Source organism: Pinus tabuliformis, chromosome 3_2 (assembly GCF_031772625.1).
Source record: "Pinus tabuliformis cultivar Carrire ecotype Pingquan chromosome 3_2, CPIR1, whole genome shotgun sequence".
Lineage (NCBI taxonomy): Eukaryota > Viridiplantae > Streptophyta > Pinopsida > Pinales > Pinaceae > Pinus > Pinus tabuliformis.
Window position 1 is genome coordinate 1,137,690,356 of NC_142302.1, and position 144,179 is coordinate 1,137,834,534.

General features: G+C 37.9%; 1 pseudogene; it reads right to left on the reverse strand.

The window, feature by feature from the left end:
* Nucleotides 1-4,571: 4,571 nt before the first annotated feature.
* Nucleotides 4,572-118,421, reverse strand: LOC149184720 (uncharacterized; annotated as a pseudogene).
* Nucleotides 118,422-144,179: the final 25,758 nt, after the last annotated feature.

Genomic DNA, 144,179 nt, shown 5'->3' on the forward strand with positions numbered 1-144,179 from the left:
AACCATTTCCTAACCAAAACAAATAAACAAACAATGCCTCTAATAAAACTTCACACCTCATAAATTACTCTGCCATGTGCTCAAAATAAAGGTGATATTATTTGCATCATCTTTAGGTCATATTTAATGGGATATTCTTATTTTTACCATGATTTCAATTTGGTGCTAAAAGAAATATATAAATCTAGGTTATTATCAGTGAAATTCAAGTATAATTCAAAAAAACAACGTCATTATAAGGTATGGAGATAGAAACATCTTCATAACTAGGATTCTCTATTTTAATTTGGTTTGAGTTGACTTGGTAATGAATATATAGTTTTCTCTAAAGAAGTGAAATAGAAAGATGGGAATTGAAATAACCTTGTGAATTTTTAATTAATTCATATTATATATCTCTAAGACAACCAGGTCATTCTTCTCTGTTATTTGATAGAGATTTATTGGCATAGAATAATAATGAATTAACTATCAAACACAATGATGCAATATATTAACCAAGGAAAGAAAAATGACATGGCTTTGGTATTTGTGTGCTCGAAGGAAATCCAACAATAGTTGTGTTCTTTCTTTATCATGAAATAGTATTGAAGACAAATGTTGGTTCAGAAATCGAACTTCGTTACCAATAGGAGATGGCCGTGTTGGGTAAGGAAAGGATGAATTGAAGGGCTGAAGATATAACTCCAATACAAAGTTATCCTTGTCACTACAAAATAAAAAGTTGTCATCATTTTCTTATCAAAGTAAAAAGAAAAGTGAGATTGTATTTGTGCACTTGTGATAGTATATGAAAAAGAGAGGACTAGTGGAAATCATAGTGTGTTGTCCCATTATTCAACCTAAAATAAAACTTATATATTCAGTTGTTGACTACGGTGGAAATCAATTGTAAAACCCACTCAACTTGATCTTTACATGACATAGTCGTAATGGACTAGTAGAATAGAAGCATGCTAACTCATAAACAAGAGATGATAAAAAAGAATAATGGAACATCCACATAATTGGCATGAATAAAATTTCCACAGTATTCATCCAAAAAATGAGAAGAACTTATGGCAAAAGAACATATCATTAGTGTTTTGTACCCTCCTTAACACATGTAGCCTAGGGAAGTAGAGGAGGCCAAATGTAGCAGGATTCCAATTGTGTGGGATATAAAAATAGAAATGTGGAAAAACATGCCTGCCAATTCATGAAATCTCACTCTAAATAATACAACAAATTGAGGATAGTAATGATGAAAAAAGATCATGTATTAAGATCAAGCCCTTATTGGTCATGAATTAGCAAGGCAACTGGTAATTTTTACTCGTAAAAAAATATATCATAATTAGTGTAATGACTGTGTGAATATTTTTGTGATTTTTTTTACATTTATATTATGGCATCCTTGCAAGAGAGAGTTATGAAAGTTCTCCAGGTTTGGTCAGGCTGGTTTCTCCTTTCATATGCTTATGTGAATGGACAAAGAGCTACCTTTCTTCAGTTTGGAAGTTCAGGTGTCCCTCCCTTTCATTCAATATGTGGAGATGCCCCATTGAGGGACCTTGATAGTCCTAAATCCAATCTTACATACATAAAATATGGATCTGGTCCAAAACAAGATGTTTCTATGGTGATTGGAGAGGGAGCAACAACTCGAGAATTGTTTAGTATTCCTCTTGTGGAGCTTGAAAGATAGTGTAGGAAAAATGGTTTATCTATTTGTGGTGGTAGGGAGGTAATGTTTTTCGATTGCTTAGCTTAGAAGAATAAGTGAAGAATAAGAACCAAGATCAAGATGAGGATTTCAGGTATGGGTATAACTTTGCAATCAGAGGGAAGCATGCAAGAGAAACTGATGCTTATATACAATTTGGAGGGGGAAGGTGGAGCACGGGTAAAGAAAGAAAATCCATACTTTATGATGATAAGTACTATATATCATTATCATCATCTAGGAAAAATGTTCAGGAAGAACCATCTTTACAGTCATGGGTTGTGGAACGTGAATCAATGGATACCTATTGCAGTGGAACTTTACCAAAAAATGTTGGTGTCGTGATGGTAGTGTCACATGATGTGCCCCCAAAAGTTCAAAATATTCTAGGCAATGTCAAGGAAAATTTCTTTCTCTACTCCTTAACTCATATTTCGCCCCATCCACATTTTGATAGACCAATTATCAAGATCATAGAATGATATTTTCTTTAATGAAGGAGTCTAAGGGCTAACAATTTAAGGATATGATCAATTTTTTTAAAAAATGGACAGTCTTGTCTGACTTGCAAGGACTTGGGTGTCAAACTTGCTGCCAAGCCAATGTTATTCACATGTCAAAATTTTGAGTATGACTTGGGGTTGAGTTTGAATGAGAGGATTTTTCTTAATATTGTTTAGTCAAGGAAAAGAACCAAATTTAGAGTCCATTTGAATTATGATTCATGAAGCATAGTAACAGAGTTGGTGAGCTTAATAGGGCTCATCCTTGTCGTGATGTGTTACATTCGAATGACATGAATGCATGAATTTCAAAAGGCTGAGATATGATATAAATCTTGGGGAATTTTGACAAAATAAATAACCCAAACCTCACACTTCAGATATGCTATAAATCTTGGGAAATTTTAACCAAATACATAACCCAAACCTTAAACCTAGTAGTGTGAAATCCATTGTTTGAAGTGTGGCTACTGAAAACAAATTTCTTAAATACTTTAAAAAATTAGCATACGAATAATTTATAAAAGCATGGAATTTAGTTGTCAATCAAATGTCAAATCGGATAAGAATTAAAGCGATAACCCGCAATGACAATCCAAAATTGACAAGACATATTGGACAAATGTTCAAAACTCATTGGGAACATCCTAATCCCACTGGTTGCTCATCTAAAGCAACCGAAGATGTTATCTTACCTGGGAAACATGGAATGATAATGATATAAATGAAAAAAAGATAAATAATTAAAATTGACTATTAGAACCAACGCAAACAATGAATGATAAACAAAATGAAAATGGGGCAAAATTTTGCATACCCACTCCATGAGACTGCCATCCGCTTCCATACTCGATGTTGCCCAAGTCTAAGTAAGTCATTCCATTGGTGTCCACATCCTCGTATCCACAGTAGAATTCATCCTCGTATCCACATACAACCTGCATTGGTCATACCCTTTCGTAAAGAAAAAAATAAAAGAAAATGAAGCCCAAAAGCCTTTTTACTGGTCAACGGTTTAAATATTTTGAAGCGTGTATTTAAAAAGAAGATTCTCATACCAATATCCTTGCTTTCTTTGAAACTCTATTCAAATACATCACTTCCTCCAAAAAATTTACATATCGTGGATCATCATAATTCAAGTCATCAATTAAACGAAGTTCTATCATCTCTAGAGTAGGGGTGCTCTGAAGAAAGCAACCTAATACACTGATTTCCCTATCATGAAATTCAGTTATGTCTACATAAACCTGTATATATGGAGATGAGAGAGTGGGGATCTGAGATGTCGAGGTATGGGATATTTTGAAAGTTCCTACATTGCATTTCAAAACTAGAATAAGCCAACTCTGCACTCATTTACGAGGTAAAAGACATAAATATTCATTATGAACATCATGGAAAAAAACCATGGAAGAATTTTATGGTCTTTTCACATCTTATAGCAGGTTAAATTTTTTAATTTAGGTAGTGTATATTTTCATTAAGGAATAGATATGAAACAAAGTTGTTACTTAGTTTTGTTTCATATCTATTGGATATACTGAATCTGCAAACAAGACATAATAATGAACCAAAACATAATAGTCAACCTAAGCTACATCAATATATGATTTGTATAATTTTTTTTTTATGCTATACCTGACAACTAAGTAGAAAATGCAAACATTCTTAAACATTGAAACATGTTGTTCGTTTCCCATGTAAAATAAAAGCAGAAATTATGTTTTTACCAAGATAATGTTGTCATCCATTAACAAACATTGGAGATTAGGAAGCCTCTCGAACAACAAATTGAGAAGACACATATTTATTTAAGCAAAGGCACAACACATATGACCAACTCCTTTAATGATTTAAAGCTCCCCATCATCTCAATCAATATGTCCACAAAGAAATTGTATGCATTATCGAGATATGAGTCCATTTCCAGTAAGGTCAAATTACTTCCACGTTGCATATTGAGTCTCAAGATAGAAATCTCTTGAAAACGTACCCCATTCACTCTCAAATATTTTATCATGTATGCCCCTGCATACACATACAAGACAACCTGGGTTTACAGTGGTTTATATTTTATCCACATACAACCTGCATTTACACTAGTTTCATTGTAAAGCATTGAAAGTAGTAGTAATATTCATACTTACATGGTTGTAGTTTGAAGCAATGTGATTGAAGAGGTTTTTTCTAGATCTAGCGGTTATTTAACACAAATTTAGTGATTCCTCTATTGAGGACCACAAATGTAGGGAGTGAACAGAAGGTCGAATACTGACGATAAAATATTCTTTATGGTTTGGCCAGTCAAGTGGACGTCCGATCAAATTAGATGAGCATACAACTAAGCTTCAAAAGGGGTCCTATGCAAGTGCTTTTAAATGATATCCCTTGGAAGCTTCAACATAGTACTCAGTATCATCATACAAAGGACCACCCAAAAATAGACCATCTAATCTTGTCGAAGTTTGAAGAACCAAGTCACCCTTTTTCAGAAGACCATTGCTACTGTCATTTTGAGAAATTATTTTAATGTCAACACCTGGGATTGCTGGCAGCACTAACCCTGAATGTACTTTCCTAGGCACCCCACAAAAGAAGGAATATCAGGTTGGCACCCATTAGTTTTAATAGCAACATGCTGACTTCTTGGATAAAACAAGACCTTTTCAAAACTATTTTTCTCACTAGCATTCCTTTTATCTCTCAGAACAAAGACCATTTCATCTTCAAGATTGGCCCAATGAGTGTACTTATATACAACAATGTTTCTTGGTCCATTAACACTTGAAATAAGTTTGACATTATTGATCATATCTATAAATGCACCGTCCTTTTTCCATATGTCTACAGTAATTCTTCAACTCATTTTATTTGGGATAAGAACTTGAATCAACATGTATTTCACCACTCGATAGATATTTTTCACCAGTCAAATATATAGGATTATGGTTCAATACATTGAATTCTAATGAAGCAATTCTAAAGAAAATGCACAAGTTCAAGAAATGAAGCATGTGCACACGAGAAACTTCTAAGCAGATTTTCTACCATCCTTTCTCAATCAACAAATTCATTAGTTCCTTGTTTGGCTGTACGATGTAAGAAGCCATAGGATGAGTAGACATAATACGCAACCAATAGCATTTTTGGATAAACATTATCTCTGAATGATAAGAAACACTAACATTGACATCAATAAGCTTTCTCTCCCAACACCAGTCATCATCCCAATCTAACAAATCATATGAAGGTCCATGTTTTACCTCAAGACGTAATGCACCAGGGAGTACTTTCTCAAATATGAAGTCACTACTCTCATTTGTTAAACTTAAAAAGTTAAGCTTCTCTAAACCTAGAGTTCAATAGCCAAATAAGTAAGTGATATAGAAACCAAGGAGTCACATCCTTCCTTGCATATCACTGATCCATGGATATCAACATGGGCCTTTATAAATCCAATGCCAAACATTGGTCTAGTTGTTGTCACATCAATATGTGATGGTGAAAATTGAAGACCAGAATCATGTTCTGCTATTGTGGTCAATGGGGATATTCGATATTAACATGGTTGAACCTCGAAGCAGAAGTTTCCCATATCATCAATCCTCTTTAGTTGAGGCTTAACATTGTATGGCCCATGTGTGAAGCCAATTTGATGTTTGCCATAATAGCCATTTGTCACTAATTTTAGGGAACCACAAATATTATAATGTGTTTCTTCTATCTTTGGGATTGAAGCCATGTTTGGCACAACCATGAAATTCTCCAAACTGCTAAACTCGAAGTGATCCTTCTCAGCCTTGATTGTGTAGTGTGTTGATGTTGCATGATCAAGTTTGTAATATCCCTGGACATCTGTTGTAGCTCTTTCTTGTCCATCAACTAATATATTAACACCTTCAAAACATACTCCTTCAGAAGTCACCACAAGTCCTCCAACTGAGAAACTTGTGACCTGAAATGGATGAGATATATTAACATGACTGTGCTCAACAAGAACATCTATAGATGGAAGTGAAACATCAAATATTGTATTCTAACCCTTGTAGAATGTCAACAACCTTTATTTTCCACATGGAATAAAATTAAAATCAAATTTCCCATATGCATCAGATATTGCATGACAAAGCACTTGATTTGGCAAAGGAGTGTTGGAAATAATACTGAGAGGGGGGGTGAATCAGTATTATCTAGCAATTTAATAAATCTTCCTTATTTGATCTTTGAATTATTTTTGCATGTCAGTACCATAAAATAATGAGCATGAACAAAGAAAAACAGATAGTCACACCAAAGAACACAAGATGTAAGGTGGAAACCCAATGTGGGTGAAAACCACCTGCTGCAATATGTCTCTATCTTCTTTCAAATTAGAAACTTCTTTTACAATGATTTTGTACTGGTGCAGTCCTTTACCAGTACACAGGCTGCAACCTGCAGAGAGCTACAACTCTCTCTCTCTCTCGTTTTCCAGTCTACTCCTGGAAGGGAGCTACAACCCCCTACTTCTTTTCATAAAGCATCAGATGATCAAAAAGTACATAACAGTTACAGTCCACTACAGATATCAGATTAGCAATAACAGAAGTAACCCAGAACACCTTATCAACAGAGAAATTCAATCAACAGAATATCTTAAGACAGAGACGCAGTTTTTCGTTCAGTGGCCTGCGACCAGACGCAGTTAACCTTCTGCTCCCCTGCGTCTACACGCAGATATCCTTCTGCTGCACTGCGTGCCCACGCACTGTTCCTTTAACTGCTCTGTGTTCTGTTGCTTCAGAAACGCATCCAGAAACACTATCGCGCCACGTCTTTCTGCTACAGGGACGCACCCAAAAACACTATCGCGCTGCGTCCTTCTGCTACAGGGACGCACCCAAAAACACTATCGCGCCGCGTCCTTTTGCTTTAGAGACGCACCTGAACCTTGATCGCTCTGCGTCCCCACGCAGATCTCCAGTCACTGAACTGCGTCCCAGACGCACCTGAACTTCGTCTGCCCTGCATCCCCACGCAGATCTCCAGATTCTGCACTGCGTCCCGGCGCGCTTTCCTTTCACTGTACCTGCGTCCCTTTGGGTATGAATGATTTCAAGACTTTAAGTGTAACCCAAACAGTCAGATCTACAGATCTTGATCTTGCGCCAAAGGGATCTCAGTCCTTCAGTAGATTTTCCTTTTAGATCTAGACCAGATCTCACCCAATAAGATATTCAACCAAAGACATACATAAACCAAATGATCTCCTTTGCTTTATATAGGCAAGCTCCTCCTCAAATCATGGAACAATACCACGAGCCGACATCACAATAACACAATACCGTCGGCTAGATACCAAGAGTAAAACACAAGAAACCCCCACGTGTGCTTTTCTCTGCCTTAAAATGTGTGCACTGGTTGGACGCACCTCCTGAATGGCTGGCCTGCGTCTCTGGACGCGGCTTCTGCATGGTGTACCTGCGGGTACGCACTTTCTGTAAGGTATACCTACGTCCTCCTTATTTCCTTCAATATTTGATAGCTGATCATCAACTTCTGCTGCTGACTTGAAGAACAGTGACCTGTCACCTGAATGGGTTGCCATCAAGGACAACACTTTAGTCATAATGCCAACAATCTCCCCCTTTGGACTTGATGGCAACCTCACAAACTTCAGCTTCATTCCCCCTTTGACATCAAGGGCAAAAGGGGTATGCTCCCCCTAAGAACATGCTCCCCCTGAATATGAACCAGATCTGCAACAAAGAACCATAATCCATCATGAAAGAGATAGAGACATATTGCAACGATTTCCAAGACCTCCTTCTGACCATCCTCCATAATGCCAACAATGCATTATATGCTCCCCTGAACCTGTACCATCAATCAGAAAAGATTCAACAACAAGATGATGCATCAACAACCCCCAGCTTTTGCCTGAGGTACTCAAAGGTGTCCCTGGGCAATGGTTTGGTGAGAATATCAGCAACTTGTTCCTTAGAAGGAACATACTCCAACTTGACCTTCTGTTCAAGCACTTGTTCCCGGAGAAAATGATACTTGATTGGTATGTGCTTGGTTTTTGAATGCATAACCGGATTCTTTGAGATGCTGATTGCACTTGTGTTATCACATAAGATGGGGATAGGTGGTGTACAAGTGATTTGAAAATCCTGCAAAGTCTGCATCATCCAAAGAAGTTGGGTGCAACAAGATGCAGCAGCAACATATTCCGCTTCAGCTGTAGACAAGGAAATCGAACTCTGTTTCTTGCTGAACCAAGATACCAGTATGGAACCCATAAAGAACGCACCGCCACTTGTGCTTTTCCTGTCATCCACGCTTCCGGCCCAATCTGCATCTGTATAAGCATGAAGAGTAAGATCTGTATCTCTAGGATACCATAAGCCATAATTTTGAGTCCCTTGAAGATATTTGAAAATTCTCTTCACTGCCTGAAGATGAGTCTCCTTCAGATTTGCCTGAAATCTTCCAACTATTCCAACTGCATGCATGATGTCCGGTCGGGTACCTGTCAAATATAGTAAACTTCCAATCATAGATCTGTAGGTTGGTTGATGTACTGCTGCAGATCCATCATTTGCACTAAGACTACATCCTGTGATCATGGGTGTACATACTGGTTTTGCATCTTCCATGCCGTATTTCTTCAAAATCTGTTTGAGATACTTGGTTTGAGATAAAAAGATTCCTCCTTCTTTTTGTTGGATTTTCAAACCAAGGAAATATGTCAGTTCTCCTAGCAAGGACATTTCAAATTCTTTCTGCATGACCGAGGCAAAGCTTTGACTCATAGCTTCTTCATTGCTGCCAAAAATAATGTCATCTACATACACAACAAGTATTAGCAATTTGTCATTTTCAACTTTTATATACAGATTGCTATCTGCTGAACCTTTTGAAAAACCTTGTTGATGAAGATATTTGTCCAACGGTAGTACCAAGCCCTTGGAGCTTGTTTGAGACCATAGAGAGCCTTTTTCAATCTGCATACAAGATTTGGATCATTTCCAAGAATGAACCCATCTGGCTGTTCAATGTACACTTCTTCTTCCAAGTCTCCATTCAGAAAGGCTGATTTCACGTCCATTTGAAATACTTTGAAGTTTTGAAAACTTGAGAGAGCAAGGAACATTCGGATGGCCTCAAGTCTTGCAACAGGAGCAAAAGTTTCTTCAAAGTCTATTCCTTCTTGTTGCGCATACCCTTTACAAACAAGTTTGGCTTTGTTTCTAATTACTTCTCCAATTTCATTCAATTTATTTTTGAAGACCCATTTTGTTCCGATAACATTCTTATCCTTTGGTCTAGGAATCAACTCCCAAGTGTTGTTCTTTTCGATTTGCTCAAGTTCTTCATCCATTGCTTTCATCCAACATTCATCTTTGCATGCTTCTTTCACATTTTGTGGTTCAGTAGAGGAGAGTAATGCCAAATAGCTTGAGGCTTCTGCAACTGTTCTTCTTGTTTGTACACCTGCTTCTTTCTGCCCCACAATCTGAGATTCTGGATGATTCTTCTGAACATATCTGGATGGAGTCTTTTCTTCTATTCTTGTTTGCTCCTCTGGCTCTTCTTGAGGTTCTTCTTCTTCATCATTCTGTCTTTGAGGGTAGCCTTCATCTTCTTCGATGTCTTCATGATGGACTTGCCTAGGAATGTATCCCTTCTCATCAACCACTACATCAATGCTGTCAACAATTCTGCCAAGTCTTTATTGTAGCACTTGTATGCTTTGCTATATGGAGAGTAACCAAGAAGAATGCCTTCATCTGCTCTAGGTTCAAGTTTGCCAAGCTGCTCATCAGTATTCTTGATATAGCATTTGCTCCCAAAGATTTTGAAGTGCTTTACCGAAGGAGTCCTGCCACTCCAAAGCTCATGAGGAGTTTGAGTGCTGTTCACCCGGACATTTGTTTTGTTGAGAATAACAACCGCAGCATGTGCAGCTTCACCCCAAAAGTTGCGGGAGTTCCTGATTCATCAAGCATAGCACGAGCCATTTGTTGGATTGTTCTGTTCATTCTTTCAACAACTCCATTTTGCTGAGGAGTTCTAGCTGTAGAGAATTCTCTCCTTATCCCATGTTCATCACAGAAATCGAAAAATTCATTTGAAGTAAATTCCCCACCTCTGTCGGATCTGAGACACTTAATTTTGTGACCTGATTCATTTTCAACCAAGGCTTTGAAGGATTTGAATTTTTCGAATGCTTCATCTTTGTGCTTCATAAGTCCCAACCAGACAAACCTGGAGAAATCGTCAATAAATAATATCAAGTATTCCTCTCCTCTAGGTGTTCTTTTCCTGAATGGACCACATGTATCTGTATGTACTAGCTCAAGAGGCATGCTAGCTGATCCTTCTTTCTCTGGAAAGTTAGTTCTGGTTTGTTTTCCAAACTGACATGATCTGCATATGGTGTTGTCAGGAATTTTGATATCTGGAAGATCGCGAACTGCCTGATATTTGCATGATTTCCTTATTTGTGAGAAGCTTAGATGTCCCAACCTTCGATGCCATAACCAGTGCTCTTCATCCTTGCTCAGATAGCATTGTTGTTGTCCTTCTTCAAATATGTACAGATTATTTGGAGTTCTTTTGCCTTTGAGTACTGTTTTACCTGTATCAAGATCACGAACAAGACATCCATTTGATCTGAAAATAACCTCGGTTCTTTGATCACACATCTGACTGACACTTAGAAGATTATGCTTCAATCCATCAACATACAAAACATTTCCAGCTTTGATCTTTTCTTTTAACTGAGCAATGCCTTTTCCTTTTATAGTTGCAGGAGTATCATTTCCAAAAGAGACTTTCTTTCCCTTTTCTAGAGCAGAATAAGATTCAAGTTTTTCTTTATCACCTGTCATATGCTTCAAACATCCACTGTCAATGTACCATAGATTTTCCTGTCCCTCTGCATAAAATTCTATTCCACATCTTTCTGTTTGTGGTTCCTTTATTCTCCATGTTTTGGTGCTTGAGGCTTGCTCCTTTTTCTGCTGAAACCTGCTCCTGCATTCAGATTCTTCATGACCAAAGTTATTGCAAATAGAACATTCGACTTCATTTTCAAGAACCGAAAAGTTGTTATAGGTCCTTTTTGTAATCCCTGTCATACTTCTTTGTTTTTGAGCTTCCCTAGTCATGATTGTTTTATATGCAACACATTGAGCTGCTTTGTGACCAAAGTTATGACAAGAAAAGCATTGTCCATTGAAGAAACTTCTGCGGTTATCGAATCTACCAGCCAACTGATTGTAATTTCTATTTTCATCTATTCTTGGACCAAATTGAGAAGATTTTACCTGTGGCTGGTTCACCCTTAAGATGGATTGCCCTTGATAGTTTCTGTTTGTAATTCGTCCCTGCTTTACCTGATGATCTTCATTGTTCTTTCGCTCATTTCTTCTTGCTACATCAAGATAACTCTTTGAGGTGGATGCTTGAGAGGTTTCTCCATTATAGCCCAGACCTGTCTTGTTTAGAGGAGACCACTGCACATTGATAATCTTATCCAAAGTTTCAGATCCTTTGACAAACTTAAGATTAATAGCTTTTGTTTTCTCAATCTCTTTTCTAAGACCAACAATTTCTCCTTCTAGTTTTTCAAGATGTTTTTCCTTTTCATCAATCTGAAATTGTAGAGTATCAATGATCACATTCTTTTCTTCTATACATCTCTTGAGTCTAGTGATTTCATCATAAAGGTTATCCACATCTATAGCATCCATATAATCATCATCTTCAAATGCCATTAATAACTTATATTCATTACCTCGTTCATCTTCATCACTGTTTGATAGACCATCACTATCTTCATGGGTGTAGTAGCTTTTCTTATTTGCACTTTGTTTCTTGTTCCATCTAGCAGGTTCCTTTCCTTTATCCTTATAAGGACATTTTGCAGCATAATGACCTACTCTTCCACAAGCAAAGCATTTGAAAGGTAGCTTACCTCTGAACCTTCCAGAACCCCTTTGAAGATTTCTGACAAAATTTGATTCTTCTTCCTCTTCTTCTGGAACATGGCTTGCTTCATAGTAATCTTCTTTGCCTGATGCCTTGAAAGCAGCTTCCCTTCTGTCTGATGGACCTCCCTTTCTCATTTCATAAGCAGTTAGAATTCCATGTAGTTGAGACATAGTGAGAATCCAGAGATTTTCCTTTTCTTCTATTGCAGATACTTTAGATTCAAACTTGGGGGATAATGATCTTAGAATATTTTCAACTACTATAGCCTCTTTTATTTCTTCACCCAAATTTTTCATACAATTAACAATCTCATCTACCCGAAGAAAATAATTAGCCACACTTTCATCATTATACATCTTGAGAGTCTCATACTGAATCTTGAGAGTTTGAAGTTTAGCTCGCTTTACCTGTTCATCTCCTTCATAGCTCGTGACCATTTTGTCCCATATCTCTTTTGCTGATTTGAAGTGCATTACCTTCATGAATTCCGTTTGGGATATACTTCCTAATAGAGTACTGACTGCTTTTGCATTTGTTTCATACTTCTTTTTCTCAGCTGGATCTGTAGGAGTAGCTGAAGGAAAAGCATAGCCTGTTTCTACAATGTCCCAAACTTCTGTACCAAGAGATTGAAGATATGCAGTAACTCTTAGCTTCCAATAATTGAAGTTTGTCCCATCAAAAACCGGTGGCCTGATTGGTGCTTCTCTCTCGTAGTTTCTCATGATGAACGATCTACCTTCAAGCGATCAAGCTTCTCTGAAGGACCTGCTCTGATACCAATTGTTGGAAATACTACTGAGAGGGGGGGTGAATCAGTATTATCTAGCAATTTAATAAATCTTCCTTATTTGATCTTTGAATTATTTTTGCATGTCAGTACCATAAAATAATGAGCATGAACAAAGAAAAACAGATAGTCACACCAAAGAACACAAGATGTAAGGTGGAAACCCAATGTGGGTGAAAACCACCTGCTGCAATATGTCTCTATCTTCTTTCAAATTAGAAACTTCTTTTACAATGATTTTGTACTGGTGCAGTCCTTTACCAGTACGCAGGCTGCAACCTGCAGAGAGCTACAACTCTCTCTCTCTCTCGTTTTCCAGTCTACTCCTGGAAGGGAGCTACAAACCCCTACTTCTTTTCATAAAGCATCAGATGATCAACAAGTACATAACAGTTACAGTCCACTACAGATATCAGATTAGCAATAACAGAAGTAACCCAGAACACCTTATCAACAGAGAAATTCAATCAACAGAACATCTTAAGACAGAGACGCAGTTTTTCGTTCAGTGGCCTGCGACCAGACGCAGTTAACCTTCTGCTCCCCTGCGTCTACACGCAGATATCCTTCTGCTGCGCTGCGTGCCCACGCACTGTTCCTTTAACTGCTCTGCGTTCTGTTGCTTCAGGGACGCATCCAAAAACACTATCGCGCCGCGTCTTTCTGCTACAGGGACGCACCAAAAGCACTATCGCGCCGCGTCCTTCTGCTACAGGGACGCACCCAAAAACACTATCGTACCGCGTCCTTTTGCTTTAGAGACGCACCTGAACCTTGATCGCTCTGCGTCCCCACGCAGATCTCCAGTCACTGAACTGCGTCCCAGACGCACCTGAACTTCGTCTGCCCTGCATCCCCACGCAGATCTCCAGATTCTGCACTGCGTCCCGGCGCGCTTTCCTTTCACTGTACTTGCGTCCCTTCGGGTATGAATGATTTCAAGACTTTAAGTGTAACCCAAACAGTCAGATCTACAGATCTTGATCTTGCGCCAAAGGGATCTCAGTCCTTCAGTAAATTCGCCTTTTAGATCTAGACCAGATCTCACCCAATAAGATATTCAACCAAAGACATACATAAACCAAATGATCTCCTTTGCTTTATATAGGCAAGCTCCTCCTCAAATCATGGAACAATACCATGAGCCGACATCACAATAACACAATACCGTCGGCTAGATACCAAGAGTAAAACACAAGAAACCCCCACGTGTGCTTTTCTCTGCCTTAAAATGTGTGCACTGGGTGGACGCACCTCCTGAATGGCTGGCCTGCGTCTCTGGACGCGGCTTCTGCATGGTGTACCTGCGGGTACGCACTTTCTGTAAGGTATACCTGCGTCCTCCTTATTTCCTTCAATATTTGATAGCTGATCATCAACTTCTGCTGCTGACTTGAAGAACAATGACCTGTCACCTGAATGGGTTGCCATCAAGGACAACACTTTAGTCATAATGCCAACAAGGAGCTTCTTTGAGGGAACTTCACCTCATGGACATCATCTAAATAAAGGTATACATGAACACCTAAAATATGGTTACCCTGAGAAACAAATAAGCTATCCATATCATAACTTGAAACATAAAAGATGTCATCTATTACTATATTTCCAAAGCCCAACTCCATCTCTCGAGAGCCTCTTTAGACAATTGTTAAGAGAACATGAGAATCACGTATTTGAAAGAGAATATTATAGAAAATATACTCTATAAACCTCAATCGTTGTACCTCATGCGTAGCGCCATCGTATCTAGGATCGACATTAGGTATGACCTTGTATATTCTTCCTCTACTTAATAATTGGCTCACAGAGCCCGCTCTTTCCACTTCTTCATGTTTGATTTCATGGAGGGCTACTGTTTCCTCTGGGCACTCATCCTTAAGGAATCTCCAAACTTATTCTGCGTATCAAACAAAGGCAAAGAGAGAAAAATATCATGGCCTTTCCTTTTTGAAAAAAAATGTAGTGGGATTTGATATGACCTAATATTTGTATATTGCTCGAGGATTGATGAAGTTTATGTATTAGTGATGGGAAACAACCAACCTATATTTCCTTGGAGTAATATTTGTAAATGTGTAACTACCTCCCTGCGACGTAAACACATCATTAACGAGATCATTTTTTGTGGAAATGAGTTCAACGTTCACATTGGCATGACCTCCATTTATATCTGGACAACTTTCTGCTCCAACAACCCCCATCACTCTCCCAAAAATAGTGAATTCAGTGAAGTGAAAATTGATGTCTTCATGGCCATTGTAACCATTGTGATCCACTGATACATATTCACCCATTTAAGATATATTCACCAAGTTAGGGAATATGAATATTTCCGATGTAATTTTTCTACTCGATAATCTTAACATCAAATCCCAAACTGTCTCGTTCATCCTCACATCAAATCCGAAATCGTCTCATTCATCTTTAGAGAGCTATTGAAACAATTTTTTAGGATTGTATCGAATTTGCCCAAATATATTAAAAAATTATTAATGTATGCTGCTTGATTACCAATCAAAATGTTTAAAACAATATAGCACCAATAAATTTGTATTTCATCTGCATTGCACATAATTCACCTTCCTTCATAGAATGCATATGGCATATAGATGGATCGCAGGTGATTCAATTGTTGTAACATATATTTTGTAAATGATCTTGATAACCCCACTATCACAATCACTTTGCAATGATTCATTTTATGTACTTTTATTTATTTATTTATGATTATGGTAAATGGATAATTATTTAGATTAAATAACGAATCTACTCCTTGAACAAAGATTATATGCAGGAATTATATGCAAAGTAAAAGTAAAATTTAAATGAGTAAATTTTTAACTTTTCAAATTCCACTTATATTCATCAAAATTTCGAATAAGAAACACAGAGTATTTTTACAACTTACGTTTCGCGAACTAACCATTGTGTCCAGAGCCTGCCCATAATTCTCCATAGTATTAACACAGGTCAATTGCTTCAACAATTTTAATGGGTTTCCTTTGCGATCAATGTAGGGATTACATTTAAAATGTTCAAATATTATTTTTTAAAATTCTTGAATGAGATTTACCACCGAAGAAGCAACCTGATAAACCTTTAAGCCATGCTTTCCTGTGTGTTTAGCCATGACTGTTAAAGTTGCATTTGTAACCATGTCTTCTGATATTTACAATTTGAATTCAACCAAAAAAAATAACACATTTATGAGAAAAATGATAATGGTTTTTTGGGTCGAAGTTTTGAAGATATATATGGAAGATTTGATCTCCCAAGAGAAATAAATAATGTAGAGAAGCTCTAAAAAAATCAAATAAATATGATTTAAATAATTAAAAAATGTCAAATCTAAGTTTGGAACCATCCACTATCATCTTCCAGATATAGATGAAAAACGTAATCTAATAAAAAAAAATTAATATGGAAATACTCCAGAAAATCTAAAATTAATTAGGAAATGCTTTTTCACACTTTGTTAAGAGTTACTCACCAGATCTAAAATTAATTACGAAATGCTTTTTCACACTTTGTTAAGAGTTACTCACCAGATCTAGCACAGTATATGGATTGGCCAAGAAGCAAGATAGTTGACCTTTGACCTTTGCCATAGTGCGTAACGATTGGATCAATCATTCTGCAAGTTGAATATTTGATTTAGCTCAACAACAATGTGAGAGTAATCGAGCATCGGATCTGAAGGTTTCCTCAACTTTGTCAAAGACCAACTTTCGAAGAAACCTCGACATCCATTGATCCATCGGTAGCGGTTCAAACTGCCAGACATGTAACCAACATCTGAAGCACCCACCATGTTTCCATTACAAGGAACTTCGAATCTAAAAACCTATTAGTTTTTTTTCCAGTTTTCAGCAGCGCACTGCATCTCTCTTTCTCTAGTTCCCAACTAGTTGTTGCTAGTTCAATGCCCATAGAATGTTACTGCATCTCTCTTTCTCTAGTTCCCAACTAGTTGTGCTAGTTCAATGCCCATAGAATCTAAAATCACTCTGATGGTTGACATGTCGGTTTTCAGGGGCACCAAACACATGGATCTACTGAAAATCCAGCTGCACAATCTGGATCAGTTTTATTTTCCTAGAGATTTGGATAGGTGTGCCAGATGTAAAACAATGCCTTTACATTTCCATGGATCAGTTTGATCTTCTTAGAGATTTGGATAGGTGTGATAAATGTAAAAGAATGCCTTTACATTTCCAATTATCAAAGCAAGATGATCTATAACCCCTACGGTTTAGAGAAAAATCACCCAAAACCCCAAAAATCACCCAAAACCCCAAACCCTAAATTTACGGCACTTTAAATTATTAAATTATTTGTAATTCAAAGTTTAAATAAAATAATTACAAATTTCTTTACTCTTTTTGAAAATAGATAGCAACTTTTCATTCAAATAATATTATTTTAACTTTCAATTAATTGAAATTTATTTTATTTTAGTTAATATAAAATTGTTTTTGGTTATTTATGTATTTTTCAAATTTATTTGTAATTTCATATTAAAAATAAAATAATTATTCTGCCCATGGGTAAATCTTGCGTATAAAATTAAACTTGTAAACTTAAATGTAAATGTAAACATGTAAACTTAAATGTAAATGTAAATGTAATATTTAACATTTAACATTGTTAATCTATTTAAAAATCAATCTGATTATTATTATATATAAACACAACATAAATTTAAAATATAAAGAGGTAGATCTCGCGTAAAAACGTAAACATGTAAACTTAAATGTAAGTGTAAATGTAATATTTAACATTTAACATTGTTAATCTAATGTCGACCGTATTTAAAAATCAATCTAATTATTATTATGTATAAACACAACATAAATTTAAAATCTAAAGAGGTCCATATTTAAAAATCAATCTAATTATTATTATGTATGAACACAACATAAATTTAAAATCTAAAAAGGTTTACGAATAGTAAAAAAAAGAGCTATTGTAAATAAATAAAAATATAAATAAACGAGAAGTATGGTAAATAAATAAGACCTTTTTTTTTATTAACTCCAAATGTATGGTACTTTTTTTTTTTTTTTTAAATAAACTAAAGGTATGGTAAATAAATAAAACCTCTTTTTATCTTTACTCCATTAACCTCTTTATATTTATGAAAACTCAAAAAATAGGTTTTATTTAGGTGGGACACATAATTATTAATTATTAATACCATGGGCCAGTTACCATATTTATAAAAGAGGTATGATAAATAAATAAATATAAAAGAGGTATAAATATGTATGGTAAATAAATAACAACATATCAAATAAGATTAGAAATCAACATCTAATACCATTGTAAATAAAAGAAATATGATAAATAAATAAAAATATAAATAAACAAGAGGTATGGTAAATAAATAAAACTTATGTTGGCATTATGATACAAGTGTTGTCCTTGATGGCAACTCACTCAGAAGCAGGTACAAGTGATGGCAACTCAATCAGAGGACAGATCTTAGTACAGCAGGACAAGAAAGAGATATACGCAGGTTCATTAAGGAAAATCAGCGTATACACGCAGGTTGGCTTCAGTAAAAGCGCGTACATGTGAAAACGTACCTTTGGTCCGTGGCGGTTAGTCCTTGGAAGTTGTGCCTATGGTTTTGGACCATGGTGTCTCGATGGTCGTGTCGATCCCTAGTTTTGAAGTTGATGGTATTGTGTTACTATGGTTTTGGACCATGGTATTGTGAAGGGCCTAAGGCTATATAAGGAGAAGATCATTAGGCAAAGAGGGTGTGAAGTAAGGTGTGTCTGACGAAGTGAGAAGATCTGGTATTGCTGGTTATCTATTCGGACGCTTGGCAAGGGTCGGATCTGACAGCGAAGGTATAAGTAATTATTTCTAGATCTGCACGCGGGTTGCCTTTGGAGAAAGCGCGTATACACGCGCTTTTAGTATAGCGAAGTAGCGTATGCATAATAAGATTTGATATTTCAGGTTGCTGTTGATTCTGGTGGTTGTTGCAGAGTTCTGGGCTCTGGTTTGTGTTCTGTGTTCTTGATGACAGGGTTTCAGTGATTCAGTATTGGGTGATCTAGAGAATTATGATGCAAGTATAAGTTGATGATTGTATTGCAGCAGTGTTTGTTTTGTACTCATGGATCCAATCTGAAAATTGATGAAACATGGTCCCTGTAGGAAAGAAGGTTGTAGCCTTCTGTAGGGTCAGCACCTACGTACTAGTAAATGGATAGGCTAGTACAAGAGCTGAGGGGGTTGTAGCTCCCTTCTAGAAGTAGTTGGAAAACGAGAGAGGGTTGTAGCCCTCTGCAGGTTGTAGCCTGCGTACTGGTAGAGGACTGCACCAGTACATTGTAAAAGAAGTTTCTTCTTAAAGAAGAAAGAGACGAATTGCAGCAGGTGGTTTTCACCCACATTGGGTTTCCACCTTATATCATGGTGTTCATGTGTGTGGATTTTGTGTGATGATCTGTTCAATTATACTGCACCTGTTTACTGTTAATATGGTTAATAATGTTCTGATGCATTTACTGAAGATAAGCTAACTGAATCATAAGATTTCTGGATATACGCTAGTTTCTTTAGACACAGTAGCGTGTACACGCGGGTTCACTTAACTGAAGTAGCGTATATGTTTCTGAGTATGAAATTTGTAAAGGTTTTACTGATCTGATAATACTGATTCACCCCCCCCCCCTCAGTATTATTTCCAACAATTGGAATCAGAGCAGGTTCTTCAGAGGAAGCTTGATCGCTTGAAGGAAAAGATCCATCAGAATGGCTAATCCAGAAAGAGAGGCACACATCAGGCCACCAGTCTTTGACGGAAACAATTTTACCCACTGGAAGATAAGAACGACTGCATATCTACAATCGCTTGGAGCAGAAGTTTGGGGAATCGTAGAAGGAGGATACAAATTCCCATCAGCAACTCCTACAAATCTAGCAGAGAAAAAGCAATATGAGCTCAATGCCAAAGCTGTTACTGTCCTATTGAGTAGTTTGACACAATCAGAATTTATGAAGATCATCCATTTCAAATCAGCTAAGGAAATATGGGACAAAATCATTACAATCTATGAAGGAGATGATCAGGTAAAAAGAGCAAAGCTTCAAACTCTCAGAATCCGGTATGAAACTCTTAAGATGCATAGTAATGAAAGCATAGCTAATTATTTCCTGTGTATGGATGAGATTGTAAATTGTATGAGGGATCTGGGTGAAGAATTTGAGGAAGTTGTCTTAGTTGAAAAGGTTTTGAGATCTCTGTCTGCTAAATTTGATTCTAAAGTATCTGCCATATAAGAAAAGGAGAATGTGCAGAAAATCACCATGTCACAGCTTCACGGGATCTTAACTGCTTTTGAAATGCGACAAGAGGTACCATCAAAAGCCGCATTCAAAGCGTCAGAGGAAGAAGATGAGGTAAATTTTGTCAAGAATCTTGAACGGGGAACTGGACGGTTCAAAGGTAAGCTACCTTTCAAATGTTTTCTATGTGGTAGAGTTGGTCACTATGCTGCTAGATGCCCTCATAACAAAGGAAAGATATCTGAAGAAGATGGTAGAAGCTATTATACCCATATTAAAAGTTCATTCAATGATAGTGAAGATATTAGAAGTCTCATGGCACATGAAAAGAAGAATGCTTCATCCAATAATAGTGAAGATATTAGAAGTCTCATGGCACATGAACAGAAGAATGCAGAAACTGAAGAAGTTACCAAATTAAATGTACAATTGGAGACAGAAACCAGGGTAAGGGAGTAATTGCAGGATATAGTAAAGGATCAGAGCATAACTATTCAGAGACTTGAATCAAAGATCCTCTCTCTAAAAGAAGATCTTGAAGATTAAGAACATGAAGTGATCAAAATAAAGCGACAAGTGGAAGAAGGAAGAAAAGCTGAAGAAGACCTAAGGAATCAGTATCTGGAAAAGGAAGAACAACATCAAGTTGAGGTAAATATCTTGAAAGGTAAATTAGAAGAAAAGGATAAGCTTTTATGATTTCAAGATAGTACTAAAGTCTTGGACGATATTCTTAATAGTCAAAGGTCTCCTGCTATCAAAACTGGTCTTGGTTTTCATGAATATGTTGAAGGTGAATCTAGTTCACAAGGTGAGGCAAGAAACTCTAATAAGAAATCTGAAATGCTGAACAAGGAACAACCAAGGAAAGAAATTCCTCAAGGAAGATCCTTTACTCCTAACTATGGAAGTGATAGACGATTATTTCCTCCACTGAATAATGTTGAATGTTATGTATGTCATAATCTTGGGCATGTTGCAGCCAGATGTAGAAGTAGAATGATTCAAGACCATTACAAAAGATCATCGCATCCCAGGTATTTTAGAGGATATTGCTTTGCCTGCAATGCATATGGACACAAAGCAATTGATTGCGATAGAAGGAACATGAAATATGTAAGATGTTATACATGCAACAAATATGGGCATAAAGCAAGGGAATGCAGAAGCAAATTTCAAAATTCAAAACGAGAGGACCATACATCATCACAGTTCCAGGAATTGAAGAAGACAGAGACAGAAAGGTGTGGCATAACTCAGTCAGCTGACATAACAGACACAGGGGAATCTGAAAGTGATGAATTTCAGTATTCCATCTTGCATACGCTGATATAATGAAGACAAGTCGCGTATATACGTGAGTTACAGGCTGCAAAGTCGCGTATATGTAGAAAGGGCAGCAGAACAGACCCAGGAAATGTTTCAGTCATGGTTGGCTCAAGCTCAGGGGGAGCATAAAGGGCAGCAGAACAGACTCAGGAAATGGTCATGGTTGGCTCACGCTCAGGGGGAGCATATACTTCAAATAATTCATTGTTGGCATTATGGTTAGAAGTTGCTGATGAAACTAAATGATACATCTTGTTGTTTGATCAAAGGAATGGTATTGCAGGCTTATGCGTATGGTACAGATCATATATGATAAATGATAGTTATTGCTGGTCTTAGAACCTGCATCTGCTCAGGGGGAGCATGGATGGATTGATACAACTTGGCATATACAAAGGGGAGCCAAATCAGAAACTTCAGCATGTACTCAGGGGGAGTATGGACAGCAGAAGGTATACCAAAGAAGAGAATATCTTGGTCCGCCCTTTGCCCTTGATGTCAAAGGGGGAGAGTGACTTGGTGTGGTGGTTGCCATCAAGTCCAAAGGGGGAGATTGTTGGCATTATGATACAAGTGTTGTCCTTGATGGCAACTCACTCAGAAGCAGGTACAAGTGATGGCAACTCAATCAGAGGACAGATCTTAGTACAGCAGGACAAGAAAGAGATATACGTAGGTTCATTAAGGAAAATCAGTGTATACACGCATGTTGGCTTCAGTAAAAGCGCGTACATGTGAAAACGTACCTTTGGTCCGTGGCGGTTAGTCCTTGGAAGTTGTGCCTATGGTTTTGGACCATGGTGTCTCGATGGTCGTGTCGATCCCTAGTTTTGAAGTTGATGGTATTGTGTTACTATGGTTTTGGACCGTGGTATTGTGAAGGGCCTAAGGCTATATAAGGAGAAGATCATTAGGCAAAGAGGGTGTGAAGAAAGGTGTGTCTGACGAAGTGAGAAGATCTGGTATTGCTGGTTATCTGTTCGGGACGCTTGGCAAGGGTCGGATCTGACAGCGAAGGTATAAGTAATTATTTCTAGATCTGCACGCGGGTTGCCTTTGGAGAAAGCGCGTATACACGCGATTTTAGTATAGCGAAGTAGCGTATGCATAATAAGATTTGATATTTCAGGTTGTTGTTGATTCTAGTGGTTGTTGCAGAGTTCTGGGCTCTGGTTTGTGTTCTGTGTTCTTGATGACAAGGTTTCAGTGATTCAGTATTGGGTGATCTATAGAATTATGATGCAAGTATAAGTTGATGATTGTATTGCAGTAGTGTTTGTTTTGTACTCATGGATCCAGTCTGAAAATTGATGAAACGTGGTCCCTGTAGGAAAGAAGGTTGTAGCCTTCTGTAGGGTCAGCACCTACGTACTAGTAAATGGATCGGATAGTACAAGAGCTGAGGGGGTTGTAGCTCCCTTCTAGAAGTAGTTGGAAAACGAGAGAGGGTTGTAGCCCTCTGCAGGTTGTAGCCTGCGTACTGGTAGAGGACTGCACCAGTACATTGTAAAAGAAGTTTCTTATTAAAGAAGAAAGAGACGAATTGCAGCAGGTGGTTTTCACCCACATTGGGTTTCCACCTTATATCATGGTGTTCATGTGTGTGGCTTTTGTGTGATGATCTGTTCTGTTATACTGCACCTGTTTACTGTTAATATGGTTAATAATGTTCTGATGCATTTACTGAAGATAAGCTAACTGAATCATAAGATTTCTGGATATACGCTAGTTGCTTTAGACATAGTAGCGTGTACACGCGGGTTCACTTAACTGAAGTAGCGTATATGTTTCTGAGTATGAAATTTGTAAAGGTTTCACTGATCTGATAATACTGATTCACCCCCCCCTTCTCAGTATTATTTCCAACAACCTATTTTTATATTTGCTCCATAAATCTCTTTACACTTACTAACACTCAAAAAATAGGTTTTATTTAGGTGAAGCCTATGGGCAAAATACCATGGGCCAAATTATTATTAATACCATGCAAAAAATTCTATTAAACATAATATTACTATTAAAAGATTATTATTATTATTATTATTATTAAATCTAATATTCATATTAATATATCATAATATTGATATTATTAAATATAATAACTTTGTTTTAATCCAATATTAGATTTTTAATATTATAATATATATTTATATATCATGATATATATTAACTCTATTTATATGGGAGGTAAGAACAAAGACATAAAGTTATAGAGGTGGAGAGATAAAGGGAGTGACAAGGGATAGATGGAGATAAACTGAAGGAGAGGGGAGAGGTGGAGTGACAAGGGAGAGATGGAGATAAACTGAAGGAGAGGGGAGAGGAGGAATAAAAAGAGAGAGGTAGAGAAGGGTAAAAGAGGGAGAGGGAGACACAAAGATGGAGGGGGAAGAGAGAGGAGAGTGGGAGGGAGATAGTGAGAGGATTGGAGGGAAGAGAGAGAGAGAGAGAGAGATGGGAGAAGAGAGATAAACGTAGGAGAGGAAGGGTGAGAGAGGAAGGATGAGAGAGAGGATGAGAGAGGGAGGGATAAAGATATGGAGTTGGAGGGGGATACAGGGAGGGAAGAAGAAAGACATAGAGAGTGAGAAGTGGAGAGAGAGAGAGGGACTGACAAGGGAGAGTTGGAGAGAAAGAGTGTATGTCTAGGGGTGAGATAAAGAGATAAATAAGGAGAGATAGAGAGAAGGAGAGAGGGAGGGATATAGTAACATATGTAGAGAGAGAGAGAGAGAGAGAGAGAGAGAGAGAGAGAGAGAGAGATGGGGAAGAGATAGGATTGGAGGGAAAAGAGAGAGAGAGAGAGAGAGGGTAGAGAGAGATAGAGAGAGTGAGAGAGAGGAAGAATGAGAGATAATACTTGAGAGAGAGAAGGAGAGTGATGGGGTAAGAGAGAGGATTAGAGAGAGAGAGAGAGAGAGAGAGAGAGAGAGAGAGAGAGAGAGAGAGTGATGGGGGAAGAGAGAGGGAGGTAGGAGAGAAAGGGAGAAAGAGGAAGTACGAGAGAGAATATTTGAGAGAGAGGAGAGAGGGATGGATAGGGAGATGGAGTTGGAGGGGGAGAGAGGGAGGGAAGAAGAAATACATAGAGAGTGAGAAGTGGAGAGAGAGAGGGAGTAACAATGGAGAGATGGAGAGAGAGTGTGTATGTTTGGGGTTGAGATAAAGACAAAGAAGGAGAGATGGAGAGAATGGGGGAGAGAAGGAGAGAGGGAGGGATATAGTAATAGAGTTGGAGGCTAAAGAGTAAGAGAGAGAGAGAGAGAGGAAGGAAGAGAGAGAGGATGTGAGAGAGTGGAGTGAGGGAGGGAAAGAGAGATGGAGTTGGAGGGGGAGAGAGAGGTAAGAAGAAAGAAATATAGAGATAAAGGTGGAGAGAGAGAGAGAGAGGGAGTGATAAAGAGGTTGGAGAGAGAGGGAGAGAGGAAAGAAGTAGGGAAGAGAGATAGAAGTGGGGGAGAGGGAGAGAGAGAGAGAGAGAGAGAGAGAGAGAGAGAGAGAGAGAGAGGTACATATATTGAATAAATAGAGTGTATGTTTTGGTGGTGATATAGAGAGGCAAATGGAGATAGAGATATAGATGGAAAGTGAAGAGAGGAAAGAAGAGAGAGATGGAGAGAGGGAGGGAGGTACAAAGAGATTGATAGATATGAAGTGAAATAACATGTGTGTTTTGGGGGCTGAGATAGAATGGAAAATAAGGATAGATGGAGGGAGATATAGATATATATGGGGGGGGGGAGAGGGAAGAATATTTCTTGCACTAGATACATTGATTTCAGTGTAGACGTTGATTTCTAATCCAATTTGATTTCTTGCAGTAGATGCATTGATTTTAGTGTAGATGTTGATTTCTAATGATATTTGATTGCTTTCACTAGATGCATTAATTTCAATGTAGATGATTTCTAATCCTATTTGATTGCTTGCACTAAATGCATTGTTTTCAATGTAGATGGTGATTTTTATTCCTATTCGATTGCTTGCACTAGATGCATTGATTTCAATGTAGACGTTGATTTCTAATCCAATTTGATTTCTTGCAGTAGATGCATTGATTTTAGTGTAGATGTTGATTTCTAATGATATTTGATTGCTTTCACTAGATGCATTAATTTCAATGTAGATGATTTCTAATCCTATTTGATTGCTTGCACTAAATGCATTGTTTTCAATGTAGATGGTGATTTTTATTCCTATTCGATTGCTTGCACTAAATGCATTGTTTTCAATGTAGATGGTGATTTTTATTCCTATTCGATTGCTTGCACTAGATGCATTGATTTCAATGTAGATGTTGATTTATAATAATGTTTGATTGCTTGCACCAGATGTATTGATTTCAATGTAGACGGTGATTTCTAATCTTATTTGATTGCTTGCACTAAATGCATTGATTTCAATGTAGATGGTGGTTTATAATCCTATTTGATTGCTTGCACTAGATGCATTGATTTCAGTGTAGATGTTTCTTTATAATCCTATTTGCTTACTTACACTAGGTGCATTAATTTCAGTGTAGATGTTGGTTTATAATCCAATTTTCTTAAGTGCACCAGATGAAGTGATTTGAGTGTAAATGTTGATTTCTAATCTTATTTGATTTCTTTCATTAGATGCAGTGATTTTAGTGTAAATGTTGTTTTATAATCTTGTTTAATTGCTTGCATTAGATTCATTAATTTCAGTGTAAATATTGATTTAGGTTTTGATGTAATTGGATGTATGACGGTACATTAATTTTAAAGTGATTGGACTAACATTGTGCATTGATTTCAGTGCAAGCACAAAAAATTGTTGACAATGTACATTGATTTTTGTGTTATATTAATTCAACCTATTAATATTGGAGAGAAGGAGAGACAAGGAATGATGTTTACTACAATAGATTGAGCTAAAGATTTAAATGGTTTATGGTTTAACCTATCCTTTTCATACAATCGATATGAAAATATGACAATCAATATTAAAAGATGACAAAAGTAAAAAAGGGTGACAATAAGAATAATAGAAGAAAATAGTTTTAGATTAACCACAATGAAGACTATTTGTAATTGACTATATTATTATTATTATTATTCACATTTTCTATCATTGAACACTATTACATTGTCCCTTTACATTCAAAATTTATATTTCATCATTTTTCATCATTAAAACCATTATCATCACAACAAACTGGGGAAACTAAACAAATTTAAAATTAAAATATACAGATTAATCTGAGACATATTAGCATATTTAAAATGATTATATTAATATTAGATGAATTTACGTATTATTGATAAAATTAACAATATGTTTGTTAGATTTTCTTTGGCTGCACATGACTGAAACCAACCTAGATCCATCTTAACTCCACATCTACCAAGCACTGAGAGGGATCAAATATCTCGAGGTACAAACCTTTCCTCAAGTTTTTCACTTAAAAAAGAGGTTTTCACATCAAGAGATGTGATCCCTCTCATCGCTTGATAGATCCAGAGTTAAGATGGAACTAGGCTAGCTTTATTTTAAAATTGAGGAAATTACAAATATTTTTGAAAGTAATTTTTAATTAAAATAATAATTCTTTACTTTCAATTACATAAATTGATGTAAAACTAGCTTGGATCTATCTTAATTTTAGATCTTAATTTTGGTTTTATCAAGCGCAGAGGGGATCAAATCTCTTTTCACTTTGAAAAAAGGTTTGTATATGAAGAGATTTTATGCCTCTCACACTTGGTAAATTAGGAGTAATATGATTGAATTATTAATTATAATTATAATTATTAATTTTATATTTCACTTTACTTATTTTTATTTTTATAATTTACCCCAACTTTATTTTGCTTAACATTTTTCACATTAAATTGTATTTTACGGAGTTTCCTCGAATTAGATGTTAAAATCAATTTTTAAATAAAATAAATTGGCTATATTTTTTAATATTAAAAGTTATTTTTAATTTGCCCCATGGTGTAGATTAGTTGATGATAGAATGGGTTGTTAAGACATTTCTTATGATGTTATTGGTTTAAACTTCGATTAGCTTAGTGTGCCACGTGTGAGGCAATGTGGGTACACTTGGAACCGATTGTGGTAGTGGATAGAATCGATCCTTAAGTAGAAACATGCTATAGTTTTCTATACTCTCATATACAAAAAATAACAATAGTAATAATATTATTATTTTTAAAATTTTATTGAATTAATTATTTATGAAAATTAGATTTTATTAAAAACACATGACTTTATTGGAAGTATTTTAGGTGATGGAAATAAAGGAAACTAATTTTCTTGTAAGCATTTTCTAAATTGTATCTCCACTCAAACAATCTCATAGAAAAAAAAAGTCTTGACCCCACCCATCAAGCAAGCCACCCAATGTCACCTTGGTGGCCTTCTCTCACTTTTTAGACTACAAGAAGGATATCCTTATCTAGGGGGGAATCCTTAAATATCAAGCTAAGCTAGGTCATTGAGTAATGAAAGGAATTTACTTAACGAAGACTAGTGATTTGACACTACTCACTCTCAAAGTAAAAGGTCAGGGATAAGTTTGCGAATAGTCAAACAAACCATGAATTATTGAGAAATTTTGAATGATTTTAATTACACAACTATGCTTATTCATGCAACCAAATTATACTTGAAAAATGAAAGATAAAGCTTGCTCAATTAACCATATAGCATGAGTTGCTAGTGAAGCATATATACAATGGCACAATAAAAATAGAAAATGAATCATAAATTATATATACAAGTAAGGGATTAGATAATTCATTCATCGTATTCATGAGCATTGGAGTTTGAGAGTTCGTTATCATCATTAAGATACCATTCCACAATTAAGAGATCATACACCAACAATATTAACTATGTTTGGGACAACAAAGAGTTATGTGTTTGCGATGACAAATAAAGGAAATATTAAAACTTCTTGTTGTTTCTAAGGACAATGAAGACAACAAAGTTGAATGTGGACTAATTACACATTTGTAACATTCAAATGTGATCCATTTATCATCATGAAAGTTGCATGAAGGAAATTTGGTAGTGGTACTAAGTGAACATTCTTTGATCAAAGTTCATACCCTCTCCTTAGCACTACCACTTTGCAAGACGAAGAAGAAATATGAAATATATGTGCAACCAACTAAATAAGTTGGAAAGGTTGTTGCAACATATATAGGTGGTCATGTCGTGTTGCAAAAGGAGGTGTTGGCCCACTCCCCTTTTCGATAATTTGTCAACCTTTGAATTTGATTCCCTGTGAATGTGATCAAATGATATGACCCTAAATATTCTAATAAGCTCCATAATTTTAATCATCCTTTGATCCAATAAAGAACTGTACAAGGAAGTATAACCTTTAACCCAATCTAAAACAACCTTTGAATCCCCTATGACTTGTAATTTTAGAATGTTGAAGTGATGCAATTAAAATGACTAATTCATATTATTGTAGTTTTTTTTAGGTAGTCATATTTTTTTTCCTAGACTAAATTAGTCATTTTTAGTAGTATTACTTATTAGCTAGTCATATATTTTAAGTGGTGACTAAAATAGTAATTTATGTTAGTAGTTTTAGTTGGGTCTCTTAATATTGCTAATTTTTGGTAGTATTTCACTTGGAAAAGCTGTGGTGACCAACTTTTTTAGTCACCTAGTCACTAATTTCACCATTTTATACTAGTGGTATTTTGCTTCATTTTTTGATGACTTACTAGAATGATGTGGGTATATTTCATAAAATATACATATGAAGCATTTGAATGTTTTAAGAATCTTAAAGCTCTTGTTGAAAATGAAAAAAAATCCAAAATTAAATGTCTTAGAATGGATAAAGGAGGAGAATTCACATCAAAAGAATTTGAAGAATTCTGTGAAGAACATGGAATTGAAAGAGAGCTCTCCACTGCTAGAACACCTAAGAAAAATGGGGTAATTGAAAGGAGAAACGAACTGTTCAATAAATGGCAAGAACCATGTTACTAGCCACTGACTTGCAGCAAATTTTTTGGAAGGAAGCAGTTGGGATAACAGTTTATACCTTGAATCGAACTCAACTAAGACCAAATAATGAGAAGAATCCTTATGAATTATGGAAAGGAAGACCTGCTTCAGTAAAATACTTCAGGATTTTTGGAAGAAAATGCTTCATAAAGATCAATGATGGCTTACTAGGAAAATTTGATTCTCGAGTTGACGAAGGAATATTTCTTAGGTATTCTACTAGAAGCAAATCTTACAAGTGCTACAATAATCGATTATGGAAAATAGTGGAAAGTATTGATGTGAAGATTGATGATGGGCTTCCAGAAAAGAAAATTGAAGATTATGAAGTTGACCCCTTTATTGAAGAAAGTGAAGAAGAACCTGAAAAGGAAGAAAAAGATCAAGAAAAACAAAAATAAAAGGAACCATCTCAAACTCCTTCAAAAGTGAAATTCCTCCAAAAACATCATCTAGAAGAGTATATTATTGGCAATGTAGATGAAGGAATACAAAACCGAAGAAGGATGACAAGTACATGAAAGAGAAATGATGTTGATCTCTTATCGATGATAGAATCAGAAACTTTTACTCAAGCAAGGATCCTCATTGGGTGGAAGCCATGGAAGAAGAAATGTCTCAAATCGAGAAAAATGAGACATGGGAGCTGGTACCTTTCCCAAAGGATAAAAATATAATTGGAACTAAGTGGGTGTTAAAAAAAATGAAAGAATATGGACAAATCATCATAAATAAGGCAAGACTTGCCTGTAAAGGTTATTCACAAATTGAAGGAGTCGATTTTGAAGAAACCTTTGCATCGGTAGCTACTATGGAATCGATAAGGATGTTCTTGGTATTTTCATGCTCAAAAGGATTCAAAGTCTATCAAATGGACGTAAAATCAGCATTTTTGAATGGGGAACTCAAGGAAGAAGTCTACATGGAGCAACCAAAAGGTTTTGATCTAGTAGAAGGAAAAGACTTTGTATGTAAGTTGAAAGAGCAATTACACAGTTTGAAATAAGCTCCCAGAGCATCGTATGCAAGATTGGATCACTATCTACAACAAACAAACTTCAAAAAGGGGGTGGCACGAAGTAATCTCTACATGAAGTTGGATGAGGATAAATTACTAATCACCCTTGTATATGTTGATGATCTGATTTTTGCTAGCAATAATGATGAAATGAGCCATGAGTTTGCTCCCAACATGTCAAAAGAATTCAAAATGCCAATGATTGGTGAGCTATCCTAGTTCCTTGGACTACAAGTATCGCAAACCACAACAGGTATGTTTATCTCTCAAACAAAATATCTCAAAGACATGCTTAAAAGATATGGAATGGAAGAATGTGCACCTATGAGCACACTGATGACCACAAACTACAAATTAGGAAAAGATGATGAATCCCCCCCATAGATGCAACTCTTTATAGGTCAATAATTGGATCTCTCTTATACTTAATTGCTACAAGGCCCGACATTATGCAAGTAGTGGGAATGGTGGGAAGATTTTAATTAGCTCCTAAGCAATCCCACATGTTGGCTGTGAAAAGAATTCTCAGATACTTGAAAGGAACTCTTGATTTTGGTCTTTGGTATCCCTAAAACACAAATACTACAATGATAACTTATACCGATGCTGATTGGGCTGGAAGCATGGATGATCGTAAAAGCACCAGTGGAAATGCATTTTTTATGGGAGATTTCTTGGTAGCCTGGCTCAGCTGAAGCCGAATATATAGCCGCAACTAACTATTATACACAAATACTATGGATGAAGGAAGCTTTGAAGGATGTCAACATAGAAACTAAACAACTAATCACCATCTATTGTGACAACAGAAGTTCTATCAGTCTCAATAAAATTCCAGTGATGCATTCAAAGACCAAACATATACCAATCAAGTATCATTTTCTCCGTGAACAGGTGGCTGAACAAAACATCAAGTTGGAATATATCAATACTAAGGAATAGATTGTAGATATTTTCACCAAACCTCTTCCTTGAGAAGCATTTGAACATCTCCATCAAAAGATGGGGGTTATTTCTTTACCATCACACTAAACTGATTCTTAAGATGTCACATGATAGGGGGAGTAGTTTGACAGGGGGAGAAATTCAATAGGGGATGTCCTTATGCACTCTTTTTCCATTGATGTCAAAGGGGGAGAGAAGAAGAATATTGTCATCAATGACGAAGGGGGATATTTTTGAACTAGATTGTCATTGATGTCAATATAGAAATATTCTAGTTACTAAGTAATGATGTGAAGCCAAGCAGAGAGGATCTGTGAAGCAACAGGAGCACGAAGCCAAAGAGGATAAGCAATCGTGAAGCCAAAGAGTAAGAGAAAGAGTTCATTGGAAGCCATAAAAAAAAGAGTTATCGGAGCAGTGTATCAGAAGACATAGGAGTGAAGAAAAACCACACGAACGACGAGCCAAGACAAAGAAAATCTATTGGAGGAAGAAGTAAACCGTGGAAACCTCTTAAGAATTTCACAACACATAAAACAAAGTATAGGAGTTAATATATTGGCACAGATAATATTGACGGGCTCTATTACATGCCACTGCACAAAACCCCCGATTGCAATTTGAACTGTGGACTCGAATTTCCAATACAAAAATCTCTAATATAATACTGTGTTCGCCACTATCGGAAGTTACGTATCGCAAGTCATAAATGTCACTACCCAAAACCTGCGATTGCGATACCATTGCGAACCCGCCGCACCATTGTAATACAACTCAATAGAATATCGCATACGTCGCATAATTGCAAACCATAAGGTTTATTATGTATCGCCGCCCCAAATTCGCCGATTGCGATATGTAATGCGGACCCAATGGTTCCATTACGATATGCCATGATACAATATTGCATCCACTGTATAAACTTTCATATCACAAGCTGTAAAGAGATGTCACAATAAAAAATGTGATTGCGATATAAGGTGCAGACCCGATTGTTCCATTATAAAACACCCTAATGTAAAACGTCGATTGCGATATAATATGCAGACCTGAAAGCTCCATCAAAATACAACTATATGTAGTATCGTGTCTAGGTATTGGAAGTTACACAAATCATAAAGGGTTGTCACCTTGGACTGTCGAATGTGATAAACGCCCAAACCTCCGATTGTGATAGAAGCTATGGATCCGACAGATCTATTGGAAAGTATTTAATGTTATATCATATCCACCTCATCGGATATATGAGTATCAACTATATCGATAACGTTAAAGGTTGCGATTGTGATTGATGACGTGGATGTGGGACCTCATGTGGGTATGGTCTCTCCTATGAAAATTTTCATAAATAAAGCAAGTTTATGAGTAATTGGATGAATATCCATAAGTAGCCTCTCCTTCCAAATGAACATGTCTTTTGGGTATTGGGAAACCCATATAAATACAAGTTATAATACCTCACCTTAAGTATCGATCGAGCATCGGGCACAGAGAAGAATTAAAATGTTCACAACTCATGAACTTGAAAAGACAGAGGAAGCCAAAGGTCGAGAAGCGGAAGGTCTAGCAGAAAACGAAGGCGCAACAGAAGCCGAAAGCCAAGCAAAGAAGGAAGTAGAAGACAATGTAGGAGGACAATATTTTGACCTGATTCATCTTAGAAGGTTCAGACCCAAAGTGAAGCCATAGCATAGACAACGACCTTCTACAAATACTATAAGGACAAGATTTTGTAAAGAATTCCTTGGAAGCAGTATAGTACAATCAAACATTTCTTGATAGCGTAAATTTATAGGGTCGGAGCCCTTGAGGTTTGTGCCTCATAATTGGAAGGATTGGTGTCATTGGAGTTGGTGCTCCTAAATTCAAGGTTGGTACCTTGGTAAGATAGGGTCGGAGCCTTAGAGGTTGCAGCCTCATCAAAGTCCAAGTTGGTGCTTGGAAAAATTCATCAGATATTGTATTCAATCTTTTTCTATATTTAATAAAATAATTTATTTGATTAAAATTGTATAGAATCTAAATTGGTAATAATAACAATTGAAAATAAATATTGATTCACTCCCTCTCAGTATTTCCAACAACGGGATATTAAGGAGGGTTGCATGATCGTAGTGCTAGTAGATGGAGATCCTAATGACTATCCATTCTGGGTTTCTAAGGTTATAAAGGTCATTACAGAAAATGAATATGTTGCAGGTGTTGAAGTACATTGGTATGCCACAAATACACACCCATTCAATGGTGTGTATAAGGCAGAGATGGTAGTTGATAAAAAGTTTGGCGGAAAGATAAAAATAAAGGGTACAAATATAAATCGTCGTTGCACAGACCTCTTAAAATTGGAGGATGTTGACATACTTGTTTATGAATTAAATTTAAAAAGAGCGGAACTCTTCGCTTAAGACGATAGAGATTCTGAAGAGGTTGTTACCAGAAGGAACATTGTTGAGATGGAAGTTTGTTGAACTAGTCATAGATCCAGAAAATTTTTGAAACCTGAAATGGTGGGCATGCATGTGGACTCAGATGGGGCACTAGTTGATGAAAGAGAATAATATGGAATATCTTCATCTGCATCCATTCATTCATCTGAAGATGTGAATTTTGATGGTGTGCAAGAAAATATTTGTGACTTTGAATAACTATCTAAAACAATTTATATCACTGATGTTTGCATCATATCTTGAAATAAATTTTTTGATTTCCATATAGTATTAAATGAAGCTATGAGTCATTTTTATGTTTGTTGGATTATATGTTTTAATTATGATGAATTTTATTGTTTAGAATATCTACAATGAAACAATAACTTAGAGATATAATTTATGTTTCATTCAATCTACAAGTAATGACATTTTGATTAATTTAGTCATGTAATTTATTCATAATGTCATGGTTTTTTAATTTTATGGTTGAAAATTTTCCAATTTTTTTGTATCTTTAATGTTATGGTTGAAAACAATTAGAATTTTAGTGATCTTTAGTGTCATGTTATTATATGTTTAACAACATGGATGAAAACTGATAGAATTTTAATGTGTTTCAGATCCCATTATTTTATCTTTATCGTCATTACTAAAAAATGTTGAAATTATACCTAGGAAAGAAAAATGTTATTCTACCAAAAACATTAGTGTTTTTTTCCTCAAAAACAACTGTTTTTTGCACACAAAAAATCGGTTTTACTGCCATTTTTTAAAAATGTTGAAAATTGACCCTAAAAAAAACATCGTTCTAGTATACACACTTTTCGTTTTTAGCACTATTTTTCATGTTTTTTGGGGGTTTTTTGGCTAGAGTTTGTGTTTTGAGTTTATAGTTCCCGTTTCAAAGTTTACATTGTTTAAACCACATTAGGCCACATACTATGAAAAACACCTTCTACTCCTCTTAATAAGAATAATATAATGAAAAATATGAATTAATGCAAGAGAAGGGTAGTTTTAAGGCTGGAGGATGAAATTTTATTCTTTAAAATGTACCTATTGATGGGACTCATCAATATCCATTGATGAGTTACCCAGAGCTATGACTGACTTCCCATATGATGGTTGCCCACATCAGGTTGATGAGGTTCTAGGAGACACAGAGGTATCCATTATTGATGAGGTGTCAAGAGACATATCCACCATTGATGAGGTGCTAGAAGACACAGAGGTATCCAAAGTTGTGACCCAATTTACAAATGATATCTACCCACAATAGTTTCAACAACTTCAGGCTGACCTTCTAGAATTGAAAAAAACGGCCATGATAGTCCCAGAGACCATTCTGTAGTAGAATGAGGAGCTGGAGGGAATGAGAGCAGTTTGTTTCGAGTCAGTGGCCAAGCTAACTTGTGTTGTGGTACAAGTAGAGGAGTAAACATTGGAGCATCAAAGAAACCCTCTTTAGGGATACGTAGATGGGGCTTGCAACACTGTTTAGCTACCTCTATACATTGGAGAGAGAGGCCCATTTACCTAGTCAGATCTCATGTATTGACCAGGAGAGTGAGATGAGGTGACATGAGTAAAGTAGGGTGCAACATTCACATGTTGAGGTTGTTATGCATATGGGTAAATGTGCATTTGATCCTTCCCTGGGGCTTGGATGGTGAGATATTCAAAGTTGGTACCCGTGGAGTGGGCTAGACCTATGTAAATGATTGTAATCCAAAGTGAATATCAGCAGGAGCTTTCAAGAATTAGGGATGTTGGAGGCCCAAGTTGGCCTTGGGATCCAAGTGGGGTTTCCTATCATATGCTAGAGATGTAGGATGCCTATAAAATTGGTGGTATAGTTGACCCAAAAATTGAGTGCATACATTCTCTAAGGGAGTTCTAGTCGGCACTGGTGGCCAATCAGTTTGTGAGCAGACTCCATGGGTTGTTTGAGGATGTTGGTTGTGCATGGTGTCGCAAGATGATTAGAATACTCCGGAAGGAGCTTGTTAGAGGAGGTGGAATGGGTAGGCCATCATACAGGGCATTTTATGGAGATGATGTTCTCCCGTTGACGTATTGGGGACAAGAGCTATCGAGGATTGAAACAATAGTGCTATCCCCTCTAGCAAGTGTGGAGTTAGGTTGCTGAAGTCTACCAGGGAAGATGAGGAGATATGACAAACATCATAGTGGGTTCACTCGTAGAGTGGCATATACTTTGGCACATGCGAGATACCATATGATACAAGGTGGTATGACAATAGGTAATGGTACTCAAGAGTGCACAAAGATATGTCGTAGAGTCCAATTTTATGCAGAAGGATGCAACCTGATGCATATAGACCTAATTGTAGGCCCTAACATACAATGGTGTATAGGGGCATGAAAATATGAGAAGTGGCATGTAAAGGAGCACAGGGGTGTATGGTGATGTGTCGTGGTGCATGGGTTTGCAACATGGAGTATGATGAGTGACTCACACCACATTGGGTTTGAGGGTGGAGTAATAGATGCTTTGGTACATGTGGTACACTAGAGGATACGGGGTGACACAGTATAAAGTGGTGGTAATCGATGGTGTACAGTGGTATGCCACAAGGCACAACGTACACAAGAGTGTATAGGGACACATTGGTGTGTGCAGTGGCATATGGTACTGCACAATGAGATCCTGGGGCATTGCCTCCAAGAAGGACTCTTGACAAGGACATCAGGAATACCATCGGGTTCAACTTACCCAAAGTCAATGAGGGGATGGATGAGCATATGGGGAAATCATGTTCAGTGGAGACAAATCTTCTATTGAGTTATCAGTAGATTCTAGGTAGAGAGAGGGACATTTGTAAGATTATTCTTGAGTATCCCTATGGGCTCTTGATCTACCATTGGGGACCAACACACCTTTCACTCTCTAGCATTTCTTACGGTCGTAGAGAGTTTGGTTGCTACCCCTTGATGCTCTCACTACAGGTGGAAAAACATGATAGGCTAACTTGTGACATTTGGATGGGACACAATGTATCTAGAGAGAGTATTCTCAATGACGACATTTGTTCAGGTCATGAGTTGATGGATACAGGCTTAGGGTTTGTGTTGTTTACCATAGAGGTAACGTATGTTCCTCCCCTGAGATCACACTTAAGGATATGATTTCTAGGGAGCCGAATGATGCACTTTTGGTAGGAAAAACCGAGGTGATGGTAGACTTTGTTTACAGGAGGGTGTCTAGACTCTAGGCTGTGTCCAGGTGCATCATCAAGAGTTGGGATAATAGAATTTGTTGTGTGGTCTGGGAGGAGTAGAATAGTTTGACATATAAAGGATTGATTATTGATGATTGGTGGCCATCTCATTACATACACGAGTCAGAGACAAGGCACATATGGGTTCTAGAAGATAATGGGGCTTCATAGTGGAAACTAGTGAGGAGTGGGAGTTGTGAACTTCCAGTGTGGCTATGGGATTAAGGGATCAAGTTAACTCATGGATCGCTCCACTTCATGGTGAGTATGGCCATGATATCAGATGATTTAGTTCATTCTCCGGTTGGCACATGGGGGATCGTTGTGGTCTTCATCATATGGCCAGACATGTTGCTTCTCATGATCAAGGCTAGCCATGGAGTGGTAGACTTTGGCATTACTGAGTTGCCCTTGAAGGTCGCACATAGCTTCAATCACGATCAATATTGTGATTGAGAATTATAAGAGGGTATGAGCATGTTCAACAGTTAGTCATGATCGAGGTGTTGCAATGTCAGCATGATAGTCTCATGCTACGATGGGCATGGAATCTTGGCATCACGAGATTTTCCAATTCAGCTACCCTTAGGGATGAGCTGGTTCTTATAGGGGAATATCATTCATATCTTCCATTGGGTTTTAGTGGTTTGTTGTTAGCGTGGGGGAATTCACCAGCATGGTGGTATGATCAGTAGGAGGATCTTAGGGGAAGCTCATGCGGGTGAATATTCATCTCCATAGGGGTTGGATTGTATCTTCAAAAGCATATTCCTCAAGTACATGAGATTGGTTACTCAATAGGGAAACATCACAAGGGTTGATCACGATTTTATATTATCATGATTTTATACTCATGGATAGTATGGGGAGGGATTTTGGTGCTTATGCCTAGTTAGATGGCGGGTGGAGCAAGGGGCGCTTCACATTGACTAGGATGGCTTGGGATCTTGGTATCGAGGGATTCCTTTATGATAGGATAGTGCATGGGATAGGGATGACTCAGTGGCACATTTGGGACCTTGGTATTGTTTGCAATGAAATTTTGGGACAATAGAAAGGGGGAGTGCTTGTTCGGGCATTACTTGAGGACAAGCAATATTTAGCGAGGAGGACTGTAATATTCCCAATTTTTGTGAGTGTAAAATTGCTAAAGGGTTTTTCCCAATTTTGATCAAAAGGGGGAAAATATTATTTTTATTAGAAAATTTCAGCAAAATAATATTTTATTTGAGAATGCCAACAAATATTATTCTATTAATATTTATTAAAATGGTGGCAAAAAGCTATTAAGTGGAAAATGGGCCCCAACAATAAAATAATATTAAAAAGGAGTCTAGGAGCATGGGGAGAAATTATATAAGGAGGAGAGACTCATTTGTTGGGCATCTTTTAACTATTACACTTCACATTTCGTCTTCTTTTGGATTTGTTTAGAACAAGGGCCAGAGTATTGTTTAATATAGAAATTCTAGGCAAAATTCCACCCTAATTTCAGAGAACTTCGAGTGTCTAGTGAGAAAGTTGGGGAGTCCATTTTTCGAGCTTCCATAGAGCTTATTACTTTTGTTTACCCAATTTTGTGTATTTTATGGGCATGGAAGCAGTTCAAAGTGTCCATTTGAGAATAAACTACAGAGGGTTGGAGTACCAGAGAATTTGTTGGAGATTCTCTCATTTGAGCCAATGATTTTGCAGTGCGTTTGCAGGACTAAATAGTTGGAGCATTGTGGTACCGATTATATTATTTGGAGCAGTGTGCAGAGCTGGACAGATAGGGGAATTCACACTAATTGGGGTTTTCAAGTCAACTAGAATCTTCCTGAGATTTTTCTAGGTTTTGTAAGAAGAGTCTGTGGTTAAAATTTCATAATTGTCTGAGCAATATCTGGGTTGGAAATCAACATTACTTCAACAGTGTGTTTAATTAGTGTGAGTGGGTAATTCTCACCACTTGGGGGGTTTGATCTTGGCTTGGGGTAAAGGTAAACCATTTTTGGGTTTATGGGTTTGCTATGAGGAGCTCTGAGTTAAATTTTCAGATTTTTCTGGGTACTTTTAAGGGCAGAAACTTCGATTCTTCTTCTTTAGCAGCTGCAACAATATTTTATGGGTAGTGCATGCTACTTGTTTAGGTCATTTCCAACACTAGGTTCTTCACATTTTCACATGGGTTTTGGATTGCTTGTAGAAGCAAGCCTAGGTTCTATTGCTCTCATTTATATGTACGATATATTTCATATTTAATAAAATAGCTCAACACTTTCACATTATTTCTTTGATATTGTGTGAAAAAAAATTATTTGTTGTTGCTAGTTCATGTTTTGGTAATTATTGTTAATTTTCCAATTAAAAATATTACATTGATACACAATGGACCTCAACTCTTTATGTCAAATGCAATGGGACAAATCTTCATGTACATCAACTGTTTTCAACAACAATAATAATGCACACTACAAAACATTGCCAAACTTATTCAAAGCTAAAGCATATTAATCATCCCATCCATGAACAATTTTCATAGGAAAAATATCTTATAATAAAATAAAATAAAAAAATATTTAAAATATTAAAAATGATATTCTTATATTTTACCATTTTCAATATATATATGGAAAATTACCAAAATACTTTTCATATATAAATCCATGTTCAAATTTTAGGATTATTTAACAAAAATAATTGCACTTTCAAAGCTAAATAATTTTGAAATTATAAATAAATATAGTTTATAATTAAAGTAAAAACCCTAAATTCAAATGATTAATAAATAAATATAAAAGATGAAATCAGTAAATATAAAACATAAAATAAATCTGAAATTTTTAGACTTTGGGATTCTCGCAATAAATTTGGGCTATGCTTTTATATTAAAACGCATTTCCATACGTGACACCATAATGTTTGATGATTTTTTTTTTTGGTGTCTTGTATGTCCTGGAATTTTTATTTCCATGTCTACCTTGATTTTATATATTTTTTGATATTAAGAAATAATTGATTTTTTCTAAGAAATTTTGAGGTTTAAAATGGGTCTCAAAATAAAAATATACAACCAAAATCAAATTTAAAAGAACTAATAAGATTCAAGATAATGATGTCAACTATAGGGATGATTCCATTTTTTTGAGTAAAAAAGTTAAAAGATTAGAAGATTAAAAAAAAAAAACTATTCTTTCAAATCATATTTTCAACTTATCTCCCTACGATTTTACTCAAGTTTCGAGCAGAAGCACTTGTTGGATGCATAATTTAATTCATCATACAAGGAGTATCCATGTTACATATTTTCGATTGACCGTGCTACATTAAAAATGAAAAATACATTAAAAACATTATTATAATCACATGTTTTCATGTATTTCTCATTTTTCAGGTAGCAGGGTCCATTGAAAGTATGCAACATAGGTTCTCCTTGGATGAAGAATTAATTTTTTCATCCAACAAGTGCTCTTGCTCGAAATTTGAGTAAAATCGTAGGGATATAAGTTGAAAATACGAGTTGAAAAATAGTTTTTTCCTTTTTCCTCTAAAATTTGATCATGTACTCTAATATTATTTTATCACTATTATTTTATAATATTCTTTAGGATACCCATTTTAGACCTCAAAATTTCTCTAATGATATTTCCAGCATGAGCTACGACCGTTGGAGATGATCTTCAGACATGTATACATGGTCCAATCGTTGAAATAAACTGCCATGGTTTTAAATATGTGTTCTTGAAATGCTTTAACTACTATTTTAGAAAATACTGCTGGTGCATTTTTTAGCCCAAAAGCCATTACTCTATATGAAAAAGATCAAAATTTGTGACAAATGTGGTTTTTTCTTGATCTTGTTTTGCAATGGGTACTTGTTTGTACCATAATAAGGCATCTGTAAATGAGCAACACTCATGCCTTGCTACCTCATTTATAATTTCTTCGACAAATGGAGTTGGAAATGGGTCAATTATTGTTAATATATTTGAGCCACAAAAATTGATGCAAATTATTAATCTTGTTGAGTTGTGCTTTTTAGGCTACATGACCATGAGAATTTCCCGCTCCAACTTTTCTATCAGGTAGATGATGCTGACAACCAACATACCTTATATTTGGACAATCAACTTATATTTATGAGAACATTAATATGGTCTTTCCTTTATAGGCTTAGATCCTTGAATGGGATCGATTTTCATCTCCCTCATTTCTTTCAAGAGTCCCTTGAAGTATTTATAATCACGTGCAAATACATCTTGATATTCTTTTAGTAAGTTGATGAATTCCATAGCTTGCTAGTCTGGCCAATAGTCACTAAGTCAAGCTATTTTTGGTTGGTTGTTGTTTGATATATCAACTTCTTTAATTTTAATCTCTACATCCATTTAGTTAGGGGCCTTTGACTCATCGATCTTTTGGTCCTTGATTTTTATCTCTTGGTAGGAAGGTGGAAATATACAATTTATTAGGCTTCTCACTTTCCTCTTTAGACACTTTAAGTATTGTTTTGATTTTTTTGAAATTTTCTGGATGATCCTTTTTCCAACGAAAGCTTTGGCCTAGAATATAGGTATTTTCCATTTCCAAGTGATTATCTATTTTTTGTTGTGATGAGAAACATACTACATGATTAAATGTAGAATTCGATGAGGGGTTGACTTCTATTTTTCTTTGTTTTATTTGTTTAGTAGGAGTTTCTTTTTTCAAAAATTCTTTTGTTTGATGAGTTTCTTCAACCAATTTTTCCTCCTCTAGTTGAAATTTGAAGTCTCTAATAAAATTATTCTTTGAATTTGCTCCATTGTAGTAAGCCACCCTAAGCTTCCTCAATATTATACCATTTATTTAGAAAACCGTTGAGAGTACTGAGACACATATGGGGCTAGATATTCTTATCCCCATAGCTAACCCTTTTCCATTCTACTTCACATAATTGAATATTTTCTACAAGATTTTGACTTGGTTTGCTGTTGGGTTGTGTTATATTCTTTCCACGACTAGCCCACATAGTTAACCGGGGGGTTAGAGGGGGGACAGAGCCCCCCCTTCGTTGCGCCGATTGTGTATTGGGGGGGTCACAGGGGTTTGAGGGGTGCAGGTAACCCTGCCCTGATTTTTTTTTTTCTTTTTGGACCCTATATTAGGTTGGGCGGACCTACCTATGGTTTTGTGCATGATTTTTGCACATGGTTTTGGACGATATGGTTTTCGGTCCATGGTTTTGGACGCGATGGTTTTCGGTCCATGGTATTGGATGCTTCGGCATGTATAAATATATATTGTAGCATTGAAAGGAAAATAATGAAAAATCAAGCTAGTAGTCCCGGTTTTGGGATCCAGGGGAAAATCTCTGTGTATATGTGTTTTATGTGTTATTCTTTTGCATTTTTTATTTTTTGTGTTTTAGAATTTGTATGTAGGTAATTTTTGTACAAGGTTAAAACCTACATTTGCAAGTTAGAACATTTGCTTGTGTCAACAACTTCTGTCCTCCAAAGCGATCAAAAACTTATGTCATTGTTATTATCTGAGTTTAGCGTCGGGAAACACATTCATCCAACCATCTTGTCACCTATCTAGTAAAAGTTTGGACTATACTTTGCATTCTTCCTTTCTCTCCTATTTACTAGTCACTTGTTCGATGTGATTTAGAAGAAATTCTTGCTTTTTAAACCTTAGTGGTGTACACAATCCTTCCTTAAGTCAAATGATGTAAAAATGTAGGAGTTTCTTTTAAATTTCTTTCTTATATGACGGGGACTACTTTTATCATGAAACAAGGTCAAACAATTTTAGACTCGTAGTTCTCAATTTTCCATTTGTAAATCTTAGTGTCTTAATTTTGACCAATGTGTAGAATTCCTGCAAAAACTCTGATAGATCTAGAATTCTAGTTAAATTAAGCACAACTAATTTGTTGATATTCAGGAGAGGAGAGAAATAATTTGCTCCATAAAATCAATGTATTAAATTAATGAACAATAGTAATACATGAGCAACCAAACCTCTAATCCAAAAGGGAGGTGGTTATATAGAAATTGTTGAATCTAGAAAACTAGGAAAAAACTAGTAAAAAACTAGAAAAGGCTAAGAAAAGCTAAAGGGAGGCCTAAAATAGCAAAAATGACTCAAGACAACCTATGCCAACTATCAGCCATGAGGAAAGCATGAGGAGGGGCGCATTTTCCAAGAAAGGTAACTTTAAAACATGCTAAAATGGTTCGGGGGACCAAATCCCTTGATTTAAGGGGGAATCTTCATGTGGGGCGCCAATCCTCAAATAACTCAAGTAGATGAGGTGTGGTTAGGTGTGAACATGCAATTAGATGTCTAAATGGTTTAGGATAGTGGTTGGACCAATATTTCCATAATATTAAGCCTTTAAAGGCAAAAAACAAGGGAAAGTTGGTCCACCAAGGTAGTTTACCAAAAACCAAGTGTGAACATGATTTTTAGTGCATGTGGCTAAGTCAAGGATACTTAGGCTAAAAAATAAATGTAGATGTTAGGATTATATTCCAAAACCCCCCCTCAATCCTAACTCACTTATCTAAACTGAGTCCAGGTCAAGATGCCATGTTAGGTACTCAGGTACAATAAATAAAAGATCCTCATGAAATGAAGAAAGAGGGAAAATCTCGTGGGAAATCCCCCCCCCCCCCCCCCCCCAACCACGAAAAAGAAGAGGAAAAAAGGGCTAAGTGGCTAGAAGGGCCTACTCAGTTGTCTCCACCACTCCAATCATAGCTCTCAGTTCTGAAAACTTCTTTTCAGTGAAAGAATTGGTGAAGATGTCTGCAACCTGTTGCTCAGTGGGGCATGGATCAGCTCGCGGATGTAATGCATGTGAATCGCGATGTGCTTCTTCCTCTGCCTCTGAACTAGATCAATTGATATCTGAATGGACCCTTGATTGTCACAAAATATGACAGTCGGAAGTGGATAATGAATACCAAACTCAGAGATAATCCCTTGCAACCAAACAGCCTGTGTAGTTGCATTCACTGCACCTCTATACTCTGCCTCGACTATAGATAAAGAAATCATGGATTTCTTCTTGCTAGAACAACAAAAAGGCCCTGAAACAAAGCTGAAAACATAAGCATAGGTGGACTTGCGGTCTGTACCATCGCCAACCCAATCAGAATCTATGTACCCAATCAGTGAAAGTGGGCAATCTGCATTATAAAAAATACCAAAACTGGAAGTACCTTTCACATATCTAAGGATTCCGTTTGTAGCTTTCCACTGAAGCTCATTGGGTCCCTGCATATATCTAGAAAAAGATCCTACTACAAAAGATATATCAGGTTGGGTGTGAGTAAGATACAACAAACTCCCAACCAACTGTCGATACAGTGTACTGTCCACCAAAGGTGTAGTACCCGCATCCTCAAATCTAATCCCTGAAAGAAAGGGAGATGTTGTTGGCTTGCATTCTGTCATCTGAAAGTGGACAAGTAGATCTGATGCATACTTAGACTATGCCATCTTGATCCCTGAAGTAGACTAAGAAACTTCAAGACCAAGAAAGTAGTGCAACAGTCCCAAATTTGTCATGGAAAATCGATCGTGCAATGCTGATTTTGTCGAATCAATAGCTGAGGTAAGGTTCCATGTCATCAGTAAATCATCTACATAAATTACTATCAGCAAAAGGGAATCATCATGTTGCAGCAAATAAACATTCGGATCAGATTTTCATTGAATGAATCCAATGGAAAGCAGGAAAGAATCAATCTTTGCATACCAGTCTCTGGGAGCCTGTTTTAGGCCATACAAAGATTTCTTTAATCTGTAAACGAGGGAAGAGTTCTGAATGTGTCCTTGTGGTTGCAACATATATATATCATCCTTGAGATCTCCATGAAGAAATGCACTCTTCACATCCATGTGATGAACTTCCCATCTGCGAGAAGCATCAATGGCTAAAACTAGTCGAAAGGAGTCAATTTTGGCAACAGGTGCAAATGTCTCTGTGTAGTCTATGTCATGTACCTGTGAGTGTCCTTTTGCAACAAGTCAAGATTTGTACTTGCTGATCTCACCATCTGCAAAAATATTTTTTTGATAGATCCATCGGCATCGAACAAGCTTTCTTCCTTTCGGAAGTGGAACCAAGTCCCATGTGTTGTTTTCCATGAGAGCAAAGTATTCTTCATCCATGGCAGCCTCCCAAAGCGGGTTTCCAGCAGCCTCAGAGTGTGACTGTGGATCTGAACCAAGTGTCATATAGAAATGTATGGGAAGCAATGGTTCAGTGGCAGCCAGGGCTTGAGTAGCCCCAAAAAACTGTGATCTAGTCCTTCTCACATCCGCAGGATCACTGACTAGTTCACCCGCATCTTGCAGGGTTTTCTCTGCCCAAGTTGGTAGCTGAGTTGGGGCAGCCATGACCTGCTCCTCATCCTTTGAATCAGACCCAAGAGGATTCTCTTATGGCTTCTTTGAAGTGCTTGAAGAAGTTTTGGACTCCTCCTCATCAATGGCAACAAGCGGTTCCTCGACAGGGTCTGCTGAAAAATAATGCAGTGATTCTTTTTCAAACTTCACACTTCGAGCTACGAGGAATTTTTTAGTGTGAGAGTCCAGCAATCTATATCCTTTGACACTTTCAAGATATCCAAAAAATATACATTCAACACTTTGAGGCTCCAAAGCCTTCCTCTTATCTGTCGGAATGTGAGTCCATGTTCATGAACCAAAAATGCGAAAGTGCGACACTTTCGGTTTCTTACTGGTCCAACATTCAAATGGAGTGGTGCCTTTGAGTGATTTGTGAGGAATGCAGTTCTGAATGTATGCTGCACAATTAATAGCTTCAGCCCATATCTTAGAAGCTAATGATTTGGATTGTAGCATACAATTGGCCATCTCTTTTAACAACCGATTTTTCCTCTCCACGACACCATTATGTTGTGGTGTATATGGCACTGTGTGTTGTAGCTGTGTACCTACATCAATACAAATTTGCTGCACATCTTTGTTGACATACTCCCCCCCATTATCAGTATAGAGAATCTTAATCTTACACCTAGACTCATTCTCAGCAAGTGCTTTAAATTCCATAAGGCATTCAAATACTTCCGATTTAATTTCAGAAAAAATACCCAGGTAAAGCGAGAGAAATCATCTATGAAGGTGAGTACATTTCGAGCCTTATTGATTGAAGGCTATGGGAATGGGCCTGTGATGTCACTATGAATCAGCCCAAGAGGTGAAGAAGCTCTCTGTGCCTTCCCTTTGTCAAACTTTTGCTCCGGTTGCTTGCCAAGAATGCATCCTTGACATACACCACTTGTGAATTTAATAACGGGCAAACCTTCTACCATGTTTTCCTTGTTGAGTTGATGCAAGTAATTATAGTTTAGATGGCCAAATATTTCATGCCATAACCTGTTGATATCATTAGATTGTGATAGAAATAAAATGCTAATGGATTTAGGAACAAAGTGGGAGAACAAATACAAATGAGAACCGTGATCTGCAATTCCACGTGCAAGTTGTGAGCCCGTGGAAATGTTGGTAATCACTGCGGAGTTCGGAGTGAATTCCACCTTCCTTCCAGAGCCGGAATGAGTGATCTGATATATCGAGAGAAGATTTGCGGACAGTGAGGGAACATGAAGCACATTTGTGAAGCAGATCCCTGCAAGGTCTACAATTCCTTCTCCACACACCTTTGTGGGTGTGGCATCTCCCAAGTAAATTAGGGATCTAGTGCTTTCTTTGATGGAGGAAAATTCATCTTTTGATGCAGCCATATGGTTCGATGCACCTGAATCAAGGATCCAAGCTAATGGAGTGGATGTTACAACCATTAAAGCATTACCATCTCGTGCTTTCCCTCTCCCATCTCCCGTTCTGTTATCATCCTTCTTCTTTGCATTCTCGGGCACGGTGAGATTGTGTTGTTGCAATTGCTTAGCCATCTCATCGATTGTTTTCCTCATGCAATTTTCTTCGGGATGAAAACCTTTGGAATAGTAGCTGCAAAGTGTTCTTTCCTTCTTCTTCTTACCCTTAGGAAAAGAAGAGCTCTCTGAAGATTGTACAGGTCTCTCCTTCTTCGATTCATTAAATTTACCCTTCCCTTTTTGCTTGTCTCTTCCACTGCTCTTTGGAGCATCAATAGCCACAAGTGATTGGTTCTGTGAACGCTTGATGGCACCCATTTTGACTAACTTAGCTTACTCTTGAGTCAATGCTGCAATGAATTCATTCAATGGAGGCATTTCCCATTTTTCCTGAGTCAATTTAGATGCTTGAAAAGATGATACAAATATGGAATATTCAGGGCCTAATTTTGAGAGAATCGAAAGGATGAGTTGATCTTCCTCTTTCTTGAATCCACATGCATCAAGTTTAATGAGGAGGGATTTAAAATTGGTGAAGTATTCTTGCAGGTTACTGAAATGAGTTGGACTGAGGGATATGAGTTCATTCTCTAGTTGATGCACTCTCATTTGATCCTGCTTGCCGAATAGTCCTTCTAATGTGGTCGAGGCTGCATCAGGAGTAGTGGCTCTTTTGACATGAAAGAGGGGTTCTATGGAAATTGATAGGCATATCAGCCCACTTAATTCATCTAATTTATTGAAATACTTGATCTTCTCCACTGCAGAAGTCAGTTCAGTCTTCATTCCCATTGTTACCCTGTAAAGCCCTTTGCTTGAGAGGTGCAGAGTAATCTTTGTCTTCCATTCGAAGTAATTGAAAGGATTTAGAACGAGTTTTGTGGGCTGAGAGAGATGATCCATTGCTACTTGCTGTGCCTCTTGATGATCTATTCCTACAAATAAAACCGTGTACAATCCATTAAATTCGAACCAGCTCTGATACCATGTAGAATTCTTGCAGAAACTCTGATAGATCTAGAATTCTAGTTAAATTAAACACAAGTAATTTGCTGATATTCAAGAGAGGAGAGAAAGAATTTGCTCCATAAAATAAATGTGTTAAATTAATGAACAATAGTAATACATGAGCAACCAAATCTCTAATCCCAAAGGGATGTGGTTATATAGAAATTCCCGAATCTAGAAAATTAGGAAAAAACTAGTAAAAAACTAGAAAAGGCTAAGAAAAGCTAAAGGGAGGCCTAAAATAGCAACAATGACTCAAGAAAACCTATGCAAACTATCAGCCACGAGGAAAGCATGAGGAGGGGCACATTTCCCAAGGGAGGCTCTTTAAAGCATGCTAAAATGGTCTAGGGGACCAAATCCCTTGATTTAAGGTTGAATTTTCATGCCGGGCGCCAATCCTCAAATAACTCAAGTGGATGAGGTGTGGTTAGGTGTGAACATGCACTTAGATGTCTAAATGGTTTAAGAAAGTGGTTGGACCAATATTTCCATAATATTAAGCATTTAAAGGCAAAAAACAAGGGAAATTTGGTTCACCGAGCTAGTTTACCAAAAACCAAGTGTGAACATGATTTTTAGTGCATGTGGCTAAGTCAAGGATACTTAGGCTAAAAAATAAATGTAGATGTTAGGATTATATTTCAACATATCCTTGACTTAGCCACATGCACTAAAATTAATGTTCACACTTGGTTTTTGGTAAACTAGCTCAATGGACCAACTTTCCCTTGTTTTTTGCCTTAAAAGGCTTAATATTATGGAAATATTGGTCCAACCACTTTCCTAAACCATTTAGACATCTAAGTGCATGTTCACACCTAACCACACCTCATCCACTTGAGTTATTTGAGGATTGGCGCCCCACATGATGATTCCCCCTTAAATCAAGGGATTTGGTCCCCTGGACCATTTTAGCATGTTTTATAGTTGCCTTCCTTGGGAAATATGCCCCTCCTCATGCTTTCCTCATGGCTGATAGTTGGCATAGGTTGTATTGAGTCATTGTTTCTATTTTGGGCCTCCCTTTAGCTTTTCTTAGCCTTTTCTAGTTTTTTACTAGTTTTTTTCCTAGTTTTCTAGATTCAAGAATTTCTATATAACCACCTCCCTTTGGGAATATAGATTTGGTTGCTCATGTATTACTATTGTTCATTAATTTAATACATTGATTTTATGGAGCAAATTCTTTCTCTGCTCTCTTGAATATTAGCAAATTACGTGTGTTTAATTTAACTAGAATTCTAGATCTATCGGAGTTTCTGCAGGAATTCTACATGTTGGAATATAATCCTAGCATCTACATTTAGTTTTTAGCCTAAGTATCATTGACTTAGCCACATGCACTAAAAATCATGTTCACACCTTCTGGTAAACTAGCTCGATGGACCAACTGTCCCTTGTTTTTTGCCTTTAAAGGCTTAATATTATGGAAATATTGGTCCAACCACTTTCCTAAACCATTTAGACATCTAAGTTCATGTTCACACCTAACCACACCTCATCCACTTGAGTTATTTGAGGATTGGCGCCCCACATGAAGATTCCCCCTTAAATCAAGGGATTTGGTCCCCCAGACCATTTTAGCACGTTTTAAAGTTTTCTTCCTTGGGAAATGAGCCCCTCCTCATGCTTTCCTCGTGGCCGATAGTTGGCATAGGTTGTCTTGAGTCATTTTTGCTATTTTAGGCCTCCCTTTATCTTTTCTTAGCCTTTTCTAGTTTTTTACTAGTTTTTTTCCTAGTTTTCTAGATTCGTGAATTTCTATATAACCACCTCCCTTTGGGATTAGAGGTTTGGTTGCTCATGTATTACTATTGTTCATTAATTTAATACATTTATTTTATGGAGCAAATTCTTTCTCTCTTCTCTTGAATATCAGCAAATTACTTGTGTTTAATTTAACTAGAATTCTAGATCTAGCAGAGTTTCTGCAGGAATTCTACATGGTATGAGAGCTAGTTCGATTGTACACGGTTTTATTTGTAGGTATAGATCATCAGGAGGTGCAACAATCAGAAATGGATCATCTCCCTCAGCCCACAAAACTCATTCTAAATCCTTTCAATTACTTCGAATGGAAGACAGAGATCACTCTGCTCCTCCGAAGCAAAGGGCTTTACAGGGTAACAATGGGAATGGAGACTGGACCGACTTCTGCAGCGGAGAAGATCAAGTAGTTTAATAAATTAGATGAAGGAATTGGGCTGATATGTCTATCAATTTCCAGAGAACTCCTCTTTCATGTTAGCGGAGCCACTACTTTCAATGCGGTCTGGACCACATTATAAGGACTATTCGGCAAGCAGGATGAAATGAGACTGCATTAACTAGAGAATGAACTCATATCCCTTAATCCAACTCATCTCAACAACCTGCAAGAATACTGCACCAAGTTTAAATCCCTCCACATTGAACTTGATGCATGTGGAGTTAAGAAAGAGGAAGATCAACTCATCCTTTCGATTCTCTCGAAATTAGGCCCTGAATATCCCATATTTGTATCGTCTTTTCAAGCATCTAAATTGACATAGGAAAAATGGAAAATGCCTCCATTGAATGACATCATTGCAACATTAACTCAAGAAAAAGATAAGTTACTCCAAATGGGTGCCATCAAGCATTCAAATAACCAAGCACTTACGACTACTGATGCTCCAAAGAGCAGTGGAAGAGACAAGCAAAAAGGGAAGGGTAAATTTAATGAATTGAAGAAGGAGAGACCCGTACAATCTTCAAAGAGCTCTTCTTTTCATAAGGGTGAGAAGAAGAAGGAAAGAACAATTTTCAGCTACTGTTACAAAGGTTTTCATCCCAAATAAAATTGCATGAGGAAAACAATTGATGAGATGGCTAAGCAATTGCAGTAGCACAATCTCACCGTGCCCGAGAATGCAAAGAAGAAGGATGATAACAGAACGAGAGATGGGAGAGGGAGAGCACGAGATGGTCATGATTTAATGGCTATCACGTCCACTCCATCAGCTTGGATCATTGATTGAGGTACATCAAACCATATGGCTGCATCAAAAGATGAATTTTCTTCCATTGAAGAAAGCACTAGATCCCCAATTTACTTGGGAGATGCCACACTCGCAAAAGTGTGCGGAGAAGGAATTGTAGACCTTGAAGGGGGCTGCTTCACAAATGTGCTTCATGTTCCCTCGCTATCTATAAATCTTCTCTGGATATATCAGATCACTCGTTCCGGCTTTGGAAGGAAGGTGGAGTTCACTCTGGACTTCGCAGTGATTACCGACATTTCCATGGGCTCACAACTTGCACATGGAATTGCAGATCACGGTTCTCGTTTGTATTTCTTCTCCCACTTTGTTCTTAAATCTATTAGCACTATATTTCTGTCACAATATAATGATATCAGCTGGTTATGGCATGAAATATTTTGCCATATAAACTATAAGTACTTGCATCAGCTCAGCAAGGAAAACATGGTAGAAGGATTTCCCGTTATTTGTATTGATGTAGGTATACAGCTACAACACATAGTGCCATATACACCACAACAAAATGGTGTCGCGGAGAGGAAAAACCGATCATTAAAAGAGATGGCCAATTGTTTGCTACAGTCCAAATCATTAGCTCCTAAGCTATGGGTTGAAGCTATTAATTGGGTCTGATTCATAGGATGAAGATTAGGTCATGGATTTTCCAACTCCGCTGCCAATTTGGGCAAAGAAAACCCTACAAGATGCTGGTGAACTAGTCGGTGACCCTGCAGATGCGAGAAGGACTAGATCATAGTTTTTTGGGGCTCCTCAAGCCCTGGTTGCGACCGCACCATTGCTTCCCATAAATTTTTATATGAAACTTGGTTCAAATCCACAGTCACACTCTGAGGCTGCTGGAAACCCGCTTTGGGAGGCTACCATGGATGAAGAGTACTCTGCTCTCATGGAAAACAACACATGGGACTTGGTTCCACTTCCGAAAGGAAGAAAGCTTGTTCGATGCCGATGGATCTATCAAAAAAATATTGTTGCAGATGGTGAAATCAGAAAGTACAAAGCTCGACTTGTTTCAAAAGGATACTCACAGGTACATGGCATAGACTACACAGAGACATTTTCACCTGTTGTAAAGATGGACTCCATTCGACTTGTTTTAGCCATTGCTGCTTCTTGCAGATGGGAAGTTCATCACATGGATGTGAAGAGTGCATTTCTTCATTGATATCTCAAGGAGGAGATATATATGGAGCAGCCATAGGGATACATTCATAACTCTTCCCTCATTTGCAAATTAAAGAAATCTTTGTATGGCCTAAAACATGTTCCCAGAGCCTGGTATGCAAAGATGGATTCTTTCCTGCTTTCCATTGGATTAATTCGATGCAAATCTGATTCGAATGTTTATTTGTTGCAACATGATGATTCCATTTTTCCGATAGTACTCTATGTAGATTATTTACTGATGATAGGGAACCTTACCTCAGATATTGATTCAGCAAAATCAACATTGCACGATCGATTTTCCATGAAAGATTTGGGATTGTTGCACTACTTTCTTGGTCTTGAAGTTTCTCAGTCTACTTCAGGGATCAAGATGGCATAGTCTAAGTATGCATCATATCTACTTGTCCACTTTCATATGATAGAATGCAAGCCAACATCATCTCCCTTTCTTTTGGGGATCAGATTTGAGGATGTGGGTACTACACCTTTGGTGGACAGTACACTGTATCGACAGTTGGTTGGGAGTTTGTTGTATCTTACTCACACCTGACTTGATATATATTTTATAGTAGGAGTTTGTTCCAGATATATGTAGGAGCCCCATGAGCTTCACTGGCAATCTGCAAAGATAATCCTTAGATATGTGAGAGCTAATTCCAGTTTTGGTATCTTTTATGTTGCAGATTGCCCACTTTCACTAATTGGGTACACAGATTCTGATTGGGTTGGCGATGGTACAGACTGCAAGTCCACCTCTGGTTATGTTTTCAGCTTTGGTTCAGGGATTTTTTTTTTTGGTCTAGCAAGAATCAATCCACAAATGCTTTATCTAGAGCCGAGGCAGAGTATAGAGGCACAATGAAAGCAGCTACACAGGCTGTTTGGTTGCATGGGCTTCTCTCCAAGTTTGGTATTCAGTATCCACTTCCAACTGTCATATTTTGTGACAATCAGGGGTCCATTCAAATATTGATTGATCCAGTTCAGAGGTAGAGGACCAAGCACATTGAGATTCACATGCATCACATCCATGAGCTGATCCATGACCGAGTCATATCACTGTAGTATTGCCCCACTGAGCAACAAGTTGCAGACATCTTCACCAAGTTTTTCACTAAAAAGAAATTTTCAGAACTGAGAGCTATGCTTCGAGTGCTAGAGACATTTGAGTAGGCCCTTTTGGCCACTTATCCCTTTTTTCCTCCGGGGTGGGGTTCCCACGAGGCTTTCCCTCTTTCTTCATTTTATGAGGATCCTTTATTTATTGCACCTGAGTACCTAACATGGCATCTTGGCTGGGACTTAGTTTAGATAAGTGAGTTAGGATGAAGGGGGGGTGTTGGAATATAATCCTAACATATACATTTATTTTTTAGCCTAAGTATCCTTCACTTAGCCACATGCACTAAAAATGGAAAGGGGGGAAGACTAAAATAATTTCTCCAAATGCATTTGGCTCCACATTGCCTTTATCCCCTTGAAATATTTGACATAGTCTCCTTGTTTCAATATCATCATCTCAAGGTTATACCTAGGTTTTTCCTTCTCGAGAGTCAAGAGGAATTATAATTTTTTCTTGTTTCATTTTAATTTTATTATGTCTCTTTCTAAGGAAATTGTTGTTTTCAGTTTTTGATCCCACGGTTTTCTGACCAGAGTTGAATATGTTGGTATTCCATCGGATAATTTGATTATCTCAAATTTAAAAAAGGTTTAAATTTATATTATTGATGTTTTTACTTATCTTAGCATTCTCATAGGTTCTATGAATATCTAGTTTTCTAGTTTGAGATAGTAAGTCGTTCGATGCAAAGTTGGCCTTATTAATTTTATTCATGTTTCTCTAGGAAGGATGTTAACTTGTGATCCAAAGTCGACTATTGTAGAAAATTTCTACAAAGCCAACACGGATAAATCTAGCTCTGATACCATGTAGAAAATCTGTATGTAGGTTAACCCAATAATGCAATATAAATCAAAGCAGAATACTATAACCTACTTCTACTATCAATTTGCAGAAGCTTAAAGATCGAGATGAACAATATAACCAGAAGAAGAAGAATCAATTGCACAATACACATGAAAATACTTTGGGGAAAGCTTCAGCTAAAAACCCCACTATCTGTATTATCATACAAGGTGGAAATACATAGGAATTATACAAAGCCTTAGCTCTCATAACTAGCCAGCTCTCAGTACAATCCTCACAGATGCTCACATGCAATCCTGGCTTCTCTTAAGCCTTCCTCTCTACCCTCCAAGCTCCTATTTCATTGCGTTGTTCCTCTGGGATGATCCTCCTTCAACTAACTAGAACACTTTGATCTCACACACTGTCAGAACTGCACAATCCTCAAGGAATGATGCCTTGACTGCATGCATGAGTTTTCTTTATAAGAAAACACATGCAACTGATAGTACACTGTCCTTGACTTTAATCTCAACTGGGTCTTTCTCAGAATAGACATGCATGAGTTTCTGATGAGGGAATCTTCAATTAACTGGAGTACACTAGTTGAGTGCATGCATGCATCAACTGACTGTTAACTCTCTATTAGTTCCTCAAACAGTTTGAAACTAATTTAACTGGACTTAACTCAGTAAACTGAGTTAACTAATTACAACTCAAATATAAATCAATCTTATCTCCTTAATTTAAGGGATAACTCTTGCATGACTTCAGAAATACTTCTAACTTGAATTTCTCCAACTAATTAATTCAAAATGAATTAATCAATTATTTTCAAGTAGTTGTTAAGACTAAATTTGATTTTAATTTAATTCAAGGACAAATTAAATTGGAATATTCTTGTTGCCACATTTCAACACTCCCTCTGAACAAGAAAGGGATTATCTGACACCCCGATCCTGTCTCTATGGAACTCGAATTTACACTTTGAAAATGCCTTTGTCAAAATATCGGCATCTTGCTCCTCTATTGAAATATACTACAACAACATGATCCTGTTGGTATGTGTTATATTCTTTCCCCGACTAGCCCACGTAGTTAAGCGGGGGGTTAGAAGGGGAGCAGAGCCCCCCTTTCGTTGTGCCGATTGCATAGCGGGGGGAGTCATAGAGGGTTTGAGGGGTACAGGTAACCCCACTCTATGGGGTCCAGGGCAGCGCCCTGGCAAATTTTGGTTCTGGACCCTATGTTAGGTTGGGGGGACCTACCTATGGTTTTGTGCATGTTTTACGCACATGGCTTTGGATGCGATGGTTTTCGGTCCATGGTTTTGGATGTGATGGTTTTTCGGTCCATGGTATTGGATGCTTCGGCATGTATAAATATGTATTGTAACATTGAAAGAACATAATGAAAAAATCAAGCTGGTAGTCCCAGTTTTGGGATCCAGGGGAAAATCTCTGTGTATATGTGTTTTATGTGTTATGCTCTCGCATTGTTTATTTTCTGTGTTTTAGAATTCGTATGCAGGTAATTTCTGTACGGGGTGAAAACCTACATTTGGTATCAGAACTGTTTTGGCTTCAAGGGGATGCCTTTGTTGCTGAGGGGTTTCGCTCAAGCCTGTGGGAGACCTTGTTCAGTGGGAGATCTGCGGGATCGATTCTAGTGGTGAAAGAAGATGACGAGCAATGGAAAGATAGAGATCAAGGAATTTAATGGTCAGGGTTTCGAGTTGTGGAAACTCAAGATGGAGGATCTATTGGTGGATAAAGATCAGTGGATAGCGGTAGATCCGGGTACTAAACCAACAGGAGTGTCTGATGAAGAATGGAAGAATTTGGATCAGAAGGCAAAGAACACAATACGATTGTGTGTCTCAGATTCAATATTGCTGAATGTATTAAGGGAAGCTACGACGAACGCTTTGTGGGACAAGTTAGGGACTTTGTACCAATCTAAGTCTCTGGTGAATAAACCGTTCCTGCAGAAAAAGCTGTATAACATGAGGATGAAAGATGGAGACTCAGTGACAGAGCATCTGAACACATTTAATAATGTGGTAAGTCAGTTAGCATCTGTTGATATTAAAATTTCAGATGAAGATAAGTGCATCAGTTTGTTGTGTTCTCTACCAAATTCGTGGGATAATCTGGTTATTGCAATAGGTAGCAATGAAACTGCCTTGCAATTTGATGAAATAGTCTCATCCTTGCTGACGGAGGAGATGAGATGGAAAAATATGGAGAGCCAAAATGGTGATGCCTTATCTGTACGAGGATGGTCCTAGAATAGAAACAAAAACAAGTCATCGAGTGGGAGATGTAAATCTAGAGGGAGATCTAAATCTCTAGGAAAACCTGTAAAGGTGGTGTTTTGGAAATGCGGAAAGGAAGGGAACTACAAAAGGGACTGTAAATCTAAAGATCCTGACAAAGGAAACGTATCTGATGAGGCTCCTTCTGTAGAGGCGAAAACCACCTCAGATGAAGGTGGGGATGTGTACTTGGCTTCTTCAAGTACACATGTAGATCATGAGGCATGGTTGATTGACTCAGGTGCATCCTTTCACTTCAATCCCCATAGAGAGTGGTTCTGCGAGTATGAGAAATACGATGGTGGTGATGTCTTCTTAGGGGATGATAAGAAGGCTAGAATCATTGGTCGTGGAAAAGTAAAGTTGAAGTTGCAAGGTGGCAGGGTTAGAACACTTCCGGTTGTTCTACATATTCTTGCATTGGCCAGAAATTTGATTTCTGTAAGCAAGCTGGATGATGCAGGTGTAAAAACAGTGTTTGAGAATGATACCTGCAAGATGGTTCGGGTAGAACTGGTATTGATGCGGAGAGTTCGGATTGGAACTCGGTACAAGCTGCAAGGTAGCGCTATTGTTGATGGGTGCAACAGTTCTGTGGTTCCTGAAAGTGGAGAAGAAAATCTAGTGGTCTCTGGAGAGAAGACCATGTTGTGGCATCAAAGGCTTGGACATATTGGATAGAAGGGCCTTCGAATACTTCATGGTAAAGGTATGGTAGAAGGTATGAATAATAGTTCTCTGGATTTTGATTTCTGTGAAAATTGTGTATATGGGAAGCAGAATCGGGTGAGTTTCCCCTCTGGTGGTAAGAGGGCGAAACAGATATTAGAGCTTGTGCACAGTGATGTATTTGGACCTGTGAAGATTCCATCACTAGGTAAGTCTGTGTACTATGTATCATTTATAGATGACTTCTCAAGGAATACATGGATATATTTCCTTAAGAAGAATTTGAAGTCTTTGATAGGTTTAAAGAATTTAAGGCTCTCGTGGAAAACTAGACAGAGAAGAAGATAAAGGTGCTGAGGACAGATAATGGTGGAGAGTTTTGTAGTAAGGAATTTGAAAAATTCTGTAATAAGTGTGGTATAGCACGACAGAATACTACTCCATATACACCTCAGCAAAATGGAGTTGTGGAAAGAATGAACAAGACGTTGATGGAAAGGGCAAGAAGCATGCTCAATGGTGCAGGGTTAGGACAGGAATTCTGGGAAGAGGCGGTGGAGATAGCACGTTACCTGGTCAACAGATCACCTTCATCAATGTTGGAGGATAAGACTCCACAAGAGGTATGGAATTGTAAGAAACCGTCTAGGAATTTGAAAAGTTTTGTAAGAAGTGTGGTATAGCACGGCAGAATACTACTCCATATACACCTCAGCAAAATGGAGTTGTAGAAAGAATGAACAAGACGTTGATGGAAAGGGCAAGAAGCATGCTCAGTGGTGCCGGGTTAGGACAGGAATTCTGGGAAGAGGCGGTGGAGATAGCATGTTACCTGGTCAACAGATCACCTTCATCAATAATGGAGGATAAGACTCCACAAGAGGTATGGAATGGTAAGAAACCCTCTCTTTCACATCTGAGGGTATTTTAATGTGATGCATATGTACATGTTCCAAAGGAGAAACAAACCAAGTTGGATAGTAAATATGAAAAGTGCATCTTTATTATGTATAAGGATGGTTTAAAGGATTATAAGCTTTGAAACCCAGTAACAAGGAAGGTTGTGTACAACCAAGATGTGGTGTTTAGAGAGGTGAAATATGTTATTAAACATGAACTCCAACCAAAGGAACCTGGGAAGATAGAGTTTGAGCTAAAGGAGGAAGAATAAGACTCTATAGCAGAGGAGGAATCAGAAGATGAAGAGCCACAAACTCCAGGTGTGAGAAGATCAGTTCGAGAAAGAAGGAAGCCAGAAAGGTATAGTCCATCTACTTTCTGTTCAAATTTTTCTTTATCTATTACTGATGATGATCCCAGAACTGTGAAGGAAGCAGTAGATTCAGAGGATACTATGGAAAGAGGCCATGGTTGATGAAATGGCATCTTTGCACAAAATTGAGGCTTGGGATCTTGTGGAGTTGCCTGCTAGAAGGAAACCCATTGGCAGTAAATGGGTGTTCAAGAAGAAGAGAAATGCAGTAGGAAAGGTAGAGAAATACAAAGCTCGGTTGGTAGCAAAAGGTTATTCCCAGGTGCCAAGAATTGATTGTGGTGATATTTTTTTCTCCTATTGCCAAGGTAAATTCTATTAGATTACTTTTATCTGTTGCTGTTGCTTTTGATTTTGAGGTAGAACAAATGGATGTGAAGACAACATTTCTTCACGGGCATCTGGAAGAGGAGAACTACATGAAGCAACCTGAAGGCTTTGCGGTGAAGGGTAAGAAAGAACTGGTATGCAAGTTAAAGAAGTCTCTGTATGAGTTAAAACAGTCACCAAGGATGTGGTATAGGAAATTTGATTCATTTATACGGGGACTTGGCTTCACCAGAAGCAAAGTAGATCACTGTGTGTATTTTAAATTAATTGGTGACCTTGTTATTTATCTGGTCTTGTATGTGGATGATATGTTGCTGGTTGGAAATGACAAAGAAATTATCCGGGATTTGAAGACCCATTTGTCCTACAAATTCGACTTGAAAGATCTTGGTGATGCAAACTATATTTTGGGCATGGAAATTAAAAGAGATTGGACAAAGAGGAAGCTCTGGTTAAACCAGAGGAAGTATGTTGAGACAATATTGCAGAGGTTTAATATGAAGGATAGTAAACCGGTGAAGGTTCTTATTCCTGTAGGTGTAAATTTATCTACTGAACAGTGTCCCAAGACACAAGAATAGGAAGAGGACATGTCCTATGTTCCATATGCAAGTGCACTCGGTAGCTTGATGTATGTGATGGTCTATACTAGACCAGACATTGCACATGCAGTGCGAGTATTGAGCAGGTTTATGTCAAAACTGGGGAAGGAGAACTGGAAAATAGTGAAGGGGGTTTTCAGGTATTTGCGTTGCGCTAGTGATTATGGTTTGTGCTACCAAGAAAGACCAGGGTTGGACAGAGTGTTGGATAGGCTTTGTTAAAACAGACTAGGATGGAGATCTGGATCAGAGAATATCTACAAGTGGGTATGTGTTTAACCTATTTGGAGGTGCAGACAGTTGGATGAGTAAGAAACAATCTGTAGTGGCACTATCAACTACAGAGGCAGAATACATGACAGCCACTCATGCAAGCAAGGAAGCAGCTTGGTTGCAAAGATTGTGTTCAAATATGGGGTTAGTATAGGGAGCTATAAGGATAGAATGTGATAGCCAAAGTGCAATTTTCTTGGCAAAGAACCCTGCATATCATTCAAAGACAAAGTACATTGATGTTCAGTATCACTTTGTGAGGGATATGATAGAAGACAAAAAGGTGTTGTTGGTAAAGGTGGACACTTTGAAGTATACTGCAGATGCATTGAAAAAATATGTGAGCTCTGAGAAGTTCTCTTGGTGTAGAGAAACAATGGGTGTTGCAGGGCTGGATAAATGACTAAGCTTTCTTGTGGCCCCTTGTGGAAAGAAAACAACAAGTGGGAGAATGGTGGGATGTGTTATATTCTTTCCACGACTAGCCCATGTAGTTAACCGGGGAGTTAGAATGGGGGCAGAGCCCCCCATTCGTTGCGCCGATTACGTAGCAGGGGGTTTGAGGGGTGCAAGTAACCCCACTCTATGGGGTCCATGGCAGTGCCCCATAAAATTTTGGTTTTGGACCCTATGTTAGGTTGGGCGGACCTACCTATGGTTTTGTGCATGTTTTTCGCACATGATTTTGGACGCGATGGTTTTTCTTTCCATGGTATTGGATGATTTGGCATGTATAAATACGTATTGTAACATTGAAAGGAACATAATGAAAAAATCAAGCTGGTAGTCTTGGTTTTGGGATCTAGGGGAAAATCTTTGTGTATATGTGTTTTATGTGTTATGCTCTCACATTGTTTATTTTTTATGTTTTAGAATTTGTATGCAGGTAATTTCTGTATGGGGTTAAAATCTACAGATCCTCCCATCATCATCAACTTGCTTTACCTTGTAAAGCCAAGGGGAACTCACAACTGACTTTTTCTTTGGTCTCGGAAGCACATCCCAAACACTGTTACAAACTATGGAGTCATACTCCTCCACCATAGCATCAACCCAAATCAGCTACTGCACTGCTTCCTCAAAGGAAGATGGCTTGATCTCAACACATTCCCCAACAAGGGCCATGTATCTAGTGTACCTCTCAAGTGACCTCCTCTATTTGTGTTGAGAAGATGGTGCTCCCACTTTCTCTCTCGCATCCTCCAACAATTTTCGGCTTCTCTTGTGCCCATCCATCCATCTGTAGAAGACTCTGCTTGAGTGGATGTCTCCACTCCTGGAACCTCTGCATGCGGCTGCTTCACATAAGTCTGAGGCTCCTCCTACTTAGGAACCAAAAGTTCCTCCACAGCCTGTAGTTGGAGCTCCGTCTCAAGGGAAACTCGCATGGCCTTTTGCTCATCAAACTTAAGATCTCTGCGAGCCATTGTCCTCCGATTGGTAGGCAAGTAAACCTGATAGTTGTGAGGTGTATCAGTGTACCCCACAAGTATCCCCAACTCTGCTGTCGGCTCAAGCTTCTTCTGTGCATCCTTTGTCACGTGGAAATATACTGATGAGCCAAATATCTTGAAGTGACCCACATCTGGTCTCTTAACGGAGAAGCTTCCTCTGGTTTCTTCATCCCAAGTATGTTATGCGGGCTTCTATTATGCAAATAGACCGCTGTGTTGCATGCCTCATCCCACAAGTGAAGTGGTAGGCCTTGGTCATGCAACATTGCCCGTGATACCCCTAAAATAGTTTTTTTCTTCCTCTCGGCCACCTCGTTCTACTGTGGGTTATGAGGTGCCATCAACTCTCGTTTAATTCCTTCCACTGCACATAATTCCTTAAACTCTTGAGAGACATATTCTCCACCGTTGTCGCTTCTCAAGGTGTTGATCTTCTTCCTTGACTCTTTCTCGACCAAAGCTTTGAACTCACAAAACTTTGTGAAAGTTTTGTCCTTCTTTTGCGTGAAATAAATCCAGCATTTACGAGAATAGTCATCAATGAAAATAAAATATTACCTTTGCTTCACTGTGGATGCCATCGAGAATGGTCCACACACATCAATATGAACTCGCTCTATGATAGCCTTTTCTCAACTGTCTTGATCATGAAAGGAAGATTTGGTGTACTTTCCCAAGGTACAACCTTTGCATGTGTCAACTTGCTCAAGTTTACCTTTGGAAAGTCTTGTAGATATCTGCCGCATTAACTTCAAAGCCCCATGATGTAAATGGCCTAATTGCCCGTGGCACAACTTGCCAATGTCTTGGCTTTGCACCAATTCTGCTTTCATACTCAATGTTGCACAATCATCTACCTCTAGTTTATATAGATTCTTCACCCGAATCCCTATCCTCTTGTCTGACCCGTGGCTATGTGTCTTAGGAATTCCTTTCCTTTACTGAAGACAACATCATAGCCTTTTTCCTCCAACATTGCGACCGATACCAAGTTCTTCTTTAATCCAGGCACATACTTCACATCTATCAAGGTGATAGGAGCTCCATGCTCCCTCTGAAGAGTAACCGTGCCCACTCCTGAAACACTATACCTTCCATCGTCACCCATCTCTATGCGCATCTTGAGGCCTTTCTCCTCCAAGGCACTGAATAAATTTTTATCACTGGTCATGTGGAATGAGGCTCCACTGTCAAGATACCAGACACAACTCATGATTGATGACACCATGCATGTGATGAGGGTAAAGTCCATTTCGAACTGAGAGGCTAATGCCTCACCTTCCGATCCTTCTGAGGATCCCTTGTTGGACTTCTTCGATGGGCAATTAGTCGCATAATGTCCCATATCATGACAATTAAAGAATCTCAATTTAGACTTGTCACCCTTCTTCCCTCCATGAGAAGAATTCAATTTGGAATGGGAAGCCTTCCCCTTCCCTTTCCTTGCCTTACATGCTAAGACCATATTTTCTTCATCATCATTCTTGAATGAAGAACCATCTCGTGTGCTCCTCCTGATCTCCTCCTGCATCAGATTTGACCACATTTGTTCCCAATCCGACAGTTTCTCCCTTCCATTCATAGAGTCATGGTAGCTATTCCAACTCTTTAGAAGGCCAAGGAGAGCGAAGCTCACCATATCATCATCGACAGTAGTTATTCCCACACTGCCAAGCTCATCTCTGCAGGTGGTGAGCTTGTTCAGATATGTGGAAATAGTATCACCCTTCTCCATCTTGATTCTTCGAAGCTTATCCTTGAGCGCCAATTTCCTCTGGTCGCTACTGTTTTGGTAGAGGTCCTTCAATGTCTTCCACATTGAAAATGGAGTATCCTTCCCATGGAGACTCGAGACAATATGGTCTCAAACTCCCTCAAGGATGATCTGTCTCGCCTTCGCCACCCACTTCTTCCACTCAGCCTACTCTTGTGCATTAGTTGAAGCTGACTTTTGGATTTCTTGATCAATGGAATCCTTCAAGCCATTGTCTTCTAATACAACCTCAATTCTATATTCCCATGCTATGTAATTCGAGCTACCTTCCAAGGCATACTTGAGTCTCAAGCCATAGAATGCCATTGGCCAACCTTGAAGTATGATATGAATTCGATTTTCACCTGCAACCACAAACTTCAAAATTTGAATTCTCTTCTCAGTATATTATTCACAACTCCGATACCATGTAGAAAATTTCTACAAATCCAGCTCAGATAAATCTAGCTCTAATACCATGTTGAAAATATGTTTGTAGGTTAACCTGATAATGCAATATAAATCAAAGTAGAATACTATAACCTACTTCTACTATCAATTTGTGGAAGCTTAAAGATCGAGTTGAACAACATAACCAGAAGAAGAAGAATCAATTGCACAATACACATGAAAATATTTTTTGGAAAGCGTCAGCTAAAAACCCCACTATCTGTATTATCACACAGAGTGGAAATACATAGGAATTATACAAAGCCTTAGCTCTCACAACTAGCCAGCTCTCAGTACAATCCTCACAGATGCTCATAGGCAATCCTGGCTACTCTCAAGCCTTCCTCTCTGCCCTCCAAGCTCCTATTTCCTTGCGCCATTCCTCTGGGATGATCCTCCTTCAACCAAGTGGAACACTCTGATCTCACACACTGTCAGAACTGTGAAATCCTCAAGGAATGATGCCTTGACTACATGCATGAGTTTTCTTTATAAGAAAACACATGCAACTGATAGTACATTATCCTTGACTTTAATCTCAACTGCGTCTTTCTCAGAATATACATGCATGAGTTTCTGATGGGGGAATCTTCAGTTAACTGGAGTACACTAGTTGAGTGCATGCATGCATCAACTAACTATTAACTCTCTATTAGTTCCTCAAACAGTTTGGAACTAATTTAACTAGACTTAACTCAGTAAATTGAGTTAACTTATTACAACTCAAATATAACTCAATCTTATCTCCTTAATTTAAGGCTTGTCTCCTTAATTTAAGGGATAACTCTTGCATGACTTCAAAAAGACTTCTAACTTGAATTTCTCCAACTAATTAATTCAAAATGAATTAATCAATTATTTCCAAGTAGCTATTAAGACTAAATTCGATTTTAATTCACAATTTAATTCAAGGACAAATTAAATTAGAATATTCTTGTTGCCACATTTCAACAACTATGACTTGCTTTTATAATATATTCATCTATCTCAAAATATACTTGAGGACCTTAGTCATCAAGATGTTTACCTTGAGATATTTGGCACAAGTTCTTTAATTTATTTTCTCCTCATTATAGTCTTTCAATATGCAGAGGAGCTTGATCAAACGCCTAAATGATTTTTCTTCTTTTAATAATTCAAAAAATTATTCGAATATATTATCTTTCTTCAGATTTTGTTATTAGCCTCTTTTTAAAAAAATTCAACTCTGTTTTCCATTGTATCATTATGTTGTTCCATATTTGAATATTGGGCAGTTCCTTTTAGTGTTTATAATATTTTTTTTCTTAAATTATTTTCTTTACATGCTCTAGATTTGGTGATGACTTGGAGGTTTTTGGAGTTTATAACCTCTTGATTTGGGAAAAAATGGAGGAGGTTTACATCACTTTTATTCATTATTTTTTCTAAAATTTCAAGGCAATCTTCCAAAGAATGATCACCCAGTCTACACATATTGCAGAATTTTAGGTTAGATTTGTCTTTCACAGGGCAGCTAGGCACAACATGGCCCTCTTACCAACACATGAAGAAGTAACTTCTTCCCCAACCTCAACCTCAACCTTGAAATCGTTCAGTATATCCACCTCTTCTTCCTCCAAATCCTCCTTTACCATTTCCTCTTCCTCCTTGTGTTTCCGGGTCATTAAATTGATCAAACACCTGTGTATGATACATAGTATGATAATTAGGCTTGTTTTTTCCATTCAATTGACACTCTTGTGTGGAATGAGTGTTATATTCACATATGATACACCATTTAGGCTTTGCATTTCTTAGATTATACTATAACTCTCTAGTAGTATGACCCGACGCATCTTGACATTTGTCACAATATATATCTACCTAAACACATCATACTTCTTAATCAAAATAATCTACAAATTTTAAATTTTCGTTTGTGTGCCCTTCGGTTCTATAGTTGGTGCACCATAGGCTATTTTTTAGAAAATATAAGCTTAACAATGACTACTACAACTATTCAATATATATATATATATATATATATATATATAGATATATATATATATATATATATATATATATATATATATATATATATATATATATATTATTTATTTATTTTTATTTTTATTTATTTATTTTCTTTTTCTGATGTTTTGTTATTCAAGGAGGAGTTTGAGAGATATTCATCATTTGTTTCAATACATTGGGACTTTTTCAATGCTTCCTCACATGATGTGACTTCATGCGTTCTTAGTGGCCCTCAAATTTTTTTAATAGCCCAACAACATAACATTGAACCAGTAGAGCTTCATCAATGTTATATGGGATTTGACTTATCAATTCCATAAACCTTTTATCATATTCTCTTACTAATTCATATAGTCTTTCTTTGATTTCTTGTAACTTTTGTTCCACAAGATGTTTAACATCTTGGGATTTGAAGAACGAGAAGAAGTTGTTTTTGATGTCATTCTTACTTTTAACTTGGTTTTCTATTAAATCCATAAACCATGTCAGAGATTTTTTCTGAAGTCTTATTGTAAATTATGCCATCTATTTGTCCTCATATGTGATAGCTTTCTAGAATTTCTCACACATGAACCAATTCTTTTAGGATCTTCATATCCCTCATAGAGGGGGGTATCGTTTAATCCTGTATCTATTTGAGGTGGTGTATTATTTGATATTTTCTTTGGGGTTGGGTGTTGGCTTGATAAAATGGGTTGCTTTCCCAATAGTCAGGTTAGATGAAAAATTCCATCTAATATATCAACCTTGAAACTTGTTCATTGAATGATGTGAGGGGTATTCACTTTCTCTTCAACTTCAAATTTTACCATGTTGTTGTTATATTGGCATCCTTTATTAAGTTTTTGTTAGATTGGCATCCTTTATCTATGTATTCAATGAACTAGTGTAACGTCCCTTGTCAAAAATCCATGTAATAAAGTTAATAAAGGAAAAATAATAACCATGGTCATGGGACACATATTCCAAGTTGAATGTTGGGCAAAAACATAGCGATGGGATGACTTGTGATTAATTAATGGCCATGGAAATTGGAAAAGGCTTTGGAAATGCAAAGTGGCATTAAATGACAATTTATTTATGAAAATAATGGAGATTAGGAGAAAAGGGAGGTGAAAGGTCACATGTTTCATGTGAGGAGGAAAATGAAGGAAAATAATGGAAAATGAATAAAATAGAGGCCTAATTAATAAAAAGGCTTATTAGGATCAATTTGTAGCTTTTTCATAGTTCAATTTTGGAGCTCTAATTTTCTACTCTATCTCTCTCATACTCTTGGACACTTAGAGTTTTCTTCGAGAACTCTTGGAGGAGTGTAGCATACTTGGAATTTGGAGAAAGAAGGAAAATGAAGACCGGGAAAGTGAAATAGGACATAGAGATCAGCAACAGCGAGTTTTTCTTACAGGTACCAAGTTGCATGTATGATGTCCTTGTTATTTTTGGCATGCCTGGCACATGCATGTGGTTTATTGGTTATGATTTGTCATTGGCATGGAGGATTTCCTGGATTGATGATGGATTTTCCTAGCCTTTCCATTTCCTAGATAGCCATGGTGTTGTGGGTGTCTTTCCTTTTGTTTTCTAGTTGGTTCTCATGTTCCTTATGGATGTGGGTTGATTTACTAGTTCCTGGAAGCTTTGGTTGGACAAATTCTCTGGAAGCCCTATAACATCTTGGGTTGAGTTACTAGTCCTTGAAGCCTTGGTTGGAAAAACACTCTAGAATCCCTTGGTGGGTTGAGTTACTAGTTCCAGAAGCCCTGGTTGGACAAATGCTCTGGAAGCCTAGTAACAAGTATGGGTTGAGTTACTAGTCTTGGAAGACCTGGTTGGAACAAACGCTCTGGAGCCCTGGATAACTTGGGTAGATACCAATATGGTGATGGTTAGTGATGTCCAACCATGAGGTGGAATCACTAGTTGAGGGTTGAAGTGGCTTGGCCTCTGGAATCCCTGGTTTTGTTTGAATGGTTCCATAATATCTGACATTCATGTTTAGAATATGGCACAGGGGTGATTGGCTGAAAGAAATATTTGGTTAAGCCAATCTATAGTTGGGTGGTTTGTGGAAGTCCCAAACCTAGTTGGATTATGCATTCATTAATAAGAGTTCCTTCTCCTTGGTATTTCATGTGTAAATGTGCATGTTCATATATGATTCTTATGATTGTTATATCCTTAATATTTTTGTTGGTTATATGTTGGTTATGAATATGTTTTATGACCAAATTGATGTATGACTCTCATCATGTTTTTATTAGAAAAAGAATGAACAATGAATAAATGACCTAATAGATGATAATGCAACTATTGTGATAAGGCATCAATTCTTCCTTACGAATCTCAGATAAGTATGAGACCCCTATGCTCAGATCTATTGTTATGACCTATAAATTACATATTTGTGACATGTTTGACAAAATGCCTTTCATGGCTAGTAGGGGTAAGATCAAGTACTTGTACCAATGATTGCATTAGTAGCCTTATTTGATTGTTATTTATCATCTCAGAAAGTTTCATAAAGTTTTGCGCAGTGGCTTGAGTCCTCACCATGAAAAAGTGGCACAAAATCCAAGGTCGTTGGCTCAGAACTTGCCGAAAAATTCCATAGTCATTGGCATGACTTGTTGTGGAAGAGACTGGAAGGCCTCATCCACATGCATGGATTGTCATGGGAGCGAATGAGGGTCTAGATTAGTGAAATGTCAAGTTGTCTCATGGGTTGGTCACCTGGAAGGGTTGGTTGGCTTTTGAAGGTTTTGTAGCATCTGTGAAAGGTCATAATTGTTAGAAAATTATATATTACGGAGCAATGGAACACATAAAATATTGCAGAAATATAAACACAGAAAACGCACAAAACAAGAGAGACAAAGATATACGTGGTTCACCCAGTTTGGGCTACGTCCACCCCGAACAGCCAGTCCTTCCTTTCTATTATCCATCAAAATGAAGAGACACAACCTACAACAAATCCGCTGTAATATCCTCTGTTTTCTCTCACAGTCTCACCTCTCTGTTTCTCGCTCACCGAATACACATCTATCACACAACCTCAAATACAATACCCTCATATAAAGAGAGGGGTTGCCTTCTAGGGAAAAAAACCCTAAACTAAACATAAGTTCTACAGTCAGATCATCCGCCTAATGAATGACCCAGATTGACTAGAAATTACTATACTTTTACAAGGCAATTTTACAGCTGTTTTTAGCTTCGGGGGCGCTACCCCCGAAACCTCCCGCCAGGGGGGGGGCTCCCAAATGTCACAGTCGCCCCCCCTGGAGCGAATATTTTACGGGCGGCGTTGCTGCCCCCATTTTGAATTGGGGTCCTATGTGGCGATACCTTTGAATATAGAAGATAATCAGGCTCCACACCCAACAATCTCCCACTTGGAGACTGATTGTAGCAACTCCACCGCTGCTCCATTTGTTGGACAATGACTCCTCTTTGGACCTGGCTATTTCTCATCTTCATCTTCATCCTTGAAGACCAACTGAAACTGAGCATATTCTCAGTTTCTCCCTGGTTACAACTTTGTTAGCATATCTGCAGGATTCTGGCTAGTGTGTATCTTTTCCAGCTTCAACTCTCCATCTTCCAACACTGATCGTATGAAATGGTACTTGAGCTGTATGTGTTTAGTCCTAGAATGAAATGTTGAGTTCTTTGCAAGATGAATGGCACTTTGGCTATCACTGTATAATGTGCCCATATCATGCTCCTTACCCAATTCACCCATAAACCTTTGTTACCAAATCATTTATTTACTAGCCTTTGTAGCAGCAATATACTCTGCTTCTGTTGTTGAAAGTGCAACAACACTTTGGATTTTTGAAACCCAACTGACAGTTGTTCCTCCAACAGTAAATACATATCCTGTAGTGCTCCTCCTGTTATCTCTGTCACCTGCCATATTTGCATCAACATATCCTTGTAGGGAGATGTCTGAACCACCAAAGCATAATGCTTGATTTTTGGTACCTTTCAAATATCTGAGAATCCATTTCACTGCCATCCAATGTTGCTTTCCTGGATTGTTCATGTACCTGCTTACAACTCCCACTGCATGTGCAATATCAGGCCTTGTGCAGACCATTGCATACATTAAGCTTCCAACTGCTGATGCATATGGAACTTTAGACATATAATCCATGTCTTCTTGGGTCTTTGGGCACATTTCCTTGCTAAGTTTGAAATGGCTAGCAAAAGGTGTACTAACTGGTTTTGCATTGTGCATGTTAAATCTTTTCAACACCTTTTGTATGTACTCATTCTGAGACAACGTTAATTTACGATTTTTCCTGTCTCTAGTTATTCTCATACCAAGGATTTGTTTTGCAGCTCCCAAATCCTTCATTGCAAATGAATTTGCCAATTTTCTTTTGAGCACATTTATTTCCTGCATGTTAGATCCTGCAACAAGCATGTCATCTACATACAATAACAATATAATATAGCTGCCATCATTTTGCTTTTTCAAATAAACACAATGATCAGAGTGACATCTAGTATAACCTTGTTCAGACATGAACTTGTCAAATTTTAGATACCACTGCCTTGGAGCCTGTTTTAAGCCATACAAGCTCTTCTTCAACCTGCATACTAGTTTCTCCTTCCCTTTCACCTCATATCCTTGTGGCTGCTGCATATATATCTCTTCCTCCAAATCCCCATGGAGAAAGGCTGTCTTTACATCTAACTGCTCAAGATGCAAATCTTCAGCTGTTACAAGACTTAAAATGGTTCTAATTGAAGTCATTTTAACAACAGGAGAAAATATTTCATCAAAATCAATACCTTTCTTCTGTGCAAACCCCTTCACCACAAGTCTAGCTTTATACCTTTGTTTTCTTCCATCTTCTTCCTTTAGCCTGTAAACCCATTTATTCTTCAATGTAGTTTTTCCTACAGGCAACCTCACTAAATCCCAAGTCTGGTTATGCATTAAGGAGTCCATCTCTTCTTCCATGGCTACCTCCCACTTCTTCCTGCTTTCAACCTGCATTGCTTCTTCATAACATTCGGGTTCACCGGAATCAGTCAACAATAAATAATATAATGAAGGAGAGTATCGTTCAGGGGGTCTACTTAACCTGGTAGATCTTCTAACACCACTTTTAGGTGTTTTTGGTGCCTGTTGTTGTTGTGGTGGTTGTTGTTGTTGTGGTTGTTGATTATTATTATTCTTCATGCACCTTTCCTTTTTCAGTGATTTCATCAAGAAATGCGTATTCCTTGTTTTCCTTTTCCTGTTTCTTTTCCTGCAACTGATTCTTATACAAGACCTTTTCATTGAATATTACATCTCTGCTCCTAATGATTTTGTGATTTTCGTAATCATATAAGCGATAACCAAAATCATTAACACCATATCCAATAAAGGTACATTTCTTTGACTTTGCCTCAAGCTTTTTTCTATTTTCTTTATCAATATGGACAAAGGCCTCACAACCAAAAGGCTTTAAAATAAAGTAGTTTACCTTTTTACCCGTCCATGCTTCCTCTGGAACACCACCATCCAAGGAACTTGAAGACCCTCTGTTTATTAGATAAACAACAGTATCTACAGCATCTGCCCAAAACTGTAAAGGCAATCTTGCATGCAATCTCATGCACCTTGCACGCTCCATGAGTGTTCTTTTCATCCTTTCTGACACACCATTTTCTTGTGGTGTTCTTGGAATTGTCTTCTCTCTGTGAATTCCATGCTTTGAACAGTACCTATCAAAATCTTTGCTGCAATATTCACCTCCATTGTCTGATCTAAGACACTTCAATTTCTTTCCTGTCTCAATCTCAACCAAAGCTTTCCATTTCTTGAAAGTATCAAATACATCAGATTTATTCTTAATACAATAAATCAAAGTTTTTCTAGTTGCATCATCAATAAAAGTAACATAATAACGAGAGCCACCGAGAGATGATACCTGAGCAGGTCCCCATACATCTGTATGCACAAGCTCTAATTTTTCATTCTTCTTTTCTTTCCCAACTTTGAGAAATCTGACTCTCTTCTGTTTTCCATAAATGCAATTCTCACAGAAGTCCAAATCAACATTCTTCAAACCCGGCAACAAATTCCTTGAGTGAAGAATCTTCATCCCCTTTTCACTCATGTGTCCGAGCCTATGATGCCATAATCCTGCATCTGCTCCTTTGGAAGTTAAAGCATTAACAGAGTTAGAAATACCATTACATAAATACAATGTACCAACCTTTTCGCCTTTTGCTATTATCAGGGCTCCTTTGGTGACCTTCCAAGCTTTATCTATGAAAGTTGTCACACAACCTTCACCGCCTAACTGCCCTGTTGAAATCAAATTTTTCTTTAGATCTGGAACATGCCTTACCTCCTTTAATAGCCATTGGTTTCCATTCTGCTGTTTTACAAGAACCTTACCCATTCCAATGATTTTACAGGGTTTATCATCACCCAGATGAACTTGTCCAAAATCTCCTTGAACATAGTCATGAAAGTATTTCTTATCAGGTGTGGCATGGAATGAAGCCCCTGAATCTACCACCCAGGAATCAGTAATATTTTCAAAAGAAAGAATCAAAGCATCTTGTAACACCTCACCTGTCACATTTGCTTCATGATTGTTTTCTTGTTGTGCATCTCCTTCTTTTCCCTTCTGAGATCTACATTCTTTCTTTAGGTGTCCTTTCTACCCACATTTCCAGCACACTATCCCCGATCTGGACTTGGATCTGCCTTTCCTTGATTTACTGCGATATCCTAAGCTCTTTCCTCTTTCCATTTTTCTTCCTCTAGACTCTGCACTCAAAGCATTTCTCGATGTCTCACCGGAGCTTTTCCGTCGCATTTCCTCGCTAAGGATAGCACCGAAAACATCATCAAACTTTAAAGTACTAGATCCAGAAACGGAGTTACTAATGGCCATTACCAAACCATTCCAACTTTCTGGTAATGAGCACAAGAATAACAGAGCTCTAACTTCATCATCAAAGTTTACCCCTACAGAACTTAACTGACTTGTAACTGTATTAAAATCATTTAAATGGTTTGCAACAGATCCACCTTCCAACATATTCATATTAAATAATCGTTTCATAAGAAATACCTTGTTTGAGGCCGAGGGTTTTTCATATAGTTTCGACAATGTCTGCATCAAACCCTCTGTCGTGGTTTCCTTCGAAATGTTGAAGGCAACTGACGCAGCGAGGCACAACCGTATTATTCTAAGTGCCTTTCTATCGAGAAGGTTCCATTCTTTGTCTTTCATACCCGTCGGCATCTTTGTTTTTCCACCCAATGGTAGGTATAGATCTTTCTGATACAGATAATCTTCCATCTGCATCTTCCACAGCGAGAAATTTTGGCCGTTAAATTTCTCGACCCTAAACTTACCATCTTCCGCCATTGCTCCCACTCGAACCAGGAACCCTTCTTTCCTGCGAGTTTATCAGCCAAATAGACCTTCGGCTCTGATACCAGTTGTTAGAAAACTATATATTACGGAGCAATGGAACACATAAAATATTGCAGAAATATAAACACAGAAAATGCACAAAACAAGAGAGACACAGATATACGTGGTTCACCCAGTTTGGGCTACGTCAACCCCGAACAGCCAGTCCTTCCTTTCTATTATCCAGCAAAATGAAGAGACACAACCTACAACAAATCCGCTGTAATATCCTCTGTTTTCTCTCACAGTCTCACCTCTCTATTTCTCGCTCACCGAATACACATCTATCACACAGCCTCAAATACAATATCCTCATACAAAGAGAGGGGTTTCCTTCTAGGGCAAAAAACCCTAAACTAAACATAAGTTCTACCGTCAGATCATCCGCCTAATGAACGGCCCAGATTGACTAGAAATTACTATACTTTTGCAAGGCAATTTTACAGCTGTTTTTAGCTTCGGGGGTGCCCCCCCCCCCTGGACCCCCCTGCAGCGAATATTTTATGGGCGGAGTTTCTGCCCCCATTTCGAACTGGGGTCCTATGTGGCGATACCTTTGAATATAGAAGATAATCAAGCTCCACACCCAACAATAATGATTTTGTTTTGTGGGTTCCACTTCCTTAACTGTACTTGGGGAATCAAATAACATCATAGTATCCCATCATCACATGTTTACCCCGGCGGACAAGTTAACTTGGGTAAATGTGGGAGGAGGGTGTTATAGAGTGGTATCAGAGCATGGTTCACCCGTTGGACTGCATGGGTAGTGTGCGTTGGACATGCATACACATGGGTTGCATATGTGTTCTTCATGTTTGTGGTCTATGTGCTTTTTATGTATGCATGGTGTTGGTCATGGTTTCATTTGTGTTTCCATGTAAAATTTTATGGTGTTGTTTTTGGGTGTGGTTGTCATAAATGCATGTCGGTTGTGCATTGGTCATTCATGTCAGTGTTTATGTGTTGTTATCAATACATTGACATGGTTATAATTGTCATGCATGAGGTCATGGTATGTGGTTGGTATGGACATGCATTGATGATTGGATAATGATTGAAATGATTTTAAATTTTGATATCATTATGTTTATATATGTATTGTGCTAATCTAGTTGGTCTTGTAGATGATATATCCTCCCCTGAACTAAAATGAGGTACGTTGGTTTGTTTATGATTTTCTTTAGTTGACATGATATACCTTGCAAGAAGAGAAGATCAAAGGTGACTAGCAAGATGGTAGACTACAGCTTATGACATTCTCCCCATAGATCATATGAGTAGCATGGTGAGGGACATTCTCCTGACATAGTAGACACTTTGAGAAGTTTGAAGGAATAAATAAGGAGTTTTGAAGAAGACAATGACCGAATAATTCAATCACAAGAGAGAATTGTTAGGGTAGAGGAGAAACAAGCAGAAGTCAATGCATTAATTCTTCAGATCTTGTCAGAGTTGCATAGACAATGACCACTTAGAATCAATCATGGATAAGAGGATAGGACTAATGGGGCATATGGTAGCAAGTCACATGGTGGGAACATGTTGGATAGAGATGGAATATTCTTGGATACACTTGATAGACATGGAAAAGGGCATGGGCTTTACTCTAGTTCTGGTTAATATAGGAATCATGGTCATCTTCGTTATCATCCTTATAGGAGGAGTGATAGGGGATATTTGTTGGATGAGTTCAAGAAAGAAAAACCACCTACATTTTATGGAGAAATGAAGTCATGGGATGTTGAAGCATGGTTGCTTGGGATGAATAAGTTCTTTAGGTTGCATGATTACTCAACGAACATGAAGGCCAAGGTAGATACATTTTGGCTAAAGGTAAAGTAGATATCTAGTGGGAAGATGTAAATAATGTCAGAGGTATTCATGAAGAGGAGTTGGCCTAGAGTGAGTTCAAGAGACTATTCAGGAAGAAGTTTCTATTGGAGAGATACTATGACGATAGGGAAAAATAATTTTATGAGATGAAGATGGGATCTATGACCGATGAGGAGTACACTTGTATATTCTTAGATTTATTGAGGTATATGCCTTGCCTCAAGGAGAATAAGGCCAAGATCATATGATTCATCAATTAGTTTTCGGTAGCATTCAAGGACAAGATTGAGTTTGAGGAGCCTACATCATTAGAGAAGCCCATTCGAAACCTAAAGAATTGTTTTGAGAAATCAAAGCACAGATATGAGACTAAGAAAAAATGGAAAGGTAATGAAAAGAATAAAGGAAAATGGGAAAAGAAGAGAACAAGACCTCAAGATACAAGTAACAAAGAGAATGTGACACCACGTCATAAGTTCAATGCATTTGATATAGGACAAGGATTTTGGTATGAGGAGAAAAATGAGGGTGCGAGTTGGAAGCCTTTGCAGTGTTGGACTTGTGGATGAAAGCATCACAGGAGATATTTTCCACAACGTCAAGGTGGTATACTGCAGATCTACAATGCTCGGGAGGCACAGATAGTGGGAGATGTTGGACAAAGTATTTCTCATATTTATGCAGCACTGGATAACAGGTAGGTAGATCACCAGGCATCTATTATCAAGATGGACGGTAAGAATTTTGATCAAGTTGTTTCTATTTTGATTGACCCTGGATCTACTTATAGTTATGTTAATCCTGACCTGGTGGATAAGTGTGGTTTGAATAAAGAAGTTCATGTAGAGTCTTGGTTGGTGTAGTCAGTCATAGGTACAAAGAAGAGAGTTCATTACTGGGTAAGATCTAGTGCATTTGAGTTGAATGGTATGCCTACATCGACACATTTGTATTTATTGTCATTAGGATCATATAGAATGTTGTTGGGCATGGACTGGTTGTATCTTCATAGGACCAAGGTATACTATTATGACAAGGCTATTGAGTGTCTGGATGACAATGGGGAAAAAAGAGTCTTACAGAGTAAGAAGAAGGAAAAATTAGTTAGAATGGTGACATCTATGTAGGTGAAGCAGAGTCACAGGAAAGGGTGTGTTTTATTCATGGTGCATATATCCAGTGACAAAGGTAAGGAAGTTGAGGATGCAGACATCTTGAGTAGGTACCTAGTTTTACAACAGTTTCAGGATGTGTTTATGGTAAATATTTTATATTTGTCGCCTCATAGTGAAGTGGAATTTTCAACTGAGTTAGTACCAGGGGCAACAACAACATCAAAGGCACCTAATAGGATGAACACACCAGAGTTGGTGGAATTGAAGTTGTAGTTGTAGGAGATGCTTGACAAGGGACACATTAGGCCAAGTGTATCACGTTGGGGTGCACCAATGTTGTTTGTGAAGAAGAAGGATGGTACTCTTAGGTTATGCATTGATTATAGGTAGTTAAACAAAGTGAAAATCAAGAACATGTATCTATTGTTGAGGATTGATGACTTATTTGACCAGTTGAAGGGAGCAAAAATGTTCTCAAATATTGACTTGAGATCCAGATATCATCAGGTATGCATTAAAGAAGAGGACATCTACAAGACTTCTTTCTGGACCAGGTATGGGAATTATGAGTTTATTGTAGTTCCATTTGGTTTGACATACTCTCCAACTACTTTTATTTGCTTGATGAATAGTATATTGTTTCCTTATCTGGCCAATTTTGTTATTGTATTCATTGATGATATATTGGTATATTCTAATAATGAGGAAGAACATGCCAAAAATTTAGCAGCAGTATTGAGATTGCTGAGAGAGAATCATTGTATGCTAAGCTCAATAAATGTAGTTTCTTTTAGACAAAGGTACACTACTTGGGGAGTTTGGTTTCCAAGGAAGGCATAGTAGTGGATCCAAAAAAGAGAAAGTTTATCATGGAGTGGGTGGCTCCTAGGAATGTGGATGAGGTAAGGTCCTTTATGGGGTTAGAAGGTTATTATATAGGTTCATTGGGAGCTTCTCACATATTTCTTATCCTATTACACCATTGCAAAGGAAGCGTAAGAAGTTTGAACGAATAGAGGAATGCATAGCCAGTTTTGAGTAGTTGAAGTAATTGTTGACAAATTCTCCAATTTTAAAGATTGCAGATCCAGAAAAATAGTTTGTGGCATGTAAAAATTCTTGCAAGAGAGGTCTTGGTGGAGTCCTTATTCAAGAAGGATAGGTAGTATGCTATGAATCAAAGAAACTTAATGAGCACGAGCAGAATTATACAACACATGATCTTGAGTTAGCAGTGATCATCCATGCTTTGAAGATGTGGAGGCATTATATTATTGGAAGGAAGTTCATCTTGATGAATGATCACATTGGATTGATGTATCTATTTGAACAAACAAATCTGAATTCAAAACAAGCTATATGGTTGGCCACGATCAGTGAGTTTGAATTTGAGATCAGTTATGTAAAGGTCAAGAGAATAGGGTTGCACATGCTCTGAGAAAAAGAGTACAGGTAAATCACATTGCATCTATGAGTTCATACAAGACAAACCTACAAGATCGGATCTTGTAGGAAGGTCGATGGGATGACAGGTACATGGAGCTTATCCATAGGTTACAATAGGGTATAGGTGATCAGGATGTGGACTACTATCTCACAACAAATGGCTTAGTCAGATTTAGGGATAGGATATATGTGTCAGATTATAGTGAGCTCAAGAAGCTTATCTTGAGAGAATTTCATTCTAAGCCATATTAAGGTCACCCAGGATATCATAAGACATTGATAGCGGTGAATAAGTTCTACTATTGGCTGAACTTGAAGAAAGAAGTGGCATAGTTTATGGCTAGGTTCTTGGATTATCAACCAGTAAAAGCAAAGTGTAAGCATCCAGGTGGTCTACTACATCCGATTCCGATTCCAGAGTAGAAATGGGAGGTAATTTCCATGGACTTCATTACATCTCATTGAGGACATCTAGAGAGCATGATTCCATCATGGTTATGGTGGACATGTTGACAAAGGTAGCGCACTTCATTATAGTGAAGTCTACGTATTGTGTTAGACAAGGATGCCAAGTTCACTTCTAAATTCTAGAAATAGTTATTTGCAGGTTTGGGTAGAGATTTGGCCTTCATCATAGCTTATCATCCATAGAAAGATAGACAAATAGAGAGGGTCAATAGGATATTGGAGGGTATGTTGAATATGTATGTGATGCATCAACAATGGAAGTGGGAAGAGTATCTTCCACTAGTTGAGTTTGCTTACAACAATGGGTACCAAAAATATTTGAGGATGAGCCAGTTTGAGGCACCTATGGGTGGAGTTGTAATACTCCCGTCAATTGGAGTGATCCAGTGAATAGGGTGTTGATTGAACTGAACATGTTGGAAGAAATGGAATAGTAATTGTAGGTAATCAAGAAGAATTTAAAGGCGGTACAAGATAGAAAAAGAGTTATGCATATCAGAATAGTTTTTTTAAGAAGTTTTAGGTTGGGGAACTGGTGTACTTTCACATCAAACCCACGTAGATCTCTTTAAGGATTGGAACATGTGCCAAGTAGGCACTTCATTTTTGGGGACCTTTCAGGATTCTTGAGAGGATTGGACCAGTATCATATTGACTTGCACTGCCTGCGACAGTGAAAGTCCATGACGTTTTCCATGTTTCATTGCCTAAGAGGTACGTTAAAGATGTTGATCATGTAATTAAATGGTTTTTAATTTAGGTGGAGACAGAAGGAGGATTCTAGCCAGAACCTCAATGAATTTTGTAGATAAATATGCTCATGCTCCAAAACTGAGTAATCAAGCAGGTTAAAGTGCAATGGAAGCACTTTGGTCCTGATGAAGCTACATGGGAGATGGTAGATCAGATGCAGGCTTTGTATTCTTCTCTATTCGCTAGTTAAGCAAATGTTTTTGGTATATATTTTTGTGTGATGTTTTGGTATGTATATATATGTATGTGTGTGTGTGTGTGTGTAAATGTCTCCATGAGTTGTTTTATAAAGCTCCAATAAGCTGTATGGGTGTCATGTCATTATGGTTGTCATGTGGTTATGTTTGGCATGTTAGTTTTCTTCTCATTAGGATGATCATTGTAAATACTGCAATGAGCTAAGTTATAAAGCTCCATGCAAAGTATTTTTTGCTTCTTAGTAGTCTTGCTAGTTGTATGTGTCATTGAACACCAAGGACAGTGTTCCCTCAAGGGGGAGGTTTCTATAACAACCCTGGATAAAAATCCATGTAATAAAGTTAATAAAGGAAAAATAATAACCATGGTCAAGGGACACATATTCCAATTTGAATATTTGGAAAAAAACATAGTGATGGGGATCACTTGTGATTAATTAATGGCTATGGAAATTGGAAAAGGCAATGAAAAAGGATTTGGAAAGGAAAAGTGGCATTAATTTGTTGAAATATGGCAACAAGAATATTCCAATTTAATTTGTCCTTGAATTAAATTGTGAATTAAAATCGAATTTAGTCTTAATAGCTACTTGGAAATAATAAATTAATTCATTTTGAATTAATTAGTTGGAGAAATTCAAGTTAGAAGTCTTTCTGAAGTCATGCAAGAGTTATCCCTTAAATTAAGGAGATAAGATTGAGTTATATTTGAGTTGTAATTAGTTAAATTAGTTCCAAACTGTTTGAGAAACTAATAATGAGTTTATAGTCAGTTGATGCATGCATGCATGCAACTAGTGCTACTCCAGTTAACTGAAGATTCCCTCATCAGAAACTCATGCATGTCTATTCTGAGAAAGATCTGGTTGAGATTAAAGACAAGGACAATGTACTATCAGTTGCAAGTGTTTTCTTATAAAGAAAACTGATGCATGCAATAAGGAATCATTCCTTGAGGATTGCGCAGTTCTGACAGTGTGTGAGAGTGATCATCCACTTGGTCGAAGGTGAATCATCCTAGAAGAACAACGCAAGGAAATAGGAGCTTGGAGGGCAGAGAGGAAGGCTGGAGAGTAGCCACGATTTCCTGTGAGCATCTGTGAGGATTGTCCTGAGAGTTGGCTAGCTCTTAGAACTAAGGCTTTGTATAATTCCTATGTATTTCCACCTTGTATGATAATACAGATAGTGGGGATTTTAGTTGAGGCTTTCCCCAAAGTATTTTCATGTGTATTGTGCATTGATTATTCTTATTTTGGTTATGTGTGTTCAACTCGATCTTTAAGCTTCCACAAATTGATATTAGAAGTAGGTTATAGTATTCTTCTTTGATTTATATTGCATTATCGGGTTAACCTACACATAGATTTTCTACATCGTATCAGAGCTAGATTTATCAGAGCTGGATTTGTAGAGAATTTCTACATGGTATCAGAGCTGTGAACAGTATACTGAGAAGAGAATTTGAAGTTTGAATTTCGGGGTTGCAGGTGCAAATCTAATTCATATCATACTTCAAGGTTGGCCAATGGCGTTCTATGGCTTGAGACTCGAGTATGCCTTGGAAGGTAGCTCGAATTACATAGCATGGAAAGATAGAATGGAGGCTGTATTAGAAGACAATGGCTTGAAGGATTTCATTGATCAAGAAATCCCAAAGCCAGCTTCAACTAATGCACAAGAATTGGTTGAGTGGAAGAAGTGTGTGGCAAAGGTGAGGCGGATCATCCTTGAGGGAGTTTGAGACCATATTGTCTCGATTCTCCATGGGAAGGATACTCCATTTTCAATGTGGAAGACATTGAAGGACCTCTACCAAAACAATAGTGACCAGAGGAAATTTGTGCTCAAGGATAAGCTTCGAAGAATCAAGATGGAGAAGGGTGATACTATTTCCACATATCCAAACAAGCTCACCACCTATAGAGATGAGATTGGCAGTGTGGGAATAACTACTACCGATGATGATATGGTGAACCTCGCTCTCCTTGGCCTTCTAAAGAGTTGGAATAGCTACTAGGACTCTGTGAATGGAAGAGAGAAACTATCAGATTAGGAATGACTATGGTCGGATCTAATGCGGGAGGAGATCAGGAGGAGCACACAAGATGGTTCTTCATCCAAGGATGATGATGAAGAAATCTTGGCCTTAGCAAGTAAGACAAGGAAAGGGAAGGGTAAAGCTTCCCACTCCAAATCAAATTCTTCTCATGGAGGGAAGAAGGGTGACATGTCTAAAGTGATATGCTTTAATTGTCACAAGATGGGACATTATGCAACTAATTTCCCATCGAAGAAGTCCAAGAAGGGATCCTCGAAAGGATCGGAAGGTGAGGCATTAGCCTCTCAATTCGAAATGGACTTTACCCTCATCGCATGCATGGTGTCATCGATCATGGGTTGTGTCTGGTATCTTGAAAATGGAGCCTCATTCCACATGACCGGTGATAAAAGTTTATTCAGTGCCTTGGAGGAGAAAGACCTCAAGATGTGCATAGAGATGGGTGACAACGGAAGGTATAGTGTTTCAGGAGTGGGCACGGTTGATTTTCAGAGGGAGCTTGGACCTTCAATCACCTTGAAAGATGTGATGTATGTGCTTGGAGTGAAGAAGAACTTGGTATTGATCACGATGTTGGAGGATAAAGGCTATGATATTGTCTTCAGTAAAGGAAAGGCGTTCCTAAGACACAGCCACGGGTCAGACCAAGAGGATAGGGATTTGGGTGAAGAATCTCTATAAACTAGAGGTAGATGATTGTGCAACATTGAGTACGAAAGCAGAATTGGTGCAAAGCCAAGACATTGGCGTGTTGTGGCACAGGCGGTTGGGCCATTTGTACCATGGGGCTTTGAAGATAATGCAACAAATATCTATAGGACTTCCCAAAGATAAACTTGAGCAAGTTGATGCATGCAAAGGTTTTACCTTGGGAAATTACACCAAGTCTTTCTTTCATGATCGAGACAGTCGAGCAGAGGCTATCTTAGAGTGAGTTCATACTGATATGTGTGGACCATTCTCGATGGCATCCACAGTGAAGCAAAGGTATTTGGTGATTTTCATTGATGACTATTCTCATAAATGTTGGATTTATTTCATGCAGAAGAAGGACCAAACTTTCAAAAAGTTTTGTGAGTTCAAAACTTTGGTCGAGAAAGAGTCAGGGAAGAAGATCAAGGCCTTGAGAAGCAACAATGGTGGAGAATATGTCTCTTAAGAGTTTAAGGACTTCTGTGCAGCGAAAGGAATTAAACGAGAGTTGACGACACCTCATAACCCAAAGTAGAATGGGGTGGCCGAGAGGAAGAACAAAACTATTGTAGGGGCAACATGGGCAATGCTGCATGGTGAAGGGTTGCCACTTCACTTGTGGGCTGAGGCATGCAACACAACGATTTATTTATAGAATAGAAGCCCGCATCGCATACTTGGAATGAAGACACAAGAGGAAGATTTCTTCGGTAAGAGACCAGATGTGGGTCAGTTCAAGATCTTTAGCTCATCGGCATATTGCCATGTGACAAAGGATGCACGGAAGAAGCTTGAGCTGACAGCAGAGTTGGGGATACTTGTGGGGTACACTGATACACCTCACAACTATCAGGTGTATTTGCGTACTAGTCAGAGGATAGTGGTTTGCAGAGATCTCAAGTTTGATGAGCAAAAGGCCATGTGATTTTCTCTTCAGGGGAGCTCCAACTACAAGCTATGGAGGAACTGTTGGTTCCTAAGGAGGAGGAGCCTCAGACTGATGTGGAGCAGTCGCATGCAGAGGTTCTAGGAGTGGAGACATCCACTCAAGCAGAGTCTTCGAGATATGGACGGAAGCACACAAGAGAAGCTGACAGATTGTTGGAGGATGTGAGAGAGAATGTAGGAGCACCATCTTCTCAGCGTAGACAGAGGAGGTCACTTGAGAGGTACACTAGATACATGGCCCTTGCTAGGGAATGTGTTGAGACCGAGCCATATTCCTTTGAGGAAGTAGTGCAATAGCCGATTTGGGTTGATGCTATGGTGGAGGAGTATGACTCCACAGTTCGTAAAAGATTTTGGGACGTGGTTCCGAGACCAGCGAACAAGTCAGTTGTGAGTTCCCGTTGGCTTTACAAGGTAAAGCAAGCTGGTGATGGCAGTGTGGAGAAGTATAAGGCAAGATTTGTTGCTCGTGGCTTTTCACAGGTCGAGAGGGTCATGTTGTTCCAATATATTTCGACAGAGGAGCAAGATATTGACATTTTTACAAAGGCATTGTCAAAGTGTAAATTCGAGTTCCATAGAGATAGGATCGGGGTCACAGATAATCCCTTTCTTGTTGATAGGGAGTGTTGAAATATGGCAACAAGAATATTCCAATTTAATTTGTCCTTGAATTAAAATCAAATTTAGTCTTAACAACTACTTGGAAATAAGTAATTAGTTCATTTTGAATTAATTATTTGGAGAAATTCAAGTTAGAAGTCTTTCTGAAGTCATGCAAGAGTTATCCTTTAAATTAAGGAGATGAGATTGAGTTATACTTGAGTTGTAATTAGTTAACTTAGTTTACTGAGTTAAGTCCAGTTAAATTAGTTCCAAACTATTTGAGAAACTAATAATGAGTTTACAGTCAGTTGATGCATGCATGCATCCAATTAGTGTTACTCCAGTTAACTTAAGATTTCCTCATCAGAAACTCATGCATGTCTATTCTGAGAAAGACCCAGTTGAGATTAAAGACAAGGACAATGTACTATCAGTTGCATGTGTTTTCTTATAAAGAAAACTGATGCATGCAGTAAGGAATCATTCCTTGAGGATTGTGCAGTTCTGATAGTGTGTGAGAGTGATCATCCACTTGGTTGAAGGTGAATCATCCCAGAGGAACAATGCAAGGAAATAGGAGCTTGGAGGGTAGAGAGGAAGGCTGGAGAGCAACCAAGATTTCTTGTGAGCATCTATGAGGATTGTACTGAGAGCTAGCTAGCTGTGAGAGCTAAGGCTTTGTATAATTCCTATGTATTTCCAGCTTGTATGATAATACAGATAGTGGGGTTTTTAGTTGAGGCTTTCCCCAAAGGATTTTCATGTGTATTGTGCATTAATTCTTCTTCTTCTGGTTATATGTGTTCAGCTCGATCTTTAAGCTTCCACAAATTGATAGTAGAAGTAGGTTATAGTATTTTTCTTGTAGGTTTTAACCCTGTACAGAAATTACCTGCATACGAATTCTAAAACATAGAAAATAAACAATGCGAGAGCATAACACATAAAACACATATACACAAAGATTTTCCCCTGGATCCCAAAACTGGGAATACTAGCTTGATTTTTCATTATGTTCCTTTCAATGTTACAATACATATTTATAGATGCCGAAGCATCCAATACCATAGACTGAAAACCATCGCGTCCAAAACCATGGACCGAAAACCATCGCATCCAAAACCATGTGCAAAAATCATGCACAAAAACATAGGTAGGTCTACCCAACCTAATATAGGGTCCAAAAGTTACCTGCACCCCTCAAACCCCATGTGACCCCCTCGCTACGCAATCAGCGCAACAAAGGGGGGGCTTTTCCCCCCCTCTAACCCCCCGGTTAACTACGTGGGCTAGTTGTGGAAAGAATATAACACAACCCAAAACTTCTTTGATTTATATTGCATTATTGGGTTAACCTACACATAGATTTTCTACATAGTATCAGAGCTAGATTTGTAGAGAATTTCTACATAATTGGAAATTTATTTATGAAAATAATCAAAACTATGAGAAAAGGGAGGTGAAAGGTCACAGGTTTGACGTTAGGAGGAAAATGGAGAAAATAGAGGCCTCATTAATAAAAAGACTTTTGAGGATCAATTTGTAGTTTTTTGTCAATTCAATTTTGGGGCTCTCATTTTCTACTATCTCTCTCTTATACTCTTAGACACTTCGAGTTTTATTGTAGCACTCTTGGAGGAGTGTGGCATACTCAAGATTTGGATCAAGAAGTCAAAGGAAGAGAATGAAAGTGCAAGAGGACATCAAGTTTAGTAGCTTTAGTGGATTTTGCTTACAGGTACCGAGATGCATGTAAGATTTCCTTGCTAGTATTGGCATGCATGGCACATGCATGTGGTTTCTTGGTTATGATTTATCATTGGCATGGAGGATTTCTTGGATTAACAATGGATTTTCCTAGCCTTGTCATTTCAGAGATAACCATGGTGTTATCGATGTCTTTCCTTCTTCTTTTTCTGGTTGTTTCTAATGTTCCTTATGGTTGTGGTTGAGTTACTAATTCCTAGAAGACATGGTTGAACAAACACTTTGGAAACCTTGTAACAACTTGGGTTGAGTTACTAGTCATGGAAGCCTTGGTTGGAAAAACACTCTAGAAGCCCTAGTTGGACAAATGCTCTGGAAGCCTGGTAGTCATTGTGGGTTGAGTTACTAGTCTTGGAAGCCTTGATTAGAACAAATGCTCTAGAGCCCTGAATAACTTGGGTAGAGACCAATCTGGTGATCGTTATTGATTTTCAAGCATGAGGTGGAGTCACTGGTTGAGGATTGAGGTGGCTTGGCCTCTGAAATCCTTGGGTCAATTTTGTTTGAATGGTTCCATGAGATTCAACATTCATGTTTGGAATATGGCACGTGGGTGATTAGATGCTCAATATTTAGCTCAAAAATCAAAGCTCTCATAATGGCTCAAACCCAAAATGACCGTGTTTGTCTTGGAAAAATGATCCTAATACAACTCGTTTCGTCGAAAACTGAGTTCGTATGAGAAATTTATTGTGTTCTGATCACTTTGCTAAACACGTGAAATTTGCAAAAAAAATACCCAGTCACTGCACAGTTAGCAGTCCGTACTGCTGATGTGGTAGGTGACTAGGCATGATCAACGGATAATCACAGGTGCATAAGTGACATTGTTTCATTGGGTTTTACAGGTGGTTTGTTGGCACATTCTTATTGGTTTATTTTTGGACCAATGAAGAATGCCACGTGGCAAGCCCGGATGCTGTCACATGGAACCTCCCAATGGCCTAAATAGAGTCCAGTTCAAAGAAAATTGGTGTAAGTTGGGGTCAAACACACGACCTTCGGCACACAGTCCACACACCTTAACCAACTCCTCTATCGGGTGTTCCTTACCGCATAGGTTCGTGACATATATTTAAAGTTTATTAATGTTGGGGTTGGCAGTTAGGAAGGTCAGCTCATAGGCCAGCCCTCCACATGTGATAACAACATTACAAACTGAAAACAGTTACAGATATATGGCCCAGCGGCTTCGGAATAGACCGTTACCACGACGGTTTAATGCATAACATGTGAACGTGGTAGTTGTAACGGCAAACGGTTTACTCGGTGGAAAATTCACAACGCCGCAATGGTTCTAGATGTGAACATGCCACCACAAATGACGCGGTTAATGCTATGGTTAACCACTCTGACGGTTTCGATAAAATCCAACAAAACCGTAGCATGTGTCCAATTCCGGCAGTTGTGGTCAGCACTAACTCTGCGGTTATCGCTAATTGTGGATTAGTGGGCCACTAATCTAGGGTTATATTTAAATTAAGCATATTTTAATGATAGTTAAGCCTGAGTTTAAAATGGCAGAGGTTTTGCTGGAGCCCCAAAATTCGGGCCTGCCTCCAAATTTAGCGTGTTAATTAGAGTCATTCATGATTTAGCAGAACTTTTCTAGGAAACGACTGACTGAGTAATAGAGAAGGAAAGTTTCGACCAAATTGAGCTCAAGAAGAGGTGTTCTTGGCTAATTTGGACATTTTGAACACATTGGTGTAGGTATCAGGATCCATAGAGCTTTGTAAAATAGCATTTTTCCACATTGAGCTAATATGGATGCCTAAGCCATGGAAGTTGGACCAAGGAGATGTAGCCCAAGAGGGGTGAAATCATTCATCAAAACACTATGTTAAAGTGTCTCTTTGATGGTTTATTGTACTTTGAATGTCTGTTGTTCAGTATTTGTTTTGAAGCTATTTTGTTCATGAATGTATTTTTAAACTTAAGGAAATTTACTTGATTACATTCACAAATAGATAATGAATCCTCAGTACAAGAAGCAATAAGCAAGCACATGTTTAGAAATCTGTAACTGTTATTAGAAAAAAAAAAAAACTAAAAATACAAAAACAGATCAAGTTGGTATCAGAGCAAAGGTTGAATTGCTTCATTGCTTGATTTTGTGCAATTAGGATTTTAATGGTTGCAAAATTTTGATACTTACAAGGTTAAAGTTGTAGAAAGGAGAAGGGAAGATGTTGGTTGCAACTCCTGAGTTGATGCCCAAAAGAAGGAGAGCCAAAAGGCCATAATATCCACCACCCAAAGTTCCAATTCTAGCTGCACTTGAAACTCCTCAAGTTTTACCTTCAACAAAGATTGAAGAGATACAAACAATACCAGTTTCTGAGCATGAATCCACAACCATTATGTCTGGAGAAAGAGAACCTAAAGGTCCTTCTTCAGAAGAGGAAGAATTCAAGAAATTTTTCTTCACTTTAACTTAGATGGTTAAAGTCGTCTATGAAGAGAGGAACACAAGAATGGTTGGAGAGATTTCTAAACCTCCTCATGGAGAAGGAATCTTAGAGGATAAAAAAATATGAGAAGAAGGATTCCAAAGGGAATGGTGGAAAGCCACCTCCATCTCCACCATCCTCATCATCTTCCTCATCATCTTCATCATATTACAAAGCATCATCTTCCACTCCCACCACTGAAACTGCCTGTTATGAAGAATTTGATATCTACGGATAAATACTAATTCCCTAGACAATAGTTATATCTAGAACAACAGTTTAAAGTAATTTAACATTTCTCTATAAACAATAGATAAGACAAAGAGAATGTGAGGACGTACTTGTAATTTCGCTTTCCTCTTGTCTCCTTTGTGTCAATACTGTCACTCCTTCCCATACTTAAAACGCTTGAGAAGTACTTGTAAACATCAACAAAAGACAAAGAACCAATCAAAGCAAAAGATCTATTGATTACAAGTAAATGGAATCAGATACATTCATACATATAAGCATCACATATCAAGATAAGCATATGGAAAAAGGTGCAAATACTTTAATGAATAAAAGGAAGAATTACAACCATGAAGCCTAATTCAACGTCACTCCTCTAGCTTTGGTTCCATCCACATCACATCATAAGCATGATAATTCAGCAGAATAACGACACTTACAATAGTCTTAATTCTCAAACTAACATTATCTCCTTACAATCATCAAAGTCCAGCCCTTGATCACTTAGATGAGTGCTTAATTTATGGGAAGATGGGGGAGGTTTTGTCATCAATGAGGGTATTGAATGGCCTTCCATACTTAGAATTAGTTCCATGGAGGAAGGGATGAGAGGATAGGATGTATCTTAACTCATTCCTCATCCATTTTCGAGCTCATAAGAGATGATAAGTGTGGGAATCATATAGAAGGCTATAGAAGATAAGAATATTCCCCAAACCCTATGTGAATTTCACTCAAACTCACCTAGCGTAGGTCAAAGAGGGCCTAAATGCTCCGCAGAGCACCCTGGCATGGAGTCAACTACTCTGCAATGCACCTTTATATGGGCCTAACTGCACTGGTCCCTCTAGAGGTCATTTCAACATGTCTTCAGGCCATGAAACTATCTAGGAAGGAGGCATTCAAAAGGTTGACTTGTTTAGAGCATATAGCAACTAAAATTAGGGTTTGATGAGCTAAACATTGATCTGGATGATGGGAGTGATGTGCCCAAATGGATTTGTAACATTGCCCATACTCATTCAAAAACCCCAAAAGGAAAGACTCCCTTACTTAAATTGGACATTAAATTTGAACTTCCCATGTACAATGGAGAGGTCAATACAGAAAAGTTGGACAACTAGATTTGACAGTTGGAGGTATACTGCAGAATTCAAAACCTTCAAGAAGATGACATAAATATCCAGTTGGCTTCATTAAGGCTAGAAGGACTGAGTTTGGTGGGAAGCTAAGACTCAAGAGGAAATGTGAATCCATGGTAAGATATCCATCACTCGGGTTGAATTTGTTTCTGCAAATAAAAGACAGTTTTATCCTTTAGCCTATATGCAAAAACCCATTATGTGTTGGCATAATTTTAGGTATCTTAAAGGCCAAACAGTCCAAGATTATACATAGGAGTTTAGAAAAGGGACTTTGTTGTTAGGAGTGAATTTGAATTCCCAAGATACACTGCTGAAATATATTGGGGGTTTACATTCCTATTTGAAACATACTATTCTTATGTTCAATCCAAACAATTTAGATGAGGTATGTGTGCAAGCCACGCACCTTGAATCTAGAGGAAAGAACATTCATGAAGAGGGTAGTAAGAGGAATCCATTCAAGGGCAAGGAGAAAGAGAAGGGTGGAAAATGGAAGGGAAATAAGAATTCAAGTGTGAATAAAGAAGGGGAGAAAATCACATGCAAACATTCTTCCAAAGAGGGACATGATGAAGCCCATTGCTGGAAATTGCATCCCCAATCAAGGCCTAAGAAACAAAACAATAAGGGAAAACAAAAGACGACCACTACCACACAACATGACCTTGGTTCAGATTCTGTTGATGAGACCAAGGTTTCAGCCATGGTTTCAAAAGGAAAAGACATTGTTGCAAGCACTAGTTCATCACATAGTCAAAGCAACACTCCAAATGAAGAGTCAAGAATAGAGTTGTTTCATGTAAGAGTGATTTCAAATCATGCAAATATTGATGCATTATTTGATAGTGGGTCACAATCAAACTTGATTTCAGAAGACTTGGTAAAAAAACTAAACCTTGAAACTGTACCTCATCATAAGCCATATCCATTGGGTTCGATAGTTAACAATGCAAACTTACAGGCTACAAGGAAGTGTTTATTAGAGCTCACCATTACTGAAAAGTTCATTGATGAAGTTGAGTTAGATGTAGTTCCACTTGACATCTCAAGAGTCATTTTGGGTAGTCCTTGTTTGTATGATAGGAAAGAAGTATTTTATCGCCATGACAACATATACATATTGCTCAAGAATGGGGTGGAGTACATTGTGAGAGCCCATCGCAAAAAGATGAAAATTTCTTTGGTTAATGCAAGGCAGATGAAGGGACTAGTAAGTGCAAGTAAAACTTTTGTACTTCTCATGATCAAGAAAAAGAATGATATTGATTCTAAATCTTTTGAAGGTTGTGATGATAAATTGAAATATGATTTGTTTGATGTGGTAAGCAATCATGTCGAGATGTTTCAGGAACCAAAGGGGTTACCTTCCAAACATTGGCATGTATCGCATGTCGATTATGGAGAGAATGGAAATCAAAAACCAAATTCAAGGATTTCCGAACAAAGGTATCATACGCCCATCTACTTCGCCATGTGGTTTGCCCATTGTCTTGGTGCCAAAGAAGGATGGAACTTGGGGCATGTGTGTGGATTTGCATGCATTGAGAAAAATCACAGTAAAGAATCATTATCCACTCCCAAGAATTGATGATTTGCTTGATCAGTTGAGGTATGCAAAGTATTTCACTAAGTTAGACTTACAAAGTGGTTATCATGAAGTTAGGATAGCTGAAGAAGACATTTGTAAAAATTCATTTAAAACTAAATAAGGATTGTTTGACTGGCTTGTTATGCCTTTCAGTCTTACAAATGATTCAGCTACTTTCATGAGGGTAATGAGACCATTTATAAATTATTTTTTCGTTGTCTACTTAGATGATATCCTCATATTCGGTAAGTCAAGAGATGAACATGTTATGCATGTAAACAAAGTACTAGATGTCTTGAGAAAAGAACAGTTGTTTTTAAAGATGTCGAAATGTGAATTTGGCAAGACTTATTTAGTGTATTTGGGACACATTGTTGGAGGAGGTGAGCTAAATATCAACCCCTCTAAGGTTGAGGTCATTCTGAATTGGCCCAAGCCCAATACAGTTACAGAGGTAAGAAGCTTTTTAGGGGCAACACAATATTGGAGAAAGTTTATTGCTAATTTTTCTTCCATTGAAGCTACATTACATGTACTAAAAAGTTTCAAGAAATTCTTCCATTGGGGAGATGTACAACAGAAAGAATTTTATGCTTTGAAGCAAAAGATAAGTTCAACACCGGTATTGGCACTTCTAGATCTTAGACATCCATTCGAGATTCTAACAGATGCAAGCAATTATGCCATGGGAGCAGTTCTATTGCAGCATGGTAAGCCCATTTCATTTCATTATGAAATATTTAATGGAGTTGTAACTAACTATCTCACCTATGACAAAGAACTTTATGCATTGGTACAAAGTGTTAAGATATGGAAGCACTATTTTATGGGGAAGGAGACCATCATCCATACTGACCATCAACCATTGCAGTATTTACAGTGACAGTCAAAGTTACAGCAGTCACGACATTTCAGATGGATGGGTTTTCTACAACAATTTCATTTGGTTATCGGGTATAAAAAGGGCATCTACAATAAGGTAGTTGATATTCTTTCAAGGCCTATTGTAAATTCATCTGTTATACTCAAGCATAATTTTGTTTTGCATGAAAGTTACACAGACCAATATACAAATGATAGCGAATTTCAAGAAATATATGCAAGCTTGATTCAAGGAAATAAAATTGAAGAGTTGGATTATCATGTACATAAAATTTTGTTGTATCACTTGGGAAAGTTTTGTATTCCACAGGGAGAAAGAAACAATATCATAAGGGAGGCACACACTTCATTGATTGTTGGAAACTTTGGTGTAGGCAAGACAATAGCGAATCTTCAAAGGTATTGTTATCAGCCACGCATGTTGGATATTGTTTCCCATTTCATAAGAGGATGTTCTTTATGTGCTACAAGTAAGCCTAGCAATAGGAAACTTGGTTTATACACTCCACTTTCAGTACCTTCACGTCCATGGGACAATATCTCAATGGATTTTGTGGGAGGTCTTCCATTGTCAAGGAAAGGTCATGATTACTTGTACGTAGTTGTAGACAGGTTCATCAAGATGTGCATACTAACACCATGTAAAAAGAAATTACAGATGAACAAACAACTCATCTTTTCTTCCAAAACATTTGGGTTCATTTTGGTCTTCCTACTTCTATTGTAAGTGATCGAGATTCTTGATTTGTTTGGAATTTTTGGTCAAATTTGTGGGACATGACTGACACAAAGTTGAAGAAGAGTACAACCTTTCATCCAAAAATAGATGGACAAACCGAGGTGGTCAAAAGAACAGTTATTCATCTTCTTGGAGAATATTGCAGCAAACATCCTAAGTTGTGGGATGAACAGTTGCATTGCATACAACATGCATACAACAGGGCAATGCATTCTTCCACAAACACATTGCCATTTGAGGCATGTTATGGGTACTTGCCAAGATCATCATTGGACTTCATCTTTGAGAAATATGTCTCCATCGAAGGTCATAGTGACATTGATAAGGCAAGGAAGTTCATAGAGAAAATTCAGTTGATACATCATACAATGCAAGAACAACTTGGGAAAAGTCAAAGCAACTACAAGGAAAGGCATGATGAACACCAGGTTGATCATAAATTTCAAGTTGGCGATGAAGTTTAGTTATATATTAGCAAATTTAAACTTCAAGGGGCATGTGAAAATATTAAGCCAATCCATTATGGTCCTTTCAAAATTCTAGAAAAGATTGGTAATAATGCTTTTAAGCTTGATTTACCTCCTTATATGCAAATATACTTTGTTGCTAATGTTGATAATTTAAGATTGTTTGAGCCTCCTTTGATTGATGATCAAGGAGATCATGTTCAGATGCCATCAATAGATGATTTCTCACTAGAATATCTTGATAAGCTTTAGCAGGATCTCATACTGGACAAAAGCATCAAAACTTCGAAGAGAGGGGATGTCGAATATCTTAGAGTGGGACTCAAGGGACAAAATCCTTCTCAAGTGAAATGGTTGCAGATCAAGAAGGTGAGGGAGCTGTACCCTCACCCGTTGAACACTTGATAATATCTTTTGGGGTCCAAAAGGCTTCTAGTGGGGAGGAATGATTAGGTGCTCAATATTTAGCTCAAAAATAAAAGTTCTCGTAATGGCTTGAAACCTGAATGACTGTGTCCGTCTAGGAAAAATGATCCTAACGCAACTCGTTTTTGTCGAAAATTGAGTTCGTATGAGAAATTTTTTGTGTTCTAATCGCTTTGCTAAATATGCGAAAAATGCAAACAAAAATGCCCAGTCACTACACAATCAAGAGTCCTTACTGCTGACATGGCAGGTGACTAGGCATGGTCAACGGTGGTCAATGACGAATCACAGGTGGAAAAGTGACATTGTTTCATTAGGTTATACATGTGGTGTGTTGGTGCATTCTTATTAGTTTATTTTTGGATGAATGGAAGAATGCCACATGGCAAGCCTAGAGGCCACCACCTGGCACCTCCCAACGGCCTAAAAAGAGTCCAGTTCAACGAAATTTGGTTGAATTTGGGGTCGAACCCATGACCTCTAGCGGAATCCACATGCCTTAACCAACTCCTCTACCGGGTGTTCCTTACCCCATAGGTTCACAACATATATTTAAAGTTTATTAATGTTGGGGTTGGTGGTTAGGAGGGCTAGCCTGCAGGCTAGCCCTTCGCATGTGATCACAATGTTACAAACCACAAACAATTACAGTTATATGACCTGGCGAATCCTACATATGTTTGGTGTGGAGCCTGATTATCTTTTGTTGTCGAAGGTATCATCGCATTGGACCCCAGTTCGTAATGGGGCGACAACGTCACTGGTAAAATATTCACTGTAGGAGGGGTCTAGGGGGGGGTGGTTGTGACCTTTGAGAGCCCCCCCTTGGTGGGGGGATTGGGGGTAGCACCCCCAAAGCTAAAAATAGATGTAAAATTTCCTTGTAAAATGTTGTAATTTCGTAGTCAATCCGGGCCGTTCATTAGGCAGAGATCTGACGGTAGAAGTTATGTTTAATTTAGGGTTTTTTTCCTAAGAAGGCAACTCCTCACTATATATGAGGGAATTGTATTGCGTATCTATATATATATATATATATATATATATATATATATATATATATATATATATATATATATATATATATATATATATATATTTGTATTCTGAGTGAGGAAGTGAGAGGAGTGGATTTGCTGTAGGTTGTATCTCTTCAATTTGCTGGATAATATAAAAGGAAGGACTGGCTATTTCTCTGTGGACATAGCCCAAACTGTGTGAACCACGCATATTTGTGTCTCTCTTGTTTTATGTGTTTTCCATGTTTATATTTCTGCAATATTTTATGTGTTCCATTGCTCTATAATATATAATTTTCTAATAGCATAGACCATTACTGCGACAATTTAATGCATAACTTGTGAATGCGATAGTTGTAATGACAAACGGTTTACCTAGTGGACAGTTCACTACACCGCAATAGTTCTGCATGTGAACAAGCCACCAAAAACCACGTGTTTAATACTACACTTAACCACTTCGTTGGTTCTGATAAACTCCATCAAAACCACAACATGTGTCCAGTTCCGACGTTTGTGGTCAGCACTAACTCCGCGGTTATCGCTAATTATGGATTAGTGGGCCACTAATCTAGGCTTATATTTAAATAAGTGCAACTTAACGATAGCTAAGCCCGATTTTAAAACGACGGAGGTTTTGGTGGAGCCCCCAAATTCGGGTCTGCCTCCAAATTTAGTGCGCTAACTGGAGTCATTCTAGATTTAGCGGAACTTTTCTAGGAAAAGACTGACTAAGTCATAGAGAAGGAAATTTTCGACCAAATTGAGCTAAGGAAGAGGTGTTCTTGGCTAATTTGGACATTCTAAACACATTAGTGCAGGTATCAGGAGCCATAGAGCTTTCTAAAACAACATTTTTACACATTGAGCTAATATAGAGGCTCAAGCCATGGAAGCTGGACCAAGGAGATGTAGCCCAGGAGGGGTGAACTCCTTCATCAAAACATTATGTTAAAGTGTCTCTTTGATGGTTTGCTATACTTTGAATGTCTGTTGTTCAATATTTTTTTTGAAGCTATTTTTCTCATGAATGTCTTTTTAAACTTAAGGAAATTTACCTGATTACATCCACAAATAGCTAATGTATCCTCAGTACAAGAAGCAACAAGAACGTATATGTTTAGAAATCTGTAATTGTTATTAGCACAACAAAAACTAATCATACAAAAATAGATAAATGTGTGATTAGCTGAAAGAAAGATTTGGTTAAGCCAATCTATGGTTGGGTGGTTCATGGAATTCCCAAACTTGGTTGGCTTATGCATTCGTTAATAAGAGTTCCTTCTCCTTGGTATTTCATGTGTAAATGTTTGTTTTCATATATGATTATTATGGTTGTTATATCCTTATTATTTATGCTGGTTATGAATATGTTTTATGTTTTATGATGTATGGCTCTCATCCTGTTTTGATTAGAAAAAGAATGAATAATGAATATATGACTTAATAGATGATAATTCATCTATTGTGATAATGCATCAATGCTTCCTTACGAATCTCATATAAGTATGAGACCCACAGGGGCTTCACTGGGGGAGCAATACCATACCACATGCATTCATATTGGGGGATATATATTGAGGAAAAAATGACATAATATATTGAGCATGTATTAGGGGGTAAATGACTTTTATATTGGCAGGTATAAAAAATGGAGCTCAAAGTTAATGAAAATTATAAGGGGGTATAAAAAAGGTTAATTGGGAAGGTATATTGGGGCCATATTGGTAGGGGGTTAGATAATGTTATTTTTAGAGGTATTTTTCAATATGTAATCAAATTAGGGGTATTTCTTAGTATTCCATGAACACACGTGACATGTCCAATATTTATTGAGTGAGGCCCCTGTGATGGGACCCCTATGCTCATATTTTTTTTGTATGACTTGTAGATTACATATTTGTGACATGTTTGAAAAAATGATTGTCATGACTAGTAGGGGTTAGATCAAGTAGTTGTACCAATGATTGCATTAGTAGCCTTATTCCATTACTACTTATCATATCTAAAAGTTTCATGAAGTTATGGGCACTGGCCTGAGCCTTGGCCCTGAAAAAGTGGCACATAAATTGTGGTCGTTGGCTCAAAACTGGCTGAAAAATTCCACAGTCCTTGGCATGCCTTGCTATAGGAGCAACTGGAAGGCCTCAGTTGCATGCATGGCTTATCATTAGAGTGGTTGAAGGTCCAGATCAATGAAATTTCAATTTTTCTCAAGGGTTGGTCACCTGGATGGGTTGGTTGGCTCCTGAAGGTTCTGTAGCATGTGTGGAAAGTCATAATGGTTTTGTTTTGTCGGTTCAATTTCCTTAACTATACATGGGGATTTGAATCACATCATGGTAGCCTCTGATCACATGTGTAGGTTTTAACACTGTATAGAAATTACTAGCATACGAATTCTAAAAAAATAGAAAATAAACAATGGCGAGAGCATAAAACATAAAACATATATACATAGAGATTTTCCCCTAGATCCCAAAACCAGGACTGCGAGATTGATTTTTCATTATATTCCTTTCAATGTTACAATATATATATATATATATGTGTGTGTGTGTGTGTGTGTGTGTATATGTATATATATCTATATGTATATATATGTATATATATATATATATATATATATATATATATGTATATATATATATATATATCTATACATATATATATACACACATATATATATATATACATATATATATATATATATATATATATATATATATATATACATACATATATATACATACATATATATATATATATATATATATATATATATATATATATAATTCCAAAGCATCCATAAACCCCAATCCATTAACCCTAGATTAGAACATAGTCATAGTTCCCTTTACCGAACCTACAAAATACCATGGACAGAAAACCATCATGCCCAAAACCATGTGTGAAATCCATGTACAAAACCATAGGTAGTTCCACCCACCTAATATAGGGTCCAAAAAAAATTCCTGGGGCATTGCTCCACACCCCATGCAGGGGGGTGGTACCCTGACAGTGACCCCCATTCTATGCTCGACCCAATGTAAAGGGCCTATTGTCGTCTCCTTTGTGACCCCCTCGCACTGGGGTAGTCATGGAAACAATATAACACACAAACAACATTCTCCCACTTGTTTTTTTCTTTCCACATGGAGCCACATGAGAGCTTATTCATTGATTCATCCTTGCAATGCCCATTGTTTCTCTACACCAAGAGAACTTCTTATTGCTCGTAGACTTTGTCAATGCATCTGCAGTTTTCTTAAAAGTGTGCACCTTTACCAGCAACACCTTTTCATCCTCAGCCATATCCCTCACAAAGTGATACTGGACATCAATGCTCTTTTTCTTTGAATGATAAGTAGGATTGTTTGCCAAGAAAATTTCACTTTGGCCGTCACTTGTCTATCCTTATAGATCATTGTACTAACCACATACTTGAACACAATCTCTACAACCAAATTGCTTCCTTGCTTGCATGAGTGGCTGCCATGTATTCTGCCTCTGTAGTTGAAAGTTCCACTACAAACTATCTCTTACTCATCCAACTGACTGCACCTCTGATCTGAAAATGAAACTGCTTGTATTTGATGTTCAAGGTATTCATTTTCATTAAATTATATGTGAAAATTGTTACTCATGTCTTGCAATTGAAACAAAGTGTTTTTGGTAAATTTCTGAGTCTTATGTGTGAAGGAGTATTATTTCATTTTACTGTTTAGTATATTAAATCTAAAAAACACAACAAGATAAAATCACATAATATAACACAACAACTGATGAGGCATTTTACCCCTCCTAGGCTACATCTGTCGGGTCCAAGGCCCCCAAATGGGCATGTCCTTGCTCTTATTAGATGCTCAAATTGGTTATACAGTGATAAGAAAGCCTAAACAGGCAAAATAAGATGTGGAAATGAGTTCAGAACATAGAAAGCAGTAAAGATTTGCTTTTGTTTCACCTCCAACAGTTAACCATAGCCCAATACAGTTCCAACACTCCCTAGGCCCTTATGGATCTCCATGCTTCTCTGCTGAAAAAGTACTTGAAGATCAGCTATGTTGACTCTGCAACCTGTACCATTGGCTCTGGAATTCTCATACTCGAAAAATAAAAAAAAAATTTGCTCCAAAAGATTCTATCTACTGAAAGTTATGACCAACTGAAGTTTTTTCCAAGCTGGCCTAAGGAAATTCCACCAAAAGTGGATTAACTGCAGTTAGCTCCGTTAACTTTGGCAAAAGCATCTTAAATTTAGCAGTCCGCTAGACTTGATCGTCGGGCTGACCATAATTGTCAGCGGAGTCTGCGCATGTGACAACAATTCGAGGTGGTGGTTATGGTTTGCGCTGGCGGGTTTGTTGACCGTTGGCATAATCATCACCGTGTGACCAGGTCGGAACCGCTAGTGGGTAACCGCTGGTGGTTTATCCCTCAAATAGTAAACGTTAACCCAATAAATACAACCCACGTTCTATATTGGTTAAGAAACAACATGTAGTGCAGACGGTCAGGCCTGTAGATTTGTATGCGGGAGGTCACTGGTTCGATCCCGCTCGACCCATAAAAAATTTAACATGCCAATTTAGGGCCACGTGGTAGCCTCCAAGCTTGCCATGTGTCGGCCTCTGATTGGTCCAACCAAAAAGAATATTCTAGCAAATATTCTAGAGAATATTCCAAGGAATATTTTGGAGAATATTCCAAGGAATATTCCTCAGAATATTCTTTTTTAAAATTTTTTCCAAAATTCAAAAATTTATAGTTTACTGGGCATTTTCAAAATGCGATAACTCTTCCATACGGTGTTAGTTTTTTGAACTATTTGTGACGCCGAAATCAGGACAATGAGATATATCTATTCATTCCAGTTTCAACCAATTCTGAGCAGTTCTAGTTTTGAGAATTTTCTTCACTTAGAACATGATCACCTAATCAAGCTTCAAATAGGTTAAACACATACTGTTACACGATATTTTGTCACACCTCCTGCAATTCCCTGTGACATACCCTGAAGTGCCCTAAACATGATCATTATGCAGTTTAATCATTTATATATGCAGCTCAGATCCTTCCCAAGACAATGATTGGAAAATGCCTTGAGCTTCCCTTGAAGGAAATAGCTCTTAAACCCTAATTTTACAATCATCGCCCTTATGAGACTAACAACTATGATGGTCACCTATTGTATTATACTCAACCCATGATGGCATCACTCTGTTTACTTGTATACATGCGATGATCCCAAAAAGGCAATTTTCCCAAAGAGGATGAGAAGCTTTGTGGTCTAGAAGCTTCTAGAGCAGCGAGTTGGAGGTTGTTCGACGTAGATGAGGTCGAGTTCTCCCAACTTAGCCTCTTGGTCTTATCCCTATGATCTACCTCCTTGAGATGAGGGCCTAATCCTATCTTCGGAGAGATCTTAACTCCCTTTCCCAACCTATATATTCATCCTCACCCATTCCCAAATGATTGGTGTATGTCTATTTGCACCCTTATTCTACTCATTTGGCTTGGAGAGCTTATCTTGGACTTGAAAATTCATACAAGGAGGGCCTATCAACATCAAGGTTTGTTTGTGTGCTTCCCCTTCTTTTCTATTAATATACAACTGCTAGTTCATTTTCCATTGATGTGTATGCTTATGTGTCATCTATCTTAACATTCCTTGATCAGTTAAGTAGGTTTCTTTTGAATATGCTATTGCTATTTGCATCCCTTGTTGTGTCTTGATCTCTTGTGCAGGTGTATAAACGTTGTGAGTAGTAGGAACGAGCCTGTGACACAAGTGATTCAAGATCTTCAACAAAGGATGACTTGATAGCATCAAAACGAGGTAGGTCATCTTCTTCGTCTCTATTTTCAATTGTAACTTAGGAAAGTATCTAGTAGATTGTCACATAGGTTGCTAGTCCTTTTCATTGGGCTAGAGGGACCGTCTCTGTTCATAGAGAGGATTTACCTAGAGAACAAAAGGGTGAGTTTGCTGAGGAAGCTATGATCCTTTCCATTCAATCCTTCATCCTACCATTTTGTTGAGTTTGACCAACCGTTCATTTTTAGGCTTGTTTGTTTGTCTGTAACTTTTTTCACTTGCTAGTGATTGCTTGAAGTTTCTTAGTTTTTGTTGATCTTGAATATTTCTTAGTTTTATCTCATCTTTCTCACCGATCATGGTTTTCTTTTTGACAGTCACGATGACATCGCAGATGTTTTAATTACAATCACAATTATCGCTATTTTTCCTATGACAGGTGCGATGATCCCAGAGGTTAAAGAAAATTAGGCTTTTTATTCTTGATTTCAGTATTTTTCCTTCTAGCAGTGGTTTGTCAGTGTGATTATAGTGTCATTGTCTTGGTTGACATGTTTGTCTGACTGCAATTGCCTCTTGTTTTGGTTTAAGTGTGTTTGAAGCTTGATTTGCTTTCTAGGGTTCCTAAGGTTTCTAGGTCACTCTTCATTCACTTATTGATCTATTCTTCAAAGGTCAATTACCTTTGTTCAAAGAGTCTTGTTGTGTCTGGACATCTTTTTCAAGTCACTTTTGGTTCTTTGGTTTAAAGTTGTTTTCATTAGTGTTGAATCAAGTAGATGCTTTGAAAGTCACTTTAGTTCCATTAGCAAGAAATAGATTACAAAATTGTTTGTTTTTGATTGGATCGAAAGAAAGTGCTTGTTGTTATTCTCGTGTTTCGGAAAGTGAAAGTGTATATAATTGAAGTATTTTCGAAACAGTTCTTACATTCAAATCAAAAAGTGAAAGAGATTTCCATGATTAGTGAATTGTTTACATTTTCTTTTGCTCTTTTTCACAAGTTTGCATTGATTGCATTAAAGTGAAAGGAAGATCATTATTGCATCTTCAGTGAAAAGGAAAATATTTTCATTTCTACGGCATTGCATTTGTTAGTAGAATGAAAGATTAGATTTCATTTTTACTTATTGCATTGAAAAATTGTATTGATGCATTGATTGGTTGTTTCTCTTCCTTTGTTAGAATAGCCTTCATCGAATGAAAAGTTTCATTTTCATCATTTAGTTTCATTCTAGGAACAAGTGACATAATTGAGCCCTAAAAAATGAAACTTAATTCAAAGATAAACTTAAAATTTACCTCAATTAATCTAAGGAGCATTTGAAACATTAACGCTCATACTTAGTGGTCTAGGCTAGAGACATGTTTCGACATCTATAAAACTCAACAACTGTTATTTACAATACTCTTGCATTAGATAATGCTAGCATGAAATTGTGCTCCCCATATCGTCAAGTATATAAAGGGAGACACTTATAGGTTGAAAACCTTTATCGATAGAAAGCTGAGTCTGTTGCCCTGTAAACATGATACACCGAAAACAACATTCAAGGAGATTGCCTGCACGTACGTCAAGTCCTTAGTGAATTTATTTTCTAAGGTATATATTTCAGTTCACAGTTACTTGGTAATCCCTTTTGCCTAGAGTATCCTGAGTAGTCATTTCGATCTTTTCTACCTCCTTAAACTTGAAAATATCATCGAGCACTTGTCCTTTAAAGCTCACTAAACCAACGAAAGCGACTAGAGTCACCTTTTCGTCCTTTTCTTGACTCTTAAAACATGAAAAGGAAAAGTTTTTGTTTCAAATTCTAAAAATAACTGTCAATGATAACATGTCGAACCCATGCAGTTTCTTCTTGGCCCAATATTGAGTAAATCCTTGTAAATTTTATTTTTAATCAGCCCTCAATGAATCTCCTCTCCTTTTTCTACTCTTGAGAGAAAGTCATCGTGGTTGAACCATTGAGTTCACCCCAAAGTTCCCCTTTGTTTTTTGATACTGAAGGGTCTTCACAAGGAGTTCACCTGAAACTTCCTCAGTCACTTGAAGCTCAAGGTTTTGAACTTGGGATTGTCCCAAGCATTCAACCCCTTTCTTCTTGTCCACCACCTTCAGGTTCCTTGTCACCTCAAGAATCTTATCCAGAAACCCTTGAGATTGACAAAGATTTGTCTTATATCTACTGAACCTGTTATTCGACCCTCTTGTGATATCTCCTCAGCGTCCTTACAGTACTTACGATCATCCTGGTGTGCCTTTGGATCTATCTCCTCATACTTCTCGGATTCGTCCTCACCAATTGTTTCCACCCATGGATTCAGAAGGTGAGATCCCAACCTCTTCTCTGGGTCATTTAGAAGTTTCCACTACTCATACTCCTCATGTCAATGATGAACAAGGGTATGAATTTCCTCCAGAAGGATTTCCTTTTACATGAAGAGTCCCATCTCACACACTTCCTAAAACCAGTGGGCCTATGTTTCCACTTGGTTATACAACCTTAGCCCAGTTAGTTTTAGGAACTCCTAGTGCTTCATATTTGTATCAAAATCCCATTTGATCTTCAAATGCCATGCCTACTACTGGTTTGTTTATTCCAAATGCAAACTCTCAAATTTCTGTATAAATTGTTGTCATGTTAGTTCTCATTCAACCTACGATTCCATCGCAACCTATACCATCCATTCCGGTTCAACCGACTATTTCAGGTCAGGTTTCAATCAGTTCTACCACCCCTCCATCAAGTGGACAAAATGTACCACCACCTAGGGGGGAAAATCTGAATATCCCTCTTGTGTCAAGTGAAACCCATGTGAGTGGATTACAATCTCACATGGTTGGAGTCAATCAAACTTTTTCTGGTGGTATTCCTAACCCTATTGGTCCATCCGGGATGGGTAATATCTAGTATCGAAAACCTTATACGACTCATATTCTGCTCCAACATGCTTATGTCCCATATCGTTCGCAAGATTTGGTCAATCCATCTTACACTCCACACACAGGAGCTTATGTCCAACCTAGCCAATCCATTATTCCTGGTGGATATGGTTAGACTCAATTCAGAAATTACCAATACCCACAGGGTATATCCTAAGGAAATGTCCTATGATGGTGAGTTGATTGACTTACAAGGTATATGCCTCAGTCGAACAACTAACAATATTGCTGAACATGGTGCAGTCATTGAACTATTGTCAGAAACAATTACTCTTGGCATTAGAGATTTAGTTGTCAAGTTAGATTCACAACTCATTGTGTTATAGTTAAACAATCATTATTTGATAAGAAATCCACAGATATTTCGTATGTATCTACGTGTTTGATTACTGGAAATAAATTTTTATTTATCACATATCAACATATTCCATGCAATGTGAATACATTAACAAATGCATTAGCAAACTATGTTCTTGATAGACATTTTTGTAATTTATAAAACCAATCACACCATCATAATACATGAACACATAAGTAGAAAATAAAACATGTATATATATCTATATATATCGCGTCTCTTAGATTTTTTACATCAAAATCTCAAAAAATAAAGTGTTCCGAGACACTTGGCTTTCAAACCCTACAAAATGTGTAAAAGTAACTAGAAATACAATCAACCTGCACGATGCTCACGGTAGCATGAGACAACTCTGGTCACTCAGCCTAATAACTGATGTAGTATCACTGACACTCATACGGTGTGCCTTTGCCATCTGAGTGGCACGTCATCTATGGTGACTTTTGGGCTGTGTTATATTCTTTCCTTGACTAGCCCATGTAGTTAACCGAGGGTTAGAGGGGGGGAGGTCACAGGGGGTTTGAGGGGCACTCGTAACCCCACTTTATGGGGTTTGGGGCAGCACCCTGGAAAATTTTGGTTTTCGACCCTATGTTAGGTTGGGCAGACCCACCTATGGTTTTGTGCATGATTTTTGCACATGTTTTTGGACACGATGGTTTTTGGTCCATTGTTTTTGGAAGTGATGGTTTTTCGGTCCATGGTATTGGATGCTTCAGCACGTATAAATATGTATTGTAACATTGAAAGGAACATAATGAAAAAATCAAGCTGGTAGTCCCGGTTTTGGGATCCAGGGGAAAATCTCTGTGTATATGTGTTTTATGTGTTATGCTCTTGCATTGTTTATTTTCTATGTTTCAGAATTTGTATGCAGGTAATTTCTGTACAGGGTTAAAACCTACATTTGGTATCAGAGCTATTTTGGCTTCAAGGGGACGCCTTTGTTGCTGGGAGGTTTTGCTCGGGTCTGTGGTAGACCCTATTCAGTGGGATATCTGCAAGATCGATTCTGGTGGTGAAAGAAGATGGAGAGCAGTGGAAATATAGAGATCGAGAAATTTAATGGTTAGAGTTTTGAGTTGTGGAAACTCAAGATGGAGGATCTATTGGTGGATAAAGATCAGTGGATCGCGGTAGATCTGGGTACTAAACCAACGGTAGTGTCTGATGAAGAATGAAAGAAGTTGGATCGAAAGTGTTATAGACATTTTTGGGCACTGCAACCCCAAGCATAAATGTCCATAAACCAAGGGCTCCTAAGTCCCTAAAGGTGTTGTTCCAACCCCTAAAAGAACAAGGTCAACTAATTACAGCATCTCCCAGAAGTTCTGCATGAAAAACTACTCAGAAATGGTCAAAACTGGACCATTTCACCTGCTCCATAGGCAAAGTGTGTTGCATCCCACCTGAATACACACAGTAGGTGTGATGCATGTCAAAAAGCCCTTCTATGGGGTGCGATGGGTGAGAAGGGACAAATGGCAGGGTCAATCCGCAAGGTGGAGGAGCATGGAATCTTCCAGAAACCTCTCCTGTGACACTTGCCTCTCTGAATTTGACCAGAGATGAGTAAGAGATCATCAATATCCAAGTGGAATCAAGAACTATCAGAGAGAAGACACTAATCAAATCTCAAAAGCTGACTCACCTCCCTTGCAGACATTTATATATGGATCCCTCATCCCAGAGATCCAGAGGCTGGAATTTTGTATCTTGTAAGGAAGTGTTGTTGCTTTCTTGGTGAAATATCATAGTGTTGGGTGATCTAAGCTTTTCATGAGGTGAAAAAGGGCTTTCTTGCTGAGAGGATGATGCTGGGTCAGAACAATTGGTTGTAATCCTCTTTGCTCTTTCTTTATTATCAATAAATCTATTCAAGTTTTCCTCCACATTCTTGTATGATTGATGATTTATGCATTTGTGTGGTCAATGTACATCTGATCCTATATTGTTTATGATAATAGATCTATGTTCTTGGATAGTGTTATGCTGCTTTGATTCTACAAGTACTCCTTGAAGCTAGGTAGACAAGGAAGCGAGTGGCAAAGACCTACCAGAAGAGAGAGGAATCAAGCAAGGAACCAAGCGCAAGACAAAGGTTGGTCTCCTTATTCTTCTCTTATCTATTTCTCATAAAGGAAAACGAAAGTAGTTTTTAGTGTGTTTGTTTCTAAGGTAGCTACAAGCCTTAGTGGGATTAGCAGCTCTGTATAGACACTAGTTTTCCCGATAAAAAAATGGCGACTCCACTGGGGAGCAAGTAGATTGTTTTTTCATCTACATTTGTTTACTTTATAAACTTACAGACGAAGCCTGAAGTCAAGCCAGCTAGCCTTCGAACTGCATTTTCTATGCAAGTGCAAAGTAGATCAACGCTGCTTCAATCAATCTCCGGGTTTTGTTTATGAATTAAACGATTGATTTACAAGCTCTCTAATTGCCCTCGTGGTGGCTCTAGTAACCTCATTAGATCTACCACTGTGATTGATTTACTGATTACCACTTGCTCGGCCTAAATCCCTGAAATGGACTGCAAACTCTGACCCGGAACCCAATCAAAGTCTCGTCCCTGGTCTAGCGCACTGTCTGTTCTGTGAACTTCAAATGCATCGCACTTCCCGAGTGTAGTAGGTGCGTTGCATTTCAGTTTCACTGTGTTACAGGTGCGCTGATCAGACAAGGCCTTGTTCCTAAATTTTGGTTTCTGTGTTCACTCTTTTCAGCTCTATTAAGGAGTTTTGCTGCCTGTAGTCAGTACACCTCTATTTGAAACCCATTTCCTTGCTGTTATTCCACCTCCATTGTGCAAAGAACTGTAAATGTTTTTATGTATTTTTGAGTCATTTTTAGTTCTCATTTATAAAGAAGTAGCGTAATTGTACTGTCGTTTCTTGATTTGGAAGTGTCACAAGTGTTGTTTTCAGTCATAGAAGAGGATCTGATTGTTCTTGATAGTCGATTACACTGTTACTCTTATATTTGATTTGAGTTAGTTGTTTTCCAATTGTTGAAAGCAAGTTTTCAATTCCAAATAACAAAGTGTCGCCATTGTCCTCATTTTGTTTTGAAAATAAACTTGTTAGTAATTGTCGCTTTGGAAAATAATTCAGATTTGCACTTAGCTTTCTTTTTATCATTCACACATTAAGAAGGATGAAAACAAATACATGCATGTGCATTTGCATTTAGACTATTTGTTGGCTTGATTTAGGATAGTGCATATAGTGTGTGCTCTGTGCTCTTTGTTGAAAGAACACCATCTCTCTTTCCTTAGTAGCTAGGATTTTCATTGCAGAAAAAAGACTAAACAACTGTTTATCATCTTAGATTGCATTTTAGGAATTGTACATCTACATCACGCGGTGAACCTGAAAGGCAAATTTCTTAAGCAAGATCAACCATAAAATAAATTTAATGAATCTAAAAACGCTTTGGAACCTAAAGCACAACATCTAGGAGTCTAGGCTAGAGACGTATTTCGGCGTCGTAAAGCCTGGTAACTGTTGTTTTCACTGTTGGTTGGGTGATTCCTCCACTTTAAGACGATAAGTGCCAGTACGGACTTGTGCTCCCACGTACCGTCGAGTATATTTTGGGAGACCACAATAGGCTTTATCCTTTATCCATAGGAAGCCGTGTCTGCTGCCCTATCAATCACAATGCACTGAACACAACATTCAGGAAGATTGACTGTCGTACCATAAAAAGTATTATGCAATTTTGCGATTGGTTTGGTAATCCCTCTGTCTAGACTTCCAGAGCAGTCCCTTTCGTTCCTTTTCAGACTCCTTAATGGAAAAGGTCCATCTGAGCACTTGTTACTTTAGGCTCATTAAAATCGAAGGCGACTAGAGTCATCTTTTGTTTTTTCTCGACTCTTAAAAATTTAAAAAACAAGTTGTGTCAAAGCATCTAAAATTCATCTAATTCGGAAACATACTTCCCCTTGATTTTTAGTTGATCGAGTAATCCGCAATCGTGGAAGAAAGTCAATTGAAACCCCGTCGTTCGCGGAGGCTTACGAGTCAACCGTCTTTGTCTCCAGAGTCGAAACTGTTACAGACAAAGCAAACTCGTTTAACTGGTTCCAAATCCCCTGGTAAAGTTAGAACAAGTGTTCCGACACCATCGGAGACTCCAGTTACTCCAAACATTTATTGTATCCCTGCCTTTACAGAAGAAGTTCAGCAGCCACCAAAGGACAGTAGAACTGATCCTAGTGTGAAGGTAAACACTTGTGTTACTGAACCAGCTCCATCTACAGCTGATTCGGAGGGTGTTATTCCCCAAACATCTGTTGCTACAGATTCTATACCTTTTTCGGCACTAGAAATATTTTACAGACCTGACAGTCTTCCTCTTCCACCTGGTCTGATTGCTATAGAAGATATTGTGGAGGATCCTCCATCGAGTACTCCATCGCGATTTGGAGTCGGGATCACTCTTTATCCTTCTTCGTCAGAAATTAGTCTACCGCCATCAGAAGCTCCTGTAGAATCGCTAGGTAATCTTTTGGATAGAGTAGAAATGTCTGAACAACCGTCGACATATAGGACTGTTTCATTCGACACAGCGACGACAGAACTCCCTGCTGTCACTCCTACAATGTTTGCCGGCATACCATCTGTCCCAACTAGCTCTCAATCGCTAGACGGGGCCCACTCAGGGGCTATTTTGACAGTATGGTCCGTTCCTGTTTGTTCATCCAGAATAGTATCCGGGAACTCTTATGTTGAGTCTCAGCAAATTGATCCTTCAGGGTGTCAATTTGGGCAGTCGGGTCCTCAAGGGCAAACAGTTCCTTTAAGTACCGGATTACCGCCGTATGGGGGGAAGTATACCCTTTCATTGTCTCCTCCGAGAGGACAACCATATGAGAGTTCACAACAAAATTCAGGTTATGCTGGAATTACATCCAGCGGTTGGGTGCCGATACTACCTCAACAACCAAGAGTTGTATATTCGATGCAACAATGCTTACCTATGTCTAATATACCGACTACGCCAGCTATTGTGATGGTGTTGCAAGTACAAGCATTGCATGTTGTATGCCAACCTCAAGTTTCTCAGGTGGTAATGCAACAGCCTCTTGTCCCTACGACTCAACCATAATTGCCAACTAGTGGAGTGACACAGGCCCAAACGGGTACAATTGCCCCTCATCTTGGTCAAACAGTCAGTATTGGACAACAACACATGGCTTCACAACCATGGCTGGTGCAATACCAATGAACGCAATTCCAACAAGTATAGCAAGGATCTGAGCAACAAATCTTTGCAAATAGTGGACAGCCGTATATTCAAAACGGTCAAAATCAATCGTTCTACAATGGTTATGCCCATCAACCTTACCAAAGTTACCAACATCAAATGCATTATGCTGGTATGCAAAGACCAACTGCTCCGGAAATTCCGTCATATCCTGGGTATGCTTCGCCAATCCTGAATCAACAGTTACCCTTCATGGCAACTTTGGAGTTACCGGATCTAAATAGGTTAACAAATGATCCAATTGCTTACGCCCCTTTGTGGCCAGCGATTCCGCATAAAATTCCGTCATATATTCCTAAATTTAATGGAAATCCGGGTGAAGACCCGTCGAATCATGTGATGAAATTTCATCTGTGGTGAACCCTAAACGATGATTCGATTAGGCTTCACCTTTTTAGAGGACATTAATTGGTCTGGCAGAAAAATGGTATATCAAGTTACCCAAAGCTTCGTTTGACAACTTCAGTACACTAGCCACAAATTTTCAGTTACCGATAAGGTACGAAACGGGAACAGAACTTCTTACCAATTTCAAGCAAACAACGGCCACTCACATATTCGATCATATTCATGAGTGGCGACGTCATCGTAGAATGGTAAAAATGTATGTTCCTGATCAACTTTTAGCTGAATGGTTTATTAAGTCTTTATTACCTTCCATTACAGAAGATGTGGCAAAAGGAGGAGTCATCACCGAAGAGCAAGTTATTGCTCGTGTGCAATATTTAGACTTGATTTATACTCAGTCTGGCACGCTCTACGATAAAATCCCTAACGCTCCTAGACCGGAATTTTCTGTCCCCCCTCCTCCTAAATCGAACAATGACTCTCATGCCGGCGATGGCGTGATTGGTACGACAGACACGAAATCGACAAAGGCTACATCTAAAAAGGCCCGTAAGATTTCCAGTCAGAATGCAAAAGAAGAACTTCTCGCCTCAGAAGTAAATGCCTTCTCAACAGATAAAGGCAAAGAAACCAAGCAACTGGGAGGCAAGAAGAAAAACAAAGGGAAGAAGAAGAAATAGGAGGAATCATCACCTGAAAAATCTTCTGCAAACCCTCCTGGAGATAGGAAACCAAAAAATCCATGTATAATATGTGATGACGATCATTGGACAAGAGATTGTCCACATAAGGCTGAGCTCAAAAGATTCATCAAGAATTCAAAAACCTCGGCTGTATTGACTGATCCGTTTCCAAATCCGGGAACAAATCTGGTTGCTAGTGAAAATGCTTCCCCGTCCCAAGTACTGATGTTGTCAGTTTCGAAACAGCAAAATGATGTTTTGATATCAACAAGGAACAAAGATTACGGGAATCCACAGCTGTCGAACAACAAGGATAAAGATCAACCTAGTAGTTCAACAACAACTTCAACAGAAGTTGCGCTGCCCATCATTCCTGAGCTAACAATAAAACCGCCAAAGGAAGTAGTACACAAGTCGACATTTAATCCTTGTGCCAAAGCAGCACAACATTATAATATAGTGGAAGATCTGGCCCAATCGCCATCCGCTATGTCAACACTTGAGGTACTGCAAAATTGCCCATCCCAAAAGCAGGCTTTATTATCAGCTATCGGTGGGATAGACCCAAAGGATTCTAACATTGTGTCATTTAATCATAAAGGATATGGTCCTCAGTTACCAGCTCAACTAGCTTTCCTCATTCAAGTGAAAGCCCTCAACAAAACTGTTCATCAAACAATTATTGATGAGGGGGCATCTACATGTATTATGTCAATGAGTTGCTAGAAAACTTTAGGATCTCCAACCTTGTCGCGATCTTCGACAACATTAAAAGCATTTGACGGACGAACGTATACCCCATACGATATTCTAAGTAACTTGCAAGTTGAACTAGGAGGGAAAACAGTAGAAATAGATGTCGAAGTAATCGACGGAAACCTCGATTACAACATCCTGCTGGGAAGACCATGGATATATGTTATGGCTGCAGTTGTGTTGACCTACTTTAGGAAGATTGCATTTCCTTTTCAAGGAGGAATTACGATCGTCGACCAACAAACATTTCTCCCGAATAGTTCCCAAGTTACGGGAGGCATTCCAATGATCCATGGAAGCCCCCATACGCTTCAAAATATCGGAGTAGGCCTACTAAAAGACCCTATATTAATGGGGATTTTTGCCCTTCTGCCTCCAATCAATCTGGCGGAAGTAGCATCGGTAGGAATCTTCAATATGATATCTTCAATTCAAAAGATCTCAGAAAACGATATAAACACGGATCATACGCAGGTATTGCCTCCAAGCCCAATAGAAATATTTTAGCAATCAATGTTTTTGGCATGGGAAGCAGACCTGAATCAACGCTCATCGAGTGTTTGGATAGATAGGTCTAAGAAATATGGCACCTCTTCAGATCCTTGGTTGCATGTACATTACACAGACGAAGGAATTGTTCAGTCAATGATGATTGACGGGGCACCATGGGAAGATTACCACCATCGTTCCCATCTTCCGAATTACCATGAAGATTATTCTGAAAACCTTAATCATCCTTCAGTTTTTTATTTTCTATCAAATACTATAAATATGGTGGATTCTGAGGATAGTTCTTTTCTAGTGTCAACCTCGTTAAAGAATGAAACAACTCCCTTTCCAAATCGAGTCTTTGACTATGATCTCGTAAAATCCAAGTCGAGTATTTCAAAGATCTCAAAGGTAAACCTTCATTCCAACCACCATGTTGAATGCAATGAATCTTGGGGGGCACGCACCTCGATTTGCATCGTTATGCTAGGGGTATGCAAACTTATCACAAGCAGTGTTACCACAAGGTTCAATCTCATTAAAAAAATAAACCTAGCCACGAGCAATGTTACCACAGGGTTCAAGCTCGTTAAAAAATAAACTTGCCTTGAGCAGTTTTAATGTAGAATTCAAGCTCATTAAAAAATAAACATAACCAATGATCAAGTGTTTCCCCCCGCGTTTAAGCTCATTAAAAAATGAACCATATTCCGGTAAATAACCATTGTGAATGTATTACTTCAGCCTTTGAAGCCTTGGTCGTGTTCTCATCATCACCTCCACTCTGTATTGGCCGATCATTCACCTCCACTTGATTGTTTACCCCTTTTGAGGAACAACTGCGAAGAGTGATCTTGTTAGCTATCCTTGTGACACTGCTGTGATTGGAAAATTCCAAACCTTACCTGGAATCAGCTGCTACTCGAATCTATCACTCGTTCTTCGAAAAACGAGTCTACTTTAAGCTCTTTTCAACTGACTCATAAAATATGAAAAGATTGCCAAGCCATTAGCCTCTCCAACTCATTAAAGTGATCGGAAGTGATATCCCTCCTTTAGATTTTAATTTTTTGGACCTGAGGGATTATTACACAAAAGGATCAAGCGCTTGCTTTGTTTGGCTCGTTAAAATTATCGAAAATTCATCCCTTTTGTATTATTTTATACTTTTTCGGACTTAAGGGATTAGATGATGAAAAAGGATTTTTGGAGTTTCCTTTACGTCCCTTTTCAGACTCTCTAAAATTGAAAAGGATCGAGTTATCTTTGTCGTTAAACTTGTTAAATCCTAATAGCGACAAACTTGTCCATAACAGACAAGAATGAATTTCACTATCGCTAGGCTCGTTAAAACATAGCGATGGGTTTTCGCGAAGGGAAAATTATAGAACAAGAATATGTTATCCTCCTCAAGCTTGACAAAAATAAAGAGGTACTGGTCAGCAATGACTGGGGAAAAATTGGGAAGAAACTTGAAGAAACTTTGTTGGTAGCAAGTCGCTCTTGAACATGACACTTTCACTCCGCATCCGAGTCGGGTTGGGTTGTTCCATTCACTGGTCACATCACCCTGGTTCCATCACACCATCCACATTTGGGGTTAATGCTACCAATCCATCATGTCAGTGTCGTTGATATGTTCAAGAGAAGTCGCGCAGAGAATTCACCTGTGTCTCACCCACTACAATACATTTTCACTCCATTCTTTCATGACCGCCGCCCTGAACCGTATATCACCAGATCGTTTTTACCTCCATTAAAATCATTTGCTCCATTCCGTGTCATTGATGTGGGATTCACTAAGGCCCTCCTATGACAGATCACTTCTTGTCGACATCAGCTCATTATCCAAGAAGTCGATCTAGGAACAACCCTTTCAGTACTTTGAAGCTTGCATGCCTCAATGGCAAGTTTCTCACTTCCGGCGACAGGTTTACGTCAATGGCCTTCGACCGAAAGATTTTGCGTGGTGTTCGACGCCAAGTCCCTTATTCACACCACGTGAATTGTACTGCAGTACCTTAAGGATCATTATCATTATCGGTGATTCCTCTCGCGCCTGTTAACAGCTTACATCATTGGATGGTAATCAGGTGATGTCTTTCCATGTTCGACTCCAGAACATCTCTCACATGGATCGACTTGTACTTTGAGTGAAGATCGAACGAGATTGAAGACCCCGGATCTAGTTTCATCCATCCGGGTTGCGATATATATTCAGGAAAATAAAGACATCAAATGTACATCATTGCTGCACAGATAATCATCCAATCTAAGGGATGATGGCTCTACCAGAATCATCAGTCTACACTCAGACGATTGTCTGTCCTATGTACATGAAAATGAATTTATAAAGCTGAGCATGGGAATGCCCGCCTCAGCTAGATCATGAAAATAATATGAATATAATTTATTGTATTGTATCTTATTACAGGTCGCCTTCCAGCTCGAAAAAACTTCGGATCCTCATGATAAAGCATTTCACCCAACATCAAAAGGTTAATGACCTCATGCTTTAGGGGGCAACTGTTATAGACATTTTTGGGCACTGCAACCCCAAGCATAAATTTCCATAAACCAAGGGCTCATAAGTCCCTAAAGGTGTTGTTCCAACCCCTAAAAGAACAAGGTCAACTGATTACAACATCTCCCAGAAGTTCTGCATGAAAAACTACTCAGAACTAGTCAAAACTGGACCATTTCACCTACTCCATAGGCAAAGTGCGTTGCATCCCACCTGAATACACACAGTAGGTGCGGTGCATGTCAAAAAGCCCTTCTATGGGGTGCGATGGGCGAGAAGGGACAAATGGCAGGGTCAATCCTCAAGGTGGAGGAGCATGGAATCTTCCAGAAACCTCTCCTGTGACACTTGCCTCTCTGAATTCGACCAGGGATGAGTAAGAGATCATCAATATCCAATTGGAATCAAGAACTATCAGAGAGAAGACACTAATCAAATCTCAAAAGATGACTCACCTCCCTTGCAGACATCTATATATGGATCCCTCATCCCAGAGATCTAGAGGCTGGAATTTTGTATCTTGTAAGGAAGTGCTATTGGTTTCTTGGTGCAATATCATAGTGTTGGGTGATCTAAGCTTTTCATGAGGTGAAGAAGGGGTTTCTTGCTGAGAGGATGATGATGGGTCGGAACAATTGGTTGTAATCCTCTTTGCTCTTTCTTGATTATCAATAAAGCTATTCAAGTTTTCCTCCACATTCTTGTATGATTGATGATTTATGCATGTGTGGTCAATGTACATATGATCCTATATTGTTTATGATAATAGATCTATGTTCTTGGATAGTGTTATGCTGCTTTGATTCTACAGGTACTCCTTGAAGCTGGGTTGACAAGGAAGCGAGTGGAAAAGACCTACCAGAAGAGAGAGGAATCAAGCAAGGAACCAAGCGCAAGACAGAGGTTGGTCTCCTTATTCTTCTCTTATCTATTTCTCATAAAGGAAAACGAAAGTAGTTTTTAGTGTGTTTGTTTCTAAGGTAGATACCAGCCTTAGTGGGACTAGCAGCTCTGTTTAGACACTAGTTTTCCCGATAACAGAAAGGCAAAGAGAACAATACGATTGTGTGTCTCAGATTTAGTATTGATGAATGTATCAGGGGAAGCTACGACAAAGGCTTTGTGGGACAAGTTAGGGGCTTTGTACCAATCTAAGTCTCTGGTGATTAGACTATTCCTACGGAAAAAGCTGTATAACTTGAGGATGAAAGATGGAGACTCAGTGACAGAGCATATGAATGCATTTAATACTGTGGTAAGTCAGTTATCATCTGTTGATATTAAAATTTCAGATGAAGATAAGTGCATCAGTTTGTTGTGTTCTCTACCAGATTCGTGGGATAGTCTGGTTATTGCAATAGGTAGCAATGCAATTGCCTTGTAGTTTGATGAAATAGTCTCAAACTTGCTGACGAAGGAGATGAGATGGAAAAATATGGAGAGCTAGAATGGTGATGCCTTGTCTATACGAGGACGGTCCCAGAATAGAAACAAGAATAAGTCATCAGTGGGAGATCTAAATCTAGAGGGAGATCTAAATCTCCAGGAAAACCTGTAAAGGTGGTGTGTTGGAAATGCGGAAATGAAGGCCACTTCAAAAGGGACTGTAAATCTAAAGCTCCTAAAAAAGGAAAGGGATATGATGATGCTCCTTCTATAGAGGTGAAAACCACCTCATATGAAGGTGGGGATGTGTACTTGCCTTCTTCAAGTACACATGTAGATCATGAGGTATGGTTGATTGACTCAGGTGCATCCTTTCACTTCACTCCCCATAGAGAGTGGTTCTGCGAGTATGAGAAATACAATGGTGGTGATGTCGTCTTGGGGGATGATAGGAAGGCTAGAATCGTTGGTCGTGGAATAGTAAAGTTGAAATTACAAGGTGGAAGAGTTAGAACACTTCCAGTTGTTCTACATATTCCTGCATTGGCCAGAAATCTGATTTCTGTAAGCAAGCTGGATGATGCAGGTGTAAAAACAGTGTTCGAGAAGGATACTTGCAAGATGGTTCTCGAAGCATTGGTATTGATGTGGGGAGTTTGGATTGGAACTCTGTACAAGATGCAAGGTATCACTATTTTTGGTGGGTGCAACAGTTCTGTGGTTCCTGAAAGTGGAGCAGAAAATCTAGTGGTCTCTGGAGAGAAGACCATGCTATGGCATCAAAGGCTTGGACATATTGGAGAGAAGGGCCTTCGAATACTTCATGGTAAAGGTATGGTAGAAGGTCTGAGTAATAGCTCCCTAGATTTTGATTTCTGTGAAAATTGTGTATATGGGAAGCAGAATCGGGTGAGTTTCCCCTCCGGTAGTAAGAGGGTGAAACAAATATTAGAAATTGTGCACAGTGATGTGTTTGGACCTGTGAAGGTTCCATCACTGGGTAAGTCTGTGTACTATGTACCATTTATAGATGAATTCTCAAGGAATACATGGATATATTTCCTTAAGAATAAATCTGAAGTCTTTGACAGGTTTAAAGAATTTAAGGCTCTGGTGGAAAACCAGATAGAGAAGAAGATAAAGGTGCTGATGAAAGATAATGGTGAAGAGTTTTGTAGCAAGGAATTTGAAGAATTTCGTAAGAAGTGTGGTATAGCATGGCAGAAGTCTACTCCATATACACCTCAGCAAAATGGAGTTGCAGAAAGAATGAACAAGATGTTGATGGAAAAGGCAAGAAGAATGCTCAGTGGTGCCAGGTTAGGACAAGAATTCTGGGCAGAGGCTGTGGATAGTGCATGTTACCTGGTCAATAGGTCACCTTCATCAACGTTGGAGGATAAGACTCCACAAGAGGTATGGACTTGTAAGAAGCCCTCTCTTTCACATCTAAGGGTATTTGGATGTGATGCATATGTACATGTTCCAAAGGAGAAACGAACCAAGTTGGATAGTAAATCTGAAAAGTGCATCTTTATTGGGTATAAGGATGGTTTAAATGGTTACAAGCTTTGGAATCTAGTAACAAGGAAGGTTGTGTACAGCCAAGATGTGGTGTTTAGAGAGGTGAAAGATATTATTAAAAATGAAGCCCAACCAAAGGAACTTGAGAAGATAGAGTTTGAGCTAAAGGAGGAAGAATCATACTCTACAGCAGAGGAGGAACCAGAAGATGAAGAGCCACAAACTCTGAGTCTGAGAAGATCAGTTCGAGAAAGAAGGTAGCTAGAAAGGTATAGTCCATCTACTTTCTATTCAATTTTTTCTTTTTCTATTGCTGACGATGATCCCAGAACTATGAAGGAAGCAGTAGATTCAGAGAATGGCAAACTCTAGAAAGAGGCCATGGTTGATGAAATGGAATCTTTGCACAAAAACAAGGCTTGGGATCTGGTGGAGTTGTTGGATGGAAGGAAACCCATTGGCAACAAATGGGTGTTCAAGAAGAAGACAAATGCAGAAGGAAAGGTGGAGAAATACAAAGCTCAGTTGGTAGGTTATTCCCAAGTGCTGGGAATTGATTTTGGTGATATTTTTTCTCCTGTTGCCATGGTAACTTCTATTAGATTACTTTTATCTGTTGCAGCAACTTTTTATTTTGAGGTAGAACAGATGGATGTGAAGACAACATTTCTTCATGGGGATCTAGAAGAGGAAATCTACATGAAGCAACCTGAAGGCTTTTCGGTGAAGGGTAAGAAAGAACTGGTATGCAAGTTAAAGAAGTCTTTGTATGGGTTAAAACAGTCACCAAGGATGTAATATCAGAAATTTGATACATTTATATGGGGACTTGGCTTCACCAGAAGCAAAGCAGATCACTGTTTGTATTTGAAATTAATTGGTGACTGTGTTATTTATCTGGTCTTGTATGTGGATGATATGTTGTTGGTTGGAAATGATAAAGAAATTATCCAGGATTTGAAGACCCAATTATCCTCCAAATTCGACATGAAAGATCTTGGTGCTGCAAACTATATTTTGGGCATGGAAATTAAAAGAGATCAGGCAAAGAGGAAGCTTTGGCTAAACTAGAGCAAGTATGTCGAGACAATATTGCAGAGGTTCAATATGCAGGATAGTAAACTGGTGAAGGTTCCTATTCCTGTAGGTGTGAGGTTATCTGCTGAACAGTGTCCCAAGACACAAGAAGAGGAAGAGGACATGTCCCATGTTCCATATGTAAGTGCAGTCGGTAGCCTGATGTATCCAATGGTTTGTACTAGACCAGACATTGCACATGCAGTGGGAGTATTGAGCAGGTTTATGTCAAAACCAGGAAAGGAGCACTAGACAACAGTGAAGCAGGTTTTCAGGTATTTGTGTGGCACTAGTGATTATGGTTTGTGCTACCAATGAAGACCAGGATTGGACAGAGTGTTGGATATTCGTGGCTTTGTTGATGTAGACTGGGCTGGAGATCTAGATCATAGAAGATCTACAAGTGGGTATGTGTTTAACCTAGTTGGAGGTGCAGTCAGTTGGATGAGTAAGGAACAATCTGTAGTGGCACTATCAACTACAGAGGTAGAATACATGGCAGCCACTCATGCAAGTAAGGAAGCAGTTTGGTTGTAGAGATTGTGTTCAAGTATGGGGTTAGTACAAGGAGCTATAAGGATAGACTGTGATAGCCAAAGTGTAATTTTCTTGGAAAAGAACCCTGCATATCATTCAAAGACAAAGCACATTGATGTTCAATATCACTTTGTGAGGGATATGATAGAAGACAAAAAGGTGTTGCTAGTAAAGGTGGACACTCTGAAGAATACTACATATGCATTGACAAAATCTGTGAGCTCTAAGAAATTCTCTTGGTGTAGAGAGAAAATGGGCATTTCAAGGCTAGAAAAATGACTAAGCTCTCTTGTGGCCCCCTGTGGAAAGAAAACAACAAGTGGGATGTTGGGTTGTGTTATATTCTTTCCACAACTAGCCCACGTAGTTAACCGGGGGTTAGAGGGGGAGAGGTCATAGGGGGTTTGAGGGGCACCCATAACCCCACTTTATGGGGTCTGGGGTAGCACCCCGAAAAATTTTGGTTTTGGACCCTATGTTAGGTTGGGCGGACCCCCCTATGGTTTTGTGCATGATTTTCACACATGTTTTTAGATGCGATGGTTTTTGGTCCATGGTTTTGGACGTGATAGTTTTTCGGTCCATGGTATTGGATGCTTAGGCATGTATAAATACGTATTGTAACATTGAAAGGAACATAATGAAAAAATCAAGCTGGTAGTCTCGGTTTTGGGATCCAGGGGAAAATCTCTGTGTATATGTGTTTTATGTGTTATGCTCTCGCATTGTTTATTTTCTGTGTTTTAGAATTCGTATGCAGGTAATTTCTGTACAGGGTTAAAACCTACAGTTACATACTTTGGTATCCCCCGGGTAATCACATCCAGGTTGCACTCCATCTCTACCAAGGGGTCTGCCCCTTCCTCATAATCAACACCTACTATCTGATGGGCTGCTCGCCGTGCTATTGGCAACATGCCAGGTGGTATTTCTGGTCCAACATCTGCACATTTATCACAAGTTAAATCTCAGTTACACTTTTACAAAAAAATTCATAAAACTTGAAAAAATCAAAAAACAAGTTTTACCCGCGGTATCCCACTGTTCTCTTGGTGGCAGAGGTAGATCTAGATCCCATCTGAAATCCATGTCGGCATAAGCATAATCATCCACAACAAGTAATTGGCGATGTAGCCAAATGAAAAACTATGGAGGGAAATGCATCTATTGGCCCCCTCCTCCTCGAGGCATGAGCTCACTCCACCACACTAACCTTAGATCCTAGGGGGCAGGATCTGGTACGTCTGTAAACTTTTTCCAAAACAAAGGCACTTGCTCTAGGAAGAAAGTAACCAGTATTGAACCAAAACCAAACTATTTCAGGTTCCCTCATTTACCCTTGGTTAGTTGTCTCTTCATATTGTCTAGTAGTCCCCCACACCAGTTGAATACTATGGGAGTCAGACAATCTAATGCATATCAGAATTGTGATTTTGAGGCTTCGTGAAGAGCTTGCATGCTAGATACCTGAGCTATGGTGAACGTAATCATTCTCAGGGGATGATTAGTGACTGTTTCTATCTTCACTTTCCCACCTTTGGTCATCTGAGAACATGGGCAATGTCTCCTGACAAGACTACTCATACTCTCACCTCCAGGAAGAGATCCAAAGAGTTGGACTCTCTCTCTCCTTCTAGACAATCCGGTGATGAAATAAATTTCTGTTTCCTCCAACACTAGCTCTTGGTCTTTGATTATGAAGAGTTCTTAGTCAACATCCCATAAGTTGATCAAATACAACAACTCCATTAGATCTCTCAATCCTGTAGTTCTGAAGAACTTAAGTAATCCACAGTTCCTCAGAGCATTGATACATTCAGGATCTTGGGCTGCCTGATGGTCTTCTGCCTCATGGCCCTATTCTTTCCATTCTATCACCATGGTGGTAGAAATTTCTTGCAAAACATCATTAAACACAAGTTAGAAACTTTTTCATGGATCAAAACTGAGAATTTTTTCTTTAAAGAGGGTTTTTCCTTCAAAAAATTCCGCCTCAGAAACATCACACTTGTTTTTATTAACATAGCGATGCCATCGATAGGGCCTTTTGGCTCAGGAGTGATTATTGTGGGTCTGATGAGCACACCCATGATGATCTCCCGCGTGGTTTAAAAACAAAAATCCTCCTATTGACAAGCAAAAATTGAATTAAAAGGTATAAAAATACAATGAATTGTAAGAGTATAGACAAAGCTCTTACCTGCTGAAGACGGTTCGAGGAATGATGCACTGGATCTTCTACACTGGTCATTTGAAAATCAAGCAAAATAGGGCACAAATGCACTCTCAAAACTTATTTTGGTGAAATAGTAAAAATATTTTTACTTATGGCCTATTTATAACTTTTGAGTTCATTTTTGCTAAAAATTTATTAATATTTTATTATTATTTCTCGATATTGGTGATGAGTGAATTTCCTTGTGCAATTACAGGTAATTTTTGGCGAACATGTGATTATTATCAACTGATTGAAAACAATTTTTTGTTTCATATCTTTTTCAAACTCATTAAAAATAAACAAAAAAGGAACCCTCGAGAGTCATATTTAATCTCTTTTCTGACTCTCGAAACATGAAAAGATCGTCGGGTGCTTTTCATTTCGAACTCGTTAAATTAAATGAATTGATGTCATCTCGGTATACATTTACCCCTTTTTTAGGCTGAGATTGACTATTTATGAAAAAGGTACACCTTGGTCGACATGGTAAAGAGGTTCTCTCGAATATTGTTTTCTACCTTTTCGGGTTCGAGGGAAAAATTACTAAAAGGGACATGATGGAGTTTTCTTTTTTCATTTCTTTTTAACTCTTTAAATGTAAAAAAGATACTGAGTTATTCTTATGTTGGACTCGTTAAAATTTTACAATGAAAGACTCGTCACCATGATGAGACCGATTTTCTCCTTCCTAGGACTCGTAAAACGTACTAGGATGGATTCATTCGAAGAATGAACTTACATGACGAGCATATGCTACCCCCTTCAAGCTTTTGATAAACATAATTGGGGTACTCACTAGAAATAGCGGGGGAAAATGAAAATGAAACATCCGTTGTATAGGCATCATGTCACTCTTGAACATGACACTCTTCTGCTTTCGTGTCGGGTTTGGGAGATCCTCGCTCAGTCACTTGTCCTTTTGGGTTTGGGTGATCCGTTTTTGCCTCTCATTTGACTATTCCATTTTTTCATCATGACCTTTAGTCCTATAATGAGTCAAATGTTGCCATGCTCCGGAGTCATGTTTCCAGTGTTCAAGAGAAGTCCTATATGCAGTTATTTACCTATACATTTTCTGATCCATTGTTACAGTCTTGGATCTTATTCATTTCATTCCACTTTATTCCTTGTTTCGTGTCGATAATGGGGGATTCATCATTGCCCTCCTTCAATGAGTCACTTCCTGTCGAATTCAACTCAATATCCAGGAAGATGACTTAGAAACTCCCTTTTAGTACCTTACAGCTTACATACCTTGATGGCAAGTTCTTCGCATCCGACAATGGGTTTTCATCATTGGCCTTCGATTGGGTGATTCCATGAGTGTTTGACTTCAGCTTCATTATCACATTCATGGATTGTACTATCGTACCTTGAGAGCCATTGTCATTGTTGGTGGTTTTTCTCATTCTTGTTAACGGTCCACATCATTGGCTAGTAATCAGGCGGTTTTCTAGATGTTCGACTTCAACACATTCATTCACATGTTAGAATTCATACTTTGATTGGGTTGGGATGGAGTGAAAGACCCTAAGTCTTGTCTGATATGACTTAGGCTGCATGGAGTTATGTGGTATTGATGATTCTACACATGTTTCTGTTATGTGGATGGTTGTGACCATAATGTTGTACTTTATATTTATAGTGATCCTTCTATCTTGGATGGATGCATCCTTACCTTAGATCTTAGATTTACAAATGATCCTTTTCATTTGGATGGCTATGCCCATGACATGGATACTTTCATATAGTCCTTATCATTCGGATGGCTACGTCCATACTGTAGATTCATGTTTTGATATTAGATAGGTATATGTATATGTGTCCTTGATTTGCAGGTCTCCTAACAGTGTTTGCCCTCATCCTTGCAAAAGCTCGTAAAGCATATCAGCCATCACCCCCATTCTGCCTTTGCTTTAGGGGGCATCTGTTACACACTATTTTGTCACACCTCCTGCACTTATCTTGACATACCCCGAAGTGCTCAATACATGACCATTATGTAGCGTAATCATGCATATATGCATCTCAAATCCTTCGTAAGACATTGATTGGAAAAAGCCTTGAGCTTCCCCTGAAGGAAATAGCTTTTAAACCCTAATTTGAGAATCATCGCCCTTATGAGACTAAAAACCACAATGGTTGTCTATTGTATTATACTTGACCTACGATGGCATCACTCTGTTTACTTGTATACCTGCGATGATCCAAAAAGTTAATTTTCCCAAAGAGGATGAGAAGCTTCGTGATCTAGAATCTTCCAGAGCAGCGAGCTAGAGATTGTTCGGCGTAGATGAGGTCGAGTTCCCCTAACTTGACCTCTTGGTCTTATCCCTATGAGTTAACTCCTTGAGATGAGGGCCTAATCCTATCTTTGGAGAGATCCTAACTCCCTTTCCTAACCTATATATTCATCCTCTCCCATTCCCAAATTGTTTGTCTCTGTTTATTTACACCCTTATGTTAAGATTGTGCCTATATGCTACTCATTTGGCTTGGAGAAGGAGTGCTTGGAGAGCTTAGCTTGGACTTGGACATAAGACTAGATACAAGACCACATACAAGACCACATACAAGACCAGATAAATAACACAGCCACCAATTAATTTAAAATACACACAGTGATATGCTTTACTTCTGGTGAAGCCAAGTCCTCGTATAAATGTATGAAATTTGTGATACCACATCCTTGGTAACTGTTTTAACCCATACATAGACTTTTTTAACCTGCATACCAGATATTTCTTACCCTTCACTGCAAAGCCTTTAGGTTTCTTCATGTAGATCTCTTCTTTCAGATCCCCATGATGAAATGTTGTCTTCACATCCATCTGTTCTACCTCAAAATCAAAAGTGACATCAACAGATAAAAGTAATCTAATAGAAGCTACCTTGGCAGCAGGAGAAAAAATATCACCAAAATCAATTCCTGACATTTGGGAATAACCTTTTTCTACCAAACGAGCCTTCTGCATTCATCTTCTTCTTAAACACCCATTTTCTTCAAATGGGTTTCATTCCAGCTGTCAACTCCACTAGATCCCAAGCCTCATTTTTGTGGACAGATGCCATTTCATAAACCATGGCCTCTTTCCAGAGTTTTCCATCCTCTGAATCTACTACTTCCCTCATAGTTTTCGGATCATCATTAGTAATTGATAAACCAAAATTTGAACAGAAAACAGATGGCTTATACTTTTTTGGTTTCCTTCTTTCTCGAACTAATCTTCTCATAGCTAGATTTTGTGGCTCTTTGTCTTATGATTCCTCTTCTATTGTAGGTTATGATGCATCCTCCTTTATCCCAAACTCTATCTTCTCAAGTTACTTTGGCAAGACTTCATGTTTAATAACATCCATTACCTCTCTAAACACAACATCTCGGTTGTAGACAACCTTCCATGTTTCTAGGTTCCAGAGATTATAACCTTTTAAATCATCCTTATACCCAATAAACATGAACCTTTCAGATTTACTAACTAACTTTGTTCTTTTCTCCTTTAGAACATGTACATATGCACCACATCCAAATACCCTCAAATGTGAAAGAGAAGGTTTCTTACCAGTCCATACCTCTTGTGGAGTCTCATCCTCTAATGCTAATGAAGCTGATCTGTTGACCAGGTAACATGCAACCTCCACTGCCTCTGCCCAGAATTCTTGTCCTAACCTGACACCACTTAGCATGCTTCTTGCCTTTTCCATCAATGTCTTGTTCATTCTTTTTGCAACTCCATTTTGCTGAGGTGTGTATGGAGTAGTCTTCTTCCATGCTATACCACACTTCTTATAGAACTCTTCAAATTCCTTCTTGCAAAACTCTCCATTGTTATCTATCCTCAACACCTTTATCTTTTTATATGTCTGGTTTTCCACTAGAGCCTTAAATTCTTTAAACCTGTCAAAGAATTCAGATTTATTCCTGAGGAAATATATCCATGTATTCCTTGAGAAGTCATCTATAAATGATACATAGTACACAGACTTACCTAGTGATGGAATTGACACAGGTCCAAACACATCACTGTGCACAATCTCTAATATTTGTTTCACCCTCTTAGCACCAGAGAGGAAATTTACCCGATTATGCTTCCCATAGACACAATTTTTACATAAATCAAAATCCAGAGAGAAAATAGACATACCTCCTACCATACCATTACCATGAAGTATTCGAAAGCCCTTCTCTCCAATATGTCCAAGCCTTTGATGCCATATCATGGTCTTTTCTCTAGAGACCACTAGATTTTCTGCTCCACTTTCAAGAACCACATAAATGTTGCACCCATCAATAATAGTGCTATCTTGAAGCTTGTACAGAGTTCCAATCCAAAATCCCCACATCAATACCGGTGCTCCCTGAACCATCTTGCAGGTATCTTTCTCGAACACTATTTTTACACATGCATCATCCAACTTGCTTATAGAAATTAAATTTATGTCCAATGTAGGAATATGCAGAACACCCGGAAGTGTTCTAATCCTTCCACCTTACAACTTCAACTTGACTTTTCCATGACCAACAGTTTTAGCCTTCCTATCATCTCCTAAGAATACATCACCACCACCGTATTTCTCATACTCGCAGAACCACTCTCTATGGGGAGTGAAGTGAAAGGATGAGTCAATCAACCATGCCTCATGATCTACATGTGTACTTGAATAAAAATCCAAGTACACATCCTCATCTTCATCTGAGGTAGCTTTCTCCTCTGCAGAAGGAGCATCATCAGATCCCTTTCCTTTCTCAGGAGCTTTAAATTTACAGTCCCTTTTGAAGTGCCTTTCCTTTCCACATTTCCAGCACACCTTTACAAGTTTTCATGGATATTTATATCTCCCTCTAGATTTAGATCTCTCAGTCAAGGACTTATTTTTGTTTCTATTCTGGGACTGTCCTCGTACAGACAAGGCATCACCATTATGGCCCTCCATATTTTTCTGTCTCATCTCCTCCAATAGTAAGGATGACACTATTTCATAAAACTACAAGGTAGTTGCATTTCTACCTATTGAAACAACTAGATTATCCCACGAATTTGGTAGAGAACACAACAAACTGATGCACTTATCTTCATCTAAAATTTTAATATCAATAAACAATAATTGTCTTAACACAGTATTAACGGTATTCATATGCTATGTCACCAAGTCTCCATCTTTCATCCTCAGGTTATACAACTTTTTCCGTAGGAACAGTTTATTCACTAGAGACTTAGGTTGGTACAAAGTCCCTAACTTGTCCCACAAAGCCTTCACCGAAGCTTCCCCTAATACATTCAACAATAAAAAATATGAGACACATAATATTATTGTGCTCTTACTTTTCCCAGTCTTCAGTTGGCATTTTCGTTGGTTTAGTACCTGAATCTACTGCGATCCACTAATCCTTATCCACTAGCAAATCCTCCATCTTGATTTTTCACAAGTAAAAAATCTGACCATTAAATTTCTCAATCTCTATCTTTCCACTCCTCGCCAGCTTCTTTCACCACAAGAATCGATCCTGCAAATCTCCCACTAAACAATGTCTACCATAGGCCCCAACAAAACCCCTCAGCAGCAAAGGCGTCCCCTTGAAGCCAAAACATCTCTAATACCAAATGTAGATTTTAACCTCGTACATAAATTACTTGCATAGGAATTCTAAAAAAATAGAAAATAAAAAACAGCGAGAGCATAAAACATATATACATAGATATTTTCCCTTGGATCCCAAAACCGGGACTACCAGATTGATTTTTTATTATATTCCTTTCAATGTTACAACATATATATATACATGCCGAAGCATCCATAAACCCCAATCCATTAACCCTGGATTAGAACATAACTGTAGTTCCCTTGACTCGATCTAGAAAATGCCATGGACAGAAAACCATCATGCCCAAAACCATGTGTGAAATTCATGCACAAAACCATAGGTAGGTCTGCCCACCTAATATAGGGTCCCAAAAAAAATTCTCGGGGCACTGCCCCGGACCATGTGCATGGGGCTATCGCCCCCTGACATGGGGGGTAGCCACCCCCCTGTTGTGCCCGACACAATGTACAGGGGGTGTTTTCAGCCCCCTGCGCGTGGGGTAGTCATGGAAAGAATATAACACACACCCAACAACATGCTTACCCCAGCAGACCAATTAACTTGGGTAAATGTGGGAGGAGGGTGTTACAACCAATTTGTACTAAGTTGTGTTATCTCATTGAATAAACTTCTATTTTGTTCTTATTCAATAGATATTAATTACAACAGGGGGTTATGATTATGAGATTTCATATATGGGGAAGTATGTATTCATTTTCTTCATAGTTAATTTAGGTTTGGTTAAATGTAGGTATTTCAATTTGGAGACAATCTCTCAAGTTCCCATGCTTTCCTCATCTATAACACATTATAGAAGGTTTTGAATTAATATGGAATATTGCTGGAGGAAATCTCTAATAATGGGACATGATATACTTGCATCAAGGGATCACCAAATTATTGGTCTAAAGTCATCAACTTCCATTATTGTCTACATGCATACTAGGGATTAATTATAGATTGTACTCCTTGTTGAAGTGGTTGGTGCTATGCCTCTCAACTGTGGTTGCCCTCTACTACCTTTAGAGGAGGGTAGTGCATCATTGATCTCTCGATCTCAAACTTCTTTATTTCTTAATATTTGGGTAAGATTTTCATCCATCACCTTTTATCACCATTTCAGTATTTTGTCCCCCTCTATTTTTTGAATATAAGTTGGTTATTTGTACTATTGATTATGTGCTTGGTTCCTTCGTTGGGTTTCCTCATCAAGCTTATATTCTCCTATTCTTGCAACCAACCTTTTCCCTCTCATTTTGACTACCAATTTACTTCTATTTTTTTTCCTATTTATTTCTTATGAACATCTACCCCCCATCATCGACTTGACTTACTCCTGGTCGACAAGGATGATTTCAACAAATATTTTCGCTCAGGAAGTATTCCCATGTTTCTTTTGTATTTTTTCACTAGGAATCAAATATTTTTACCAACTAGCCCATAATTTTCACCTATCAAAATTTATAAGCTTTGGTAGGGGTGGTCTATATTCGACTGTATGACTAACTACCCTGTTAAGTAGAAATTTATGTAGTAAAGTAGGTATGGTGCTGAAAAAATTATCATGAAAATTGTTGAAGAACGTTGCTTTAATTTTTTTAACAACAATGTATTCTTATATTGATTTCTCCTTGAAAAAGTCATCTAATATCTTGTCCACCCACATGTGCAAATTTTTTCTTCCTCTATTAGTTAACTATAAAGTTAATCTTCTGTCAGGTTCTATTTTTACATTAGGTAAATAGTCGATATATTTCTTTATTTTGACAGGGACTGATTAGATAAAATTCTTGTGTGCTTCCATGAAAATCTATTCTCTAGCTCATGCAATAGATTATCAATTTCTTCTTGTATTGCTTCTAGTATTAATATTTATGTGTTCATATTGTATAAAATCGGGTCCAACACTACCAACAAGCGATCTTTGTACCATAACGAATCATTTTGCCAGCTAAATGTATCAGAAGTACTGGAATCTTGTTGTAGCTTTTGAATAAGTGCCCACACTTCTTCGTCATTCTTCCATTCCTCCCTTGCTTCATTTATCCAATCTGGTTGGATAATAGAAATGGCACACAACAATGCTTCCACATCCTCATCCTTTCTTGAGAGTGCATCTGCCACCACATTTTGCTTCCCTTTTTTGTAGATGATTTCAAAGTCATAACCCAACATCTTTGTGACCCACTTTTGTTGCTCTTCAGAGGATAATCTTTGTTCTAAAAAGTATTTAAGGCTATCATGATCCGTTTTTACCTTGAAGTGTCTTCCCATTAGGTAGGGTCGCCATTTCTTAAGTGCATGGAGTATTGCCAACATTTCCTTCTCATAAATAGCTTTGCTTAAAAACTTTCCCTTGATTGGACGACTTTCAAAAGCAATGGGTCTTTCATCTTGCATTAGAACAACACCAATTCCATTTCCTGAAGCATCACATTCCACAATAAAGGTTTTTGTGAAGTCCGGTGTAGCTAAGACCGGTGCTTGGCACATTGCCTCTTTAAGATGTTCAAAGGCCTTTGTTGCTTCCGGAGTCCATGAAAATGAATCTTTCTTCAATAATGTTGTTAGAGGTGTGCTATTCTCCCATAATTCTTAACAAACTTGCGATAATACCCTGTCAACCCAAGAAATCCTCGCAGATGCTTTATGGATGTGGGGATTTTCCATTCCTTAATGGCTTTAATTTTGCTAGGGTCTACCTTAACTCCTTCATGAGATACAATATGACCCAAATATTCCACCTCCTGGACTCCAAAGAAACATTTGGATCTTTTTGCATATAATTGTTTCTCCTCCAATAGTTGTAGCACCTGTCAACATGTTCAACATGATCCTTCCAAGACTTGTTGTAGATTAGTATATCATCAAAAAATACTAACACAAATTTTCTAAGGAATGGTTTGAAAATTGAATTCATCAAACCTTGAAATGTTGAAGGTGCATTGGTAAGGCCAAAAGGCATGACCAAAAATTCATAATGACCCTCATGAGTTCTAAATGCCTTTTTCGGAATGTCTTCAATCTTCATTCTGATTTGATGATATCCCGAACGAAGATCCAACTTGGTGAAGTAAATTGATCCATGCAATTCATCCAGTAATTCATCAATGACAGGAATGGGAAACTTATCTTTAATAGTGAGCTTGTTGAGCTCCCTATAATCTGGACACATGCGCCATGATCCATCCTTCTTGTGCACCAATACTACTGGAGCTGAGAAAGAACTTTGACTCGGTTGAATTATACCAGCCTCTAGCATTTCTGCAACCATACGTTCAATTTCACTTTTTTGGACATAGGGATATCTGTACGGCCTGATGTTTGGAGGAACACTTCCTGGAATCAGATGAATAGCATGATCATGATCACGCATAGGTGGGAGACCTTTGGGAGTCTCAAATACCTTGGAATGATTGTCCAGGACTTTTTGGAGATCTGGAGAAATAGATGATTCCAATGTGGAAACATCTAGCGAACATAATTGTGCAATTACACCTCTTTGCTCCTTTTTTAGAAGCTTTGTCATGCCATTAGAGCTGATTATCTTTCCTGGTTTCCCTGCAATACCCCTTAATTCAACTTCCTTTCCTTCCGTAGAAAATTTGATGAAAAGTTCTTGAAAATTAAAAGCTATTGTACCCAAGGATTGTAGCCATTGGACTCCTAGTACAACATCAACACCTCCCATTGGAATGGAAAGCATTGGGCTAGTCAATACATATTCTCCCATGGATAGCTTGATATTATGGCACTTTCCAGAGCAATTTATTGTTCCTCCATTTGCAATCATCACTTGACACTCTGGTGCTGGATATAGGAAGCAATTCAATTCTTTTGCTACCCTACAATGAATAAAATTGTGGGTGCTTCCTGAATCAATCAACACTATTACCTTTTTCTTCTTGATTTGTCCTTCTATCTTGATGGTTTGAGGAGTGGTAATTCCTGCCAATGCATTACAAGATATGGTCGGATTTATTTGTTCTTCATCTAGGCTTTGTTCCTGGAGTATATCCTCTTCTTTTGACCTTTCTTGCTCCTTTTCTTCTTCCTCTTCACAATCTATGTAGAATAATTTCTTCTCAGCACACTTATGACCTTTTGTGTATTTGCTATCACAACTGTAACAAAGCCCTTTTGCTCTTTTTTCTTCCAATTGTTGTGGTGTCAACCTTGTAGGTTGTGGAAGACTAGGGGCAACAACACTTCCGTCTTTATAGTTGTGAGTGGTATGCTTCCTAGTTGCCATAATTTTGCTTTCCATTTTTCTTGCTAACCTGAATGCCTTCTCTAATGAATCAGGTTCCCAAAGGCGAACATCATGTTGGATATTATCCTTTAAAGACCCTATGAACACATCAATCCTATGCTCCTCTGGAATATCTTTTACCCTTATGTTCAATTTTTGGAACTCCTCAATGTGCTCCATTACTGAACCCTTTTGTTTGAGACTTATCAATTGGCTAAAAAAAGTGTTGCTTTTTGTATCCTCATAATGTGCTATCAATTCTTCCGTAAAAATTGCCCAAGTGATAAATTGTTTACGAGAACAAAGCCATTGATACCATACAAACTGATTTGGTTCCAAATATACAGTTTCCATACGTACCTTTTGTGTGTTTTGCACATTATTGAGATCGAAGAATTGCTCCATCTGTAATATCCATGTGGCGGGATCCTTGCCATCAAACTTCCTCATATCGATTTTTGGAACATGGTGAGTCTTCGATCCAACATTAGAGTCTATGGAATCATGATTAACATTTCTTTTGTTCTCATCATGAGTTTCCTTTAGTACCCTTTCACCCTTAGTGACCATTTCTTGTAGCAACTTATTCATATTTATCTTCAATTCTTCCATCTTATCATCCATGCCATCAATTTTAGCATCCATGCCATTCACCTTAGCTTCCATGCCATCCATATTAGCTTCTACACCTTTCTTTAAACCATCCATCTTAGCTTCTACATCTTTCCTTAAACCATCCATTTTAGATTCTGTTGCTTTTTGTGTAAGTGACACTTGTTGCACTTGTTCTTGTAATTTTGATATATCATGTAGCATTTCTTCTCTTCTTCATGAGTCATGCTAGAGCTTTCAGGTTCCTTACTAGGTGTTTGCATTTTCTTTCCTCAGGGCATCAGTTACCGATAATAATGCTCTACTATGCCCTTTGAATTCCTTCAAAATAAATTTTCAAACCAAGCTTAAGCAAAAATTTAAGAAAATCTACACACCTTTTTTCACTTTGTAGGAGCTTGATATTGCCTCTGATGTATCTCTGTACTTTTCGATCATCTAGTTCTAAATTTGTTACCCGCAGTAGCCCTCTGTGTCCTCTTTCCAATGCCACAAGTCTGACCCAAATTGGATTCTCCAAGGAAGAGTTATGCGAAATCTCCCACAGTGACTTGATTATAGACTAGTTCAGTAGAGCGAACTTGTACGACATGCCACGAGTCACTGTTTCGATATTTGGATCTGAAAAATGCATACAAGAAACTAAAGTCCGTCCTCTTTCTATAACTTCTTATGAAATTTCAATCCGATCCCCAGAGAGAAAGTTATGACGATTTTCCCCAGGTCACATGTTTTGAATGTAATTCAGGAGTCTGCAAAAAAACCAACTTCCTCAGATCATATCTCCGCAAATATCGAGTGAAAAGCTCTGAAATTTGGACCCAAGGTTCAACGCAATTTCTTCTCAAATGGGTTTTTTTTGCGACTTTTGAAACATCACAGTAAAAAAGTTATAGCGAAAATTCCACGATGACCTGTTTGGAGCAGCGAAACCCTAGAATCCCAAGCTCTGATACCAAATGTTATGAAACCAGCTCAAGAAAAGATAGATCAACGCCTTAGAATTCAGCCTCTTCGAGGGGGCAACCTCCTTTACATTACATAAATGAACAATTCTTGGATGATTCAAATGACAAAACCTCCTTTCTATATATAGGAGTCTAAGGAGTCACAATATAATCCAGCCGACCTAACAATAATAATATAAAGCCACAAAAATAACAATAGAGGGATTCTATGGGGCACAGAAATAACAATATGGGGGTAATAGGGGCACAACAATATAAATAAGGGGTATAACTACAATAGTAATGGGGTAATCACTAGTATTATAGGGACCCAACATCGATCGACTCAATTGGTGAGTTGATTAACTTACAATACATTCTTTCATGAATTGAATAGCCCCCCCAATAGGAGCGTTTGCTAGAGAAGAAACTTGGTAAGAATCCTTATAGTAGGAGTTGTTGAAGATCTAATTGAAGGATGAAACTAGATTGGATTGTAACTAAGCTTGTGCTCAAATATTTGGGATGTCATCGCCTATATGGTTTTTTGGAGGCCATTAAACTGCAACTCTAATCATGAATGGCCAGTGGGTGACTTAGTGGATGATAGATCAATTTGGTGTTTATTTTATAGCTAGTAAAGCACTTGGACAAGGAAATATAGACCATTTTGTTTCTTGTTGTGTAGCATTGGAACCACTTGTACAATGGATTATATACCCCTTTAGCGCTTCCAATGAAAACATAATTGTTAAAACATGAGAACAGTGGATTAAATATCCTGGAACTGATCGTAATCCCATATTGGTCTTGGGTGAAGCCTTGTGATTGGACTTAGAGAGTAAGGTGGGTCACTATGGTGCTTGTTATATAGTTGTTCAACCACTTGGACTAGGAAATCTAAACCACTATGGTTCTTGATGAAGAGTTGTCAAACCACCTGGATAGCGGATTATAGACCCTTACTGATCTAAAATGGGGGTTTGATAACTTGTTATGCTTACAAGAACCTCCCACTCAGTTAAACAAATAAATGATCTAGCTTACATATGACATTTGCGTAATTAAATACTTGAAACAAGTGTATGTTTTCTTTTGTTTTTAACTATTTAAGTGATTTAAGTCCTTTTTCTGTTGATATTAAACACATATAAAAGCCATATAATGTAGCAAATAAAAATCTACACATAACAACAAATTTAATCTAGGAGTTCACCCGAATATCGTGGGCTACATCTCCTTGAGCTTTTGTCATCTTGACTTGGTTGTTTGGGTTTATGGCAAAGTTTCTTTTACAAGTTCCACACTTAAATCCAAAGGTTACTTAATTTAACCAATGGGCTTAGAATACCATCTATATCCCTGTCATGGTTGTCATCACTCTGCAAACAGATCTAAGCTCCCTTAGACTTGATTCCTTCAATCAGTACTCAGAGCTACCCTAAGCTTCTTGATGGAACTAACTCCTTCAGAATATATTATCTGTAACTAAAACCTCATCTACTATCTCTAGCATATATCAGACACCAAAAATAGACTGATCATTTGCTCAAAATGAGCACTGCATCCCCAAACTAGGCCTTCCTCCACAGTTGGCACTGGGTTGCCTTAAACTTCCTTATAGAATCTTGGCTTTTAGAAGTCTTCAAATGCTTTTGCAAATACCTATAATGGATTCAGAATTCTCATTATAGTCAGGAATGATTATTGGTTCGCTGAGAATGAGACTAGTAGCTCCTGAGCCCCAAAATCCCCCTGGATGAAAATCTCTATGAAGATGACTTCTTCAGCTTCTCCGAACTATTCCATTGGCTTCAAAAGGCTCCAATTAGCCTAGCTAGCCTCTTGTTTCACTCTCTCTAGTCGAAAACTGTTCCTGGAGTGCATTCAGTCAATATCCCCTAGGGATACTCCACTAAACTTGGTTAATTGCACTTAACTTTGGATGAAATGGCATATCTGACTAAATTTAGCCGCTCCACCAAGTTGACCGTCAAAGGTAGCTATTAGGTTAACTATCTGGCATGCATATGTGGTGGTTAATCCTTGGAGGTTAGAAAAACTCCCCATAGAAATGGCAGTCGTATTAATGTACAACCGCATGTAAATGGTTTTGCAAACAAAGGTTAGTCGACATTAGGGCATGTGAACTATTTTATGGGACTGCTCGCGATCCTAACCCCCAATCCTCCCACTGTCACAAAATAAATATGCACCGCAACTATTATAGGTTAAGAAACAACGTTTGGCGGAGGTGGTAGAGCATTGCCTTGTCTTGCCGGATGTCATGGGTTCGATTCCGTTGGACCCCTAACAAATTTTGCATAACCATTCCAGGGCCATGTGGTGGCCTTCAGGCTTGCCACGTGTCGGCACCTGATTGGTCCCCAAAAGGGAATATTCCATGGAATATTCCTTGGAATATACTTTTTTAAATATTTCCAAAAACCAAATTATTCTTGGTCAAATGTCCAAAAATTGCAGTTTACTGGACTTTTCAAATTGCGATAACTCCTTCATACGGTGTCAGTTTTTCGAACCGTTTGCGGTGCCGGAAGTAGGAAGACGAGATATATCTAGTTTCTTAGGTTTGACACTCTTTCAAACACTTTGAAATATGAGCTATCACTAAGGTCATTGATCAATATCTGATCACTCCTCCCCATTAGGAATCTTTTGGACCCTAAAACACTGATATATTGATCTATACAATAGATGAGAGTACAACACCCTCTTCTTTTCAACCTCCATACACTTGCCTTGCATGGCTAGTTCCTTTGAACCAAAACTCAAAGGTAGTTGACACTTCCCTTCCTGGATGCACTTGTCATCTTGTTAAGAACTGTCTTTCTCGAAATCATTCAGAATTTCTGTTGAGAAGTTTACAGAAGGTAGCTGAACATCGCTTCCTTGATTATCGGCCCAAGGTGGCTCAAACAAACGTGAGATTACATCATAAATATATGCATACTTCACTGAAATTTGCATATGTACCAATGAAAGTATGTTTTACTACGTCAAGAAGTCCAACCACTTCTTACCATGCCACTTCTATGGCGACTTTTGCTGTTGCAAATCTTCTTCTGACATCTTGTCAAAAACAACATAATGCAAGAAACAACTTGACGACATAAATTCACATCATGTGAATCATCACCATGTCTCTTACATCTTGTGTACAAATGATCGACTAAATCACAAGTCGATAAAAACATACCTTTTCAAACAACTGACTCTCCAAGTCAAGCATGTACAAAAAGAAATTGACGATTCTTTTTCGAAGTAGAAAGAATTCCACCTCTTGTGAAACACTTCATCATTATCTTCCTTTTTCAATATTGCAGACAAAATCAACTTTTCCAACTCGATATGACATTGCATGCATGTTTAAACAAAGCAATCGACCATCAAGTCAACTACACATACATGTTCAATTACAATGAAATCATCAACATTCCTTTGTTCATACATACCATTCTCATGCATGTATTCCATTCTTCAACTTTCTCTCAAGCACAATCATAAGTACAATATCCTCAATCCTATGTAATGTACTTACAAATCTGAAATGAACATAATTTTGCTGCAATAAAGCAAGTCTCATACTCAACTTTTTCATTCACCCTTTTTGTAAAACCCTGCAACTTGCATTCCATTGGCAAAGAAATGTATCAAATCAAAAGAGATGTAACTTTTAATTGGATAAGAAATCTAGCCATTTCTTACCAATCCACATCAAAGGTGCTTCCTTTAACTGCATATTGACATCAACATGTGAATCATCCTAAAACACATCAATTATGGAAACTTCCTTTCCATTCTTGCCATTCTCTTTTTCCACCTTCTTCAAATTTCGTGGAAGCATTGTTGGATTCAAAATCCAACACTTTTCAGCAATATGTCCTTGCTTATGGAAATAAGTGCAACACATGTTCATCCTCTTTACAACATAATTTGCCTTGTCCAATGGACCTTTGGCTTCTTGCCTCCTTTTCTTCAAAAGTTTCTTGTATGTGGCCATTTTCTTCCAACATCTAGAAACACTATGGTTAACCAAACCACAAAAGGAACATGCAATTTTTTTCCAATGCTTATGTGGAAATTTACCATGCTTAACATAATCAAAAGAAATGTGATTGAAATCATATTTATACCTTCCTCTTTCATCTTTGTTGCCTTCATGGTAGGGTGAATCGAATGAAGAAGTGGCTCCCTTCAGAACACCATCAATCTCTTCAACGATTTTAGAGCTTTCACAACTCCCTTGTTCGAGTGCATGCTTATGAACACATTCTTCTTTCAAAGTATGTTTCAAACAATTTCATTGCCTATGAATACAATCTTTTCAAACTTGAGGTAGAGAACCTAAAATGAAACTCCTTCTAGGAATTGTTTCAATTTACTTCATGGCTGCTTTGGAACTTTCTCCATAAGATTGTCCATAGCCAAGACCCAAATACTTAGGCCTTTCCTCAACCATTATTGGCTCAACAATGCCCTGTGCATGTTTTCCCAATCCTTTTCCTTCATACCCCATTTTTGACATCAACTTGGACCCTATACCTCTTGTATGTTTTTCAAAAGAACCAACATAATCATTCTTAGAGGAAATTCATGACAAACTAGGATTGTTTACCTCTTCTTCAAACTGATGCTTGACTAAGGCTTCTTTGGAAACGAGGAGCTGTGTCTCCAACTCATGCATCCTTTCCAAGCTCATATTTGCATCCTTTCTAGGCTCATATTTTCAATATGAAGTTGGCTCTCCATTTCTTGCAACTTGTCAAAAAGCAATTGCTTCTCTTCCTTCATGGAATTCAACTACTCTCGAAGTTTGGTTCTCTTCCTTTCATTTTCATACATTTGTTTCACCGTATCCATCATGATGAATAAGTCTCACTTCATGTCTTCATCAAAGAATCTTGTGAAGGAGGAGGAATTTGAAAAATCACTTGTAGAAGTTGTCATTATAGAAATGAACAAAAGAACTTCAACAAAATTCACAAAGCTTTCAAAGAACCAATGGTTGTAGAGTCAAACTATTATTCAGGTAGCCTATTGCAAACAAACCCTCTTGTGCTTCAAGGGTTACCTTGAGGTCCTTTTGATAAGGAGAATGCCTTTAGCCCTTCTTCCGTCATAAACTCAAGCAACAATCAGTTTACAAACAGTTAAACAATCAAATTCTTTATACTGTTTAAATACCTTTCAAGTCAAACAAGCAACCTATTGCTCTGTCAATCAAGAAACCTATTTCTCTGTCAATCAAGAAACCAGCTTTGATACCACTTGATCTGAAATGGGGGTTTGATAACTTGTTATGCTTACAAGAACCTCCCACTCAATTAAAAAAATAAATTATCTAGCTTATATATGACATTTGCGGAATTAAATACTTGAAACAGGTGTATGTTTTCTTTTATTTTTAAGTGTTTAAGTGCTTTAAGTCCATTTGTTTCTGCTGATATTAAACACATATAATAGCCATATAATGCAGCAAATAAACATCTACACATAACAACAAATTTAGTCTAGGAGTTCACCTGAATATCTTGGGCTAGTTCTCCTTGAGCTTTTGTCATCTTGACTTGGCTCTTTGGGATTATGTCAAAGTTTATTTTACAAGTTCCACACTTAACTCCAAAGGTTACTAAACTGAACCAATGGGCTTAGAATACCATCTATTTCCCTGTCATGGTTGTCATCACTCTGCAAACAGATCTAAGCTCCCTTAGACTTGATTCCTTCAATCAGTAGTCTAAGCTATCCTGAGCTTCTTAATGGCACTAACTCCTTCAGAATACTTTAACTGTCACTGAAACCTCATCTATTGTCTCCAGCACATATCAGACACTGAAAATAGACTGATCATTTGCTCAAAATGAGCATTGCATCCCAAAACTAGGCCTTCCTCCATGGTTGGCATTGGGCTGCCTTAAACTTCCCTATAGCATCTCAGCCTTTAGAAGTCTTCAAATGCTTCTACAAATCCCTGTAATGGATTTAGAATGTTCATTACAATCAGGAATGACTATTGGTTCAATGAGAAAGAGTACTTGTAGCTCCTACAACTGCCTCCAAGTCCTGGTGGCCCTGAGCCCCAAAATCTCCCTGGATGAAAATATCTATGAATATGACTTCTTCAGCTTCACTGGACCATTCCGTTGGCTTCAAAAGGCTCCAATTAGCCTAGCTAGCCTCTTCTTTCACTCTCACTGGTCGAAAATTTCTCCTGGAGTGCATTTAGTCAATATCCCCTAGGGTTACTCTACTAAACTTGGTTAACTTCACTTAACTCTGGATAAAATGGCATATCCACCTAAGTTTAGCTACTCCGCTAAGCTGACTGTCGTAGGTAGCCATTACATTAACTATCTAGCGTGCATATGTGGTGGTTAATCCTCGACGGTTAGGGAAACTCCTTGTAGAATTGGCGGTCGTATTAATGTGCAATCATGTGTAAATGATTTTGCAAATGGTGGTTACTCGGCATCAGAACATGTGAACTGTTTTATGGGACCGCTGGCGGTCCTAACCCCCAATCCTCTGACTGTCACAAAATAAATATGCACCGCAACTGTAATAGGTTAAGAAACAACATTTGGCAGAGGTGGTAGAGCGTTGTCTTGTCTTGCCGGAGGTCACAAGTTCGATTCCGTCGGACCCCTAAAAAAATTTCACAACCATTCTAGGGCCATGTGGCGGTCTCTGGGCTTGCCACGTTTCGACACCTGATTGGTCCCCAAAAGCAAATATTCTAGGGAATATTATAGGGAATATTCCAAGGAATATCCCTTGGAATATACTTTTTCTAATATTTCCAAAAACCAAATTATTCTTGGTCAAATGTCCAAAAATTGCAGTTTACTGGAATTTTCAAAATGCGATAACTCCTTTCTACAATGTCGGTTTTTTGAACCGTTCATGGCACCGAAATCAGGAAGACAAGATCTATCCGGTTGCTCAGGTTCGACACTCTTTAAAAAACTTTGAAATTTGAGCTATCACTAAGGTCATTGATCAATATCTGATCACTTACAGTGCTTGCTATGAAAATACAATTATTAAACCACCTATATAGTGGACTTCATCTTCAGAATGTTTGGCCAAGCCTTGGTGTGAAATTTCTTGTACAATAATCCCATAATCCTATGGATCTAACTTGGGGGTGGTTATTTGCAAGAGAGATTGCAATGTAGCTAGCCTATGGTTGTGTAGAGAGTTGAGGTCCCTCCTTTAGTTTCCAACCATTTCAGTTTATTCAGATAAGTATAATGGTTTATCGATATTTGGTTTATGAATTATGATAGTCTTTTATATGTTTATGATCGATGTATCCTTCTACATTACTCATGAAATAATTCCTGAAATCATTTTCATCTTCATCATTGATAGGCCATCTTATGTATTTATGGTAATAATGAATGCCTGAACTACATGGTTACTACCATGTTCATGAATTGTAGGATATATTATATGTTTATGACTATTTTTCTAAAGTTTACTTAGGATTGACATACTATTTTATAAGTTTTTAGTTATATTAAATGTTATGAAACCAGCTCACAAAAAGATAGAAAAGATAGATCAATGCCTCAGAATTCAGCCTCTTCGAGGGGGAAACCTCCTTTACATTACACAAATGAATGATTCTTTGATGATTCAAATGACAAAACCTCTTTTCTATATATAGGAGTCTAAGGAGTCACAATATAACCCAGCCGACCTAACAATAATAATATAATGGCACAAAAATAACAATAGAGGGATTCTTTGGGGCACAGTAATAACAATATGGGGACAATAGGGGCACAACAATATTAATAAGGGATATAACTACAATAGTAATGGGGTAATCACTAGTATTATAGGAACCTAACATGCCCCTCTCCTTCAAAAAAGTGTTGTCCTCAATGCTTGAGTAGTTCTGGATGCTTCTGTATAAAATTCTCATCCTTCCATGTGGAATATTCAGCGGATAAGTTCTTCCACTTGATGAGATACTCTGAAATTGATCGATTTCGTAGCTGTCGAGTTCTTGTTTCTGTGACTGCTTTTGGTTCCAATATAATTTTTCCTTCCTCGTCAAGTTCTGGCAATATTATTTGAACTGGGAGCTTGTTGCCTATAACCTTCTTTAAACATGAAACATGGAAAAATAGGTGCACTCGAGAAGCTGCAGGAAGCTCCAATTTGTATGCCATAGTACCAATCTTTTGCAACACCTTGTACGGACCGTAATACTTTGGTGATAATTTATTATCCTTCTTAGCTTTCTTGAGGGACATTTGTTTATATGGTTGTAGCTGTAGGAATACCCAATCACCTACATCAAAACTTCTTTCGCTTCGATGTTGATCTGCCTGTTGTTTCATTCTATTCTGCGCCAACACAAGGTTATCCTTTAAGAGTTGGAGGAATTGTTGTTGATGCTCGATGTGATGTTCCACTGCTTGAACCTTAGAATTTTCTCTTAAATATGATGTGATGGATGGTGGCTGATATCCATAAAGTGCCATAAATAGGGTCATTTTTGTTGTTGTATGGAAGGAAGTGTTATACCACCATTCAGCCAGAGGCAACCATTTGACCCATTGTGTCTGTTTATTAGATACATAGCAACAAAGATATCCTTCCAAACATTTGTTTACTATCTCAGTTTTCCCATCAGATTGAGGATGATAAGATGAGCTATGAGCTAACTGAGTATCGAGACAAGAAAATAATTATGTCCAAAAATTTCCAGTGAAAATGGGATCTTTGTCACTTACAATAATCTTTTGGTTTCCATGTAGCTTTTGAATTGTTTCCATAAATGCAGTAGAAACTGTATTGGCTTTAAATGGATGTGATAATGCACAAAAGTGTGCATACTTGGTAAGTCTGTCAACTACCACCATGATGACACTCTTTCCCTTAGACTTGGGTAAACCTGTGATAAAATCCATTGAAACCTCCTCCCAATGATGGCTTGGAATGGATAAAGGTTGTAACAGACTCGGGGTCTTAATTGTTTCAACTTTATTTTGTTGGAAAACCAAACATTCTACCAAAAACTTTTGAATATACGATTTAAGGCCATCCCAAAAAAATTCCGTCTTAACCCTGCGGTAAGTTTTTAAAAATCCTGAGTGCCCTCCTAAGGGAGAAGTGTGTAATTCCATAAGAATATTTTGTTTGAGTTGGGAATTATTACAGAGGTATAAGCGATCTTTGTACCATAATGAATCATTTTTCCAGCTAAATGTATCAGATGTATTGGAATATTGTTGTAACTTTTGAATAAGTGCCCACACTTCTTCATCATTCTTCCATTCATCCCTTGCTTCATTTATCCAATTTGGTTGGATAATAGAAATGGCGCACAACAATGCTTCAACATCCTCATCCTTTCTTGAGAGTGCATCTGCCACCACATTTTGCTTCCCTTTTTTGTAGATGATTTCAAAGTCATAACCCAACATCTTTGTGACCCACTTTTGTTGCTCTTCAGAGGATAATCTTTGTTCTAAAAAGTATTTAAGGCTATCATGATCTGTTTTTACCTTGAAGTGTCTTCCCATTAGGTAGGGTTGCCATTTCTTAAGTGCATGTATTATTGCCAACATTTCCTTCTCATAAATGGCTTTGCTTAAAAACTTTCCCTTGATTGGACGACTTTCAAAAGCAATGGGTCTTTCATCTTGCATTAAAACAACACCAATTCTATTTCCTGAAGCATCACATTCCACAATAAAGGTTTTTGTGAAGTTCGGTGTAGCTAAGACCAGTGCTTGGCACATTGCCTCTTTAAGATGTTCGAAGGCCTTTGTTGCTTCGGAGTCCATAAAAATGCATCTTTCTTCAATAATATTATTAGAGGTGCTGCTATTCTCCCATAATTTTTAACAAACTTGTGATAATACCCTGCCAACCTGAGAAATCCTCGCAGATGCTTTATGGATGTGGGGATTTTCCATTCCTTAATGGCTTTAATTTTGCTAGGGTCTACCTTAACTCCTTCATGAGATACAATATGACCCAGATATTCCACCTCTTGTACTCCAAAGAAACATTTGAACCTTTTTGCATATAATTGTTTCTCCTCCAATAGTTGTAGCACCCTGTCAACATGTTCAACATGATCCTTCCAAGATTTGCTGTATATTACTATATCATCAAAAAATACTAACACAAATTTTCTAAGGAAGGGTTTGAAAATGGAATTCAACAATCCTTGAAATGTAGAAGGTGCATTGGTAAGGCCAAAAGGCATGACCAAAAATTCATAATGACCCTCATGAGTTCTAAATGTTGTTTTTGGAATGTCTTTAGTCTTCATTCTGATTTGATGATATCCTGAACGAAGATCCAACTTGGTGAAGTAAATTGGTCCATGCAATTCATCCAATAATTCATCAATGACAGGAATGGGAAACTTATCTTTAATAGTGAGCTTGTTGAGCTCCCTATAATCCGGACACATGCGCCATGATCCATCCTTCTTGTACACCAATACTACTAGAGCAGAGAAAGAACTTTGACTAGGTTGAATTATACCAGCCTCTAGCATTTCTGCAACCATATGTTCAATTTCACTCTTTTGGGCATAGGGATATCTGTATGGCCTGATGTTTGGAGGAACACTTCTTGGAATCAGATTAATAGCATGATCATGATCACGAATAGGTGGGAGACCTTTGGGAGTCTCAAATATCTTGGAAGGATTGTCCAAGACATTTTGGAGATCTAGAGAAATAGATGATTTTGATGTGGAAACATCTAGCGAACATATTTGTGCAATTACACCTCTTTGTTCCGTTTTTAGAAGTTTTGTCATACCGTTAGAGCTGATTATCTTTCCCGGTTTCCCTTCAATACCCCTTAATTCAACTTCCTTTCCTTCCGCATAAAATTTCATGAAAAGTTCTTGAAAATTAAAAGCTATTGTACCCAAGGATTGTAGCCATTAGACTCTTAGTACAACATCAGCACCTCCCATTGGAATGGAAATAATTGGTCTAGTCAATACCTATTCTCCCATGGATAGCTTGATATTATGGCACTTTCCCAAGAAATTTATTGTTCCTCCATTTGCAACCATCACTTGGCACTCTGGTGCTGGATATAGGAAGAAATTCAATTCTTTTGCTACCTTACAATGAATAAAATTGTGGGTACTTCCTGAATCAATCAACACTATTACCTTTTTCTTCTTGATTTGTCCTTCTATCTTGATGGTTTGAGGAGTGGTAACTCCCACCAATGCATTACAAGATATGGTCAGATTCATTTCTTCTTTATCTAGGCTTTGTTTTGGAGTATATCCTCTTCTTTTGACCTTTCTTGCTCCTTTTCTTCTTCCTCTTCACAATCTATGTAGAATAATTTCTTCTTAGCACACTTATGACCTTTAGTGTATTTACTATCACAACTGTAACAACGCCCTTTTGCTCTTGTTTCTTCCAATTGTTGTGGTGCCAACCTTATAGGTTGTGGAAGACTAGGGGCAACAACACTTCCAACTTTATAGTTGTGAGTGGTATGCTTCCTAGTTGCCATAATTTTGCTTTCCATTTTTCTTGCTAACCTGAATGCCTTCTCTAATGAATCAGGTCCCCAAAGGCGAACATCATGTTGGATATTATCCTTTAAAGTCCCTATGAACACATCAATCCTATGCTCCTTTGGAATATTTTTTACCCTTATGTTCAATTTTTGGAACTCTTCAATGTGCTCCATTATTGAACCCTTTTGTTTGATACTTATCAATTGGCTAAAAAAAGTGTTGCTTTTTGTATCCTCATAATGTACTATCAATTATTCCGTAAAAAATTCCCAAGTGATAATTTGTTTACGAGAGAAAAGCCATTGATACCATACAAACTGATTTGGTTCCAAATATAAAGTTGCAATACGTACCTTTTGTGTGTTTTGTACATTATTGAGATCAAAAAATTGCTCCATTTGTAATATCCATGTTGCGGGATCCTTGCCATCAAACTTCCTCATATAGATTTTTGGAATATGGTGGGTATTCGATCCAACATTAAAGTCTATGAAATCATGATTAACATTTCTTTTGTTCCCATCATGAGTTTCCTTTACTACCCTTTCACCATTTGTAAGTATTTCTTATAGGAAATTTGTCAAATCTGTCTTCAAATCTATCTTCAAATCATCCATCTTAGCTTCCACGCCATTCATCTTAACTTCCACGCCCTTTATCTTAGATTCCATGCCATTTATCTTAGCTTCTGTTAGCTTTTGTGAGAGTGACATTTGTTGCACTTGGTCTTGTAATTTTGATATATCATGTAGCATTTCTTCCTCTTCTTCATGAGTCATGCTAGAGCTTTCAGGTTGCTTAATAGGTGTTTTCATTTTCTTTCCTTGGGGCATCAGTTACCGATAATAATGCTCTACTATTCCCTTTGAATTCCTTCAAAATAATTTTTCAAACTAAGCTTAAGCAAAAATTTAAAAAAATCTACACACCTTTTTTCACTTTGTAGGAGCTCGATATTGCCTCTGATGTATCTCTATAAGTTTGGATCATCCAGTTCTGAAATTGTGACTTGCAATATCCCTCTGTGTCCTCTTTCCAATGCCACCAGTCTGATCCAAATTGGATTCTCCAAGGAAGAGTTATGCCAAATCTCCAGATCAGTTAAGTTAAAAATATGAAATATAAAGTTCATACGAAATATGTCATCGTTCTTGGACTAGTGCAAGATGAGGGTGTATAAGAAAGGTAAAACAACGATAAATGGTTATAATTTAGGAAGGGAAAATGGAAAAAAGAGAGAAAATTAGGGGGCTAACACAACTCTATATTATTTCACTTCTGAACGATTTAGAATTGCTATATTGTATACATATGTCAGCGATAAATATTAGTATGTTATGCGATATTTTTTCACATTACTTTTTTTAATTTCTTAAACAAAGTAATCATTATTTAAATGCATCTTTCTGTGGATAAGTAAATAATCTATATTATTATTTGTTTGCTAGGAATAATCAAGAATCGCATTATTATGAGATCACCTGGGTTATATAGATATATATGTATATTTTAGAGCTTATAGATTAAACCACCTATCATCTTTTTATATATTTAAAACACCCATTCATCAAATCATACTTTATTGGGAAACTGGTCCCATAATATCCAGTCGGAGCCACCATACCAAATGGATAAGGAGCTGCACTAAGGTCCGGACCGAGTGGTTATCCCCCAATGTTGGTGCTA